This window comes from Arachis stenosperma, chromosome 2 (genome assembly GCF_014773155.1).
Source record: "Arachis stenosperma cultivar V10309 chromosome 2, arast.V10309.gnm1.PFL2, whole genome shotgun sequence".
NCBI lineage: Eukaryota > Viridiplantae > Streptophyta > Magnoliopsida > Fabales > Fabaceae > Arachis > Arachis stenosperma.
In genome coordinates, this window is record NC_080378.1 from 115526511 (window position 1) to 115646822 (window position 120312).

General features: G+C 30.5%; 11 protein-coding genes and 1 non-coding gene across 12 annotated transcripts; 7 read left to right on the forward strand and 5 right to left on the reverse strand.

The window, feature by feature from the left end:
- Positions 1 to 6462: 6462 nt before the first annotated feature.
- LOC130962042 (uncharacterized) lies at positions 6463 to 7457 on the forward strand. Its single transcript, XM_057888129.1, has one exon. It carries the CDS (start codon positions 6545 to 6547, stop codon positions 7262 to 7264), a length of 720 nt encoding a protein of 239 aa, XP_057744112.1. The 5' UTR covers positions 6463 to 6544; the 3' UTR covers positions 7265 to 7457.
- A 6237-nt stretch (positions 7458 to 13694) lies between these two features.
- On the forward strand, positions 13695 to 14618 carry LOC130963525 (transcription factor GTE5, chloroplastic-like). The gene has a single exon (XM_057889629.1). The coding sequence runs from the start codon at positions 13695 to 13697 to the stop codon at positions 14616 to 14618; it is 924 nt and encodes a 307-aa protein (XP_057745612.1).
- Positions 14619 to 35635: 21017 nt separating this feature from the next.
- On the forward strand, positions 35636 to 42736 carry LOC130960862 (RNA demethylase ALKBH10B-like). Its single transcript, XM_057886357.1, has 7 exons — positions 35636 to 36366; positions 39654 to 39787; positions 39895 to 40012; positions 40251 to 40352; positions 40477 to 40592; positions 40851 to 41005; positions 41689 to 42736. The coding sequence occupies exons 1-7, from the start codon at positions 35880 to 35882 to the stop codon at positions 42173 to 42175; spliced, it is 1599 nt and encodes a 532-aa protein (XP_057742340.1). The 5' UTR covers positions 35636 to 35879; the 3' UTR covers positions 42176 to 42736.
- A 145-nt stretch (positions 42737 to 42881) lies between these two features.
- LOC130960863 (uncharacterized) lies at positions 42882 to 44359 on the reverse strand. Its single transcript, XM_057886358.1, has one exon. It carries the CDS (start codon positions 44293 to 44295, stop codon positions 42970 to 42972), a length of 1326 nt encoding a protein of 441 aa, XP_057742341.1. The 5' UTR covers positions 44296 to 44359; the 3' UTR covers positions 42882 to 42969.
- A 1412-nt stretch (positions 44360 to 45771) lies between these two features.
- Positions 45772 to 46707, reverse strand: LOC130961649 (probable galacturonosyltransferase-like 4). Its single transcript, XM_057887628.1, has one exon. It carries the CDS (start codon positions 46615 to 46617, stop codon positions 45772 to 45774), a length of 846 nt encoding a protein of 281 aa, XP_057743611.1. The 5' UTR covers positions 46618 to 46707.
- A 1034-nt stretch (positions 46708 to 47741) lies between these two features.
- LOC130961648 (auxin-binding protein T85) lies at positions 47742 to 51037 on the reverse strand. The gene is made up of 5 exons (XM_057887627.1): positions 50917 to 51037; positions 50072 to 50178; positions 49350 to 49553; positions 49123 to 49190; positions 47742 to 48059 (listed from the first exon to the last, which is right to left on the reverse strand). The coding sequence occupies exons 1-5, from the start codon at positions 51008 to 51010 to the stop codon at positions 47951 to 47953; spliced, it is 582 nt and encodes a 193-aa protein (XP_057743610.1). The 5' UTR covers positions 51011 to 51037; the 3' UTR covers positions 47742 to 47950.
- A 3873-nt stretch (positions 51038 to 54910) lies between these two features.
- LOC130961468 (piezo-type mechanosensitive ion channel homolog) lies at positions 54911 to 76449 on the forward strand. The gene is made up of 21 exons (XM_057887376.1): positions 54911 to 55219; positions 56119 to 56199; positions 56825 to 56984; positions 57084 to 57241; positions 58882 to 59038; positions 59152 to 59338; positions 60672 to 60787; positions 62529 to 62613; positions 63499 to 63714; positions 63798 to 63975; positions 65324 to 65452; positions 65626 to 65799; positions 65922 to 66155; positions 66354 to 67892; positions 68550 to 71029; positions 71450 to 71845; positions 73041 to 73199; positions 74238 to 74744; positions 75029 to 75176; positions 75287 to 75431; positions 75719 to 76449. Exons 1-21 carry the CDS (start codon positions 55171 to 55173, stop codon positions 75852 to 75854), a joined length of 7434 nt encoding a protein of 2477 aa, XP_057743359.1. The 5' UTR covers positions 54911 to 55170; the 3' UTR covers positions 75855 to 76449.
- Positions 76450 to 77168: 719 nt separating this feature from the next.
- Positions 77169 to 79033, reverse strand: LOC130960637 (methyl-CpG-binding domain-containing protein 4-like). The gene is made up of 2 exons (XM_057886083.1): positions 78897 to 79033; positions 77169 to 77822 (listed from the first exon to the last, which is right to left on the reverse strand). Exons 1-2 carry the CDS (start codon positions 78948 to 78950, stop codon positions 77331 to 77333), a joined length of 546 nt encoding a protein of 181 aa, XP_057742066.1. The 5' UTR covers positions 78951 to 79033; the 3' UTR covers positions 77169 to 77330.
- A 7135-nt stretch (positions 79034 to 86168) lies between these two features.
- LOC130960463 (putative E3 ubiquitin-protein ligase RF4) lies at positions 86169 to 90730 on the forward strand. The gene is made up of 4 exons (XM_057885856.1): positions 86169 to 86400; positions 86799 to 86841; positions 87081 to 89054; positions 89904 to 90730. Exons 3-4 carry the CDS (start codon positions 87138 to 87140, stop codon positions 90453 to 90455), a joined length of 2469 nt encoding a protein of 822 aa, XP_057741839.1. The 5' UTR covers positions 86169 to 86400; positions 86799 to 86841; positions 87081 to 87137; the 3' UTR covers positions 90456 to 90730.
- A 540-nt stretch (positions 90731 to 91270) lies between these two features.
- TRNAS-UGA (transfer RNA serine (anticodon UGA)) lies at positions 91271 to 91352 on the forward strand. The gene has a single exon. It is a non-coding gene; the product is annotated as a tRNA-Ser (tRNA).
- Positions 91353 to 97152: 5800 nt separating this feature from the next.
- LOC130961786 (uncharacterized) lies at positions 97153 to 101536 on the forward strand. Its single transcript, XM_057887794.1, has 5 exons — positions 97153 to 97948; positions 98464 to 98723; positions 100280 to 100487; positions 100860 to 100989; positions 101081 to 101536. Exons 1-5 carry the CDS (start codon positions 97370 to 97372, stop codon positions 101359 to 101361), a joined length of 1458 nt encoding a protein of 485 aa, XP_057743777.1. The 5' UTR covers positions 97153 to 97369; the 3' UTR covers positions 101362 to 101536.
- Positions 101537 to 112249: 10713 nt separating this feature from the next.
- LOC130960320 (probable LRR receptor-like serine/threonine-protein kinase RKF3) lies at positions 112250 to 114632 on the reverse strand. Its single transcript, XM_057885696.1, has one exon. The coding sequence runs from the start codon at positions 114520 to 114522 to the stop codon at positions 112498 to 112500; it is 2025 nt and encodes a 674-aa protein (XP_057741679.1). The 5' UTR covers positions 114523 to 114632; the 3' UTR covers positions 112250 to 112497.
- Positions 114633 to 120312: the final 5680 nt, after the last annotated feature.

A 120312-nucleotide genomic window follows, 5' to 3' on the forward strand; every position in this document is an offset into this window, starting at 1 on the left:
TTGGGTTGGGTTGTTGGGGTGCTCTGTTTTTTTATGAATGGAACAGGGGATGATGTTGATAGGGTTAGGGCTATGTAATTTTAAACTGGTTTTTAGATTTTGGTTTTCATCTTTGAACAATTTTGAATTTTACACTGAAAATTCAAGTTGATGGGGGATTTATCAACATGCAATTTGAAGAAAAGAATTGCAGTTAAAATGTTAGAAGAAAATCATTGTTCATTATTATGATCAGTTACTACTACTGCAGTAATGCTTTGATGCAGTAAATTTTGATAAAAACCAAAATCTGCACAACAATTTTGACCATCAAGTTTGTTGTACTTATCTACAATTAATTTATTCTCCGGATAACAGGACTTGTATAGGCGATCTTGATGTGGACACTCTGGACGTATTTTATGTGAGAAACTACTACAAAAAACTTGGTTATGGTGAAATACAAAAGTGTTGGTGGCTTGTGCCTGGGAAGGTTTGAGGAATCTAGACAGCGATAATGAACTCATAGATATGTGTTACTATGCTCAGAAAAACAAAGGTTTGGTTGAAGTGTATTATGAGCATAGTGTCTCACTTTCTGTTTGTGCTTCATACATTTGATTCTTGATATACATATGATTCTTAATACACTTGATATTATGTATTGTTGTTGTCTGATTAGACTTGGACTGACATGATGCACGATAATGAAAATTTAGGGACTATTATGTATATAATTGTTGAATGTAAGGGACCTTTATGGGGAGTCATACTGAAAGTGAGGGACTGTTATGGGGATCGATAATAATAATTAAGGACTGTTCTGGTGACTCTTATGCATATGAGATTACGACATTGATTTTTGTTGCAGGGTCTGATTCCTGCTATGCAGGAGGTGATGCCTAGAGTGCATCACCGATTTTGTGTCTGGAATTTGTGGAGAAACTTCAACAAGAATTGGAAAGACCTGGAATTAAGGGGTTTACTATGGGAATGTGCTCGAGCCACCACATTCCAAGAGTTTAGGGACACCATGAACAAGATCAAACGTATCAGCGAGGATGCTTGGGCATATCTAGACAAGTGGCCAAGAGATTCATGGACTAAGTGCCAATTTAGTCATAAGCCAAAGTTGGACAGCATATGCAACAATGCATGTGAGGTGTTCAACTCCAAGATTAAAGAAGCAAGAGCAAAACCCATCATTACTCTTTTGGAGGAGGTCCGAATGTTTGTCATGAGAACCATTGCAAGAAACAAGGTAAAATTAAGCAATCATGTTAGGAAAGATGAAAAGAAGCCATCACATAAATCCAATACCTGGACAACCGCTGTGGGAGGTTTTAGAATTTAATAAGCCACGTGCACCAAAGGTTAAGCGGCCACCAAAAAAATTAAAGATGAAAAGAACAACGATAACACTCATTTGAAAAGGCAGCTTGAAAAATTTACTTGCAGTTATTGTGGTGATAAAGGTCACACCAAGAGAGGCTGCAAAAAGAAGAGATTGGCTGATGCAGCAGCAGCAGCTGCTGCTGCTACGGCTGAGGCTGCTACAAAAAACAAAGTTGGCGAAGGGGGAGGAGATCCAACAGTCGACCAAACATGCGTTGCTACCTCTGATGGAATGAACCAACAAGGTGAAGGAGAAAATGTACAACCTATTGATTTAGCACCTATTGCTTCAGCAGCCAGTGATGTCCAACCCGTCGAACTTGAGTTGTCTCAACCTACCTGTTTTGAACAAGAGGATTCTCAGCAGGTAAAGATGTAAATGCCATTGTTATATCATAACCTATTACTGTATTTTAACTTTGGAACCTGAATATTTTTACATGATATAGGTTGCTGGAAATATAAGGCCTGCAAAGTTGCCGGCAAGAAGAAGAAGTTCTCCACCACCGAATTTTGTCACAGTCAATCCATTGCAGGGTGCTAGCTCAGGAACAACATCAAGGATGGCAAGTTTAATGAAGTTTGTGCCTACTCCCAGTTTCAAAGCACCAAAAAAAAAGACTTGAAGAAATTAGCTAGATGTGTTTAGGGAGGTTATGAAAATTAGTATGTGGCATTAGGCCTTTAGGCTGCGTTTGTTTTTAGAGACAGGACAGAACATGACACTGAGACGGAGACAATAGGACGGAGACACTAAAAATTATTTTTTGTGTATTGTGTTTGGATACGATGGACAAGACACTAATGTAATGTCTAGTATTATGTTTGGATACACATGGACAAGACTAAAATATTATATGAAATGACTAAAATAGCCCTGTGATTCTAAATTTTCTACATCAATACAAATTAATTTAATAAAAAATGAGAGTACGTAGAAGTACAGACAGAACTTGAAAAAATATTTGAAGAGGCAAAAAATTTTAATAAAAAAATATATTAGTATTTATATTAAAATAAAATTTATAAATATAATTATTTTATTTTAAAATTTATTATTAATATGTATGAATACATATGGTTAAGATTAATAAAAAAAATAAATTTGAGTTTGATTAATAAAAAATTTTGTTTAAGTTAATAAGCCAAATTAATTTTAAATAAAAAATTAATTTAAAAAAAATACATTTTTACATGAAAAAATAATTAATTTTTGCATATAAAAATCTATTTTTATTTTAAAAAAAAAAACTAATTTTTTATCTAAAAACTGATTTTTCTTTATAAAAAACTGATTTTTTCTTTAAATTATATAAAATCAATTACAATTTATAATTTTTTTTAGCATTTTAAAAGATCAATTTTACTTTTGATAATATTTATCTTTTAAAAGTTTCAAGATTAATTATTTTTGTTATTATTTTTATTACAAATCAAATAATATAATATAAGGTTAAAATGGTATTGAAGTAAAACGATAAAAAGAAAAGAATTATCTACCCCCAATAAAAAATCCTACAGAAAGGAGAGAGTACCTGAAAAAAAAGAAATAGAGAAAGAACAGGAAGAAAAAAGTATCTCTGAACAGTGGAAAAAATAAGAAGGGATAATAGTGGAAAAAAAGAAAACAAAATTTATAAAATTGTCCGTGTCCACTCTTCCAAATTCCGTGTCCATCATTGTCCTTCGTGAAAGAGTGGACACAAAAGTATCAAAAAAGGTCTCGGAGACAATATGTCCACTGTCCATGTCTCTACTTCCAAACACTTTTTAAACAAGTGTTGTCCATGTCTCCGTGTCCTGCCCCCGAAAACAAACGCTACCTTAATGTTTTGTTAAAATTTAGACAATGACTACTAAGATCAGTCCTGGTTATTTTGATATCACAGTGGATCTTTTGATGTTAATACTCATGATGCTTGGTTATGCATCTTTTTTGTTCAACTCTGATAACTAATTTAATATAAATCCAGTTTGCTGTTTAACTTGCTTATTGTAATCCTATTTAAATATAACTCAGTTTTGTTGAATCACGTGTAAGTTACAAGAATACCACAAATTACTCTTTATTCATTCCATTCAAATATTTTTACACAATACATATTCCATTACATTACATTACACACGAATCTTTCCATAATTTTTTTTTCAAAATTTGTAACACATCACTAACAAAAATACTACCATCATAAACACAGCTACCATCAACAAATTGGTCATGAATTTCTGACTTCTTACATCATTTTCTAACCTCCCAACCTTCCATGCTAGGTTCATCTTCATTCTACCATTGACTCTATCAGAATCTGCTATTCCAGCACTTTCCTCTTATCCAATGTCAGCCCAAACAAACATACTACACCAAGTCTTTTTTCTTGTCTGAAATGAACTAACAAAACACGATGAAATGAAGTAGGCAAGAATAAATGAACAAAATATCATATATTTAACTTACATTATAATTGGAATATCCAAAAAATGGCTTGTTTGAATTTGATTCTATTCCAGACCATTGCAGAATTGGACGATAACCATACCCACACCATTCCGGCACCCTCGCACTTCTGTTCTGACTTCGTGACCTGGCCCAGTTACTGCTTGAAGGAGAGCAAATCGAGTTTCCAGCTGCGGTGCTTCCACCACCCACCATGGTGCTGCAACTAATACCGATAAATGACAGATTTAACAAGAGAAAGAGCAACAACAAGAAGAAGAAGATAAAGAAGAATAAGAAGACAAGAGGAAGGAAGACGGAAGTTGAAGAAGATCCTAACTCAGATAAATAAGAGAAAATTAGGGTTTTAGGGACTAAATTGTGTATGAATACAACCCTTGCCACGTCAGCTAGTCGTTGCAGGGCACTCCGTTTGCTGAGTCATCACCGGAAAGGGCTGAGGAACTACATTGGTGCCCGGATCTAAATCTGGAGGATCAGTATAGGTAATTTTAAATCTCGAGGACTAAAATGAGTAATCGCGTGAATCTCAGGGCCAAAATGGGGATTTAGTCCTCTGCAAGTCTATCTTGTTCCTTATGCTCCAACGCTGCCAAGTGTCAAGCTTGTGATATTTGAAAAAATTTTTAAAATGCTTTAGAAAAGATTCAAACCTTTGTCCTCATGGATACAAGGAAGGTGACTATACCTCTGTACTAGAATGTTTCTAATTATTTCATAGATAAATTATAATATATATAACAATCTTGTATTTTACTTATATTCAATTCATTTTAAAATTAATTATATTTTATTTAACTATAAATTTTATTAAATATATACAAATTAAAAAGATAAACAAAAAAATTTATTAATCACAATTTTTTTTATGATTATATGATACTATTAATATTATTTTTTCAATAAATACTTATAGTATATAATAATAGGTAAAGGCTCACATGCAGTTGTCTTCATAAGAAGTTAATAGTTGAAAAATTTTAGATGATATTTAGTCAAACTTGTTAAATCATCTAACGATTCTTAAATATCAACTTCATATGAAAATAACTGTATGTGAGTTTTTACCTATAACAATATAATAATACAATAAATATAAACTAATTAATAAAGTATTAAAATTTAAAAATAATAATTATTTTTATAAAAACAAAATAAAAGTACTTATAACAAAAAATAATTAAATTTTATATAATTATTTAATTATACCAGGTTAACCGGTTCGACCAGTGACTCACCGATGAATCAATAACTGAGTGACCCAGTAGACTTACACCGGTTCGGTTCTAACGTCCATTAGGCTGGTGTGGAGCACATTAGCACAATAATTTGCATGAGTTTAAATATTATCTAAAATTTTTCAACTATTAACTTCATATGAAGACAACTGCATGTGAGCCTTTACCTATTATTATATACTACAAGTATTTATTAAAAAAATAATATTAATAAATATTATATAATCATAAAAAAAATAAATTGTGATTAATAAATTTTTTGTTTATCTTTTTAATTTGTATATATTTAATAAAATTTATAGTTAAATAAAATATAATTAATTTTAAAATGAGTGACTTTAAAATTAAAATAAATTGAATATAAATAAAATAAAAGATTATTATATATATTATAATTTGTCTATACAATAATAAGATGCATTCCAGCATAGTGGTATGATCACCTTTCTTGTATCCTTTGAGTGCATGGGTTTGAATCTTTTCTGAAGTATTTTAAAAAAATTTTCATATATTACAAGCTTGACACTTGGCAGCGCTGGAGCATATGGAGTACGGTAAACGTCTAGAGAGTTGGAGCATTTTAAATTTGGCTTCAACTCATTGAATCACCACATGTTCTCTTTCTATAGACTAGTCAACTCGGGCACTCTTAGCCACCACTTTCCAAGCTACCATAGAACTTCCCATTACAAAAATAGGCTGAATTAAAGATAATTTAAAAAAAATTGTAAAATCAAAAGTTTAAATTTTTCTTTTTAAAAAAAAAGAATGGGCTATACCTAATGTTTGATGATACTCTATAAACAAGTTCTTGCCTTTCTTTTATTCATTAAGGTGTCAATATGTCAAAGTCATAAAGTTCAAAAAGAAGAGATTCTCTATATTGAGAATTAACGTAACCTTGCTATGCAAGTCACCATTAACTTTAAAATTTCTAAAATTAAATTTGTACTTTTCATCATGTACATTTTCAATAATTTGAAAGGAACCTTATCTATGAGTAGTCCTAATGTTACAATTAATCAATTTTACACTTTTGTTAGTAGTTATTTTCAACTCTAACCATCTAGGTGGAGACAATTACAGGGAACATGAAAGTTTGGAATTGATTCTCTTCTATCTCATTCCATTGAAATTAAGAGAGAACAAAAAAAAAAAAAAGCCATCACATTAGTGCCTATTAGGAATCTTATCAAGACAGCTTATTCAATTATATTTGGTTCCACACAAAGGATCAAATTTTTCAAAAGTAGATACTTGTATTATTTTTTCATTTTTTTTAAATAAAATATCCTTGTCTTCTCACCTTTTCCTTTCACACTAAGGATAATTAACCTAAAAAAAAACTCTATAAAACAAGCTCTTATATCTCTTGCAAGTGTTGCACCAACTAAACCCTAAAAATCTTCTAACCTTAAAATACCTATCTAGTTAGAAAAACCCTTAGAGTTGTACTTGAACCTTGAATTTTCACTCTATGGATAAAAACAACACCTCAAATTCAAATCCTTCTGTTTGCAACAAAATTCGTCAAGCAATTGCAAGTAACCCAGCTATTAGAATCATTAACCGAATATCAAGCTATAATCAAGAACCTAAACATGCCAAATTAGGTTCAATTTCAACCTCATCACCATCATCATCGCCATCGTCGTCTTCATCACCATCTCCAAATAATAACACTCTCATCCAAATCCAAACCAAACCACATATACCTCAACAACAGGAAAAGGGTAATCATAAAGAAGCATCACCAAGAACAATCCCAATCAAATTTGAGTATTCAACACCACCAAAAGAAAATATTCATGACCAAGCACCAAAATCTTCACCACCTTTTGTTGCAACAAATTTACAAAGTGCAACAAACAAGGATCATGGACAAGAACATCACCATCACCATCATCATCATCATGATGGAATGCATCAAGAGCAACAAGGTAAGAAATCAATGATGAATATTGATGAAACTTTCAACGAGTACATTCAACGTGCCAAGAAAAAGATTCGAACTATGTCGAATATTGGCCGGGGACATAACAGCATTGCAGAAGATCATGAGTCTCACGGCGGCGGCACAAATGAAAAGGATCATCATCAACATAGAGATCAATTCTCTGAGTTCATCAACCGTGCCAAGAAGAAGATTAGGACTACAACAATAGTTGGAAAGAGTAGTTCCTTGAGGAAAGGGTAAGTAAGGAACTTGTCATATGTAAAAAAGTATATGTATGTGTATTTTACTAACAAAAAAAATGTATATTTTAATTTGTGAAAAAGTTTGATCATTTAAATAAAAAAATATCTATGATGTTAATCATGTAATGTATTTTGTCTTTTAGTTTGAGGGGCAAGAAAGGTGATTAATAATTTCTATTCTTAAAACAAATATTTGGTTGCTTCACTGATTGGTAAAACTATGATTGAATTTTGTATAGATAAGTTTACTGATATAATTTATATATATAAAATTCTTGTCCTATTTTTACCCCATGAATCAATTATGTCCTTAGTGTGTAGTGTTGGTGTTGATGATGTCTTAAGAGTTAAGATCATTTAACTCTTGGTTGAGAGATGAAAATAAGACCATACCCTATATTATACTAAAGTCTGTTAGCCTAGTATTTCTTTTTTTTTTTAATTAGGAGTCGAACTCGAAACTTCTAAGCGGGGATAAAGAGATTATATTATTTAAGTTATAACTCGTTGATCTAGCTTAATATTTGTTGCCTAGATTATTTCTTTATTAATAATAAGTTTATTATTGTAATTATTTTTTAGTGAGAATATATAAAGAGTATATAGTATATAAGGTGTAATAACTCAACAAATATTTTTCAAGGAGATTATTCATTCTCTTCAACAATCAGAAGAACTTATTTTTCTCCCTCTCTTAATCTCTTTTAGTTCATCAAACCATCAACATCACAGCTTGAACATTTTAGGGCATGAGATTTTCTTCATGGTGCGGTGAGCGTGGAGAGCAACCAAGCTGTGAATCAAATTTAAAAAAAAATTGTGAATTGAGATCCAATTCAATTTTGCCATTTTCTTTCTATCCCTAATTTTTCTTTCGACCATTCTTACCTCTTCCTTCAAACTCATTCAATAGAATTTGATGAGAGGCTATTTCGCAAGATTCTTTCTTGGTGAACATAGTTGTTCCGATCAACGAGTTGGAAGGAAGAAGATCTGAATCCTTATTATTCTGTGATTCATTGATTTTTCAAAATAGCAAACATGGTAAACAGATCCTCCCATTGTAGAGGTCATGGAGCTACATTGGCTTGCTCTCATTGTAACAAGCAAGGCCACACAGAAGATGTATGCTATAAGAAGCATGGGCACTCCTCCCATTTCTATCAACAGCCGTAACATAACACCACTATCAATCACGTGATCACTGAGGGGCATGATGATATACTCAGTGACAAACAATCTTAGCTCAATTGTTTCCAAGAGAACACTGAAATATCAAGATCTGGATTCACTTCAGAGCAAAGATTTGCCTTGTTAGAGTTGATCAAAGACAAAAGTGTGCAACAACAACCCCATAATGCAAATCAAATTTTGACTAATTCCATTCAGACTTTCACTCCACGTAAAACCATTGCATTATATTTTAATGCGAGAATTATGAGTATTATCACTCCAAAATCTGCACTGTGGGTCATTGATTCCGGTGCAACAGATCATGTGACTTTTGACTTAAAAGATTTTGCAAGTTTTCAAAATATTACTCCAATCAATGTGATATTGCCAAATGGGACCAAAACTGTTAGCACCATCATTGGCACAATCACATTCTCTAAAAAAAACTTTCTCAAAAATGTTTTATACATTCCTTCTTTTGATTTTAAACTGATTTTTATGACAAAGTTAACCTCAAACTTACATTGTCAATTATTAATCAATGATAAGTGTTGTGAGATACAAGATCGATCCACATCAAAGATGATTGGCATTGCTGAGTGTATAGAAGGGCTATATACAATGAGTAGAGAACCAGAATTCTCTCACTTTTTCCCTCTTCCAACAAAGCAAGCTTCATTGGTGGCAACTACGACTACTACTCATTCCACCACACCTTCACACAGTGAGCACAACAACCTTTGGCATCTTAGATTATGACTCATACCCATGCATAAATTGATTTTTCAGAAGAAGTATTATCCTTTTATAGATTTTATTGCTTCAAAACATCCTTGTGATTCATGTCATTTTGCAAAACAAAAGAAGTTATCTTTTAATCTTAGTACAACTGAAATAAAAAATTGTTTTGACTTAGTTCATATGTATATTTGGGGTCCTATTTCTGTCTCTTCCAATGAAGGACATAGGTATTTTTTTACTGTGGTGGATGGCAAGAGCAGATTCACTTGGATTTTTTTTATGAAAACCAAATCTGAAGCATCACAATTGGTTATTAATTTTGTGAATTTTGTCAAAGAACAATTTGAAAAATAAGTTAAGTGTATAAGGACTGACAATGGGCCAGAATTCACTCTAAAATCCTTTTTTGCATCAACTAGAATTTTACACCAAACTTCTTGTGTAGAAACACCAGAGCAAAATGGGATTGTAGAGAGAAAACACCAGCATATTTTAGGTATTGCTAGAGCACTGCTATTTCAATCAGGAATTCTACATTGTTTTTGGCAATACGCAGTTGCTCACGCCATTCACCTAATTAATAGGCTGTCCAGCACTAATCTGGATAATGCTAGTCCTTTCAAACTTTTGTATGGTAACTTACCTGACCTTTCATATTTAAGAGTATTTGGTTCTCTTGCATATGCCTCCATATTAACAAATTCAAGAACAAAATTAGACCCAAGAGCCATAAAAACAGCTTTTCTCGGTTTTAAATTAGGAACAAAGGGTTTTTGACTTATTGATTTAAAATCAAAGGAAATTTTCATATCTAGAAATGTAACTTTTTATGAAACTCATTTTCCATTTTTACATTCCACTAGCACTGACATTTCTGTGGTACCTACTCATACTCCACAATGCATTGATCTTTTTCAATATGATACACCATCCACACATCATTTGCAATCACCTACACATACCACACTCACAGATTAAATGAATATTTCTCAAGCTCAATGCACTCACCAATTTCCTCACACACCATTGCACCTATTACCACACTACACACTAACAATGCACCTGCATCACAACACTCTGACATCACACATGACTGCATTACTAGAAAATCTGAAAGAGTCAAGAAACTGCCTGCTTATTTGAAGGATTATCATTGTATGACAACCCACACAGCTCACTCTAGCAACTTTGCTAACTCTAACTTTTTATATCCTATCTCACAACACTTGTCATATGATAAACTGACCCCAAAATATAAGTCACTTTCTCTAGTCATCACCTCAAATCAAGAACCTAGCACTTATGAGAAAGCGGTTGGACATGAATGTTGGAGAAAGGCAATGCAAGATGAGTTGACAGCTCTAGATCAGAACAGAACTTGGTGTCTCACTGAACTCCCAAAAGACAAGAAGGCTGTGGGTTGCAAATGGATTTTTCTAGTAAAATTCAATCTCGATGGCACCATAGAGAGGCACAAAGCGAGGCTAGTTACAAAAGAATTCACTCAAGTGCAAGGCGTTGATTATGGTGACACTTTTAGTCCAGTTGTTAAAATGACTACCCTACGAGTAATGTTAGCATTAGCAGCGACAAAGAAATGGCATTTGAAACAGCTAGACGTCAACACCGCCTTCCTTCATGGAGATTTGGATAAGGAAGTTTATATGAAGATACCACCCGGTTTGACTGTGTCACAACCAGGTTTGGTTTGTAAATTGCAAAAGTCTCTATATGGGCTTAAGCAAGCAAGCAGGCAATAGAACATTAAGCTCACTCAGACTCTTGTGGATGCTGGTTATAAGCAGTTTTTTTTATGATCATTCACTCTTCATCAAGAAACAATCTGAAAGCTTCACTGCCATTCTAGTATATGTTGATGACTTAGTTTTAACCGGGAATGACATTGGCAAAATCAATTCCATCAAACAAAATTTGGATGACAAATTCAAAATAAAGGATCTTGGTGATCTCAAATACTTCTTGGGAATGGAAGTAGCACGCTCTAACTCTGGAATTCACATTTATCAGCGGAAGTACACCATGGACCTTCTCAGGGATTTTGGTTATCTAGATTGCAAGCCTCTATCTACCCCATTTGATTATAGTCAAAAACTCTCAAAGGAATCAGGTACCATTTTAACAGACAACACTGTTTACAGACAGCCGACTCCTTTACCTCACAAACACTAGACCCGATATCTCTTATGCTGTGGGACGTTTGAGCCATTTTTTGGACTGTACAACTATTTCTCACCTACAGGCTACTTTTCGCGTACTCCGATATTTAAAAGGCCGACCTGCAACTGGTCTCTTCTTCTCCTCTACTTCTAATCTGCATCTCACTAGATTTGCTGACGCTGACTGGGCTACCTGTGCCAATACTCGTCGCTCCGTTTTCCGTTATTGCTTCATGCTTGGGAACTCTCTCATTAGCTGGAAGAGTAAAAAGCAAACCACAGTTGCCAAGTCCTCTGCAGAAGGCCTCTTGCTGTTGCCACGTGTGAAGCTAGTTGGTTATCTTTTTTAATGGATTTCATTGGTTTGCTGCTTCAAAAGTCTATCGCTCTATTCTGTGACAACCAGTCAGCCATTCACATTGCCAATAATCCCATTTTCATGAAAGAACCAAACACATTGAAGTGGACTGCCACCTTGTTCGTGAAAAGCATTTGTCTAGTATCATTCATCTTATACCAGTTCGTTCCAAAGATCAATTTGCTGATTTTCTTATCAAAACTCTGCTACCCGGTCCTTTTCTTGCTAATATTTTCAAGTTAGGATTGTTAGATTTACACAATTCTAGCTTGCGGGAGGGTGTTACCTATATTATTTCTTTATTAATAATAGGCTTATCAGTATAATTATTTTTTAGTGAGAGTACATAAAGAGTATATAGTATATAAGGTGTAATAACTCAACAAATATTTTTTAAGGGAATTATTCATTCTCTTCAACAATGAGAAGAACTTATTTTTCTCCCTCTCTTAATCCCTTTTAGTTTATCAAATCATCAACATCACAGTTTGAACAGCTTAGGGCATGAGATTTTCTTCAATATTTCTTATGATTTGGCTATTTGTACCAATTATATTTATGTTGATATTAGCATTGATTTATATTTCGGTGGATGCCTACCTCTTTCATTATTTTTTTTAATTCAATTTGTGGTTTTGTTGGGAATCAATTTTATTATAACTAACAATTAAACAATAAAATAGTGAATAAATAAGAATTATGAAAAATATTTTAAAAAAGAAAAATATTTCATTTTATTGCAACCGTTTGTGATTATGTAACTGAAAATCCCATTTAGTTCAATAGGATATAAAAGGTGTTTGATTTAATTTTAAGCTTTTTTTTGAATAATTAGTCCAATAAAAATTTGATTTAAATTTTAAGATATTCAAATAAGATAAAATGAAACTAATTCTCTTGGATATCAACTAAATTAGTTCTCTTCTGTAGCTTCATAATCAATTTTCTTTTGACTAGGTATTCGGACGAACGACCCCACAGATAATTAAGGATTACTAAAATTAAATAAGATAATTAAAGATTAGTCGATGAATTGAATGCAGATAATTAAGGATTACTAAAATTCTTAATCCGTATTTTTTTTATTTAATCTTTATCATTATAAACTTACGAGTATATATTTGAAGTCATAAATTTGTCTAAAGAGCTTTGAAACAATTCATATCATAAATGAAAATTTAAATTAGAAAGATTGTTATATATATATAACATACTGGTTTGGATTAACTTTTTAAAAACATTTTTATCAAAATAGTAATTTTGTCTTTAGATACAAAATTTAAGAATTAATTTTAATTTTTATTTTTTTAAAACACATTTCATTAGAATATTTTTAAAATTTAGTTTTCTTAGAAAGCAACATATTGCTTACTTAAAATAGCGAAAGCATTGTTTTTTTAGTTAGAAATATTTTTTAAAAAAAATCCTAATAAAACCTATATATATACTAATATAAAAGTACTTTTTTAATCTTTTTTCTTTAAAAAAGTCAATCCAAATGATGATGAGAACAAATACTCTTTTCATCTTAAACTAACTATTTAAACATAAAAATATATACATATTAAAAAAAATAATAAATACGAATGTCTTTAAAATTATATGATTAGAAAAGTTGTTCTTTAATTAGTACTTATTTATATAAATTAAAAAATATTTAGTCATTAAATTTAGTACGTTATTAAAAAAAATTCATATAAGTTTAATTTTTAAAAAGATGCAATGATTTTCTTCGATAAGTTAGTTATAATTAATAAACAAGAAGATCAGCACAAATTAAATGAAAATCATCGGAAAAAAATCTATGATTATAATAGATACGCGCTAAACTGCAAAATCTTCCATTTTAATTAAAGAACCCATATTTATTAATTACCTTGTGTTCCAAGCAACTTTACAAAACATAAATCCTTCACTTGATAGGGTTTTTCTTCACCTAATCAACAATTTTCTGTTAGTGTTTCATTCTACTGACTACGATGTTTTGTGTTCCAAAGCCTTCAACTTTTGTTCCTCCCAAGAAATCTTCAGATGTTACCAACAAAAGGGTACCCAAAAAAAGAGTTTTTTCCGAATTATCCAGCCATGTTGATCGATTCAACAACAACAACAACAACGGTAACAGCGTTGTTCTTGATTCTCGTGCCAACAAGAGAGCAAAGGTGGAAAAGAGTGAAGAAAATTCAAGGATGAAGAAGGGTACTACTACTGATGCCGTAAAGGAACATGAAGACAAGAAGAAACGAGGTTCTTCGAGTATGGATTCATTCAAGAACATGCAGTGTTCAGAAACGCTGAAAAGGTTATTGCTTCATCCAGATGGAGTGTATTTCAAGAAAGGGAAGGCTTTGATGGATTTGGAGAGGGTTCAGCGGAAGCTATGGAACAATTTGTACAACAAAACTGATCAATTTGCTTCTGATATCAGAACGGTGTTTCGCAATGTCATGTCTCAGTACCCCTCGGGGCATGAAGTTCATCAAACCGCCGCGAAGTTAAGCGATCTTTTCGAGACAAAGTGGAAGAATTTGGAGAGAAGATGGCTACCTGAGAAGGAAAACAAGTTAGAGAAAGAAGAGCCAAAGCCTTTGAAGTCGAACGCAGGGGAGAAAAGAAAACAACTTTCTCATTCAGATTTCTCAACTGCTATTGCCAAAGCTAGAGTTTACTTGCAAAGGAAGAAACAGAGGGAGATGATGCAGAAGATGGAGAGATCAATTTCCTTTGATGATGCTTTCAAGTCCTTTCAGGATTTGGAAAACTTGTGTGGCCATTCCCTGACACATTATTGGACAAAGAAAAATCCATTGTTGAAGAACCTCACAGGTTTGGTTCTTAGGGAAGAAGATTTTGAAGACAACAACTTTCTTAGTGAGGATTTGGAAGAAGGAGAAGTTTTTTGATATTGTTCAATTTTAGTTGTAGTTAATTTGGAATTGACTTGAAACAATATAATTGTAAGTACTATATTATGTTAACATCAATGACATTGTTTATATGTTTATATTCATTAATTTTACTCTCATCAGTGTTACCTCCTTTACTACGTTGCCATTAAGCACATGCAACTGAGTTGCCTCTAGTATTTACACATCTCATATTGTTCCTCCCACATCAAGTATTTACCTTAGCTTCTTTATTTCCTTTTGGAATCCACCCTTTTGAACATTGAGACTTTTGGTTTGGTTTCTGTTTTCTACAAATTTCATGGTCATGGTTTTTTTTGGAAGATTCATGTTGGTACATTCTGTTGCAGACGTGTATTTTAATTTTTGGGATTATTGAATTTGATTTGAATGTGTCATATGCTACTATATTGGTGAATTACCTTGGCATTTATATATTGCAGCAGTGTGATAAATTGTTTTGCACCATTAAGCCTAAATGCTTCTAATCAAGAACAATAATTTTCTCATATTCTTTTATTAATATTTCATGAAACTAAAAGTCTTTGCTTGCAATGTCAATTTGAAATTATCAAATGATGTCACCTTAACTCAGAACAGTTAACTACTTAAACATATCTGTATAAAAAATCAAAGAGCAAAAATATTATTTTAGCGTATTCAGTTACATATCTGCAAGAGAGTAACTGAGTTGGATAACTTAAATCTAACTAACTATAATAATCAATACACTATCAACAAGTTTCCTAACTAACATTGAGCTAACAAACTGCTAAATTGGGAAACTATACAACTAACTGATATAAGGGGAAAATCATGTAACTGTAAAGTTTTCACCCCAAGCCATCAAATAAGAGAAGCAATAAAAAAATAGGAAGACATGTGAAGGCAGTACTCTGTATCATGCAGAGTTACATACTTAGATTCCTTTCCTAATCCTAAGCATGTGATTCACACTTACAAGTGCATCCACCAATAGTTTTTCTGATAATATTCAATTTTGAGTGATTGTAGTTAATTTGTAACTGTCTTGAAACAATTTGTAAGTATTATGATAGCGTCAATGACATTGTTTATGTGTTTATATTCATCAATGTTAGTATGTTACTCTCATCAGTGCTGATTTCATAGGTCAAAAAATTGTTCATTTCTGTCCAATTCTATATGCTAGTTGGGCATGTTCATGTTTTTGCATATGTTGGGCTCACCAAAAAAGAAAACCTGTCACATATAATCATTATAAAGCAGGTCCAGAGAAAAAGAAAAAAAATCATTATAGAGATAATGTTTACATGAATCAACATTTCAGCTTGCAGAATCTATTACTCAACTGTAGTATTGCATGATATTTAGGGTGTTGTTACCATTAGTATTAAGTTACATTAACTTATAATTCTGTCAAAATTATATTGTATGTACTGATTAGATGTTCTGATTCTGTTTTATTAGATAAATTAGTTATAGTTCTGTTATAATAATTTTTATGTATAAATGTGAATAAATTACTAAGTTTTCTTATAATTTGGATGATGATGTAGAAATACATTGACCTTTTTTTGTTATGACTATCTTATGTGATGAATGTTATATTTGCATAAAAGGAGTTGAATACAGTGATAATTGCCAACCTAACCTAATATTGTTACTTAATCTACAAATGTTGCTTTGTATGTATTAAATTCTATGATTTGTATATTAGTAATTTAGTATGATATAGCCCCTGAAATGATGTACTTAAATTTTTAGTTATAAAAATAAAAAAATTATTTGTACATTAAAATCAGCTACTAAAATTAGTAATCAATGTATTTGTATATAAATATATGTAAGATTTATTTTTAATATATATTTATATTTCAACATATATTTTATACTAAAAATATATTAAAATTAAAGTTATAATATATTTTTCTAATTTTTCATATTTTTAATTTTATCATTTTTACCGTCTTTCATTTTGAATTATTTGCCAACTCTGTTTATTTTGCCCTCACCATACCCTTCTACAAGATTTAAGATATATGCACTTTTTAAAGTATTTAGATTTAGCGTAAAATACGGTGTGAAATTAAATCTATAAATAAATATGTTTCCACTACATACAATATTGGACTAAAAAAAATGAAGAAAGAAACTCAATTATATATGGTTTTCCAAAAATGGTAATCAGCGCATCATCTGCATCATTGTCTATAACGTAATATTCCATGCCAGGTGATCATTATAAATAAATTAATTAAGTAGTTACGCCAAAGCTCTAAGCCTCTGAAACTCATATTTTTTATTTTTTATTTTTTTTTTTTTTTTGCCACCGTTTATATATCGGCACAGTTAGGCCAATGACTTCAACACTTCATTGCCATAGGTAAAAACGGATACAGCGAAAAATTAATAGTTCAATTATTATTGAATTTTAACGAATTTGAATTGGTCTAGCACTCTAATTATTAATCTGTTTAAATAAATATTAAGAATACAAATTTATTAACTAGTCGAGATCTTTAAATAAAATTTAAATTTGTAATAAATTAATTTTTAACCTATCTGATTAAAAGATATAATAAAAAAAATTTTTAATTAAAAATAGGAGATTTGAACTCGCAACCTCTTAATTGAGTATGAGAATATTATGCTATTTGAGATATAATAAAAAATTAAAAAATATTATTATTAACTTTGTATTTTATATTATAGGTGAATTTCACTATTTTGATCCCCTTTAGATCGGCCCAGTTAGATCAATGAATTCAATACTTCATTGCGACAATGCTATAGGTAAAAATCGATTCAGCGAAAAAATAATAGTTCAATTATTATTGAATTTTAATAAATTTGAATTGGCCTCATTTTAAATAAATATTAAAAATTTAAATCTCATTTTTTGTATGTAATAATTTATTAATTAGTTATAAATTTTTAAATAAAATTTAGATTTACAATAAATTATTAGTTCTTTATCTATCAGATTAAAAGATATTATAAAAAAAATAATTAAATTTGTACTTTATATTATTGATTAGAATTTGAGTTCATCATTACTTTATCAGTCTTTTTAATTTAAAAAAGAATTAGGATTAATTTTAATTAATTAAAAAATATTTATTTTTTTATTATTTTAAAAAGATTATTTTTAATAGATAAAAGTTCTTTTATATTTAGATACATCTTTAAAAAAAATAAATAAAAACGTCTTTTACTTTTTTTTTTAAATAAGATATGGTTGGCTTTTAAAACAGTAAATATTTTTTTTAACAAAAATAATTTTTAAAAAAAATATATCCAACCATGTTTAAAATTTGACCGTTTGAAAATTTTAAAAATAATTTTTTTGAGTTTATAACTTATAAAAAGTAGTAGTATTAAAGTCTGATGCAAACATAAAATAGTGTCTCCTTTTTTGAGCTTATAACTTAATTAATTATTTATTCAAATTGGCCTTAATCCAAATATAAAATAGTGTCTCCTTTTATACATTTAAAAATATGTTTTACATTTTAAATAATAATTAATAAGTCACTCGTAAATAAATCGATTCGTGAAATAAACCGACAAACTCATTTAAACTATTTATTTATTGAACTTTGTTAGGTAGATAATGAGAAATCTTGACAAGGTGTACAATGAATTTTGAATTTGGCCCAATACAAAGAAAAAAAACTCAAACAATTATTTCAAAAAATTAATCATCCCTACCTTAATTTACCAATGGAATTTATCCAAACACCCTCTCTCCTCCCCCCCCCCTAACCATCTACTATCTAGTGAATTTATCCTCATCAATCATCCCACTTCTCCAGCATTAGAAGCTCTCTCACCGGCCATCAAACAACCATCCACGTAGTTATTAAAATAATCACTCGATTATCTAGTGAAATGACCATCTAGCATTTGTTAATTGTATATACTTAAACTGAATCAAACAAAATAACCTTTCAATTAAGAATTAAAATAACCATCTACATACCTAGTAAATTGAATATCAACATCTAAATTTGTCAATCTTCAACCCACTCGAAATGAAATACACAACAACCCGGACACGAAATCCTCAATCCTCTCTATCAACTTCTCTGCAAAATTTCCTCCCTTCAGTATCGTCAATCCGAACACTAATGCGCCGAAGATCGAGTGGATCCTGATCAGGACCGTCACGAATCTCTACATCATCACTCTGGCGAGGGTTAAGCAGATATACGCCTCGTCCACCATATTGTGCTCTCGCGAGCATCGCTGTGCCACCAGCTTCATCGCCGGTCAGATAATCGTCATCATGAAGATGACGAACGCCAAGTCGGAGAGGAGAACCCACACGGACACCAGGGGACTTTTGTGGCCGCCACTGCTGTCGACCTTTCTGGTGAGTGCTATGGCGAGGGCAAGGAGGATCCAGGCCGCAACGTCGTTGAAGGCGGCGACGGCCATGGCGGCAATGGACGTAACGTGCGCGAAGGGGGTGTCTTCGTCGGACGTTTTCGGACAGTTGGGCGGCATCAGGTTGCGTTATGGGTGGCGGATGGTGGTGATCTTCGTGGCGTTAGTTCGGAGAGGGTGGAAGAGACGGTCGGATAAGAAGAATCTACAGCACGTTCTTCGCACGCGTAAAGTGAAAGAATACGTAGCTTTCTCATAACCAAATCCTTATGTTTTTAAAATTTAAAATTTGAAATTATTAAGAATTAATTAAATTAATTATTAACTTATTATAATTTCAAGTTTACTTCTATTATACACATTATACACCAAACTCATTATCTTCTCATACTTTCTCTTAATTTTTTCATTCTTTTCTTCCATTTTTAACAATATTTTTAACAATCTAACTCAAATTTCTTAAGTTTTAACCAAAATATTTCAAATTTTAACTCAACAATCTATTTTAAAAAATTGGCTCAAAGTTGATACTTTAGCCAAAAAATTGATTTTTTTAGTTTTTTAATAAAAAATTTTTATTTAAATAAAAATAAAAAATAAACAGGGTTGGTTTACACTCATTTAGCTTAGCAGATTTTTCTTAAACAAGTTAGACTTTTATTTTAGAAATTTGTGTATATTTAATATATAGTTGCCTTCTTAACCAAACCAATCAACTTAAATCCATGAATTTGACAATTTTTTTTACAAAAATATAAAAAAATAAGTTTAATTAAACTTAATACAAGAAGTATGTGATAAAATTGTGAAAGAATAGGGAAAGTAAAAAAATAATTTTTATTGATTATTGATTGATTGAATTGAACATGTGTTATAAACTATGAGGGTAAAACTAAATATATACAGAGCATTGTCCTATGAAAGATAAAAGTAAAGATAAGATAAGAAGAGAAGATAACATAAAGATAAGATAAGATAAACTAATAAAGACTAAAATTAGAACTGAATTTATGTATTCTGTTGGGCTGAATTTGTGGGCCACAAGACTTCTTTATTGTTGTCATGGGTTAATATAGAAGAGTAGTTTAATACGCCCCCGCAAGCTGGTGGATGGAAGATGTCAATAATCCACAGCTTAGATAAGTTCCAATGAAATTGTTGAGGAAGACGCGTCTGACGTAGTGACGCGGAGGAAGATGCGTGCGGCGGAGCTTGAGCTGCCGGCGGCAAAAATATAAAAGGAGATGCTATACTTGAGCAGCGATCTTCAAAAAATGCGCGCAGCGGAGCTTGAGCTGCCGGCGGCAAAAATATAAAAGGAGATGCTGTGCTTGAGCAGCGATCTTCAAAAAAATGCGTACGTATGACGCAATAACTTCAAATGGCGCATAGAGCGTGATAAAAATAGAGGGCGCGTGGAGCGCAATAAGAGTGCAGATGAAACTGCTAGAACATATGCAGATTAAACTGCTGAAACAAAATGCAGATATGACTGCTGAAACAAAATGCAGACGAAATTGTCGGAAGAAAGGAGGCGCAGACGGAATTGCTGGTAAAGAATCGGGGTAACCAAAACTGGGGTAGGATTTTCACTTGGATGCCTTTAACAAAGATTGGTTGGATCTTGAACTGAATTGGAAGATTGATTATTCATTGTGAGAGGAGGTTGAAAAAGATGTAGGGTGATTTCTCACCGAAAGATGATAGCTTATGTATCCTCTTCAAGGAGGATACCAAGTCTCTGATACCATGATAAAATTGTGAAAGAATAGGGAAAGTAAAGAAATAATTTTTATTGATTATTGATTGATTGAATTGAACATGTGTTGTAAACTATGAGAGTAAAACTAAATATATACAGAGCATTGTCCTATGAAAGATAAAAGTAAAGATAAGATAAGAAGAGAAGATAACATAAAGATAAGATAAGATAAACTAATAAAGACTAAAATTAGAACTGAATTTATGTATTCTGTTGGACTGAATTTGTGGGTCACAAGACTTCTTTATTGTTGTCATGGGCTAATATAAAAGAGTAGTTTAATAGTATGGAATAACTTTGACCGTACAATATAGTAGGGTAAATGATCCATAATTCCATATCTACAAATTAGTTCTCAGTTTTGGAACCACATTACCTCCTCATCTTTTAATTTGTATTTATCTATTTGTTTTGTTTGGGTAGCTACCATGCAGTTAATGGAAAATTCTGTCTAGAAACAAGTATCATCAAAAGTTTCCCACTTAATAAATGAATGGTTGTGATTAACCAAAAAGTCACATTTTGAAGCACTTGAAAATGTTCATCCCAAAAGATGAATGAGCCCCTTCTGCCTTTTTTATAAACTGCCTATTATATATGGTCCCATGTAGAATTTTGAACACTAATTGAAATAATTGTCGTATACTTGATTCTCTATCTCCATGGCAAAGTGCACAAAAGAAGTTTGGCATAGCATAGAATAAATATAAAAGTGAGTACATGCAATATGGGTGACAATGTGTGTGATTCTTCAATGGGAGATATTTGTCTTATAAAACTTGGTAAAGTTCTTCGTTGGGAATTTATGCTTTGTTTAGTAGAATTTGTGAAAAAAGGAAAAGGGGAAAAAGAAAGTAAGGGGGGGGGGGGGGGGGGGGGGGGGATATATAGGAATTAGGAAAGGATAAGAAACAAATTAAAGCGGTTCCTTCATATTCAATAGAGAAAAAAATTAGGTCAAGCATTGTCTTATTGGATTAAATTTTAATTTTATTTTTAACATTTAAAATATTATATTTTTATTTTAAATATTTTATTTTATTTTAAATAATAGCAAAAAATTATAATTATAGTGGTTCATTATAGTATTGGTCTTAGTACAGTAGTTTGAAAGTAAAAATAATAAGAAAATAAGAGAAAAAAGAATATTTTTAGAAAAAGGTTTTAATTTTAAACAGAAAATAAAAATAGAATAAAATAAAATATTTGAGAATAAAAATAGAATGTTTTAAATGGTAGAGGCAAAATTATGACTTAATCAAAATATTAAAAACTAAAATAATATTTATTTTAAAAAAGTAAGATTAAATTATTATTTTAATTTCTTTTTAAAATTTTAATTCTTGATAAAATGATACTTTGAATAAAAGAATAACAGTTCATCCTAGCTTAAATGTTCTTTATTAAGTAAAAAGTACTATATTATTTATTAATTAAATAAATCTTAATTCTTTATTTATTATATTTTATATCAATAACTTAGATTTAAAATTTAGAATATAAGATTTAGGATTTAGAGTTCATGATTTTTAAGATTTTGAGTTTAAGATTCAGTATTCAAAATTTAGAATTTAGAGAGTTAAATCTCAATTTGACCTCTAAAATTTGGCCTGATGCTCAAAATGACCCCCACAATTTCATTGGCCCCAATTAGAACCCTCAAATTTATAATTGTGGCTCTAGCATGCCCCTGCGATCATCTCCGTCACCGGAATGCTGATTTAGCACAATTGCATGACATGGTGGACACTACTTAAATGACGGCGCATTGGTTTCGCGCGCAAACCCTTTGGGAACCACGTAGTGTAAGGGTTTTCTTGATGTTTGGCAACTTATGATCGTATGATCGTCGTAGTGGAAAGAAAGAGGATTTTAACCCACAAAAAACTGAAACGACGTGGTTTCCAAAGGGTTTGGGCGCGAAACCAATGCGCCGTCGTTTAAGTAGTGTTCATCGTGTTATGCAATTGCATCAAATCAGTATTCTGGTGACGGAGATGATCGCAGGAACAAGTTGGAGCCACAATTACAAATTTGGGGGTTTTAATTGGGGCTAACAAAATTATGGGGTCATTCTGAGTACCGGATTAAATTTCAGAGGCCAAATTGAGATTTAACTCGAATTTAGAATTTAAAATTTAGATTTTAGAATTTTACGAAATATCGTATTCCTTATATTTTACGGAACGTATTAACATTCACTAAGAATAAAATTGTAACTCTCTTAAAGGTTAATTTTGCCCGAAATTAAAAGTGTACAAAAATATGGAAGACATTCTTTAAAAAGGGTTCAGGAAATCGGATTTTGATCTTTTTTAAAATATACTTGAAAAAATAAAACAAATTTCTATCTTTTAAATTTGGTGACATTAAGTCAAGTTAATTACTATAGAAACCAAAAACAAGATAAACTAGAATAAAACCAAGGAAAAGGAAATGTGAAATATATGGAACATTATTATGAAAGTATATAACCGAATAAATAAAGTTTAATAAAGCATGCAATATACACGGAAAAGTGCAAAGTAATAATTTCATTATTTCGGAACTTTAATTTTCGTCCTTAGTTTATGCATTTCTTTTTACTATACCCACTCTCATCTCTTTCACCAAACTCTTTGTGGTTATGATTGTAAAAAAGACTTTGATTGAGCACCACAATAATCCGGGAAATTTTAACGTTTTCTTTTTTCTCTTTTTGCAAAGAAAATCGAATGTGCAAATGGACATGTCAATTGCATGAGGGATTCCATGAAGAATAATGTTTATTAAAATAATGAAGATTGGTGTCACAAAATGTTTATTAATGATTATCGAATATGAAATTGTCTTTTGAAATTTGAAATTGACTTTCTAATATTTTTTCTTTCACTTTTGTCCATTAGTATTGCTTGGTGGTTGTTTTTGCTTGATAAAGATAAAGAATTGGGCGTTTGTTAATTATGACATAAGTTTATATTAGAAAAAAAAGGGTTTGATTTAGTTAACTTGAAAACTAGATTAATGGGTTCCAAAAGTTTTATGACTTAATTAAATGAGAGCTGTTATACATCTAAATATTTTTGACAACTAAATTTAATTAAATTAGTCTAAACTCAACAAAAATTACTTTTATTATATATAACGTATACACACGCGCTTTACTAATGTAAACGTAATTTCGATTCACTTTGTGTTTATTCTTCGTGCGCTTCCTCCTCCTTCTTCTATTAGTGATGTTGTTGCTTTTTTATTTTTATTTTTTCTTTTTTTCCTCTTTTTTATGTTATTACAGTCATTTTTTTGTTTGATCTTTTTTTTCTTTTTTTTCTTGATTTTATTTTTTTCAAGAGAGTAAATCAAGAAGAATTTTGAAAAAATGAAATAAGAAAGAGAAGATGAAGAAAAAAAGATAAAAAAGAAGAAGAAGATGAAGAAGCGAAAGATGAGGAGAAAGAGAAAGAAGAGTTTTGAATTGTGCAGAACAACGAGATCAAATGCACTGAAATTACATAGAGATTACGACATAGTTAACTCAGAAAATGTACCGAAATTACAGGAGTTTCTGAGTTTATAAAACATACAATTTTTTATTCATTTGTTATTATACAATGGTGTTGTTATAATAATATTTTGGTTCATTTGTCCAGGTGTGTTGTCGATGAACAATTTGTCCCAAAGGTTGGGATGACTTTCAAGACAAATTGAATGGAATGGAATATAATACAATTGAATAAAGTGATAATGAATAATTTCATTCTTCTTTGCTAAAAAAATTGGTCAATACTTATCAGCAGCATAAAGTAAACATCAATTAACACACAAATGAACCGAAATTAGTTCAAATTTGAACAAGCAGTTAAAAAAACTCAATCATCAACAAAAACACATCAAATTTATTTTTGGATCCAATATCAATCTCAATAAAACCAAGAAATAAACTGAAATTACTTAAGGAATAAAAAATTTGGTCAATATTTATCAGTAGCATCAAGTGAACCTCAATTAACACACAAATAAACCGAAATTAGTTCAAATTTAAACAAACAGTAAAAAAACTCAATCATCAAATAAATGCATCGAATTTATTTTTGGATCCAATGAACCCAATTAAACTAAGAAATAAACTGAAATTACTTAAGGAATAAAAAATTTGGTCAATACTTATCAGCAACATAAAGTGAACCTCAATTAACACACAAATAAACCGAAATTAGTTCAAATTTTAACAAGTAGTAAAAAAACTCAAACATTAATAAAAACTCATCGAATTTATTTTTGGATCCAAATGAACCTCAATTAAATTAAGAAATTAACCTAAATTACTTAAAGAATAAAAAATTTAGTGAATGCTTATCAACAACATCAAGTAAATCTCAATTAATTCACAAATAAACCGAAATTAGTTTATATTTGAACAAGCAGCAAAAAAGATTCAATCATCAATAAAAATATATCGAATTCATTTCTGGATCCATATAAACCTCAAATAAACTAAGAAATGAATCGAAATCATTTAATGATGCACCAAAGAAAATCAGAACCAATAAAGATGTTAGCAAACTGTTGTTATTGTTGGTGATGATAATAACAAAAGAAAAAGATAATGAAAAAGAAAAAAAGAAGAAGAAGAAGACGCAGCATCAAGGAGGAAGATGCAGCGTACACGAATTTGAAAGAAGAAGAAAAAGAAGCGATTGTAGTTAAACATGCGTTCGTGAATTTAAAATATTTGGTTGGACTTGATTAGGATTATGACTTGGATGTAGAACTTTATTTTAATAAATATTTTGAATTTTTTTTATTATTTACTTTTTAATATATTTTTTTTGTTAGAGAGAATAATCTTATATAGACTTACAAAATAATTTAATGGCATCTATTTTTCCCTCTTGGATTTGATGTTTATATCTTAATTAAACTTAAACTTAAAATGAACTTCTAATCAAATTAGCATAATCTTTTACCCGGGTATTTTTATTTGCAATCACCACTTAAAAGATTATCTCTCCTATTAAATGAATGTTTGAAATTTTAATTAAGGTAAATTACTAATTTGAAGTAAAATTTTTCACTTCTATCATAATTAAATTGTCAGATATATTCTTTTATATTTTTTATTAATTTAAAATTTTAAAATAAATGATTTCATCATGAGATGATATTAAAATTTTTACAACCATAGAGACATAAAATTTAATTTCTTTTATTCCAAAAAAATAATTTTAACATAAAACAAATAAAAAAATTTATGTAAAATCCGTATTTCAAATTCAAAAATAAAAAAAAATCATAAGAAGAATATATTAAATATAACTATTGATATATCAATTTAAGTTTTTGCGAAAAAAAAAATGTCATGCCATAAGCAAACCATAAGTGGAATAACCTAATCATAGAGGGAGTTCCTTAATAAGTTTATTTCTTTCTTTATTTATTGTAGTAAAAATTTTCAAATTGAAACTCATATATAAGATGGTAGTATCTATCTTTTGCCCTCTCCATCCGAATGGGGACACTTTTTGAAGGGTACTTTAAACATGGACCTCTCGTGGGTGCACCTTAATTAACCCATTAACCCCCTTTCACTTTTTGACTTCTAAAGAGGTCGTCATGGGATGAGCCCATGAGCATCGCCTCCCACCTTTTTTTTCTTTTTTCTTTTTTAAGAAAAAAAAAATAATATTATGTATCATGCATATTAATTGTTATGGGATGTTGATGTATGTTGTGATATCTTATAGGCAGCGTTTATTTATAGAAAAATAAGAACACAGAAATGTAAACAAATGTTGATAGACTATTTTTAATGAGATACAGGGATAAAGAGAATATATATATATATAGAACAAATGTCTTTTTTGCAGCGGTTTCGAGTCAAACTGCCGCTAAAGCTTTGCTATATTACAACACCGTCGTCATTTTTTTTGCAGCGATTTCGATGAATTGTCGCAAAGGCTAATTTTTTTGTTATGGAAGTAAAAGTGGTGATATACTTTAATATGGTAATTTTTGGTGTTTTTCAAAACTGTGGAAGTACACAAATCCCTGGCATTGATTTCTGTACTTAAAATTTTTTAATTTTTTTTTTAACACAAATCCCAGGGACCGATTTGTGTACCAACACAAATCTCTGGCACCGATTTGTATACCTCTCACAAATCCCTGGCACCGATTTCTGCTTCTCTAGTTAAACGATCCCACATTTAAGTATAACACCCCAACAATCTACATTTAAGAAAAACACCACTACCACTCCAATATTAAAAATAAAAAATTCGCAAAATTTCTGTCGCTATTTGTCGAATTTGTCAATTATTTTCTTAATAATTATAACGTGTTTTCTTTATTTTATTAATTATTAATAATAATATTCTTTACTTTATATGTATTTATAACAGCCAATTAATCTTTTTTTTAAAAGTTACATGCTATAATGTCTATAGTTATGATGTCTATAAGGCTGTGTTTGTTTCTAAGAACAGGACAGGACAAGACATTAAGAACAGAATAGGACAAGACACTGATAGACAGAGATACAAAATTTTGTGTTCTTGTATTCTGTTTAGTAATAAACTATAATAAATTATGAAAATTCAATTTATTCTCATTTTTTTCATTCAAGAAATTTGAGATGAAAAATATAATAATAAAAAATATAATTATGAAAAATTAGCAAGAATAATGAAAGAAAAAATAAAAAATAAGTTGTGTCCCTTGTTAGTGTCTTCTTGTCCTTCCTGTCAGGATGGATATAAAATACACTAATTCAGTATCTCTGAACGCATTGTCTTTGTTCATGTCTCCTCTACCAAACACAATTTTGTGTCTCAGTGTCCTGTTCTTGTAAACAAACGCAGTCTAATAGTTATAAAATTTTAACACTTAAAAAATATTATTAAAACTAAAATAACACTTTTTTATTATTCAATAAATTTTTTATTTTAAAAATAAAAATAAAAAATTACTACCAAAATTAAAGAAATGTGATTTTAATTTTAGTAAAAACATTGCTAAAATCATATTAATCATCACCATAACCTCCATAGTCATAGACATGGTAGATATCTACCTCACTAAATATGTCTTGTTCTTAAAAGTCAGCTTGTAGTTTATTACCTTAGGATCTCTCAAGAGTCAAGAGATTGATTAGCCATGAAATAATGGAGCCATTGTTTTATTTTTTTAATCTTTCATCAGAGGATAGTTTTCTTTTTTATAATATGAATTTCAGTCCTGCTTGTCACCTAAGAATCTAATAATACAGAGTTTCTTTAAATTATAGGTAGAAATAGTTTCTAATAATAAAGCCTACAAAGTCAGCGATGTTGACGAACTAACAAAAATGTTAAAAATAAAGAAAAGGAAAAGCATGCATGTTGTCGTCAAGATTTTTGGCAACAAGCTATTTGTACATTGAATAATAAGGGTTTAATTAATTTTCACACACTATTATTAACATCAAATTGTTGCAATATCAACTAATCAATGCAAAAGAGATATATATAACGATTAACGAGCCCCTCTGTCCATAAGATTGAGATACCTGTAAAGAAATATTGCAATATAAATAATGCTGATACAATTAGTACAAGTATTTTTTGTAACTAAGTTGGTTTAAATTTAGCAAAAATTACTTATACAATGTAGGTGTAAATTACATATGAATCCCGCTAAGGAGTCAATGGAGTATTTATACAATGTGTACAATAGACTATTTAGAGTAATGCTAGGGGGTCAGCAATTTTTGTGATTGTTAGCCATCAACTAGCCATCAATGATAATTTGATGGTGTGAGATTGGTGTGAGATTTCATCCAATGGCTCACATTCCTCTGCTGGTTACATGCTGGCCAAAATTCAATAAAACTGCTGGCCCCCTAGACTTTTTCGACTATTTATTTGGTCTAATATGAGTTAAAAAATGAACATCTAGAGTAAAATACTACTAATTTCTCAAACACAATACACACATATTATCCAGAATAACCATCCGAGTACCAGGGATAATTCTGATATCCTACTGAATCGGACATTTCTAAACCCCCCATTGTACACATTGTACATATATTCCATTAACTCCCTATATTTCCTCGTTACATATTTATTGTAGTTTTTCTTTTATTTTTTTTTGTTCTCTTTTTCTTATTTTTATTCTTCTTATAAAATGAAACAAAAAGAATTATAAGAGAATAAAACAAAAAAAAGAGAAGAAAATAAATAGAGGAGGAAGAAAAAGAGGATAGGGTTATTTGGAAAAAAACATCAAACAGAAAAACAGCATTAAAATTTCTTAATTGTGACAAAAAAAATTTAATTAATTAAAAGTTATCAAAAATAAAAGTAGCCATAAAATATGTGACGCCAAAAAATTTTTAACTAATTAAAAGTTATTAGAAATAAAAATAAAATCGTAATATCTTAACCGCAACATATGGAATATTTTAACTATGACACATATTTTTTTTAAATAATTAAACGTTTTCAGAAATAAAAATGGCATTAAAATTTTTTAATCATGATATAAAAAATTTCTTAACCAAATAAAAATTGTAAAAAATAAAAATAACATAGAAATTTTTTAACTATAACATAAATTTTTTTAAACCATAACACAAAATGTGCAAAAATAAATTTATATTGGTCAAAATTTATAAAAACACAATTTCTTTTCATGATAACACAATGTTTATGATAATATATATTCTTTTCTTTTAGTTTTCATATCTAACTTTTATTTTATTAAATCTTTAAACTAATAATGAATATTTTATTCATGATATAAAAATTTAAATATTGCTGCTTGATTTTTTTTTCCTCCTCTCTTCTTGTTATTGTTCTTCTTGTTAATAATTGAATGGAACTATAATATATATCGACTTGTTGGTTTACTGAAGAGATAAAAGATTTATATCTATGTACACAATTTGTAGGATTTGATTGTGACTTACAGTTAATTAGAGAACGCTTTTTTGTTGGGTCAATGGTCACGTAAATTAAAGAAACAGAAAAACGTATCTACATGTTATTATTGGCCAGAAAGCATGCATGCCTTTCATAATAATAATTATATTCTTTTCTTCTTAATTAATTTCACTACCTTTCTTCAAACATGCAATGTTCGCTCATTGCATTGTCAAAATCCCTTTGGAATTTTGGACTTTCGAATAAGCCACCATAATACATTATCAATCAAACATAAAGTGACGTGAAATAAATGAATAAATAATAATAAATAATGAATCAGTTTGAAATAAAAAATAATGCTGATACCATATATTAAATTTAATTTTCATACACCCAGCATAAAAAAAATTATACAAACAATCAATAGTATATTATCACATCAATAAAAATAACTAATCTTTAGATATATTATTTAAAAAATTATCTAAATATATAAAACTAATTGAATAAATATATAAATTTTTTTATACTATAATTAAATATATCAAGATTAAATTCTATATTAATGCAAAATTGCACATTGCACCGACGACTGGATATCATCAGCTGCAAAAAATGTTAGTATTAAATATCATTATTTCCCAATAAATAATTTACAACTTTAATTTTAAAATATTAATTACTTAAAAGTTTAGTATATATTTAACAATTTAATATATTTGAATACAATTTATATCAAAATACGATGAATTTTGCATTATAAATATATCAAATTTATATAACGTGACAAATATATAGTTTAAAATGAAGGAATTAAAATCCAAGTGGGATAAAAAAAATAAATTTTTGTAAGGTTAATTATATACTACATTTTATTATTTATTGTTATAATTATATACATTTTTGTTCGTGATTTATAGTAATACCAAATCCTCTTTTTGGTGTCTAAAACTTTGACAATACTAAAAAAAAGAAAAGAAGAAATTTCTATATCATTATTGATTTGTGATATTATATACATTTGTGGTTTTTTGAAAAAAAAAAATTGAAAACAACAGGAGGTGGAAAACCAAGATTCTTTTAATTTAATATATGACTCATCACACTATGTTATACCTTCTATATTATATATGAAATTATATATCAACAATCATTGAATTGTTTACATTCATCATCACAGTCATGTTAATTATAAAATCATATAAAAAGTGAACGAATCTCTTCTGTTTTTTTTTTTTTTCAAAGATACGAATAAGACTAAAATTCATAACTTTTAAGTGAGTATGGAGAGACTATGCCATTTGAGCTATTACTCATTGGTGGCCTCTTCTGATCTTTTATTTTCACAAGAAATAAAGAAATATTATATATATGTTTAATTCCTCTACGAAATTGTTTATTTAATTTGTAGTTAGAACTTAGACAGTATATCATAATTTTTTAGGATATAAATTGATAAAAAAAAAAAAGCTTCTTGTATTCTTTTTTTTTCTTTTCTCCTCTATAAATAAAGAAGGCCAAAGTGGAAAGAATATTTCCCTTTTGAGTTTCATAAAGCAATTTGGCAACTTCTCTCTTCTTTTTTTTTTTTTATGGAATAAAAAAAATTGGGGCAACTTTTTAAATTTATGGTACAAAATTGTGCAACCTTTACCTTACCTGAGGAAAAGCTTAAACAAATAAACCAAAATTCTGAAAAACTTTATGGACTAAAAAGCAATAACAAAGGGAATAAGAGACAGCAAACCTCTTTCTAAGAAAGAAATCCAGAGAATCTCCTTTTAATTGAAAGGAAAATAAAAAAAGGATATAAAAGTTTTTTGTTTTTAAACATTTAGAATATAATGATGAACCGAGCAAAACATATATAATAAAACTTATCGGATGGCTCATTTAATTTAATGACTGATTCTCAAAATATTTAATTATTGAAAATTAAAATAAATAATAAATATTAGAGACTAAATTATGTTTTTATTTTATTAGAGAATAATTTATTTAAAAATTTTGGAACAATTTTTTTTTTAAATTAAAATCTAATTTGTCCGAAATAAATATCCATACCACTCAAATTTAAATTATATTGTCATCCATTTATAGTCAATACTTGCATGCTACAAGTAATTAAAATAATAGTTTTACATTATCATGCATACCAATGAAAACAATTTTGTAATAAACATTGTCATATAAATGACATTAGTCATTTTAACTTTAAATGAACTTACAACAAAACATATGATGAGAGCCTAAATAAGTACAAAAGAAACTAATAAGAAAAGGAAAAAAAAATAGATAATCTAATAATGTTGCTGCTGAGCTATAAATATAACTAAACATATGCATGTAAATTGAAGTGACATATTTATAATAATCACTTAATAAGAGAACTAAAAAAATTGCATGTGCGCATGCTAGCTAGGTACCAACAACTACAATGGCACAATGCACATTGCACTCCAACAACAACAGTAGTGGTCTCAATCTATCTCACATGTAATAATTAATTGTAGTAACTATAAATTTTATGTATCCAATTCAAATAAATCTTTATTATTATTATTATTATTATTATTATTATTGATCCAATGTATAAATCAGAATCATCACATTTTTCCAATTTAAAAGCCAAAATGCTACTAGCATATGAATATAGAGAACTCATGTGAGACTGATGAGAGAGCTTAAAAAATGAAAAATAGAAGTACATATTACCCATATATTTTCACATATATTTTCCCTTTTGCTTCTTATTTTTTGCTCTCCTACATAAACTACATACACATATCTTCGAGTAGGAAGAACATATTATTACTTATTAAAAATCAAAGTATATTTGGTCCAAGTGGTAAGTAGTCCTATATCATTTATATAAAACTAAAACATAGTTTAATTTTCTAATTGCTTTTTTTATGAACACATAAATTCTTAATTAAAATAAAATAATAAGAAGTTCTTGATCATTAAAAAAATAAAACACATAAATTCTTCTGTTGTTCTAAAGTTTAGAATTTAAAATTTTAATTAAAACTTTATATATGTTTATGAAAAATAGTCAATAAGGCTATGTTTATTTACGGACATGGAACACTGAGACAGAGATAAAGAAATACCAAATCGTGTATGAATAGAGACAGTGTCTAATAAATTAGTGTATTTTATTTTTATCCTAACAAAAAAAACATAAAAATACTAAAAAGAGACATAATTTATTTATTTTATTATTTTTATTAATTTTTTATAATTATATTTTTTTACTTTTTAAATAAAAAATGAAAATATAAATTAAAGTTTTATAATTTATTTTAATTTATTACTAAATAAAATATAAAAATTACTAATTTTTATATTTTTATCTTTTATATCTTATTCTCAATATTATATTTTATTATATTCTTAGAATCAAACTTAGGCGGACTTATTTATCCTTGCAAAAATTTAGATACCAGGCAAGCATTAAAAAAAAAAAGTTTAAAAATAAAAAAAGGGTCATGTGAAGGGTGGCTAATGGCTTTACCTCTTTGTACTAGTGTCCCACACATACCTTCCCTTCATGGTCTTATAAGTTAGCAACCAACAATGGAGGCTCTTAGATTAACCCCACCACTTTCAATTCACACAAATTCACCACCTTCAACCCCTCCATTCTTCACTAATGGTGGACCTCAATTTTTGGTCCCACACACATGGGGTCATATGCTTTTTTCCTTTTTATTTTATTCCTCCATCTCATTTATATTATATTATATGGTATGATATAAATTAAATGCCAATTTCAATTCGCCGTCTCAAATCTCCAATATATTGATCTTGATTTTCTTTTTGTTGTTTAATTGGGAAAAAGGTGAACTCGTTCGTTGGAAAGTTGAGTATTGAATTTCAAGTTTGCTACCTTTAATTTCTTTTTTCTTGTTTTAATAAGAAAAGAAAACATGTGATTTTAGTTAGAATGGATTTGTTATCTTTTATAGCCTCCTTCAATAATAGAAGAGGAAAAGAAACTAAAATATAAAAAAAAATTATTGATTTCGGTTTTATATACACCCACAAATTTTATAAAATAATTAGATAGAGGCAAATAATGCCACATTGTAATAATTGATGAAAATCATGTTGTCTTAACAAAACATTGGGATTTGGGAAGAACATGCAACATTTCATTGGGTTCCGAATTAATATTTTGCTAAGCCATGGCTGTATTCTGAAGAACATATATACAAAATTTTAAGATATGATTATATATATATATATATATATATATATATTCTCTGTTAGATTTTTCATTAATAATAACGTAATTTTTTTCCCCAAAAAATTAAACTAATAGTTTTCTAATATAAAGGGTCCGTTAATCTATCAGAATTTTAAAATTTGATTGTGTATGTACATTATGGACCAAAAACAAAAAAGAAAGGAAAAAAGAACGAAGAATATCTTATTTTTCATTTAGCTTTTTTTTTCATAAAATTCAAGAAGTGAAAAACAAATGTCAAATAAATCAGAATTATTTTATTTAATATATATTGTCAAGTTCTGATTTTTTTGTTTTCCTAGTATTATTAATATTTTTTAATCTTTTATCAAGACACAAGTTAACAAAATATAAATTTAATTACATATTTACATTGTGGAAACATGACACAAATCTCTAAAATATTCGATACTATATATAGAGCATTAGAGCCTAACCATTAAAGGGAAAAAGAAAAAGAAATTGTAAAAAAAAAAGGAACTAGTTTTGATGGTTGCCACGTCAAATGGCGTGTGGAAGCAGAAGGAAACCTGTACGGACAAGAGTGGACATACATAATACACTTAGACGATTCATTTCCCATTCCAAAATCCCTATAATCCCCCTCAAAAAATAAAATGAAGTAAATTAACGTTTTAATGTACTTGTGAAATTTTTTCTATTTGATGCTTATAATAATAATAATAATAATAATAATAATAATAATAATAATAATAATAATAATAATAATAATAATAATATTAATAATAATAATTGTAAGGTAGGTGAAAATGGTTAGTATTTATACTCAAATTAACATGTCATGCCTTCTTAAGTTTTTATAGTAATAAAATATAAGCGTTTTCCTTTTTTTTTTCTAGTAAAATTTAAGGATTAAGCTCTTCTAAAATAAAAGAATTAGTAAAAAAAAATTTAAATTATTCTGTTAATTTTTATAATTTTATCAAATTTATAATTAAATTTTTATATAATTTTTTATTTTAATTAGATTCTTACACTATTTTTTTATTTTGTAATTAAGTCTTTTCGTATAAAAAATGTTAAAATTAACGAAATATACTTTTAGTTTGTGAAAAAGTATTTTGCTAATTCTAATATTTTTATATTAGTAAGAAATTAATTATAAAATTAAAAATAATATAAAAATTTAATTAAAAAAATATAAAAATATGATGTAAATTTGATAAAATTATAAGGATCAATAGAATAATTAAATTGTAGAAAAAATGATAATTATATTCTTGATTAAGATCATAAATTTTACATATGGTAAAAGATACAAATTTAATAATTATTAATTTATTATTTTATTGCTTTACAATATTTTTTTTACTTTAGAATATTTTTAAGGTTTTATTTTTATCTTTGTTATTCATTTTCTCTGTTAAATATAGTATTTGATGTGTCAAAAAATAGTAAATAAAAAAGTATTTGTTCTGTAATAATCAATCTCTTAATAATAAAATATTTTACAACAGAATAATCAAATTTTTGTTCTGATAAAATAATAAAATTCTCTTACATGGTTGTTAATTAAATTATTACTAGATATTATATTTGTACCACCTAGCCAGTAGCTAGCAAATATGTAGACAATTTGATTAAGACTTGAATTTGTTGTGGTGACAATTTTTATTTTTTTTTAAAATTAAATATAGTTGTAATTCTCCAAAGCCCATACACAGAACACAGAGAGACACAACATTAAAAATGAAGCACTCTCATATATAACTCATCTCCTAAACCTCCTTTTCATTCTTCTCTTCTCTTCTCTTCCATTATCATCTCCATGTCTCTCTAAAAAAACACACACACAACAAAAACAACCTTCACTCTTCAAACCTCATCATCATAAACACCATCTCGTTGTTCTTATAATCTCCATCATCTCGTCAACCGAGATTTCGGCCCAAAACACCATTGGACCATATATCTCGGATCACCAAAAAAAAACTTTCAAAATCTCGTTTCAAGTTTCAACCATTTCCATGGCGGCTGGTCCAACCGATCGAGCTGCTCCCGCGGCGGCGCCTCTCCACAACCACCTCCACTCTCCGCCGGCGGCTCCGCTCATCGTTCCGGACTCATTCGCCAAGGACGCCATCCTCGCATGGTTCCGCGGAGAATTCGCCGCCGCAAACGCCATCATCGACGCTCTCTGCGCTCACCTCGCGCAATTGAGCTCCGTCTCCGGAGACGACGGCCGTTACGATGCGTTGTTCTCCGCCGTCCACCGCCGTAGGCTCAACTGGATCCCGGTGCTCCAGATGCAGAAGTATCACTCCATTGCTGACGTGGCGCTTGAGCTGCGAAACGTCACCGACCGAGAGAAAAATATCGCCGGAGAAAACGCCGCCGGTGAGATCGCCGATGAGAAGGAGAAGATCGGAGAAGAAAAGGTGACGGAAATCGAAGAGAACGGTGGCGAACATAACGAAGAGTATGAATCTCCGAAGAGCGAAATCACTGATTCAGGTAATTTGCGACTTAAGGCTGCGTTTGGATATAAACTTAACTAATTCACTTTTGAAAAAAAAAAAAAGTGATTTTGCTTCTCAGTAAATAATAATAATAAGTGATTATTATTAATTATAGAAACGTGCTCATTATTATTAGAGTGTGAAAAAAAAACACACTTTATTTTTCAATGCCGTAGGAGATTTTCAAGTAATTCATTCGGTAGCTCCCGGTGGTGTGTTTTGAATTTTGATCAGTGATTTTTTTTCTTTTTTCTTTTTCTTTTTTTCATAAAAAAATCTTTAATTTTTTCTACTTTGCATATTGAATGAAAATTTTCACGGATTTTAAGTGTTGATTTTTCATTTTCTCTCGTGATTCTCATATTTCTTCCGGTTAGTTCTGTTTGGCTTTAAATAAAATGTCAGAAGATGATGGAGTGATTTTTCTTTTTTTTTTTGGTGAAAAGGTTTCTCTAATTTTTATTATTACAACTAACTTTTTTAGTTTAAGCAAAACGAAAGGGTAAAACTTTATGCATGTCCTTTTTAAAGACAAAACTTTTATTTGGTTATTTTTCTCGTTGATGCTTTTTTTTAATTATTTTTTAAAAAATATTACTGTTGTATATGTCTGCTTGCTCTACAGTTAAGAAATGGATTCAAACATCAGATCCAATTTTGTGAATTCTTTTTTAAAAATATTTGTTTATTGCTTTGAAGTCAAATTCTGTTGCGTAATCATAGTTAGTATAACATTTGGGGCCTATATCAAACTCTGATGACTGTTCCATTTCATGATTTAAGAATATGAAAATCATTATTATTGTTGTATTGAATGATTTTAATATTAATACAGATCATTGTATTAAACTAAATAAAAAGTAATTACACTTTGAGCATATAGACACTACCTTCGTAAAATAATTATTGAAGTGAGAATATTGATATAATCAATAATTAATATATTTAAACATAAATTATACTATTTATATCATTAATTTTGCCAACTTTTGCCAATGAGAAATCTAGAAGTACATCTCTTTAAGAAGCTTGATGTAAATAAATCCAACATTAATATTACTAAATTTAATAGAACTGATTAGCATATCTTTTGTAGGAAAGTATTCAACTATATTACTAAAAAAAGTAGTTTTATTAATTTCTTAAATTAAGTTAATGCCAAAAGGTATTCATAAATACAATGATGTTATATCTACTCATCATATTACTAAAATTTTCCATTTAATTGTTGATTGAGAGTGAAATTCACTTTTTCTCTTTACTAAAGTTTAAAAATTATATTACTTAGAATTATTAATGCTACAAATTAAATTATCATAACCAAAAGTAGAAAACCGTATGATTCAAAAGTGGGCTCTGTAAGCTGTGAGAACACCTATGCAACATGGAATGAGAAAGAGGTTGGTGGAGACCTTCGTTGTCAAGGTTAGTTAAGGGGGTGACACAGAAAAATGATAGGTGGAATATATAAAAATATTAATTTTATAATAAGAAAAAGAGAAAAATATAAAGAAATGTTATGTTACTGTTTTATTATAATATTTTTTGACATATTTTAAAACATTAATATATTATTTGAATATGTAACAGTAGTTTGATTTACTATAAAAAAATTATTTTGATTATTTTGTAATCAATATTAAGACCAAAATAATGAAAGAAAAGGTTAAAATAATTTAAGAAGTGATCTAGAAACATGTGCAATGATTTTTTATTACAAGGGGTGGGAAGGACCACTAGCAAGCGAATGCGTGACGTCATCGGAGGGTGGGTTTTGGGGTTGGTTAGTGTTGGTGGCGAGGGTTTTTGGGTTTTTGAGTTTTGGGTTTTGACCAATTCGGGTGGCAATCCCTATGACCTGTCCCAGTTGGAGGGTCAACTTTGTCTTTTTCTCTCTTCCTACTACTCTGGTGAGGGATCCAATGAATGCTTCATTCATTTGTCACTCAATTGCTGAATTATAAGCAATGAGCCACCCTCTTGAGATTTGGAATCCTGAGAGTAATAAAAACAACATAAATGTCCATCAGATGTAGTGTTTTTTCCGTTTTAATTTTTTTTAAGATATTAAAAATTCAATATATTTATATTGCTACTATACTTCAGCAGTTCATTTAGCTAACCTTCCTAACCAACTCTTCATACAACTTTTACGTAGATGTGTATAGACTGTATGGAAAAGCTTTTATTATTATTATTATTATTATTATTATTATTATTATTATTATTATTATTATTATTATTATTATTATCATTTTTTGCTTTGAAATCCACTTTACACTAGCCATGTAACTTTCACAAGGCTCATGGAGTTTTTATGGACCATTTAAGTTAAAAAAAAATTCATACGACCGTGCAAAATTACATGCAAATTGTGTGGAGAGTTGTTGGAAGGAATTGTACATATAGAAATTCTACTTGTCCTAGTAAATTTTGGGATAAGAAATCAAATTTTGAAAAGTAAAAATCTATTTTAAATATCAAATTTATTGAAAACTTGAATTATTTTTGGTAATTATTTCACCACCAAAAATACATATGTACTAAAACAATCAAAATGAAAAAAAAAATTCTGTTTCCAATGTCTCAATGTCTTGACTCTTGAATAGACCGAAAATATTGGGAATAAAACTACAAAAGTAATGAATATTTTATAACATATGAATCTTATATATAATGTCCTGTGTTGTTGTCTGTCTAACTCTTCAGAATATCACATTGCCAAAAAACATATAGGTGAATATAGAAACATGCTAGTGCAGCCGAATGCATTTTGTTAAGACAGTAGTCATGTGATGTTAACTTAACTACTGTTATCATGTGTTTGTTTTTGTAGCACTGCCTGCCCCCCTTGTTTTTTGGAAGTATTTTAATGTTCTAACATTGGTGTGGGGAAACCAAAGTAATGTTACTCACTTTGTTGAAGGACGGCAATAAAATGTTTCCTACCAGTCAAACATTCAAAAAAGTGTTTGTCAAATTGGTGAAATGATTAATGAGACAAAGATTTTGTTTGTAAATGTTTTTTTCAAAGTCCAAGTATATTGTTTCAATACTTAAATTCCTTTTTTTTTTTCCTTGTAAATTTTGTTAGACGTTTTCTTGATACTTTTGCATATTCAAATAATGTTACTCAATGGTTTTAAAGCTAACTCCTCTATGTTTGTGTGCATTAGCCATGGTTAATTTATAGTTTTAATATATATGGGAATGTGTTTCATTATAATGCTCTTTTGTTGAGTACTAAAATTTGCATCGATTTTTTATTTGTTCCTTGTGCAGGGTCTCAAGAAATGCAGGGAAGTTCAACGAACAATATTAACATATGTTCCAATCATGAAGAATGTGAAGGAAGATCATCACAGATCAAGTTAACTAAAGGTTTCTCAGCAAAGGAATCGGTGAAGGGGCACATGGTAAGTTACTTTCTTTCATTTCATCATCTTTTTTGTGTATAAACGACACAATTCATAAGAAACAGACAGCTGTTGCTCCATTGGTGACATGCTGAATGCATTGGCAGGTTAATGTTGTGAAAGGTTTGAAGTTATATGAAGATGTTTTCACTGATTCAGAACTTTGCAAGCTGACAGATTTTGTGAATGAGATCCATGCTGCCGGCCAGAATGGAGAACTCTCAGGTAAGACACCATTAACCTTTTTGTGTGTCTTGTTCTCATCATCTCATGTTCTGTTTCTTTATTTCATGCGGACTTCTATGTTTTCACTTTTTCTTTGGTGGTCAAGTATTAGTCAAAAGTTTGTACTTTAATTCTTTAATTCCTTCAGTTTATTGTTGCGGTTATATAATAATTTAAGATGTTTTGTTGTATGCATTTTTTCAAAGAGTGTTAACCTGTTGTTCTTGACTAAATGTAGGTGAAACCTTCATTCTATTCAACAAACAAGTGAAAGGAAACAAGAGAGAGCTGATTCAGCTGGGTGTTCCATTATTTGGACAGATAAAGGAGGACACAAAAAGTAAGAAAGGAAATTTTGTAAAAAAATATATAATAGGTTTTCTTTACATTGACAAAAATGTAATTTGGCCTCTATATTGATGCTGTGTAACCCTGTTTTTCTTTTTCTGCATTTTTGTTATCAGGCAATATAGAGCCAATTCCAGCACTTCTTGAACATGTCATTGATCACCTTATACAATGGAAGTTAATTCCAGAGTATAAAAGGCCAAATGGGTGTATCATCAACTTTTTTGAAGAGGTAAATGTTACCTCCTTTCCTTTCCCTCTTACTCCTCCTTTGAATAAGTAGGTACTACAATCATTTTAAGGCCATAATTGCTCTAGGAAAAAATACAGAGATACTGAGAAACACACACTTGTTTGCATAATAAGACAACACATAAAATATCTCCATCCTAGAGCAAAGTTTGTAAAGACAGAAATACAATTTTTTTTGCATTAATCAATAATGGCAGAGCCTTTTGCCAATGTGTATATGATTCTCCTTTTTTTTTAGGAGGAGTTTTCTCAGCCATTCCTGAAACCACCACATCTGGATCAACCTGTCTCCACTCTTGTTCTCTCTGAATCAACTATGGCTTTTGGGCGAATCCTTATGAGTGAAAATGATGGAAACTACAAGGGTCCACTCATGCTCTCATTGAAGATGGGGTACATATTAAAGAACTTAATACTCTTTGCAGTCCTAAAATCTTCCATTTATTAATTAAGATTCTAGTCACAATGCTGGATACAAAGGAAGAAGTACCTTCAACATTTATATGACAGCATGTAACTGTAAGTGAATAATGGGAAGTGCAAGCTTCGTAATCATAGAGGATGCATGCTACTGTATGTTGATAGACTTGTTATTGAATTAGACTGCTTCTCCTTCTTCTTCTTCTTCTTTCCAGTTTCTTGAATGACAGTACTACACAAGATTATCACTAGATAATAACTTACATTAGCAGAGTAGCATCTTGTTCTAAGCATCAAGGTCTACAATGGTAAATGGCTGAAAGCTTCTGATTGTTAAGGAGTGTGGTATGCATGTGTCAGTAACATTTGACTTCTGTCTATGGATTTTCATGCCTTATGGTTCGTTGAGCATTTGGTCCTGGTGCCATTCCTTTGTGCTGCTATGATTATCATTATTCTTAGAAAGTTAGAATCATCACTAGAAATGTAATTTTTTCCCATTTTTTCTTCTGCAACCTACTGTGTCTTGTGCAGTGAAATACTAAAGTTTGAAATGATCATATGAAGTACTATTTATGTTTTAAACTTATACTAGTATGGTTCAAGACAATTAACAATAATATGTGATTAGATGACTAAATAACTTAACATTGCAGGTCACTTCTGGTGATGAGAGGGAACAGTGCTGACATGGCAAGGCATGTGATGTGTCCATCTCCTAACAGAAGGGTCAGCATCACCTTCTTTAGAGTGAGGCCAGACTCAAACCAATCCCAATCACCAACCACTCCAACAATGACTGCAGGTGCAATGACCCTTTGGCAACCAAGCATTGCTAGCCCATATGGTGCTGCTATAACTGGTTATGATGGTATGGAAATGATGATGCCAAAATGGGGTATGATCCGTGCCCCGATGGTGATGCTAGCCGCTGCCCCTGTGCCCCCTATGGTATTGAACCCTCGCAAGCTTGCCGGTGGTGGTACCGGTGTTTTCTTGCCATGGAATGTGCCATCAAGAAAACCTCCAAAGCATCTTCCGCCGAGGGCACAAAAAGGAAGGCTTCTAGCTTTAAGTGCCCCACCAGTTGAACCACATATTGGTGAGTCCACTTCAGAGCCAAGCATAAGTGTTGAAGGATAGGAAGAGACAAGCTAAGTTTTTTGAAGCAGCCTTCAGCTTCAAAGTCCAGAGTAATGTGCATTCAAGAAAAAGGGCGTTGCTAATGCCTTAGCTCTTTGCTCTCTCTACACTTTGGATCATTTTCTTTTGTTGTACAAACTAGACATGCCTCAAGTGCAGCTAGAGAAGTTTGGTTAATTTTTCATTTTTTCCCCTTCACCCCTTTTAGCCCTTTTATTTCCACTAGAGTAGCGAGCAGTGGTGTCCAACACCTCTACTTTCTTTTTTTCTTTTTTCTTTTACTTCTTTTTGAGCTTCAGTAGAATAGTCAAGCTTTCATATTTGAAGAGTGTGAATTATCTCGAGGGTAGAATTTTGTAAGAATTATAAATTTAAGTCGATCATCTTTTTTTTTTAGACAAATCAAGCTATCACAGTCATGGATTCATGATCCTCTCTACTTTCTTGCTGTTGTTATATGTGCAGTATTGTATTAGGGTTGGTCTTCATCGTGTATTGCTTTAAAGACTGGATCCATCTATGATTCTCAGCTCTTGTAATTACATGTCGAAAATATTTTATTCAGGAAACGTTTTCAACATTACTAATACTCCCAGTGAATTTCTTACTTTGAATCATTATGTCCAATCCTGAGTTTGTTATATTTTATTATATACATGAATAACAGGCTTTGTTCAATAGAAATACTCAGCATACAAATATAGAATACAAAAAAAAAGAGAGCAAATATAAGGAAACTTACATATACATATTTGATATTTCTCTTGAGAAACGAACAGAAAGAATTAAATATTTCAAGCCTTAGCACTAGCAGCAGGCTCCTCATCTTCTTCTTCAATGTCCCAACTCAATTCCTCCTCTTCTTCTGCAGCACTAAGTCGCTTCCGCAAATCGATCTTACTAATGCTTGTACTACCACTCTGAGTTATTTTCTTTTCATCAATGCTACTAAGATCCTCAATCTCATCCCAACCAAGTTCCTCTTCCTCTTCTTCCTCCTGATGAAACAAGTGCTTACTTCCATCATTCTTATTTGAAGATTTCACATCATCAACCTTCTTCCTTTCCATTACCATTTTCTCATCAATCTTATTACTCCCAGCATTGTCCACTTCAAACTTTGGCACACCATCAACATTTCCTTCCTCAATAGTTTCCTTCACTCCACCATCGCCGCTACCCACCTTCCGAACACCTCCGGATCCGGATCCCTCAACAAACTCATCTACCCTGTTGCCAAGTTCCTTACTTTCCAACAAATTCTCTCTTTTCTCTGTCTTCAACCCTTCCTCATCTGAACTCTTTACCTCTTCCATATTCAATCTCGTTCTTCCTCTTTCATCTACACTTTCACCACCACCAACACTACCCTCGTGTTTAGCTTCAACCCCCTCAGTATTATTACCATTACCATCATCATTATCATCATCATCAACTTCCCAACTCAAATCCTCTTCTTCTTTGTTCATCCCCTTCACAATTCTAGCCCTAACATCATCCTCATCTTTCTTCAATCTAGAAACCTTATAATAATACCTTAACCAAAACACATCATGATCAACAATTTTGGGAACAACGTTCTTATAAACACCTTCCATTGCCTCATTCTCCTTCAAAAGCCTCTCCATTTCTTCATTCTTCGCATCAATGGAAAACCCTAATTTCCACTCGTTGAACTCTTCCAAATCCTCAGGTTCATCACAGTAAGTTCCAGCATCACCTTGAATATCACGAACCGCAGCATCAAATCTACTGAAGAAACGTCCACTTCTCTTCTGATCCGAATAATCGGATTGGTTATCTACGACTCGGATCGCATCCTTGCTTTTGGATATGATCTGAGACGTTCCTTTGGCCACGGTGGTTCCGAGCTCGTCGATGACGTGGCCAACGGAACCGTGAGCTACCTCGATCTCCTTCTTCAGTCCGGTTCCGAATTCGTGCAGGTCGCGGCGGTAGGTTTCGATTATTGATTCAGATTTAGAACTTAGGGTTTTGATCAGGTCGCCGAATTTCCACGCGCCGGTGGTGGTGGCGGAGGAGGAAGGGGAGGCTTGCGGTGGCGAGGGATTAGGATTGGGATCAGGATCCTCGGAGAATACCGATTTGAAGAAATTCATTGAAGGAATCTGCGGAAGAAAAGTGAGAAATTGGAGTCCGAAGTAACAAACAAGTCAGCTAGAAGAACTTCCAGCTAAGTGTTTTCAGTAGTCAACACAACCTTATTTATAGTCAAACTGAAATGTCAATTTCTTTTTTTTATTATTATTATTATTTGTGAAGGGTTAATGTATTAGAAAATTATTAAAATTGCATAACTCAAAACAATAATTTCATTATTTTGATGAAACAATTCTTCTTTTAGTAATTGTTATTTGTTACAAATTAAAAAATCATCAAAATGAAATTCAAATTATAAATGTTAGTTAATAGTTGAATACCATATTGTTGAAATCCTAAAAGACACAAAATTATTGGACAAATTTAAACTTTAAAATATAATTATTTACACTTTGAATTTAATTAATCTACTGATAATTTAAAATATTTTATATAATCATCAAGTTATATTTATTTTTTAAAAATTATTTATACGATTAATATAAAAAATAATTATTTTCAGTAAGATAACTATATATAATTAGATATGTGGTGGATTATAATTAAATTCTTAAATTTTAAAGTAGTAGTTATTCGTGGCCATTGTTTCAATGAAATTTTGTAAACTTTAAATTTATTTTTTATCAAAAATATGAATACTTGAATCCACGATCTAACTTCTTAGATGAGTATGTGAAGATTATGCGATTTGGCTAATTATTTTTTTAATGTATATAAAATTTATAATAAGATTTTAAATATGATTATCGCCTTGTTGGGACACAAATTGATAAGGACATGCATATATATATGGTCAAATGTAAAAGAAATGGCTAATAAAATATTTCCTACCTGAGTTGAGTTTAAAAATTACAAAAATTCTCAAAGCATTAAGGAAATGTTAAAATTGATTGATATATCATGTTCATCAAGGTTAGTGAGGGAGGCTCATCGACCTTGCAACTATATATTAGTCGCTGATGCAAATGATGCCAATATCCAACCTTAATGCCCATGCTTGGAATGTTTCTGATACATCCCAAAATTAAAGTCTTACGAAAAAAAAAAAAGGAAAAAAGAAAACATTAAAAAAAACAAAACAAAACAGAACCAACACTTCTCAAAATACTCTATTGCCTTTTGTATTCCTTTGAATGAAAAAGCCTTGATCTTCCTTCTCCCCTTTTAGTTTCCACACCAAACCGCTAAAAAACCTTATTTACTTTCACTTATGCCAGGTTAATAAAAACAATTATCTGCACACCAAAAATCAACCATCGTATATTTGAATATATAGCGTTGTTTTACATAATTTCAGTAATCTCCAACCTTGAATTCTAACATAGATTCTATAAGAATGGTTTTTCGGTGGCTGATTTTTGGTGTACAGTGATATAGTGACAAATTAATATAATGGAAATACAAATTACTTGGCATAAGTGATGAATTCATATCCATCTCTATCCCCCTTCATGACCCGAATGCATTTTCATGATTCATTCTTCAAAGTGATGAATATTTGGACGATAGAGATCATAGGGTGCCCACAAATGATCCACAGTACAAGGCTTTCTTGAATCCAATCTCAACCAAGGCTTACCTTTCCCACTCCAATGAAGCAAACTAATAGGGCCAGGATGGAGGCTCCTACATTTACCTTCAAGGTTGTCCCCTCCTAACCCATGTTGGTTCCACCTATGATCTACACTCTTCAATTCTCCAGCCAAAACAAGAAGAAATGGTGGCAATGATCCTAAATGGTATATCCTCTTTTGCTTTTGAACCGCCATCCACTCCTCCACCTTTTGTGTGTACTTTCCTTCCCTCCATTGATCAACATCCATCACCATAACCCCGGTGTTGAAGTAGCAAGGCTTCCTTCCTTCAAATGTCTTTGATAGAACAGGATCATTCCAGAACAAGTCTGTGAAGTACTCTGTGAAATTCGCATGGCAATACTCCGGCGCAGCAAGTACCTTGCCTTCCAAGTCAACCTCCCAAAGCTTGGCAATGTCATCCACAACCACAATATCCGAGTCAAGGTAGATTACCCTTTTAACATAGCCAGGGAGTATGTCTGATAGGTAAATTCTTGCGTAGTTTAGAGGTTGATCCAACGCTTGGCGAATGGATTTCGATATCTTTCCACGTACCCTGTTGGCTTCAAAGCGATATATCTTGAATTTGAGGTAAGGGAAGGTGGATTTGATGCTAAAAAACACTTGGGGTTCAAACCTTGACCATAGGAAATGGAACTCAACGTTTTCTGGGCATGCAGAATGTTGCAAAATGGAGAGGACTGCTGCCATGGTGCCCCTCAGGTAGTTTGAGTCCAATGTCATGGAAATGTGGATCCTATCTTGGTTGCATGTGTCGCCATTGCGAAATTCTGGAGCTTCCCTGAACGAAGGAATATCTGGTACAATCTTCTTAATCACGTCAAAGTGGACACCTATAGCAGTGACGAATCCAGAAAATTTAGATAGCCAAAAACAAATAAGGCAATATAATTATACGAACAAAATATTTTGAGAAAAAAAATTGTCTAAAAATCTAACAAGACATTTTGTCAACATGCATGCACGTATGCATGCACGCACGTATAAATTTGTCTCTAGAAATATACTACCTGAGGTATCAGTGGAGGTAGTGGTGGTGGTGGCAACGACGGCGGAGATAATAGCATGATGGGGGGTGGTGGTAACAAGAAACAAAAGCAAAGGGAAAGGCAAAGACAGGAGGCCAAGAATTGGTGTGTTCTTCCTAAAGGCCATCCTGTCTTTTTCTATGTTGATGGGTGCAAACGGTGGAAGTCACCTCAAGCTGTCTAAGGAGGTGAGAGAGTTGGAGCCATTATGTGTTGCACGTATGTGCTGGCTTGAGACAAAGGGGTTTGGTGTTTTTAGGAGGGAGATTAGAATTGGTTTGCTTTGGTAGGGATAACAGAATTAGGAGGGTTTGGATTAGGTGGTTGGTGAGATTGTAGGGAAGGGAATGATCTTCGGAAAATAAATAATATGAAAGGGTTTATACTATCAACTATGGGGGAATAAGTTGTTTTAATTTGTTATAGTGTATACAAAAAATATTTGTTCAATAGAATCTTTTAGGAAGTTGTTTTTGTTATCCTTAATTTTTGCTAAAATAGGTGATGAAAATAGACTAATAGGTTTCTTGGCTAAGGATTTATGTCCCTACCGCTCAAATTTTGGGTTATTAGCTCCAAATGGTTGTTTTTCTTTTTAATGAGAAATGGTTTTTACTTTTTAGTATTCTCTTAATAAATATATTACTTGTTAGTTGTTACTCTCTTTTTTTTTAAGGTATGGTTTTCATTCCAATTCTTTAAATATTAATTGTTACTTTTCCTTTTGATAAAAAGACCTCTTTAATGGTGACAAAGAAACAAGAATTGTGATTTGAATCGCGCTTAGAATCGTCATCTTCTTTTTTTTTTTTTAATCCAAAAAAAGTTCTATTATTTGTTTGCACTTAAGCAAATGTTAGCTAAAAACATCACTGGTTAATGTTGCCAATGTAACTAACAGCTAAAGATAGCAAAGCATTGAAGTCTATCTTGATAAAAATATTCACATAAAACTGAACAACAGAGTCATATCAATTTTGAACTTTTAGATGAAAAAAAAGTACTTAACAAAAAATTGTGACTATGAACTATAGTTCATCTTTTTGATTAGGTGCTTGATAACATTTCTCATCCCAATAATAGGGGAATTTTAACCTTGCTGCAGAGTGAGGCATGGACCAGTCCTCATATATGAACCTAATCAAGAACCAAAACAATCATAATGATTAATAAGTATGATGGATACAGGCAAAAGAATAAACTAAAATCATAATAAGTATAAAATTTGAGCTGAGTCGTCAGAATGATTTAGTATAGTATAAAGATCATCCCAAGATATGAAATGGTTCCTCTTCAGTTTCAATTTATATGATGCATTATCTCCGCAATATGGTATTATAAAAAAAGAACCTAAGCATATGGAGTTGTTAAATAAACTTCACATTAAAAGGTGAAGGAGGGAAATGAATGACTCAATGAGTAAAGTGAAGTTCATTTTAGTCATCAGGCTCCTTCATTCCCTCCCTTTCTCTCGAAAATCCCAACTTACAAACACATCCTGGGAACATTTTCTGTTGGGGGATAAAAATGAGGTAGAGATTTTCATGAATGAGTTTGAGGTGTAACATAGTCCATGAAATTTCCACCTAAATTGAACCTCCAACCAAACATACAGAAAGCCAATGTGGGAATCCAGTAAATGTGGTTTCTGTGATAGGGAAATGATGATTCCACTCCCATTTTTGATAATGCCACTCCACATTTGATATTTTGCATTGTATGTTTGCATGAATTTGTAGGAAAAAAGAGTGACAATATCCATTCCCTCGTTGATTGTATTTGTTTCCAAAAAAAAAAAAACCTTTAGCATAGAAGAAGCATGAGAAGAAGCCAACACAGAAGAAAAAGCATAGCCATGTAGTGCAAGTGTCTTCATTATGGAGGATGCCGCATACTAAGCTACTCAACAAGAAGAATGCATATGCACTTATCCATACGAAAAGAAAGCTTCATTTGTTTGCCATATTTAGCATGATTTGATTTGTATGCATTGTCAATGCCAAAAAGGGGAAAAAAACGCTTAGATAATCAATCATGTGTTGCCAATTGGATTGAATGAATGTAAAACTCTTACAAATGCAAGGACCTGATTGAATGAATGTAAAACTCTTTTCAAATGCATATTAACAATTAAACACTAAATTTACCACTACCAACTCAATAGGAGACATGAAGAAGAAGGGTAACATAAGTCACGTACACTTTAATTGGAGGACGAGATATCACAACAAGCACTTGTAAATCCTCCTGCTCATTGGTATTCCAAAGCTGCAATGTAGTTTCTTCATAATTATTATTGTATCTACATCTATTTTAAGTTATGATCCTCATGCAGCACATAAAAAGCTGAATCTTAGTTTCTTTTTTTCCCCCCCAAAAACAAAATTAACCTGGACAAACATCACAGAGTTTGTTTATACGATTTACCTGATGAACATCATTAATAGGAATATGGAATGTGCTATTTTGAAAGACAAAGTGCTCCTTTGGGTTTCCAGGGTATTTTCCATTTGAATCTGATGCAAGATAGAGAGTGCCACTCCCTTTGAGGACAACAAAAACCTCTTCACATGAATGCCTATGAATTGGGGTGTGTGATCTTGGCGCAAATGTTTGAAGCCATACTTCAACCTGTTCCAGAAAATTGCAGCAAGCTGACATGTTATAATCTACCACTCTACCACACGGGTGGATGCAAAACCGGAGTCAATACCATATAATGACTGGTTTTGGCCTAAGAAATAGTAAAAATCCAGTTTTTGTCTAATTAGAAGTTATAAGTTTATAACAAATTTTTTAACATGAAATCTTAAGTTCCAATAAATAAGAAGGCACAATCATCAAGTTAAATACTATGTTCACATTTAATACTTGAAACCTATCATGGAAGAAATTTGACAGCATGTTTGCCTTAAAAAGACATTTAAGCATAAAGGGGCTGAGTTTAGAGATGACTTAAGACACGGTGCAATTATGTTGTTTGATCCAAGAAGTTGACCTAACCTAGTTGCATAAGGCTTTGTTGTTGTAGTTGTTGTTTGCCTTAAAATTTCTATTTTAAATAACTTCTTTACTGTTGATATATGACTTTTGTTGTTAAATACAATTTTATGGACTTCAATAAAATGGAAATGAAATTCCTAAGTGACCTCTTTCATTCCATGCAACAATGAACCTGCAACCGTCATATGAGAAAGACCAGGCCGGGCATAGTTATCTTGAGGAATCTCACTGATATTTCGCACAAGTGGTAGCCCTACACATTTGTAGATTTGGAAAAAGAAATGATTAGTCCTCTTCGGGGATCCTTCTAAATATCCTCCTAATTAATAAATGAACAAATAATCCATTGCTTTTTAAAACTTGAAAGACATTGAAAATATATGCTGTTTAATTAATTTAGTACTTAGAAAGATATTTAGTTAAAAAAGCAAAGGGGGGAAAAAGGATACTAATACTACACCATACTCATTCAGAAAAAAAGGGAAAAGGAGGGGGGAGAATGGCCTAAGAAACTAAGCAGACTGGCATCACAACCCCTCAATCAATTTTAACAAATCATTTTGTTATCCAAAACATGATATTATGATAATCATCATTCAGCATAAAAAAAATTGTGGGAATGAACAAATGAAGATGAAAAGTCATATCTGCAAATGGGTGTATTATATCTAATTATGCTTAAAAAAGAGTATCACACGACCCATTTGATAGAATCCACAAAAAAAAAAAATTGCTAGTTTGCACTTTGAAATGAATTATTCAAAATTACATAAGAGACTAATCATATATGAAAATTTTTAAAGCCTTTATAACAAAAAAATCAAGCTAGCCATCAAAATTTTCAACTATAGGCGTGTCAAGTCCAATCATCAAACAGATGGTATGCAAAGCAAAAAGAGCAAGCTATTAAGTTCACATCAAAATTCAAAAGGCATCACAACAGAGGATAACGGTAACGATGAACTAAGCATGAGTAACAACTGAAACTAACCGGTGATAGAGCATTGAGAAGAAACTAGAGCAATTGCAGAGAAAGAGAAAAGGGTCAGCAACAACAGAGTCAGATTCATGGAACATGCCAGCATTTTCTCTCAGTTTCTGCAAAGCAAACTACAGAGTAACCACCACTCCACCTCTTAGATTTGTTTAAGCTATAGTGCACGTGCAAGTCACGTGATTTTTACTGCTTTTTTTTTTTTTTAACAAACCGTGATTTTTACAGCGTTCTATTTTTTTTCTTTCTTTCTTGGGCTGGATTCTTTTTGTCATCTATAGTCTATATATATATATATATATATTATAATCTACACTGTATTTAGGGTTGGAAGTGACTCGAATTGAGTCGAACTAGACTAAATTCAAGCTCATCTCATAAAAATTAAACTTGGCTTACGACTTGACTTGTTAACAATGAGTTTATTTTTTAAACTCAAGTTCGGCTCACCAAAAGCTCTAGAGTTGGCTTGAGCTCACGAGCTGACTCAAATAATAAGAACATAATCTAAAATTCTATATCAATAAATTATAACTTATATATTTTAAAAAATATTTAAAAAAATCGATTTTATATATTATTTATCTATCAATAAATTATAATTTTTTATGTCTTACATTAAAATTATATATAAAAAATAAATATAAAATTTTAAATAATTAAAACCATTAATATATATAATTATGTATTACTATTTCATATGTATATATATAGTATTAAAAATATAGATTAAATATATATAGGATATGTGTATTAATAATTATATATATAATCGAGTCAGCTCACGAGCTAATGAGATAAACTTATCCAAGTTCAAGCTCGGATCATTTAATTTTTGAGATCAATTTCACGCTCAAATTTGACTCACCAGCTCACAAATTTAACTTATCAAACTATTAATGAGTCGAGCTCGAGTTAGCTTATGAGCTGTCTTGACTTACTTTCAGTCCTAACAATATTCTATGAGAATATGAAAATATTCTATATATAATTTTCTTTCTTAAAATATTTTTATTATATATAATATATAAAAATATATTTTTTATTATTTTCAAGATTTAAACCTAATATCTCTTAATTAAATTATAAATAATTTACCATTTTAAATAATTTTATTTTTATTATATATATATTTATTAAACCATATAGAAAATTAATAATTACGTTAGTGTTTATTGATACATTTGTGTTATTTAAGAAAAAAATACTAACTTCTCTTCTTAGTCTAGAAAATATACTCATAAGATGTCCTAATTTTGATTTTTATATATCGAAGGCCCAATCAAGTGGCCCAATTTATGCCCAATGTTCTTTCAAAATTCTGAAACTTGTTAATATAAAATGCCATTTTACACTTTTCCAGCATGATCCAGGAAGAAGGGGGGGGGGGGGGGGGGGGGGGACTTTTAAAGCAACTACATTTTATTGAGTTCAACTACATTTTATTGAGTTCCACAGACAACAATGTCGGACAATTGGGAAATTCTTGATATCTTACAATTGAAGGTAAATTAAAATTCTAAAAACGAGGGAAAAAAAAAAAAGAAAGCTAACAAATTAGACCATACTTAGTTTTGCACAAAAAATTAATGAAATAAGATTAAACAAATATACCGGCATGTTCTTGCAATTAACGTTAAACCACTTTTTCTTTTTTCTTTTTTTTTTTCAAATTTTGGTCAATATTTAATTGGTATAAATATCAAATTATCTTTAATAATTCATACACACAAACTTTAATAGATATAAATATAAATTATGTTAATTTATATGTATAAATTTAAATAAATATACGTGTAAATTATGTGTTTTATATATGTAAATATCTATTAATATGCATATAAATTTTTGTTGGTGAAATACTAATTTAAAATAATAATATCGGTTGGTTATGTAGTATTATTATTTCTTAAATTTGTTTTTTCTTTAGGTTTTTAATAAATGCATAATAAATTTAAATTTTTGTATATTTGTCTTAAAAAAATTTGATTGGTAATTTTATCATGTATCCTGTGTTAGGAAAACCCAAAAATTAATTATCTCTATATTCTATTTCAACTATATTTCGATATGTATTATGTTTTTAAGGTAAATAAATTTGGTGTAAGAAACGTTTATGCAGGGAGACCAATTGCTACATATTGGATGAGATTAAGAGGGAGATTTATGCTACAAAATTTTGGTTACATCTAAAAGTAGAAGACAAGATTATTATTTGGGTAGATTTTTCTTTGAGAAAGTATACTATCTCTCTTCTATATATAGTTGGGTTCTTCAATAATCGAAGTTAGTTTCTCAGCTGTTTAATTGGAAACAAATTTAGCGTGCATGCCTCTATAATAAAGAAATATATATTCTTGTGATTTGCATTCCACTATTCAATTCTCACAAATATTTTTAAGAGTTAGTAGAGAAATTGTTAGTTATGGTATTATTATAGAAGTTTGGGATCACAAAAAATCATAGTTATTAAATTCGGTTCGACTTAAGTTCATCGAATTATTATTCAAATCAGTTAAATAATTAATCGTCAAACCCAGTTAAACTAAAAAAATATTATTTTCTATACATAATTTTTAATTAAACATATGATGTAAATTAAATTAAATTATATTTACAAATTAAAAAATATTTTATTAATTATAATATATTTTTTATTTTTATAATTGTTATTTTTATTCTTTTATAAATACTTAATGAGTACACTAAATATAAATTTATAAATATTTAAAGAGTATAATCAATATAAATTAATTGATGAATTATTAAAATATAAAAATAATAATTATACCTTTTTTAAGGATTATTTTAGTATGACTATGACTATAATTTTAATTTTAATGTTATTAAAATGTAAAAAATATATATATAATTTTAATTTTGAACACCACATTCCATCCTTGGTAATCTGCATCAACTAATTGCAAAGTATGAAAAAAAGGGTCAATGTATTTTCATTGAGCACCTCATTATTTATGCTTTTCTAACTCCACCATAGGGTGAATAAGAATTCGTATTATTGACACATTGAAGGATATGTTGTAACTTGTAACTATTATTTGCGTCCCTAAAGCTAAAAAAGGGTTTATAGATATTCTGATGTGATTTCAAATTTTCTGAGTTCATATTTATACGTAAGGTGAATGAGTTTTTTTTTATAGTTATTATAATTAAATTGATAATTAAATCAGTTAAATTATTGAATTATTAGATCATTGATTCAATAAGTAGATCATAGATTGAACCGATTAATTTGATCATAATTAAATAATTATATAAAATTTTATTTTATTTTTTTATAATAAATGTCTTTTTTTCTAGTCTTATTTTTTTCTATAATAAACGCCTTTTTTGTTAGTTTTATCTTGTATTCAAGAAATAGCTTTTGTATTTTTCGTCAAACTCCAAATCATATTATGCATTTACAACAAAATTTACAACGATACAATAATTGAGGAGCACTGTATTTGTTTGTTTGTTTGTTTTTCTTTTTTAATTTCCGTAGCACCAAAATAAAAAGAAAGACCGGTAGGTTAACTAACAAACTAAACGCTTATTGGGAAAGATTTGGTGTTCATTTTCCAAAAATTAAAATCCATAAAAACGCAAATAATTATTTAATGACTTAATGTTTTAATATATGTGAGCGCCACGAGTTAGATTTTCAAAAGCGATTGGCACCAAAATATAAATAACTAACCAAATGACCATTTTAGCCCTCCATCAAACGCGCCACGTGAGCCACCTTAAAATCTTTAGCCACAAGGAGCGCAATCACGAAGCCACAAAATTGGAAAACCAACGCGAAGTCGCATTCACTTTAATATTAAATATTAAAATATAATAATACCAGAAAAAATTAAAAAAATTAAACCATTGGACAAACGCAGCATAAGAACAGGATATATTTAAACTATTTTTTCCATAATTTATTTTATTTTATATTTTATTTATTTTTGTTGATGATGTTAACTTTTGTTATTGGCTTTTACGGATGAAACTGAAACTGAAACTGAAACTGAAAGTGTGAAACCACCATTTTCGATTCTCAGGATTTGATAGCAGTTTCAGGAGATTTCTCTCTCTTTCTCAGTTCTCACTCCCTCTCCACTGGAAAGTCCTTTTCTTCTCGATTAAGAGAAAAAAATAAATCGGTTTTAAAGAGAAAGAGAGAGGAATCCGAATCTCCGAGCTGAATCTGTTTTTCGAATCTTCGATGTGATCGCCAGGTTTGTTTCCCTTCCGATTCCGATGGGGAAATTTCTCGCCGGTTTCCTTCTCCCTTCGCTGCTTCTAGCAGGTGCTTTTATTTTATTTTATTTTATTTTTTGAATAATTTATTTTCGATGTCATGCGCAATTCGTGTTTATGAACTCACAGTGAGGTGAGGTGCGAATTAATTCTATTTTTGCAATCCTTTTATGTTTTATGATATGTGCTTAGCTCGTAATGATTAGTTTCCTGTGTCACTGACGGATTTGAGATAAGGTTTTGTTAGTTTCGATGAAATGGAATTCAAAATTTACATTAGATTGCATTTGGAGAATTGTTCCTAGCGGAGCTGATATCCTTAAACAAATTATTTGAAGTTAGAGACTTATAAGAGAGAGTTATTTTGTCATTGGTTGTCGTCTTTCCAAGTGAGTGTGAGTAGAAACTAGGTAGAGTAACTATTATTGAGAATCTGCATCTGTATACTGTGTGAATTCTGATACATTACGATCAACTTCTAAAGAATAAAGAATGACTTACACGATAAAATGCAAAAGTAGAAGCAGCCAGTTATCTACAACTTCAGAAGTTTTTTTTTATTGTTTTTTGAAGATGGATTTATTTATTTATTTATATAACATGGTTATTTTAGAAGCTTACTCAAGCATGCTACAGAAGGTTCAGAAATATATAATAACTTCTAAGTCCAGGGAAAAATATATTGAATTTTATTGCCATAAACGAAGAGAAGCAAACACACCCTTTATTGGTGAGAATCATAAGATTAAGATTCAACATGATTATTAGAGTGGCTAACAGTGGAAGGAAGAATGTTAGATGTGTTTTTGTTCTCGAATTCTGTTGTTTCTTAGCCTCTGACACTTATGTTTGCTTTCTAGTTTCTATATAATATATAGAGACATGTATGGATGACTATACTCCATTTTCGAAGTATGTGCTGATTTTTATGTGCTATGTTTTATGCAGCTGCTCTAATCAACTGGAGTTTGATATCACTTGTTGATTTGATAGCCTTTCTTGTTATTCTGTACAATGTATCGCAATTAGGTAAGTGACTTAATTCTTTTTGTTGGCATTAAACTGCAATTTGCTGTTTCATCACAATGTGCAAATAATGTGCCTGCTCTGGGAATTCTGTATGAAATGGAACTCTTTCTCCTTTTGATTGGGTTAATAATTGCTTAACATTCGGTTTCAGTTTTTGATGTATAATACAAGTAATGGAGTCCATATACCATTTTTTAGAGGATTTAAGGAGGAACAAAAGAAAATGAAGAATAAGATTTTTTTACTCCGGATGTATGATTGTGACAATCTATTGAGCTGCATCTGTTAAATTGTCGCTAAAACACAAAACTCTGAGAGATTCAAAGTTGCTTCTATTTGATGGAAGAGTTGGTAGATTTGTTTATCAGCTTGGATTTGGAAACTTGTTCCCTATGTATTTGTTTATAATGTTGGATGTTAAAACTTTGTCCTCATGAAAAATATTATTCTATAATCCATGGACATATCAGTTAAGTGCTATGACCATGTGTGCAGCATGTGTCGGTGTTAGACCTTGTATGATACACATGCAATAGGCATGTATGTGATGTTTATACTGTGATTTAGCTCAATATATTCATATTGTCTCAATGTTTGATCACTAGATATGTTGCTTTTCTTGTAGGATTTCATTTCCGTAGGAGGCTTTTGTTGCTGTGGCCAGTTGTTATCTTTTCTGTAGTTGCAATACTTTCTCAAGTGACTTATCTGTTAATATGGGCTGCCGAGCCAGTTTCCTGGAGTATACCTGATGCCTGGTGGGCAAAGCTCATTGGGTTTATGATGTGAGATTGATTTATTTATTTTCTTTTCAATTATTGTATGGTTCGTCATTTTTGTTCCCAGATGTACTGATTAGTTCTTTTCCTGATGTACTTTTGCAGAGTTCAGTCTTGGAGATCTCCTTATGCAATTTATTTCTTGGTTATTCAACTACTTGCACTTATTGTTGCTTTGATTGATATATACTGGAAAAGGTGTCTTCAGGATACATGGCAAGATTCATCCCGGGGTCATTTGTTATCAATTATTGAACATTTAGGTTTGTAAGTAGTTTGTTTGACCCTCTTGTTTATGTTTTTCTCTTCCTTTTGGATGCTTTTGGTTTAGATACAGGATATATATATATATATATATATATGGGAGAGAGAGAGTTTGTGTCCTCTCTGTCCCAGGTTTAGATAAGTACAAAAAAACTCAACATATGTCCTCGGGCACATTGTTATGTTCCTATCTGGCTATTTTCAGACCCCCTTGCATTCTTCTTTGAGGGAAACAAAATTTTCTGTATCATGTTGAATGACATTAATTACTCTGGAGTCTTACATTTTTCACTTTTCAGTAAAATCTCTAAGTAACTCTATATTGCACAAAATTGTCTATATCTAATACATATGTTTTTCAACCAAGTTCTTCAACTTGAAGCATTTTGTGGTAAAGTCCCTATACTCTAAGGTTTCCAGAAAAATAATGATTATATCCAATATAAGGGCTTAATCACAAAATTTTCAAATAGGAGGACCTAATTGAAAAATATTTGTACCGTATAGGAACTTGTTTTGAAATATTTAGTCTACAATAAACCTGATTGATAATTTTATACACTAGAGACTCAATGACTAACTTCTAAGCTATAGGTCTTAATTGAAAATTTAGTAAAAAGCCTTTACTAAAATAAGCAAAATTGGTATGTCTCATTTTACTTTTATCTAGTTACTTGCTTTAGTGTTTATGTACATTCATTAAGTGAAATTACCGGAGTCTTCATCTACTTCTCTTATATATAAAAGGGATTGGGAGGAGTTTGGTGCCCAACGTTTCTTTCCTAAAATAACCTTTACATATATATTCATAAAAAACTTTTTGCTATTCCTAAGATTTGAAAATAAGACCATTTATTAATATGACAAAGTGCTTATGCTTTCACATTTGTTATTATTACACATATTTAATCTTTTGATTTTGGCTCTTGATATAAATAATTTTTGTTTCTTTGACTGAAAGATTCTTAAATACTGGTAGAATATTGTTGATTTTGTATCATTGTGACAACTAAGTATTAATATTTATATCCATGTATAAAATTAATGTGTTGATGAGTTTGTGTAAGTATTAATATTTATATCCATATATAAAATTATATCTATTGATAATTTTGTGTAATGATTATTTGAAGATAGCTTTTTTTTGGGTTTCTTTTGGTTTTTGTCTCTCTTTTTTTCTTAGTTTTCATTTTGTGTAAAAGCATTCATTACTTGGGAAATATTACAGGGCTACAAAATTATTTGTTTGAAGTTCTATTATGTACAAGTTAATACTTAATAGTGTCATTTAACTAGTTGTATATTTCAATACAGAATAACATATACAGGCTTAGCTGTTACAGGAATTGGGCATTAACCTGTTACTATATTCACTGTTTTTAAGCTTTCCTTAGGTTTCTCTATAACTTTTTCATCCTCACCTTCTCTGCAATGTGTTTATTTGTAATTGTCATTCTGTTTTTTCTGATGCCTGTTGTCTTTGTAAATGATGCAATTCAAACCCCCATTGAAAAAGTATGTTCTTTCGATCAATGGAAGTATCTTTTATTCATTAAAAAAATAAAAGATAAAAACTCCCAATGAAAAGTTTGTTCCCTCTTTTAAATTTGATTTTATTATTTTTATGGTTTAATTGAAGGTTCTCATCTTCGAGTGGCATCATGCTTGCTGTTACCTGCAATTCAGCTAGTTGTTGGAATTAGCCATCCTTCCTGGGACTCACTACCTTTTTTTATTGGTAGTTGTGTTGGTCTTGTGGATTGGTCTCTAACAAGCAACTTTCTTGGGCTTTTCAGGTGATTTTCACTGATGATGTTTCATGCTCTTACTCATCCCTTTCTTCCTTTTGGGTGTATTATAGTCTCTTTTAATGTCCTTTGCACTTATGGCTGTGTTCATTGTTCTATAGGTGGTGGAGACCTCTTCATCTGTATGCAGGTGTTGATATTTTTCTGCTTTACATATATCAACTTCCTGTGGAATTTCCAACTGCAATTCATCGGATGGCTGATATAATTGGTCTTTACAAAATTTCTGCAAATTCTGAGTGGACCAAAATTTGTTCTAGCATTTCAATCATACTTTACTACACAATGGTATGTGTCTGTTTTGTAACTTTCAATTCAAATTTCATATGGTCTTAGAGTTAATGCAGGTGTAACTGAATGTACAACTGTTAGTAATAAAATGTAACTACTGCTGGATGTAATTACTATCCTACCTCAGCCGAAGCTTGCATTGCAAGTTTCTCAACCCCTCTATATAGACTTAATGTACAAACATTCATCAGAAATCACATACACAAAAATAGGTCAGAATTCTCTCTCCTCGCTCCTCATTCCCCTGCCCCACTGCCTTTTATATTATTCAAGTGAATAATTAATTACATTATGGGTTTTCACTGCGGGACCACTGTCGCACTTCTTGTGATATATTTTGTTGTTAAATTAGTGAGCCTAACATGTTGAGTGTATCACAGGTTAACAAATAGTTAGCCTTATGATTTATCGTTGAAAGTATGTAGATTGCATTCTAACCAAATACTCCAGATAGTGGCATATATGGCTCATTGCCAAAGGTATTTACCTCTTTCTTTCTCCCACAACCTGTAAACCTCATCAAAAGAAATTCTGAAATTGATCCAGTGATGCGGGGCACCGGGGGACACCCAAGATTCTCCAAAAGTGCCAAACAAAGAATTCCACAAAGAAATGGCCCTGGGCTACTGTAAAAACAAATGCGAGACCTGTTTCTGAGTCTCCCCAACACATAACACAGACATTTGGGGCAATGGCCCTTGTAATTGTCATTGGTGTTAATTCTGTTAACCATAATAGTCCAAATAAAGGATTTGCCTTTAGAAGGAGCTTTAGATTTCCAAATGAGTTTATTGAGGAGAAAAGTTGCTACCGTGGAGGATTGAGATAAAGACTGAAAATATGACTTGCAGGTATACAGACCCATAGAATCAAAAGACCATAATCTTTTGCCAAGGTTAGAGGACAAAGGGGCATTATTAAGTAGACCTAAAAGGTTACCTAACACAATGGATTCTCTATCATTAAGGTTTCTAAAAAAGTGAAAGTTCCAATAGTAGGAAGATTCCTGTATAGATAGAAATCCCTAATAGGAAAGTTATGCAAAGAGGATAGGCAATAAAGACGAGGAAAAGCCAAGTTAAAAGGAGCATCACCTAAGCAATGATCTTCCCAAAAGAGAAATTGAGAACGATTACCAACCTTTGAAGAAAGCAAAGGTCTGAAAGTAGCGTAACCACTGGAAATAAATTTCCAGGGGACAATATCTGTTTTATGCAAAATTATATATGACTGTGAAATGTTTTTCCCTCTTTTAGCTATTTGTTCAATTTTTTAGTTTGATTTTGCTGTGTCTGACACTATTTTGTCTTATTCTTTTTCTGTGATACAGCTGTCTTTCATTAGATCTGATTTGGAGGAGATGGATTTTATTGTTTCCAGATCAGATTGTAGCCTGACTGAACAACTTCTTCCCTCCAAGCATTCGTTCTTCATTCGTGAATCAAGGTAATCAAGTGAAATTCCTATGATTTATTTTGCTTTAGTTATATCTTTCAAGAACACATTTAAATATTTCTTTATCAGTGATCAGTATATTTGTATGAAGAAAAAGTTGTTACCCGATTCACTTGATTGAGAATCAGCCAGAATCCATGGAACTATATTATATAAATTGTCCTTTCAAATCAGTTTTAAATTCTAGTTGATCTACCTAGAGGTCTTTGTAACCGCTGCCTCAGCGCCTCTAGATACCATGTAAGTTGATATCCCATTTGAAAGACTAATCAAGAGTCAAGACGCAGATATGTTTTGGTAAATCTCCTCATTACCTGTTGATTTGAATTGTCATTCAGAAAGAAACTTTTGGCATGGTAGGATATAACATAAATTGACCTATCATGACAAGGATCTTCATGCTTGAAATTAGACTGGGTTAACTAAAAAATGATGGCAAGCTTAATGCATATGATCCATATGTTTCAACTTGAGACATAGTGCTGGGAATATTCAACAAACACTCTCAATTTAGGACGACTTTTCCTAAGATTGTGATATAGGAAATATCTCATGATCATTATTGTTGTCTGTTTAATAGTAGTTGTTAAAATGTACAGGCTATTTCAAATATATATTTTTTCCTGCTAGTTTAATGAAAGATTCATAGTCACAGAGGGTTTCTGTCTTCCTCTCTTTGGTTTCTTGTTACAAATTCAACAGGTAGTTCTATTACGTTGATTTCCTCATTTTCCTTTCTTTTAATAGTTAGCTTTCCCCTTCGTCCTAATGAATTGTTTCTTGTTATAAAAGCTAACTATGATGTCTATCAACTCAAAATAATCTAGAGTTCTACATTCAATTTCAGTGAACAATCTTCCATTTTCAGTTACCGGAAAACATTTCAAATATGCCTTGCCTTGCTTTCTTCATCAAATGACGTTGCTCATGTGTTTAGTTAGTTGCAGGCACTATGGTGTTCAGCAACATATTTCTCATTTAATCACTCTAAACTATTGGCATCCTTATTGTATGAATCTGTTTTGTATTTTGCATACATTACGTAATAATTATGCATGGCAATGTAGGCTCAGATTTAGGCCACAAAGGCCCACAAGCATTTAACCACTACAATAACAAACTTTCATATACAAGCACATACGTTCTATCATGTGAAACCATGTGCAAAATCTTTTGAGTTTGAATATTTGTTTTAGGTAAGGAGAAGATATTCAATTAGCCAAATCCCAACATGAGATTGGTCAAGGTAGTAGGTACCTAGGTTCCTTAACCACACCTTAGGTTCAAGCCCAAAGAATGATTAAAATTCTCATTGGTTACCCCGCTCCTTTTTTTCTGGACATCAGTTGGGTTGGGCTAGGTTGGTTGGGTTCCTTGTAGTAGGATCCTGATGCTGATGGTTGAATTTGGACAAAAAACAGATGAGAAGTAAATATATGCCTAATATAGTGAAACATATTCTTCAAGAATTTGTCTATTTTTTAAGCATTCTATATCAGTAGCATTTGTCTGATTTTTCAGTTGATTAGGAATTTGTTAGGAGCTTTTTTCTTTGAGATGATGTTTCAAACGGCGGTCGAAAGAAAATAATTGCTTATTTTAATCATTTATCTCTTTCCTTGAATATTTTAAGTCTTTTGCTTCAATTTTGTTACAAGATTTATTTGTTTATTTATTTTATCAAGGAATATTGAATGTGGCCTTCTGCTGAGTCCTTTAATCAAATATGCAGTTCTGGTGTGAAGCACACAAATGTTTTACTCAGAGGAGGTGTTTTCCGGACTTTTAGCATCAACTTTTTCACGTATGGTTTCCCGGTATATATTCCTTAAAACGTATTATAATCCATTTAATGTTATTAACAATGATCTTAGAGTCATTACTGTAGTTTCTACCCTTTCTTTCATTGATATTTATTAACTTCTGCAGAGTATGAAAGTTCACTTGAGCAAATTCATTTAGTCTCTCTACATTCTAAAATTTTGAACTTCTAGAAAATATTTGCAAATTTTGGAGCAGCTGACTATATTAATTAGTTAATTAAGTCAATCTGTGGTTTATTGTACGACTAACGACTCTTTGCTGTCATTTTGATCTTTGAAGTTAACTCCACTTAGTTGGAAAAAGGCTTGGCTGCTTTTGTTGTAGTAACTAACTGTAGCAGTAGTATGATTATGGCTTATCCACCTAACCACCCATTGGACACTGTTCGCTACTAGTACAAGTGATTTTTCCTAAGTAGGCCGTAATGTTTAGAAGTCGGGAATGGTAATTATGCTGTTCTTTATTATTATTATTATTATTATTTTTATATGGGTTCAAGAATGGAAATTCTTTTTATTCTGTTTTTTGTTTGTTTCTTGTTTGTTTGTTTGCTTATCTTTTTTTTTTTTTAACTTTGGGGCAACTATACTAATGGGACTTTCATATTAGGTTCTCTATCATGAAATTAAACTTTACAAAATAAAATGATTTCTTTCATAATTGTATAATTTCAATCCAAACAGAAAATCTCATAGTAGTTGTGCTAATGGAGACTAACGTCTTCCATGAATGTGCTTTATTGTGCACATAACCTTTTTCTAGTTATCCCTTTGATGCATTTGCAGCTACTTGTTTCTGGTGTCATAAGCATATGCACTAAATCGGGATTTAGTAATGATTTGATTATCAGTTCCCTATATCATATATAATTTTTTCAGGTCTCCTTGTTTGCTCTTTCCTTTTGGAGCTTTCATTTTGCAAGCTTATGTGCATTTGGGCTACTTGCTTACGTTGGCTACATTGTCTATGCCTTCCCTTCTTTATTCCGTTTGCACCGCTTGAATGGGCTGCTGCTTGTCTTTATTCTCTTCTGGGCTGTTAGCACCTACGTATTCAATGTGGCATTTACATTTTTGAATTGGAAACTTGGACGGGTAATTAAAAATACTGGATGACAATTCTTATCGAAGTTGATCCTACATTTGAATTATTTATGATATTTTATACTCGTTTACAGGACATGAAAATCTGGGAGATGGTGGGTCTGTGGCACTATCCGATACCGGGTTTCTTTTTGCTTGCCCAATTTTGTCTAGGAATTTTGGTTGCGTTGGGTAATCTTGTGAACAATTCTGTATTCCTCTGCTTGTCTGATGAGGATGGGCAATCGTCAAATGAGCAGTGCTCAGTAGAAGGTATTAAGTTACAATGTTTTCATACATGTGATTTGTATATGCTAATGCTGCTGAGTATCTACGTGTATACTCAAGCATGTTCTTTTGTTCCAAGCTGTTCATTTTATGTGTCAATATTATATTATTTTTCCAACTTATAATTTTCCTGTTAACTTTCTCCTAGCTCCTATGTACCATTATATATTTTTATTTTATATAATTTCACACCGTTTCTAGTGTTAGAGATATAACCATTAATGTTACCTTCTCCTATCAGCTTAAGCTTTTGGGATGAGTGATTTCATGACATGGTATCAGAGCTCTATGTCCGAAAGGTTAAGAGTTCGATCCTTGGAGAACCCCAAAAGTGAAAAAGAATAGAAAATCAAGCAAACCCAAAAGAGAGGCTCTTGCTTGAGGGGAAATATTAGAGATATAACTATTAATGTTACCTTCTCCTATCAGCTTAAGCTTTTGGGATGAGTTGTTTCATGACATCTAGTATGGGAAGAGAATATGCAAATTCCTCGAACTTATATCTTTATGCAAAATACTACTTTGACTTCCGAATTGTTCCTTTAACTGATATCTTAATGGATCCATCAATTTGCTAATTACTAATGGTAAGATATTTTCCATTCATTAATATAAAATATTAATTTGTAATATTATTCACCAGATTGTATAAAATTAGTAATAATAATAATAATAATAATAATAATAATAATAATAATAATAATTGTATATTATAATTTATTTTGGTTTTCAATTTTAGTAATTTTTATTATCAATTTAGCTATATGAGAAGCATTTAAGACTTGAACAGTAAATAAATTGATCAATGGTTTAAGTTTGAAGTAAAATGATATTACCATTTTCATCCCTGCAAAAATCATACTTTTTTTGTTTTAGTCCTTGTAAACTTTTTTGGTTTTGTTTCACTCAGTCTTTGCCATTAGTTTGTCTCCATTAAATACTGACATGGCAGATGAAACATGTTAGCATTTAACAAAGACAAACTAATAGTAGGGACCAGATAAAACATGTTAGCATATTAACAAAGACAAACTAATGGCAGGGACCAAAATGACATTTTAAACTTTTTTGGACCAAAACCCCAAGAATGAAAATAAAAAATAAAATTACAGGGACCAAAACGAAAATTCATGAATATGGGGACAAAAAACCTTATTTAACTCAATCTTATTTTTGTGATCAGTCTAGAAGAAAAACCACCTTAATTGTTTTGTGATTACTTGATCCTGATTCTTTTCTGTTTTAGGTGATTTATTTCATCAAAAATTTTGGCTGAATACGTTATATTTACTTTCTATTTGTTGCTTTCATATTAATCCTTCTTAATCCACAGAGAAGGGAGAGACTAAGGTTTTGATTGTGGCAACAATAGCATGGGGACTTCGCAAGTGCTCTCGGGCTATCATGCTAACATTGATCTTTCTTATTGCCATAAAGCCTGGTTTCATCCATGCTGTATATAGTATGTTTTAACAAACCCTTACATGTCTGTTTTACATGCAAATGTAGTCCATTTCAATGATGTGCGATGGAATTATTTACCTTGATTCTTGTACACCATTAATTTAATTCTGGTCTATCAAACAGTTTTTTTTGCTAGTTTGTTGATTAGCTTCTATTCTGTCTGTTCCTCAGTGATATTCTTCCTGATATATCTTTTGAGCCACAATGTCAGCCGAAAGCTACGACAAGCTCTGATTCTTCTGTGCGAGATTCATTTTGCACTATTGTACGCTCTTCAAATTAATTTGATCTCTAATGCTTTGGAGAAAAAAGGTTCTGTAAGCATGGAAGTTGTAATGCAATTAGGTATTGATGGAATTTGTTGGTTTATACTTCTTAATATTATAGCAATAGCAAGTATGTGTCACTTGCAGCATATTAAGCAATACGGAAGGGGAGATTCACTGTCTTTCAAAAAATTGTTGCAGGTCTCGTTGGAGAAGATAGTGACTGGGATTTCTTGGAAGTAGCTTTGCTTGGTTGCTTCTGTTCAGTTCATAACCATGGTTTTGACATGTTATTTTCATTCTCTGCAATCATACAGCATACCCCTAGTGCCCCTATTGGATTTGGCATCTTGAAAGCTGGTCTTAACAAATCTGTTTTATTGTCTATATATTCATCCTCCTCTGTGAGACAAAGTGATGACAGTTTCTCTTATGGTACCTTTCAAAAGTGCTCTTATTTATCTGAAATGACATTATTTTCTATACATAGTGAATAACACTGTTAGATGCAAGATAAATATATGATTATATTCCTAACAATTTGTAGGGAACAATGCTATATTGCTGTAAGTATTTTGGCAGCTATTGTTTTCACTGATTGTCATCCATATTTCATCGTGTTCATTTTTACAGAAAGAAGAATTGCATCATACCTCAGTGCAATTGGGCAGAAGTTCCTCTCTATATACCGATCTTGTGGCACCTATATTGCTTTCTTGACTATTCTTCTCACAGTATATATGGAGAGGCCCAATTACATAGCATTTGGTTACATATTCCTTCTTCTGCTGTGGATTACTGGAAGACAACTTGTTGAGAGAACAAAAAGGCCGCTTTGGCTTCCATTGAAAGTGTATGCAATTTCGGTGTTTGTCTTCATATATAGCTTGAGCAGCTTCACGAGTCTAGAGATGTGGTTATCCAAGTTGATTGATCTCTATTTTTATCTTGGATTTGACCCAAAAGCGTCATCTTTTGAAAATGTTTGGGAGTCTCTGGCAGTCTTGATTGTTATGCAACTTTATAGCTATGAGAGGAGACAAAGCAAGCTGCACAAACAGGCTTACATGGATCAGTTGGAGCCAGGGAAAGTTGGGTTTATCAGGCGATTTCTTATTTGGCACAGCCAAAAAATCTTATTTATTGCCCTGTTTTATGCATCTTTATCCCCAATTAGTGCATTTGGTTTCTTGTATCTGCTTGGATGTGTTATCTGCTCCATTTTACCAAAGACGTCTAGTATCCCATCCAAATCATTCTTAGTATACACAGGGTTTCTGGTGACTGCTGAATATCTTTTTCAAATGTGGGGTAAGCAAGCTGAAATGTTTCCTGGACAGAAGTACTCTGATATATCTCTCTTTCTGGGATTGTGTGTATTCCAGCCAGGCTTTTGGGGTCGAGAATCTGGATTGAGAGGAAAAGTACTAGTTATTGTGGCTTGTACCCTTCAATACAATGTCTTTCGGTGGTTGGAAAGAATGCCAAATACAGTCTTGAATAGAGGACACTGGGAAGAACCTTGTCCTTTGTTTGTCTCCTCGGAAGATTCATTTCAGCATATTGATACATGTAATGAGGCAAGTAAAACATCATGCAATTCACATCATCCAACTGAGATTCAAGAAGGGGATTCTAGCAAGACACTAAGAATTATAACCTCTGGTCATTCCCAAATACCTGATACTCCAAGTTCTAAAACAAGAGGTTCTGACAGTAATAGAAGAAAGTATTTTGGATTTATCTGGGGAAGTAGCAGGGAGAGTCACAAGTGGAACAAGAAGCGGATTGTTGCTTTGAGAAAGGAGCGGTTTGAGACCCAGATAGCAGTCTTAAGAATATATTTGAAATTTTGGGTGGAGAATATGTCTAATCTATTTGGTCTCGAGATAAACATGATAGCATTACTTCTTGCAAGCTTTGCCTTGTTGAATGCAATATCCATGCTGTATATTGCACTGTTAGCTGCTTGTATTCTTCTGAATCGGCATATTATACGCAAAATCTGGCCTGTATTTGTCTTCCTGTTTGCATCTGTTCTCATCCTTGAATATTTTGTCATCTGGAAGGATAGTTTACCTTTTAGTTCCCATGTTCCAAGCGGGGTTCATTGTCATGACTGTTGGAAAGCTTCAACTCGATATTTCGATTATTGCGAAAAGTGTTGGCTAGGTAATTCTCTCCTCCTTCTCTGAATTGCATCTTTTTGGAAGATTTCATGGTAATGCCTTTATATTTGGTTCTATTGGTGAAAGTATTTGGTGTAAAGGGGTTTCCTTTTTAGCCTGAACATTTGGTTCATTATTTCTTTATCATTCAGACAAGTGGATAGTCCTATTTAAAAGTAGTAATAATAAAAAATGTTAATGAAAAACTAAATCATTAAAATTTAGTATAAAAACGAATTGTATAATTTAGTGTTAGTTAATTTATTTATCATGTCTACAATAGTTATCTGTTAAATGTTAGATGAAGGGTATAATTGAGCAAAAGTAATTATGACAACAGTAGATGCTATTCTCTCCCTTTGTTAGTAGTAGATAAGTGGAGAAGCTAACTCTCAATGTTAATGGAAGGGCACAATTGGCCAAAAGTTATTGTTACCAAGGTAGTTATTCTATCCTACCGTCATTATTAGTAGAGATATTTGAATTATACGGTGTTTTCTTCCTAAATGTAGCATGTCTCTGGTACAACTCAACTAGTGACATCTGTTTGCAAATTTTGAGCTTTCCACTGGTGTATTTAAATATGATGCATTATTTAAATATTATTTTGTGCATTGAAGCCTTCAATAAACTGTTCATTTCATTGGTGTTTCTATTGAAGGACTTGTTGTTGATGATCCCCGCATGCTGATCAGCTACTTTGCAGTCTTCATGCTGGCTGGCTTCAAGCTTCGGGCTGATCGCCTTGGTAACTTTTCAGGATCATCAACATATCGTCAGATTATGTTTCAACGTAGAAACACGTTCATTTGGAGAGATCTCTCTTTTGAAACCAAGAGCATGTGGACCTTTGTCGACTATTTGAGGCTTTACTGCTATTGCCATTTGTTGGATCTTGTGCTCATTTTAATATTGATTACTGGTACACTCGAGTATGACATTTTGCATCTTGGTTATCTTGCGTTTGCTTTGGTATTCTTTCGCATGAGACTTGAAATATTGAAGAAGAAGAACCAAATCTTCAAGTTCTTGCGCATTTATAACTTTGCTGTTATTATTCTCTCTCTTGCTTATCAGTCCCCTTTTGTTGGTGGACCAAGTTCTGGGAAGTGTGAGAAGAATTACATTTATGAGATGATTGGCTTTTATAAATATGATTATGGGTTTCGGATTACTGCTAGATCTGCAATCGTAGAGATTATCATATTTTTGCTTGTAGCACTTCAGTCATACATGTTTTCCTCTAAAGAGTTTGATTATGTATGTCGATACCTGGAAGCAGAGCAAATTGGTGCTATTGTGCATGAACAGGAGAAAAAGGCGGCATGGAAAACTGCACAGTTACAACAAATTCGTGAAAGTGAGGTCAAAAAGCGACAGCGTAATATGCAGGTTGAGAAGATGAAAGCTGAAATGCTCAACCTACAAGTACAACTCCATAGTTTGAACACGTCAGCCAATTGTATTGATGGATTTTCTCACAGTGGTGAGGGTCTAAGAAGAAGGCGGAGCAATTCTATTATTTCAACCCATGACATTAGAATCCCTGACAAAGAAGAACAGTTTCCTGAGAGACTCGATCATGCAATGAGAGAGGATTCTGTTCTCCCAACTGAACTTGAATCATCATCTACTTCCATGAATGTGGAAACTTCATTCACAGAGGAGTACAAGCATTCAGTGGATTCTCCTGTGTGTGAAATTACTGAAATAGATATTGACAACAATTCTAGTGATTCAGACAAAAAGGCTAAGGGGCAAGCAAAAGAACACCCATTGAGATCTGCTGTGCAACTAATAGGTGATGGTGTTTCCCAGGTACAGTCCATTGGAAATCAGGCAGTTAATAACTTAGTGAGCTTTCTGAATATATCTCAAGAAGATTCTGATTCAAATGGGCACACAAATGTTGAGGATCAGATATATGACGAGATGGAGAGCCAGAAAAGCCGTGATATGTATGTGGATCGATCTTCATCTGCGCTATCTGATAGGAGTTCAGAAGCTGCAAGTCTGCAGTTAGGAAGGATATTTCGTTATATATGGTACCAGATGCGCTCCAATAATGATATAGTGTGTTACTGTTGTTTTGTTCTTGTGTTCTTATGGAACTTCAGTTTGCTATCGATGGTGTATCTCGGGGCTCTTTACTTGTATGCATTATGTGTAAATACAGGTCCAAGTTACATCTTCTGGGTTATCATTTTGATATATACAGAAATTTACATCTTACTCCAGTATCTGTACCAAATTATAATTCATCACTGTGGGATGAGTATTGATCCTGTCCTGTTACGAGAATTAGGTTTCCCAACACACAAAATTATGTCTTCCTTTGTTGTCAGTTCATTACCTCTCTTTCTTGTCTATATTTTTACCCTCATCCAAAGCTCCATAACACCTAAAGATGGTGAATGGATGTCATCTATAAACTTCAGGTTTAAGGGGAAAGATCTCCATCGAAAAGATGATCCCGCTCGATATAACTGGCAAGAGAAGGTAGGGGATCTACTGAATCAGATGGCTAATATGGTTAAAATGATAATCAGAAGCTTCTTTAGATACTGGAAGTCACTCACACAAGGAGCAGAATCTCCTCCTTATTTTGTCCAGGTGTCTATGGATGTCAACTTCTGGCCAGAGGATGGGATTCAACCAGCAAGGATTGAATCTGGAATTAATCAGTTGCTCAGAGTTGTCCATAAGGATAAGTGTATGGAAAAGAACCCAAACCTTTGCCCTTTTGCTAGTAGGGTTAATGTTCAAAGCATTGAAAGAAGTCAAGAGAATCCCAATGTTGCGTTGGTTGTTTTAGAGGTTGTCTATTCCTCTCCTGTAACTGATTGTTCGTCAGCAGAATATAACTTTTCTTTAACTCCAGCAGATGATGTAGCAAAGGAAATCCTGAAAGCTAAGCGTGCAGGTTTTGTGGAAGAAGTGGGATTCCCCTATCATATACTCTCAGTTATTGGTGGAGGCAAGAGAGAAATTGATCTGTATGCATACATATTTTGTGCAGATCTGATTGTATTCTTTCTTGTTGCTATCTTCTACCAGTCTGTCATAAAAAATAAAAGTGAGTTCCTTGAAGTGTATCAGCTTGAAGACCAGTTTCCGAAAGAATTTGTCTTCATTTTAATGGTATATCTTTAATTTGTCTTTTGATTTCATCCTTCTTTTATTTTAACTTGCCTGGAAAAATTTAGTTAGAGTTATATTACTAAACTAAAAATGGGGTCAGCCATAACCTAAATTATTTGACCCGAATATTGAGTCAACGAAGCAGGCCAAGTATGATAACATTTATGTAGTTCTCTAATAATTTATGCTCTGTAAAAGTGTCCTGGACCTTTGAAATAGTTCAGTTTATTATTCCTTTCTTGTTAAATGGAATGGAATTTTAGATTCATTTTTTTCCCCTTGAATGACTAAGTTCTCCAATGCCATGTTTATGAAACATTTTATATATACGTGAGAATGGTTAGATGATTTATTTGTTATTTTGTTGCTAGAGTTACCATGTCATATATTCTTCTTACAAGAGTTTCTTCTTCTATTCAGGCTATCTTCTTCTTGATTGTGGTTGATCGAATAATATACCTCTGCTCATTTGCCACGGGCAAAGTGATTTTCTATATTTTCAACCTCGTGCTCTTCACATATTCAGTTACAGAATATGATTGGCAGTTAGACCCATCCCAGAAACATGCTGCTCAGTTTGCTCTCCGTGCTATTTTTTCAGCAAAAGCACTTTCTCTAGCACTTCAGGCTGTACAAATTCGTTATGGCATTCCTCACCAAAGCACATTGTATCGTCAATTTTTGACTAGTGAAGTTTCACGGATCAATTACTTAGGATATAGGCTTTACCGTGCATTGCCATTCCTTTATGAATTACGATGCGTACTTGATTGGTCATGCACAACCACATCCCTCACCATGTATGACTGGCTGAAGGTAAGATCTGTAAATATTCATTTGTAAATCCGGTATCTTCATATGCTGAAATTGCATTGTATTTCAGAATGAAAATGCACTAGGGAATTATCTGTATATTTCTTGCTTTACTTCTTGACTGCAGGAAAGCTGTTTTAGTACATAGGCAGTCGACAACTTCTGAGTGCTGACATTTTAATCGTCATGTTCCTTTTGGAGATTGAATTTCAGCTTTATTTTTTGTTGTTTTTTGCCTCCTCTATTATGTCCCTACTCCTCTAATTTTAATTGATTTTGTGGTGTTGTGTGCTTCAATATTTCTGCCCTTGACGAATTTTGCATAAAGTCATTTATTTTTCTTCCCCAAATAGCTTCAGGAAAATAAACACTCAGACTTAATGAGATCAATAAAAATTAATTTAAGTTCATATTGAATGAAATTCTTTTGCTTCACATCATTCAGTTTAAAAATGAATGCTACTTGAAAAAGTTATGATGATTCCACTGGTAAAAGATAGTCTGAAGTTGTTGAGTCCCACACTAACTAGGTATTTGTCTTCATATGCCCCATAATCTTGAGATGATATTAGAGACTCAATTTCTGTTGGGAAACCCACAAATGTCTTTTCCTTTGCACTTCATATAGCAAAATCTAGTCCTAGGCACGAGAGGGTGTGGTAAGTTACATCAACTAAGGATATGACCTAGACAATCTTTATAGTCTCTTGGGTAGTCCTTCTTAAGCTAGTCTTTGGGAAGGAGTTAATCCCACGTTTGACAGTTGTAAGTTATAGAAGCAGTATTTGGTAATTATGGTAGGCACATTTCATTTGATAGTATCAAATACAATTTGTTGATTATGGTATGTACATTTCATTTGGTAGTATCAATTACAATGTAGAAGGTTTCTGCTGTTGCTGAATTCATTAAATTGTTTCTGAAAGAGCAAAATGGAAAACTATGATGTTGCATTATGAATTTTAAAACCATGTCATTGATAAGACCTTTTTCTTTTTTCCATTTTGGCCTTTGCATGTCCTTTATAGATCATAGCCATCTGTTAAATCTCATATATGGTGGTAGCAACACTGTTAGTTTATCTTATATCTTAAATTCATTTGGAAAATAATATTTTTCAAGTTGTGATGTTTTCTGATTATAAATTCCACTTAGTTCAGAAATTAACCTCTGCATCCTTTTCCCCTCTTTGTGATAGCTGGAGGACATAAATGCAAGTTTGTACCTTGTCAAATGCGATTCAGTGTTGAATAGAGCTACACACAAGCAAGGGGAGAAGCAAACGAAAATGACCAAATGCTGCAATGGGATATGCTTGTTCTTTGTATTAATTTGTGTTATATGGGCTCCAATGCTGGTAAGAAGACAACTGAAGCCTTTGATTTCCTAATTTATTAATAGTAGCGGTATCTTTTTCATTCAGATACCAAACTTAATTTTCAGACACATCAGTTTTATGCATTTGCTAGTGTTTGCTTATATATGACCCTCAGTTTAATGAGTAAAAAGGTGTTCTTATTCTTATTACTGCTTAAATAGAATTTATTAAATTTTGGGTTTTGTGTGCTCTTATTAACGTTTTAAAGATGGTAAGTTTCAACTTCTCAAAACTAAGAGGAGCTTTGGAGAAAGGGTTAAGTTGTCTCCATGTGATTTTAATGTCACAGGTTCGAGTCGTGGAATTAGCCACTGATGCTTGTTTTCAGTTAGTCTGCCTACATTTCCTTCACCCTACATAACAAAAGATGCTTGTGTACTAAATTGCTTTTCTTCTTCAACTTCTCAATACACTAAATACATTGAAAACTTTAAAATAAATAAAATCTATAATATATACTTTTCCCTTGAAAATTTATCTTTTTAGTACATCTTAACAAGTGTCTCTAGGGCACTTGATAGCAAAATCAATGTCTTTTTATCTTCTCTTTTTTGGGGTTGATTTTGGTTTTGGGGTGTGTGTTGTGGGGGGGGGGGGGTTCCTGACCCTATATACATGTCACAAAGTTAGTATAAGTACACACGTTCAAAGACATAATTAATGATGGCAATCATAGCTACACATCCCAACGCCACACATTCATTGCATGAATAATTTCTAAGGGTAACATTCCAGTGAGTACGTTTTGATGTTCCCCATAGTAGTTGGCCTTTATATTACAAGACTGCAGGTTGGACGATTGATCTTATTAACTTGATTTTACTTCTGGAATTGGATGACGTGATTGTCATATCATTTAAGAACCTAAGTCTGCGTTATCATTTTACTGAAGTTCAATGTAGACTTTGTGCATTTTATCAAGTATGCTTACTCATGCATATACTTGATCCTTGGATCACGATAGCATGTAACAATTCATTGGTGTTTGTTTATATTGTTTGTTTCTTTTGCTTACAGATGTATAGCAGTGGTAACCCGACAAACATTGCCAACCCAATTAAAGATGCCAGCTTTAAGGTTGATATCAAGACAGTTAGTGGAAGGTTGAATTTGTATGAAACTACTCTGTGTGAAAGAATCGAGTGGAATAAACTCGATTCTGATGCCAATCTTGATCCTCATGGCTATTTGGACACATATAATAAGAATGATATCCAATTGATATGCTGTCAAGCTGATGCTAGTACATTGTGGCTTGTCCCAAGTGTTGTTCAGACAAGATTGATTCAGTCCCTTGATTGGTATGATGACATGGAAATTTTTTTTACCTGGATACTTTCAAGAGACAGGCCTAAAGGGAAAGAAGTGGTGAAGTATGAAAAACCTGTTGATCCTCAGTATCTTCCAAGTCAATCTGATGTTCAAAAGGTTCTGAATGGCTCTATGACCAGCTTTAGGGTTTATAAATTTTATCCGAGATATTTCCGTGTCACTGGTTCTGGTGACGTTAGAAATTTGGATGAGGTAACTTGTCTTCAGCATTTTCTCTTTTCCTCTGCTAATTTATTTGTTTGAAAGTAATACTCTAATAGCATATCGGCATTACCTATGTGACTGGTAGAAGCTGATCTATATTTATTGCTGTAATCTTCCCTCTAACAAAGCAATCTTTGCTTTTAATATACAATTTAGTTCTAAAATCATAGGGAAGAGACATGGCATTCATTTCTCCGATTATTATGATATATTTTGTACCTTTTGCCTCATGCTCCTAAATTATCATTAAAAATTCGAATTCAATTTTTCAGGATAGCACTGTCAGTGCTGATCTTGTTTTACATCGTGAGCAATTTGAGTGGTGGGCCTTCCAAGATATTCAGCCATCAAATTTGAGTGGATTGTGTGGAGGCGACACAGGACCTGTAGCAATCGTAGTATCCGAGGAGACGCCACCACGTAAGTTGGCCGGGGAATTTATTTAAAATATAAGTACATGTCATATTTCACTGTTTTATCTATAATATGCTATTATAATATTTCTTAAGAGTATCTTAATACTTCTACAGAGGGTATTCTTGGTGATACACTCAGCAAGTTCAGTATATGGGGGCTCTACATAACCTTTGTTCTAGCTGTTGGACGTTTTATCAGACTCCAGTGCTCTGACTTAAGGATGAGAATTCCCTTTGAAAACCTACCTTCGTGTGACAGGTACTGCAGATTTATTTCATGAAGATGTAAATCTACAAAGTTCTTCCTCCATTCTCATGAGAATTTGTTGATAAGCTTCTAGACAAGATTTGCACCATGTGTAATTGTATCAACGAGTACTATAGAGTGAAAGAGTGTATCATTGGCACTGGCACGTTATTATTCGTCAATTTCACCACAACTGAAGTCACTTAACATGCATCATTCTCCTAGGGGATCATTAGAATCCTCTTCAAGAAGCTTCTTGTGATAACTTACATTATTGTTGTTCCATGATTCTGATGTAGGTTGATAGCCATCTGCGAGGACATATACGCTGCAAGAGCGGAGGGTGAGCTTGGAGTCGAAGAGCTCCTTTACTGGACACTGGTGAAGATATATCGGTCACCACACATGCTGTTAGAGTACACCAAACCCGATTAGACAAGGTTGAACACTACCTTCTGGTTACTAACAACTAACAAGGGGAATTGATGTTCACACATCTGGTTTGACTGCCACGCATATTGAAAGAGGTGCCACCAACGTTTTGTTGGTCAGAACTCGGAGTAGGACAAGTGTCAAAGCTCTCGGGATAAAGATTAACCGCAGTGTTACCAGACTTCTGTTGCCGCAGGCATTATCTGGTTTTGGAGCATTTTAACAGATTGGTGAGGAGCAGGCGTTGTGATTTGAGATTTGAGAATGTATTTATACACGACATTGATCTTCATTATTTTTAGGGAGGATACAATGTACAATGCAGCAGTCAAGGTTAGTTAGAGTCTTAGAGAGGAAAATATATTTGTTTTCGAAGAACAATGTCTTCATTCTCCGGATCTCTCCTTTTCTTCAATCACAAAACAGTATGATTATCGAGAATTGATTAATCATTTAACTAACAGCGTGAGTAATTTACAAAATCGAGATAAAACTACAAAGAACCTGGGAGAAATTCATCAGGTTAATGTGGGTGAAGTTAACTATTGTTGGAGCCATGTGATCGTCCAATTTTATTTTATGGTTGTTTAACCGTTTCCATTTTGGTCTTTATTCTAATTAAACTGTTTAATTGTTTACTGAATTATGAATTTTGCTTTTTATTTTATAATAAATAAATATTAAATAGTTGACGTGAATGGATACTAGTTCTTCAATAATTGAAGCTCTCAATTAACCACTTCCCATCTTGTGTAACCTTAGAGTGCCCATGTTCTAATGCCATGCTAAGCTTAACACTTTATTTTTTTCAAAAATATTCCTAACATTTCATTTTGTTCAATTTTGTAATGTAACCTTCTACACTTGTGTATTACTCTCCCTTAAGCTAGCTCTCAAAGTAGAATCAGAACCAAAACATGTTCTGCATTAATACCCGAGAAAGATATATGATTATTATTTAACCTATCTCACCTTACAAGCCTTTTAATAGAGTTAGATTCCCGTTCTTAAGTGTGTTATTGATCTCTATAATTTCGCAAAATTTTTAATTAAATTCCTTTATTTTTTTTTTAATTAAATCCTTGCACTAAATTTTTTTTTTAATTGAGTCTCTACACTTTTTTTTCCTTTATTTGGATCCCTACACCAATTATTTTTAGTTAAATCCCTAAAAAATTAAATCAATTACTGCTAAGAGGGACCTAATTGAAAAAAAAAAATTGCTTTAAAAACCCAATTAAAAGGAAAAAAAGTCTAAGAACCTAATTGAAGATTTCACAAAATTATAAAGACCAACAGAGTAATTAAACTCTTTTTTTTAATAATAAAAATAAGCGAGACAAATCATAAGTTGTCTATGTGCACTACTGGTGTTGGTTAATCCTAATATATTGAAATGCTGTCACCAAAAAAGTTACAATAACATCAAAAAAACCATAATCACCATCTATTACAGCATGCAAACTAGCATGATATTTCTCAAGCTTCATCTTTGACTACCACCTTAGGCCTTTTGGTAGCTGAATCCTTCTGCTCAAAATACTCCGGGACGGTGTCTTGCATTACCTTTGGGGATGAAAAATCAAAATCTGTAACAGATACGCCTTTGTGTTCCGGATGATCTTTCAGATACCCGGCAATTTCATTGCGGGTTCTTAGCTTTTTCCCTGTCGGAGTGATGTAGTAAGCATCCAACTTAGAGTAATCTTTTCTCAGCACCAAGGTTCTCCTGAAACCTTCTGGAGCCTTAGGGAGGTTAGGTTTGTCCATGACCCATGTCCGAGTTGAATCATATTCCAAATCAGCAGGGTCATCACAGGACTTGCCCCTTTTACTGCAATAAAATGGTTCATCAATGAATTTGCTTCGAATCTCCTCAAACTCTTCCTGAGTATCAATCACTCTCCATTTCATGCAATTCTTGCATTGTGCAGCATACTCATCAACTGAACCAAGGCTTGATCCTGATCTCTGTCATAAAAATTTACCAACAGTTTAAAATCATCAATCATTTCAATTCCACGATTAACATCCATTAATAAGTTTTAAGGGGTAAAGTATGTGTTTTGTCACTAACGTATGTGATTTTTTTCAAAAATACCCCTAACGTTTAGTTCCATTCAATTTTGTTCCAAACGTTTTTTATTTGTGTCAATTACCATTAGACGTCAATTACATGTAAAACATTAGGGATAAAATTGAAAACTTCTTGGGGTAGTTTTGACAAAAATCGAAACGTTAGGACAAAATTGAATGAATTGAAAACGTTAGGAACAAAATTGAATGAAATTAAATGTGATGGGTATTTTTGAAAAAAAATCACAAACGTTAGGACAAACAATATACTTCATCCATAAGTTAAGAATCCAGCTTCTGTTTTCCTTTCTTGTTTTCACTTCTAGTATTATTTTTTGTTTTCAAAATTATTGTAAAGTGAAAGTGAAAACATAAAAATAAACAGATTTTGATTGTTTTTAATTTTTCTTTCACAAAATCAATCAGTATTTCAGCCTTACAAATATGCACTATTTCATATCAATTTTCAATCTATGCTATCAAACTACATTTCTATGACAAAAGCTGTTTTTCTTTTGGTTAAAAAAATTCTGGTATGAACTAACTACCCATATGAAACAGCAGCAGAACAATCTATATCTATTGCTCATTCAAATTCAGCGGAATGTAATTATATCAAACAATTTGTTCCTCATTAATTTTCTATCCTATTATAAGCACATTCAAAACAGCATATTCATCAGCAAAATTCAGCCAAAAAAAAGGAAAAAAGAAAAAGGCAGATTCATACCCATATTGATCACACACACATGAATCACTCACAAGAACAATTAACAACATTGATGAAAAGAAATGCAATTTTTCACTTTGAATCCATGTAAACTGAAGGGAAATAAAATGAATCATCAGTGAGAGTTTGAAATTTTGGGTATCGCAGGAGAGCGAAACATAAAACCCTAAGAAATTAGAGAATGAGTATCGGAAACTAATAAGAGAAATTGCGAGGGGGAGATAAAAAAAATTTTAAACCTTAGTGGAAGTAGATGGGGTTTTGGAGTGAGAGTTTTCTTGAGCTCCCGTCATTCATTCAGAGGAACAGATTCACCCAAAATTTTCTTGGCTTCTCAATACCTCTCCCCACTAATAAGTTATCTAATTCACCAGTGTGCGGGATAATAAGAATGAAAACCATATTCTAATAATTAATATGTTTTTTTCTGTAATATTTTAAAATTTAATTTTAATAAATTATCCAAATAAAATAGTTTTAAACATACGTTTAGTTATGTAATGCAGCAAATTTTAACTATTTTTATATTAATTATATAATAAACAACCAAAAATATTAATACAATCAAAATAATTATATAAAATGTTTTAAACTTTTTTTTAGTAGATTGAGGGACAAAGGCCCAAGATAAAGGAAAACTAAAAAGGTTATATTACGAGGCATAGGAGCTCTAAATCTAAATACATCATCAACAACTATGAAACTAAGTAAGGGTGGAGGTGCACCGCAAGGCTTGGTTTAGTGGCAATTATGTTTGTCTTGTTAGGAAGTGCATCAGATTCAAATTCCAGCTGAGGTTGGATGTTGTTTAAGAACTCATAGTACTCATGGTAGTGTGTGTCAGTGTGTTGTATAGGTATTTGAAGCATGGGCTTAATGTCTATGATTGGGGTTGTCCAATATGCTTGATTAAAAAAAAAAAGTAAGGATGGAGGTGAGTTCCAGTATCTAAGGCTGCATTTAGAAATTATGTTTGGCAGAGGAGATATGGTCAAAGACAGTGTGTCCAGAGACACTGAATTAGTGTATTTTGTATCAATCCTGACAGAAAGGACACATGGACACTAATATGGGATACAACTTATTTTTCATTCTTTTTTCATTATTTTTGTTAATTTTTCATAATTATATTTTTTATTATTATATTATTCATCTCAAAATTTTTGAATGAAAAAAAATTAGAATAAATTAGATTTTCATAATTTGTTCTAGTTTATCACTAAACAGAATACGAAAACATGCCTCTGTCCATCAGTGTCTTGTCCTATCCTGTTATTAATGTCTTGTCCTGTTATCAGAAACAAACGCAGCCTAATCTCCAAGTTCTGTTCGAGGCTATGGGTAGCAAGAGTGCAAGACAATCCGCACATCTATTCGCTTTTCAATAGATATGTATGAATCTAATTTTCTAGTCTCCTTATTCTATGATATAGCGCTGAGCCCGAACCCGTATTCTCATTGTGACTCAAAATGCTCTCCACCACGGCTTTTGAATCGCATTCCACCCACACTTTTGAAAAATCCAGCGTCTTTGCTGTCTCCAAACCAATACACACTTCCCAGAACTCAGTTATGAAGGCTGTGCAAAAGTCAATATTTTTAGAAAAACCTATTAAAATACAAATTTTTTGTTTGTCTGATCAACGAACAAGATATTTTTAATGGGGAGTGGATCCTCTCCAGTGAAAAAAATTAAATGGTGTACAATGTTAAATATAACCCTTTATAAGATTAAAGGTGAGAGATTACATTTCATTTTCTCAAGTGTTAAAAAAACTGGAGAAGGTAAAATGTACTCGAGGCGCATGAACCTTACCAATTGAAAAATTGTGGTGAGTCCCAAAATTTGAAAGATTTGGGAATTAGAGATCCAATTTGAACTAATTTATCTCTTTTAGGCAAGTTAGATGGACAAATTTTATATTACCCAGACAAAAAACAGAATCTCATGTCAGACAAGGGAAGCAATGGCTCCTAAATTTTTATTTTTCTTTATAAAATATATAAAAATTTTAATTTAATTCTCTTTAAATATTTAGTTTAATTTTTTTATATTATAAAATTAATTTTTGTCTCTTTCTAAAATTTAGTCTAACTTCACCATTGATTCATACAAATTTTGAGCGTCACTTTTGCAAGCAAAATACAATAAGAACCAAAATAATTTTTTTTCATCTAATATGACGAAGGAATTTCACACTTTAAATATTGGCCTATTCCAACCGTCTTTTTGGTTGACAACTCAAGAGGAGATAGTACTATAGCAGAGAAACCAAATTGTGCGCATATGTCGAATATAGAACTTTGTATTAGCAACCTCTGGAAAGATGATATGTGAAATTTGGCTGATGTTGTTACCCACTATCTTAGAACTTTAAGCAGAGCCTTGATGCCTTTAATTTTTTTGTATTCAGTATATTGGACAACTCTCAATTCTAGATATCCCATATAGATTGAATAACCCCCAATTTTAAGTATTTGATGGGCTGAAGATGAGCTTCTTTAACTTTGAATTCATAGTCATCTAGCATTGGATACAAGTGGTTAAATAATTGCAAGTTCAATTGCGATAAGCATGAAAATTGGCTTCGTCTTCATAGTGTGGTTTAACTACTAAATTTAGATAGGCAGTAATTTTATTGCATTTTGACCAGCATATATAACCAGCAAAGAAAGGTGAATCATTGGATGAAATCTCACACCAATCTCACATCATCAAATTATCATTGATGGCTAGTTGATGGTTACCAATCACAAATGTTGCTGTCTCCTAGCATTGCTCAATTTAGATTTAAGAGAAACCTTGCAACCTCCAATCTTTGCATGAGGTGTTAGTCCGCGTTGAAAATCGTTCTGCATTGCTTTAGGAACTGACAAAAGGCCAAAAACATTTAGAAGAAATTAAATTTTGATCTGCAGCACTTGGATCTAGTTTTTTGGATTAATAAATTTTAGAGTACCAATGTGTTCTTATTTTTTACTTGCATTTAGTGGATAAGTGAATTTAAAGGGATGAGAATAATAATGTGTTCAATTTCAATGAAGCCTAGTTTGTTGATAAAGTGATGATACTTATCTATATTTTAAATAATGAAATTTGTAATATTTTTTTAAAAAGCTACTTTATATTGCTCACTTCATCAGCTTTACTTAGATGGGTCACTTCTTCTAAAGATTTGGTTAAGGTAAATTATGATGCAAATTTTTTATGATAATAATGAGACAGAATTTTGATCTGTTATTAAATATTTGGATGGTTTTTTTATTAAGAGGTTGCATGAAAACTCTCCTTTAAACGAGTTACTCATATGTGAGTTATTTGCGATCTAGCAGGGATTATTATTATCCTGGGAGGCTGGTCATAGAAAAGTTGTTTGCGAAATTAATTGCTTGAAAGCCTTTAATTTGATTAGTGATGTAAATATAGGTGCTCATTGCTTGGGCAAGAATTTGGTTAGCAAAATCCAGAAAATCTTAAGTGGAGATGAAAGACTAGCATTGATCTTATTCAGCGGAATGCCAATAACATTGTTGATGCCATGGTGAGATGTGATGTGATAAACATGAGCCCTCAAATTTAAGTTCGACTCGTTTTATTAAATAGGTTATTTTTAGATTTTTTGAAAAGCCTATTAGTTAAGAATGTTAGACTTAAAAAAGTCTACAAAACTCATTGCCACAATTCGTCAAGATTTTTTTGTAAAAATAAATTATTTTTAATTTTATTTATATTAAACACAACACAAAAAAATCAATAATTAAGACTAGTTAAGATGGTAGCTTTTTTTGTTAAAAAAAAATTGTAGATCGTAAATATGATTATAATATGTAATTAATGATTAATATATAAATGAATTATTTTTTACAAATTATGAATTATAAATTTTAGAATGCATTTAATGTCCATTTATATTTTAAGTGTATTTTTTTTAGTTTTAATTCATGAAATAGACTTTTTAAATAGGCTCGTGAGCTTGTCAGATTTTAAATAGACGAAACTCGAGTTTGTTTAAAAAAAAAAACTATAAAAAATAACAGGTCTAGGCTAAAGTCATCTATTTATAACATGTGCTAAATTCGTCAAAAACAAAGTTCGGCTTAATTCAGTCTATTTTTATTCTTGTTGACAAATTAAAGATTAATTTATTGTGAATCGAAATTCTATTTAAGAATTTATTATTAACCAATAAATTACTGTATGTATAAGACCAATTTCGAACTTTCAAAGCTTATTTAAGAGGAGCTTCATCCTCTATACTCTCTACTAGTCTCTATAGTGTTATCAACACCAACTTTGCAAAAGGAATATTCCTATATTTGTTGCCTGCTTGGCTGCTTCCATTTTGGGTTCCTAGTAACTATACCTAGATCTTGCATTTTGTTTATAACATGTATGCTTGAGATTATGTGGTGCACCAACCAATCATTGTAACATTAGATGTTATATAAGCCTAATATAACTAGGGGTACTTTTAATCTCAATTCAAGTGTATTTTCTTAATAGTCTAATTGTGTTTATTCAGAATAAACTTTTCAGCTGTTGATAGTGTGTTTGAAATGGAGGGGATATCAGAATAAAATAAAATAAAAAATTAAGAGATAAGAAAAGCTAACACATGATTGCAATCATTATAAAAAAAAAATAAATTGATAACTTTCCTAAAAAATATTTTTTAGTTTGTGAGAAATATGATTGAATGGTAATTGGTATATAAAGATAATATTTCTCCTAACACTATATTAAAGTTAAATTAAATTATAAGTGTTGGCACATAAAGAAATACTAATGAGGTTTTAATTTTCAGGACATAATAAGAGGAATATAACGTTGAAAAATTGGCAATTTATTTTAAGGTTCAATGCTGAATACAATGCACTGAGACATTGTTATTTATTTATTTATTTATTTTGAGTGTATCATATCAATAATCTTTCTTTTTAAGCTTAGATATTCACACACGCGATTTGGATTTTTATGTTGCAGTTACCAACCCACCTTGAATTTCAGGTTAGCAACAAAACAGGAAAGAAAAAGTTTAGGGAGCCAATGGCCTAAGCGTACAATGTGTACAATGGAGGTTTAAGAAGTATTAGAGATATGACCATTAGTGTTATATTGTCCTGTCAGGTTACGTTTTTGGGATGAGTGGTTTCAGATATGGTATTAGAGTTCTAGATTCGAAAGGTCAAAAATTCGATCCTTGGTGAACCCCAAAATCAGTTTAATTTTTTATTGAGATGTTTATTATCCTTGGTATCCGGATGGTTATTCTTGGTATCGGATTGAGATGTTTATTATCCTTGGTATCCGGATGGTTATTCTTGGTATCGGATGGTTATTCTAGCTAGTATGGTGATGTTCATTTTATTCATGGACCAAAAATTTAGCCCATTGTACACATTGTACACTTAAGCCATTGGCTCCCTAGCACTACCCAACAGGAAAACATAATTTTGGTCAATGTTGAATTAATTAAAAAAAAACGGGACTGTTATATATCATATATATATGGGGTAATTTTGGCATATTTATATGGTTATACTTTTGCATAAATTGTACGTATTGTAAATTTTATTAATTAAGACATTTTATAATAAATTAAATGTCTAAAATTTTATCAAATTTGGAAATAATTTGATATTGTATAATATTACTTCTTTTTTATACACGATGTTTTATTGTTACCAAATAATTTGTATTCGACTCCTCTAAAATACATAAAAAGATAAAAACATATAACAAAGAAAAAAAATACATCATTTAGAAAATCTTATATTACATACAATAAAAATTCTTAATTAATTAAATGTACTTATCTAACTTGTCATTTTTATATTTTCCTATCTTTTGCAGGAGTCAGATCTCAATAATCTTTCCATACATTGGCATAGAAATTGGTTGTGGTAGTATCAAAGAAATTAGGGTTGGTGAATGGAATTCCCACCTAGCTAAGGTGGCTATATAAAACTATAAATGCCAAAAAAATATGGTTTATGTGCAATTTAGATATTTTAAAATAAAAAAGTAATTATTATTAATTTTATAATTTTTATAAAATATATATTCTATTATTTTAATTTTTAAAAAATTAACTATTATTTTATTACTTTATCAATTTTTTTTACTTAAAAGATATTAGTAGGTTTATATGTATGACTTATTCATAGAGTGGTAGCTAAAGCCTAAACCAATGACCGTTGCCCAATAGCCGCACTACACTCTACATACCCTCTTACCTTCTAAAATTGCTAAGTGAGTTAAAAAAAAAAAATACTAAATCATTCCTAATATATATATATATATATATATATATATATATATATATATAATTAATTTCAGTCACCAAAAAAAATATATAATTAATTTAAGTTAATCTAATAATTAATTTTTAATTTATTTAAATAAATATTAAAAATTTTAATTTTATTTTTTGTATATAGTAATTTATTAATTAATAATAAATTATTAAATAGTATCATAAAAAAATATTTAATTAATTTTTAATATAAATTGTATATTTTATATAAATGAATAGATAATTTTTTGTATATATATATAACATGATTAATTTCCTTAACACTATTCCTTCCAAAATAAGTGTACTATTGCATTTTATTATACAAAAGAAAAACGGACTATTAGTATGATTTAATTCAAGTTTTATTATTCATTAGGTTCTTATAATTTTATTAAATTTTTAGTCAAATTTTTATAATTTAAAAATTAATAATTAGATTTTTATATTAGATAATAATTTTTACTTAGATTTCTGCAAATTATTTTATGTTAAGAATATATAATATTTTAGAATTATTGCATTATTTTTTAAAAAAATTAATATTGATCTAATCACAATTTTTTATTTAATACAAAAATTTAATTACAATCTTTTTGAACGATAAAAAATTAATTTAAAATTTAGTAAATTTGTAAAGACTAAAAGAATAATTAAACTTTTATTTTTATTTTATGAAAATATTTTATGTTAGTAAAAGTATTATTTTCTTATAGACTTAAATATTTATTTAAAATAAGAGTAATGTTATTTATCCAAAATTTTGTATGAATCTAATTTAATTAAATTAAATAATAAAATTAAAAATAATATTAGTCATAACTGATTTTTATAAAAAATATCAATTTAATTAGACTTGATTAATTAATAAAAAGAGTTGGATATATAATATTATTCTTAAAATAATAAACTTGATTGAATTACAATATGAAATTATTTATGCTATTAATAAGTCAAAATCCTAGTAAGGGAAAAAAATTAATATTAGAATACCTTTTAATTTCTTTTTTGTTTTTTCACTGCTCCATGATATTTAATAGTAATTAATATTATATCATTTATTTTGACGAGAAAGTATTAGATTTTTTTTATTACTTATTCGTTATTTACATAAATAAATTAATCATTCATCCATATTTGATTATACTATTAATTAAATATTTACAAGTTTATATATATAAATGCAGAGTGGACCTTTCATTTGCCACTCCAAAACCCAAAACCCAAAGAGAGTGTGAGTGAGTGAGTGAGTGAGTAGCAGACACCACAACACAAAAACGCAAACTCAGAAAACCAAAACTCGCCACTCTGATTCCTTCAACCACCAGAACAAGAATCACCCAGCAAGAAAGAACCCATCTTTTATTATTATTATTATTATTATTATTATTTGGGTATCAACGTTTTCATAGCTGTGACGGATGCAAACATTATTTGCTGTTTCAGGGTACGATTTTGTTGTTATTTTTGGTTCCTTTTCTTATGAATCTTCAAATTAAAGGTTTTGACCTTTTCTGTGATTTTCTCCTCAATGTGGGGGGCGTTAACTCGTTTTCATTTTGATGTTTTTTTATTTATTTAACTTTTGTTATATAAAAAAAAAGTAATTCAGTGATTTTTCTCTTTGATTCTTGAATCGGTTAATTTTATTTTGTTTTTTCTGGGAAATGTTGTGTCAGTGTTCTATTGGCATGTGGTTACACTTGTCTTTCATGCTTGCATTCTGTGTTGGCTTTGATGTAAGCATTGCTCAGAAGGTGTTTGTTTTTATGTGTGTTAGTTCTAACAAGCGCTTTTTTAATTTTTTTTGTTTCTTTTCTTCTGACTTTTGAGTTCTTGATGCAGGAGATTTCTCATTTTGGGTTCAACGCTTCAGTTCTTAGCAAAGGTATGATTTCTCTTTGGGTTCTTTTTTTATATGTTTACTTAACTTTAATCTTTTTTTTTAATGGTCTGATGCTGATTGAAGTGGTTCTATTGTTATTGGCGTTAGTCCTCTGTGCTTGTTCTCCCAATTTTACTGTGTTCCTATTTTCTTTTTGGATTCCCTCGAACCCCACAATCAGTTTCTTCAACCTTTTTGGGTTCATAGCTTTTCAAATTTGACATGTGGCTCTCTATTTGTAGATAGAGGATTGTTAGGCAGATAAGGATTCTGCGGGGTTTAATCTAGTTGTTAGTGAAATGGATAAAGCGGTTGATTCCAGTGGTGAGAATAAGCAGGATCAAGGGTGTAAGAACAAGCGAAAATCGGTTCATCCTTCCGTAGCTGTTGCCAGTGCCCCCACATCTTTGATTGAGTTCCCTCGGTATGAATTACCGTCGGAGCTTCCACAAAGCTTAAATGGTACTAATCCATCTGAGGTAGTATCAGATTTGTATAGAGTAGAATCAGAAATGCGTATGAACGAGCTTGTGGATTGGAATGATCCTATTGCAAACCAGCTTGAGGAATTACTGTTGTCTAATTTGCAAGCTGTTTTTCATGCTGCAATCAAGCAGATTGTTGAATTAGGATATGGTGAAGAGGTGGCTCACATGTCCATTTCAAGGAGAGCCTTATACATAGAGGAAGGAGACCCTGTCTCAAATATTGTACAAGATACAGTGAATATTCTTAAGGGAAAAGATGTTGCTGGTTCGGATGTCGTGTTTGAAAATTTTCAGCATTTGCTGTACTACACCATGTTGGAGATGATCAGTGTACTTCGCGAAGTTAGACCGTCCTTAACAGCTGGCGAAGCAATGTGGCTTTTGTTGATGTGTGACTTGAACATCTCACTAGCCTGTTCAGCAGAAGATCGCCCGAGTGGTGTTGTTCAGAATGGGGAAAGCTCTTCTGGTTCTTCTGTTCCCCAGTCAAAGCCAGAGGTTCAAATCTCTGAATCTGACATAATTATTGAGCCAACTGTCCCAAAGGAATTGCCCCATAGTCACCAGAACAAGTCTGAAGCACCTAAGTTCGGAAGTTTCCAGAATACCCCGAACAGTCAAAGTCTTCTTGTTTCAGAAGGGGGAAAGCTTCATAAGGGGAATGCTTCTTTGCTGGTCACTACAGAGAAATCCACAGGAACTTCAGTGGGTCCTGCTAAGGAATCTAAACCCGGGTCTAGTTCCAAGCGCCATAACAGAAAAGAAATAGTAGCACTTAGGCAGAAGTTCCTTCATATGGAGAAAGCTTACAGGGCTTGTGGAAAAGGTGGTTTTAAATCAGGGAAGCTTACAAGTGTAAGTAGTTTGGTTGTTGAAAAAAGAATCAAGCAACCATCTGAAATTCCTAATCAGCAAATGAAGTGTGGTTCCTCAAATTCAACAAGCACAAAAGGAGTTCACTCAGCTGATGCAGCATGCTGTGTTTCGACCAATAGTTCCTCTACTTCAAATGGAAGAGGTAACACCGGAACATTACCTACAAAGGATGCAACATCTGCTTCTACTGTAGTCAATTCTACTACAGTGTCAGACACTACATCCAAGCCTAAGTCTGAACCTAGTTCCACTGACAATCAAAAGATTCTTGATTTCTGTGCCGGTATTCCTTATGATGAGTCTTTGGGTAAGTATGTGCCAAGAGATGAAAAGGATGAACTAACTTTGATGTTAATAGCTCGCGTGCAAGAATTGCAGTTTGGGATGCAAAGCTGGAACAACTGGACAAAACAAAAAGTTATGCAAGTTACTGAGAGGCTCGGAAAAGTGCAGAGTGAGCTTAAAGCTCTTAGGAAGGAGAAGCAAGAAGCCGACCTATATAAAAAAGATCAGAAACTTTTGGAGGAGAATGCAGTGAAGAGAATCTCTGAGATGGAGAATGCCATGGAGAATACTAGAAAGCAAATTGAGCATGCTACTTCTGCTGCAGTTGAGCTAGAGGCAGAGAACGCTTCGCTGAAGAAGGAATTGGATGATGCGAAGTTGTGGGTTCTAAAGTCGATGACAAGCCATCGACAAGCACTTGAGAGAGAGCAGATTGTTCTTAAACAGCTTCAATCATGGGAGAGCCAAAATGGTTTACTTCGAGATGAGCTTGATGGAGAGAAGCACAGTTTATCTAACCTACTACAAGTGCTACACAAGGAGAAAAATCTTCTAGCCAACATTGAGGTATGTGCCTTTGAGTAAGAAACGCAGCATATTTACTATCTTTGTCTACATTGATTTCACTGTGCTTGGTTTGTTATGAAATCTATTAGCCTGACAATCTAACTAACCTTATCACCAAACCGGAATTAATGCACAGGCTCCTTAAACTGACATGGATACTTTATGTTGACCTCCTTTTCACAATGAAACTAATCAATTTTTAATTTATGTATAGATGCTTGGAATTTATAGTTTTGTACTAGAAACATGGGTGAGGTGCTATAAGCTAATGCTACCTGAAGGTTTTTCCTTCAGTCTTCAGCTGTAATTTTCATTGTTAGGCCCCTTAAAATGTTATCTTCCATTAAATTGAGTTCAAGGGGTTCTGAATTCTTTTGGAGTGGCTCTGAATTCAAGGGGCATATTTGTTACCATGTGAAATGTAGGGTTAGTTTAAGTTTCTTGGTCTATTTGATGATTTGATCCAATCATGCTTGAAACTGAAGTAAGATTTTTTACTTTTTAATTAATGTGTTACAATAGTGGTGAGAGGGGATTGAATCATTCATCAGGTAAGTCTTTGGTGATCCATTTTATGTCAACTCTAATTAGTTATATAAAAAGAAGGACCTACTTTACAAACAAAGGGAAGGTTGTTTCCTGGGAACCTTGTAACCTTGCAGTTCCCGGTAAATGGCCGGGAAAGAATATCCATCCCTTACGGGAATCAAACCTGTGCCTTCGACATGAAAAGACGATGTGCTTACCACCGGACAATTACCTTATTTAAATAGCAAGATTTTTGTTATCCTTGTTCTCATTTTTCATATTTGGTACTTGATTGGCCTATAATTGTTGTAAACCTTACAGGGTAGACTGGAACAAGAGAGAGCTGTGAAAGAAAAACTCCTTGCACAGGCAGCATCCATTAGAAAGGAAAGACAACAACTCGAAGCGCACATCAAATCTGAAGAGGATACTATTAGAAAAAGGGCAGCTAATGATATGCAGAAATATGTGGATGATATTGCAAGGCTTGAGAAAGAGTTGATCGAGTTAAAAATAAAATCCGAGTCTGAACAAATAGCAGCTCTTCGCAGGGGTGTTGATGGTAAAAATGACAAGTTCTCCAGAACCAGCAAAAATACTCTTACGGTGAAGGAGAACAAGAAATCTAATGCGTCCCAAACGATGGTTAGCAATCGAGATAAAATGTCTACCGGAAGCTTGAGGCGAGAGCAGGAGTGTGTCATGTGCCTATCAGACGAGATGTCAGTGGTTTTTCTGCCGTGCGCACACCAGGTTGTTTGTCAAGACTGCAACGAACTCCACGAGAAGCAAGGGATGAAGGATTGCCCTTCATGTAGGACCCCAATCCAACGGAGGATTCATGCAAGATTTGCCGGACATTCGAGGGCGTAGCTCTGTTTTGCCAGACATTTGAAGTTCATTTAATCATCATGGCATTCCGTGTCCCTGCTCCATTTATTAATTTGGTTCTGACTTTTGAGTTTCAAGCAGTTCATAGTTCATAGTTCATACATGATGTGTTTCCCTGTTTCCAAAAACACAGACAAAAAACAGCATAGAGAAAGAAAGAACTGCCCTAACTCCATAGAGGCAGTTAGATGTAAAGTCCCTTTTTTATGCTTTTACATTTATAAATATAATCGGTCTCCAATGAATTTCAATATGACAAAGGCTCAGATCAGTTTGTTCAAGCATTTTTACATGCCTGGCGTGTTGGATTTTCCAACTCTGCTCTAGTTTCTTTTGATTCAGGTAGTCCTCCACTCCTCATATATTCTTGAAAAATGGGTTATTGATATGTTTGGTTAAGGTTAAAATTGGTTGGAAAGTACACTTGGACTCATTCATGAAAATTTTCACTTGAATCAATACAAACAACTATCTTTCCTCACAATCTTATAAAATGTTTCACATAAGAAACATGGATTGTGTTTCGGATAAAACAACAGTGGTGATGTGGGGTATGTGTATGTGTAGCTAAAGGTGTGGGTTGTGGAATCTGATTCTGAATGTGAAGAGTACAAAAAAATCATGAAACATTTCTAAACTTATGTAGATAAAGACACATTCTTCTTTTCCAACTTAAATACATGTTTCAATTTGATCATCAAAGTATCAAACTGTTCTTTCATTTAGTGTATAATAATTTATCCTTGCTGAAATCTTTATTAGTTTATAAATATTTTAAGTTGTCAAATTTAACAACAGTCGATATGTCCGAGTGGTTAAGGAGACAGACTTGAAATCTGTTGGGCTTCGCCCGCGCAGGTTCGAACCCTGCTGTCGACGTTTTTAATTAATTTATTTTTCAGTTAATATTTGCTCTAATAAGACTTGTAAAATTCATTGCTACTATTTTTCTTCTTTATGTAATTAAATATATTCTTTTTGTTGTGACTTAATGAGTTCTTAAAAGTTAAAACTCTCTTATACCATTTGAGAATCACGAATTCACGATAATCAGAGAGTTAAGAGGAAAATTCAAGAATGAGATAAAGTAGTAAAATGTAAAATTGTTCACATCTAACTGCCTAACTAACTAAATAATAGTATCTGTGATAGCCATTAATGGCACTCTCTTAAATCTTCAATGTATATGCTCATCAATGCTGTCAACTTGGGGTGCTCAATTACCTGTCTTCCAGTAATAATGTATCATCAACACTATAAAAAATAGTGATTTTATTTATTTTGGAACGAAGAGCCTTTTAGATCAGCCATTGTAGTAAATGAAATAATAAATGATGAGTTTTGTGTTCCAGTCACTAAAATATATAAGAATAATGCTGAGAAGACAATAATGTAAAGTTATGTTATGTTATTTAATATTTATAATTTTAAATGTATAATATTTACAATTATATACTTATTACATATAATATTATTAAGTATTTATTCCAACAATAATTAATAAATTCAAACAAAAGCTAAAAAAATTATGATTATCTAAGGTTTTCAAACTATGATCGCCAACAATTTTCAATATATAATTAGATTAGTCAAATACTTTTGAATGTCTATTGCAAATGTTAATGCACTCTAAAATAAAAGTAAAAAGTGAAGTATTTTTTTAAAATTAACGTATTAAAGATTAAAAAAAACAAACAATAAAACACTCTAAATTCTAAATCTTAAACTATAAATTCTAAATTTTATATCTTAATTTTTAAATCTTAAATCTAGACTGCTAATATAAAATATAAAAAATAAAAAAACTAATATTTATTTAATTAACAAGGGATGAAATACTCCTTACCGAATGTGTACATATTCAGAAGTTAAATAAACATTTCTAATAAAAATACCGTTTTAAACACTTGCTTAGGTAGTTTTATAAGACTCATAATCATGGTCATTATTAAGAGTGAAAAAAGAAAACACTTATAGAAGAGAAGCTTCAATTGACTCCTCCAATCGTTTTCATATTTATTGATATTGATTATTGAATAGTGAGTGACCACAAATTGGGTAGAATAAATGAATGATTATTATTTTACCATGCAAAAAAGGACCTACTAGACTCATTCACATCCTGAAATAGTGAGATTAGGTTAAAAGAAGTACTTGTAATGTCTAAAAATGTGACAATGATAAGGATAAAGAAATTTGTCAATTCAATAAAACCTTGCTTTGTGAGCTTCTAATAATACCAACTCAATGCATTTGACACAAGACACACTCAATCATAATCTATAAGATAATGTTTGTTGTTAGAGATTGAGGTTAAAATTAGAAGACTAAAATTTAATATTGTATTTAGTGGGTCAGATAATTTTAATTTTTAAATTTAAAATTTTATTTTTTTAATATTTTCAAAGAATAAAAACACAAAAGATTAAAGAAACGAAATTGAAATTTTAATAATATTTTTTCTCAAAAAAATTTTCATTTAATTTTTTAAAATTTAAATTTATCCATTAATCTCTATTTTTATCTTAAATTAAACATAATACTAAAATATGATTTAATCAAGTATATTTTATATTAAACACAATACAAAAATTTAATTTAATCTTTATTTTTCAGTCTCATGTTAATCTCTATCTCTCTTCCAAATTCAGTGCAAGGGCCACATTATTACTCTATATATCAACACACATGTGGTGCCTTACCTAATATTTGTTTATTCTAATTAAAATCAATGATCATCATGCATTGACTTCAATATTTGTCAACATATTGGTGTCGGTTTTCACTTTCTATGGTACCATCTTCACTTTTGTGCAATTTAGGGATTAGAATCACTCAAATTGTGAAGAGGCCATATATATACATCATGAATAGGCCATTCCTTGTGTCTTTATCTTTCCAAAAATCTTATTCTTGTGCTTCTTTCCCTATAGAAAATGACACTACATGATGAGTAGTGCTACATTATAGTGGAAAATTATGTATATTCCTATGCCAAAGTGCCTCTAGTGTTATGTAGGGCACATTTTGAAATAGATGTCCCTAATCCCTATATCTTTTATTCATTAGCTTTAATTTATGCATGAATTAGTCAAGTGTATATATAGTGTAGTTTTGCTTCAAAATGGATTTGAATATTCAATTTTTCTGTTAGAAGATGTCACTTCCAAAACCATATTATGGCTCTCTTAAAAATTTGTGGACCTAGATAATGAAATTTCATTTGCAAAAATGTATTTATATATATATATAATTTAACGAAACAAACCAACACAAGATGATTCTTACTTTATTTTCACTACTACAAAATTTATAAGTTTATTATAATAGAATTTAATTTTGATATAATAATATGTAAATAATTTTACACGTGTGTTTAATTATATAATATTATGTGAACAAAAATAACAACTTTTTATATTGATCGTATGAAATCATTCAAAAGAATAAATATAATTAAATAATTGTACAATATATCAAAATTAAACTCATCGTAATAATATTTTAAAATAATACAAATAGACTTCTCGGTAGATAATACTAGACATTTAAAATGTAAAATTTATAAGATTGAACATTAACAAACATAAAATAACGTCTAAAATCATATTGAATTCCAAAATGTTGGACTTCAAATGGTCACTCTTGTCATATCCCTAATATGAACCATGCTTATTCAGTTCAAAAATAGGTATCATATATTGTTGTCTAATTCAAAAATAGTTTAAGATGATAAAACAGAATGAGTATCCATAAGGGTTAGTATGAAGAATTATTTACCACAAGAGGCTTATCTTCTTCTAGCAGATGTTATATCCCATGTTTTATATCTTCATGAATAATTTTCAAATCTGAAAAATCTAAGTCATAGGAGTATACATAATAGGGGGAAAAACATTGAACATAAGAACAGTATGGCACAGAAAGGTGAATTGGCCTATACAAAGGTGTTTGGATCCATTCCAAACTCTAAGGTTGAGGTGACGAGGTCCCCACGCCAACTCAGATTGAATAGGATTTTCAATTATCACTAAACAGGATTTATGTTTTTTAAATTTTAAATTTCACTTTAGAATGTAAAATATGATTTATCATCATTTATTTTATAGGTAAAATTAAAAAATATATAAAAAATATATTTAATAATGAGAGATCTCATCTTATCTTTTAAAATAAATTTAAATTTAGAGGATCTAAATTCGAACACAAGATTTTACACATCAATAGAAAGAGTTTTTTTTAGTATTTTTTAATCATAAATACTTAAATTAGTCTTTAAATATTTTTAAAATAGATATTTTGTTTGTTAATAAATTTTTATTTGTCTTCAAGAATTACTTCGGTCAGATAAATTGATCTCTACACTATTTTAGAAAGCATTAATTTATTTTATAAAAATATTTTTTTAATAGTTTAATTATTTTATAATAAAATTTGTTAAGAATTTATTTATTTAATATATATTAAAATTTTAATTAAAAATGACAAAAAAATCAATTAATTTGACAAGAGTAATTCTCTAAGAATAATAAAAATTTATTTAAAGACTAAATATCTTATGTAATATTCATTAGATCAATTTGTATATACTCATTATTTAATATTTTAACTATTACATTAAATGTAATAAAATAAGATACTGCCAAAAAAAAATTTCTTACTAAAAAACTGTCACAATTCTTCAAATCCAATTAGTTGAGTATTTAATTAGTAATAACCAAAATACAAAATGATAAATGCCAAAAAAAAAAACACAGAGCAACATTTAATCTGAGCAATATCTGACACAAAATCATATTTAAAACAAAAACACCTTAATTTTTTTTTCTCTATAATGGTCAACACACATATTGTTCAATGATATATATATATACTCCATAATTAGCTTTGGGTTATTAGTAAAATTGTAATAATGGTAGATTCATGGGAGATAGGAACGGCGGTTTTCTTGTGAAATGTAGTTCCAAATAAGAATAACCTCACTTGCATGCCCATGAGGACCAAGAGTTGTTGGCTCATTAATTATTATAACTACTATTATTATATAGATTTATTTATCTTGTATCCTATTAAGATGCATGTTAAGATTATAAATTTAAAAAATATTAAAAATTTTAAAAATTTAAATTTTTAATGTATTTATTTTGTATTTATTAAATAAAAAAATTTAAAATTTTTTACTAATAATAAATTTATCATGTGAACTAAACTCTTATTTCACTTTGCTCTTTCCATTTTATCCACTGGCTTGTTAGTTTATCATAGTCAAACTAGGAAAAATAAAATTGATATTACCTGCTTTAAGAGCAAAGTTGGTGGTATACAAATAACTAAAAGTGTCTTCATTTGTGTCCATTGTATTTGTACAATCCTCCAGTTTGCTCAATTGGATTTTCAATGCAAATTATATATTTAAATTATATTAGTAGTAAGCTTTGCATGTGTAAGCAACATCTAAACCAAGCTAACCCTCTATATTTTTATTTTGTAGTGGTTGGGGGAAATGACATTGGCAATAGACATTTTTTCCATCTCATCTTTTTTTCTTTTCTCACCCCTCTTTTGTTTTGAGCTAAAGTTGGTAGTCCCTAACAGCTATTTCTATTTCAGTAGATTTCCTTTGGAGAATAGAAATTGAAAGAAAAGAGAAGTCTTTTGAGAATAAAATAAAGGAAGCTAAATGGCACCAATTCAATTCCAAGAATGTCCTTCCCCTTTTGTAACTCCTTTGGTTATAGAAATTGCTCATGTAATTTTGGATTATGTGATGCAATCCTCAAGTAAGTCTTGTATTAAGTGATTGTTTTTAAATTCTAAATTTCAATATGACAAATAAAATTGTAATGCATAGCAACACCTTGATTTCTCTTTAAGAAAAAGCAAACGACCGCGGCGAGCAGGAGTCCGGCGGTGCGTGTGTTACGCTAATGAAGATCCTTGTTGACGAACTAGTAGTGATGAGAAGGATTTTAGCGACGACAATGGAGCTAGTTGGCGACCAAGCGACAACGGCAATGGCAGAGAATTTGGAAGAAAAATTGGTGCTTTAGTAAGTTAGAGTATAATAAATAGTTAAAATTTTTGAATTATTGAATGAAATTTGTTTGTTGAATAATTTGGGTAGAGTTTTTTTTTAATTTATTGGGCTAAATTTTCAGTTTATTATTTACGTTGTTTAGATTATCTGTTGTCTACTTACAGAGTCAAAATTTTAAATGTCCAAATATAATGTTGGTTTTTATTAGGTAAACAATGACTTTTGTAAACAATGTGAACAATGAATTTTAGAATTGATTCAATAAAGTAAAAAAACACTCCACTCCAAATTATCTCATAAACTTTAATATTAGAAATTAGGATAATCATCTGCACACTTAATGAATTGAACATTCAACTATTATCAATTGTGCATGAGTAAATTGAATCAAATGAAATAACCATCTAATTAAAAATAATATACATTATTATCCATATCTCTATTAAATTGAACATCCAACATATCTGTTATTCACATAATTTAAAATTTTTATTCTACCTATACTTTTTGTATTTTCTATTCTCCCATTCAGATCCTCTGCTCTAATAATAGATTAATTTGGATGAGTTGCCAAAATGCAATGCCCTTTTCAAAAGGTTTCCTTTAAAAAAAATGAAACTTTCATCTATAAAACTATTTTCAAATTCCAACTGAAAATTTACTAATAAAGTGTAAGCTCACTTCTTCTTCTTCTTCTCCTTCTTCTTCTTCCCACTTCCAATCACAAAAACCCATGGAATGAAAAACACAAACAAAAGGCAGAATTGAAAAACACAAAACAGCTTCAACAACTTCTCACTACAAACACCACACAAAATGAACATTGTCTTATGATCCCAACACCACCCACTTCTCCACCATGCTCAAGCTCCTCAATACCAAGCTCCGCCGCTTCTTCCTCCTCCGGTGGTGGCCACTACGCCGCCGTAGTTCAAGGTGCAAAGTAGTCATCACAAAGAAGCCCAAAAACGACAACCCAAAACCCCAAAACGACCCAAGCTCGAATCTTTCCACCATTTCCGATCAAAACGCCCAAATGGGTACTCAAAAACACGAAAAACCAATTCGCATCGCAACCTTCAACGCCGCACTGTTTTCCATGGCGCCAGCGGTTCCACCTCAGAGAACAGAGAAAGCTCAGAACTTTGACGACCAAAACGGCGTCGCTTCGAAACAACGAAGACCCTTTGACCAAAATTCGAGGCCAAAGTCAACGAACGAGAAACCGAGGAGCATTCTGAAGCGTTCTCATTCTCACTCTCCCCTTCATCATCACATACCCTGTTCTGAAAACAGAGCACTCTGCATCAGCAACAAGCATCAACAACAGCAACAACACCACTTTTCGAAATCGAAGCTAAGAGTTTCGATTAATTTACCGGATAACGAGATCTCCATGCTGAGAAATCGCCAACCGAGCTTCTCGGAGCACGAGAAGGTGGTAGTGAGCTCTCACAAATTATTGCATGTGTCCAAGAGAATTTACAAATTTACAATCACTCCTTCTAAGCTTTTTTTTTTTAATTCAAAATTTTAACGTTAAAGATCGACATAAGTTGTTATAAACATTAAAAAATACTTTTTTAATATATTTTATGTTAACAGTAAATTTTGATAACTAATTGTAGTATATAACGGTTGTATAAATATTTCCAGAACATACATTAAACTGTGTTCTTAAGGCTGTGTTTGGATTTCTTAAGAGATAAGAATGTGAGACACTTTTTCTGTCCCAATACAAAGCTTCATGGAATTCTTAGGAGTCCGGATAAAAAAATCTGTCTATCTTTATCTCTTCGTTTTTGTTTTCTATTTAAAAATCCAAACACAAACCTGGACACCTAACATATTGGTACATTAATAAATTATTAAATTTTGTGAAAATTGTGGCATTTATGTAACATATTTAGTGTTATGCAATTGAATGGTTGTATTGGTATGTGTGCAAGATAGATTGCGGCGCGAAACGGGTGGCAGAGGAAGACGGTGGTGGAGGTGCTGAAAGAGGTAGGTGCTGATATATTGGGTTTGCAAGAAGTGAAGGCAGAAGAAGAGAATGGGATGAAGCCACTTTCAGATTTGGCCAAAGCATTGGGAATGGATCACTTTGTGTTTGCAGAGAGTTGGGCACCTCAGTTTGGAAATGCTGTCTTATCCAAATGGCCCATTAAATGTTGGTCTTCCATCAACCTCTTTGATCACTCTGATTTTAGGTTTGTTTTCTTTTTTAGACCTTTTATTTTGCTTTGGTGAATTTAGAGAAAACGACAAATAGGTTCTGGGTTTTAACTCGAAGACAAATAACTCCTTGAATAATTGAAAATATAAAAACGCTTCTAACTTTCCAAAATGTGATACATTTAGGACTTATTTGTTCTCGTATATTTTGGATAAAGAAACTTAGATATCTCGCATTTTAAAAAATGAGGGATATTTTTGTATTTTTAATTAGTCAGAAATTTATTTGTCTTTGAATTAAAAAGTCTAAGACCTATTTATCTTTTTCTTAAATTTAATTTTGGACATTATTTCTTATCAAGTTTAGTACATCAAAGTAAATAATAAATATTACAATCATGTTATACATAAAATATATGTTAAATTACAAGATACATATTAAAAATAACTAAAATAATACGTGATAATTGATTTTTTGTGTACGCTTAGTATTTTTATAAATATTAATACTCCTGTATTTTTACCTCTTGATGCTGGTCGCTTTAGCAAAATGTTTGGTAGTTTTATAGAAATCAAAATTTTAGGTTAATTAACATACTTTTATATGTTATTATTTAACAAAAAAATGTTTTCTTTGCTATGGTCTTTAAAATTGTGTCAACAATATAATTGAAAGCTTAATGATGACCTTTTTTTTTCCCCTTTTTGTGTATAACAATATAGTAGTTTAAAATTGTGTCAACAATATAATTGTATGTTACCGCATTAGAAAAAATATTTGACTTAACCATTCTGATATATTAAGAAGTTTTACATATACAAATATATAATTAAATGATGGTGTAAAACTTATAGAAATTTTGAAATTTTGTATTTTTACCTCATATATTATAATTCTGGAAATATAAATCTTACTAGTTAATATTTTTTATTATTTTATACTGCATTTGGCAATTTTGTGAAGGAATGTATTGATGCATTATTTATCAATCAAAATAATATTTTCCTTTTTTCTTTTTCTTTTTCTTCTCTCTAGAGAACCTTCAGCATTTTCTTTTCAGTAAACTTCAGATTCTAGTAGCAAATGCCAACAATGCTGGGTTGTAAGCTGCATAAAAATTAATTTAAAGTATGGTATCTAGGAATTTTATATGGATGAATTTTAGGTACAATTTGTCATTATCTTTGAGGAAATGCTGCCATTTGAAGATACAACTGGACTTAGACTTAGAATTTGTCTAGTTTCAAAGGATAGTCAGAAACTCAGAATAGAATAGAATATTATTCCTATTATTGCTAAGTTCCATCATAACAAAATTCAAGAAATTTTTGTCTTACTTTCAACTAAAAGTTCTTCTTTCTTACTCATTACTAGTATCTATTAAACAATGAAAAAATGATGGGATAAGAAAATAGAAAATATGATCTAAATCCTTGTACTCTTTGTGGACACCCCACTCTATTTCCTTTTAATTTTAGTGTGGTCCTCATCTTAATGCCTAAACTCTTGTACTTTTTAACCTTTGCATTGGTTGACACCTAATTTTTTGGCGTATAAATGATGTCTTGAACGGTAATTTCGTGGCGGCAGGAATGTTTTGAAGGCTACTATTGATGTACCTCAAGTAGGTGAACTCAATTTTTATTGTACTCACCTTGATCATCTTGATGAGAATTGGAGGATGAAGCAGATAAATGCAATAATTCAATCTAATGATGAGCCTCACATCTTAGCAGGAGGCCTTAATTCATTGGATGAATCAGATTACTCCCAAGAAAGATGGACAGATATTGTTAAGGTATGTCTATCCAAAACTTTGATTTATTTGTTAACTTTTCGCTTTCTCGCGTTAAGGTAGGGTTTGGTTAGTAGACTAAGACAGAGCCGATGGATATGTTGAGGACAAAAAGCATAGCTGCTTAGAAAATATGGAGACGAATTTTAAGATAATTTATGTACTTCTAAAATAGAGAAACGCGAAATGTTGAGGAAAATTTTTAAGCAAATTTCTAAAAACATGTAAAATTACTCTCAACTATTAGGTCTTAGGGTCTTTCTTGAGGTTTTCTCTTAGGTTAGATTATTGTTAAGTGAGATATTAGTCCTGTTTCACCACCTGAACCGTAAATCCTAAATCCTATTTAAAAAAATTGGTTTATTTTGTATACAGTACTATGAAGAGATGGGAAAGCCAACACCAAAGGTTGAAGTGATGAAATATCTCAAAAGTAAACAATACACAGATGCTAAGGACTTCGCCGGAGAATGCGAATCGGTCGTTGTGATTGCCAAAGGCCAAAGTAAACACAAAAAATTCCTTGAAATTTCAAAGTTGAACCCCTTAAGCTTCTAAACTTTACAAAAGTCAACATGTGTTCTCATACCATGCAGGTGTTCAAGGGACATGCAAGTATGGAACTCGAGTCGATTACATATTATCGTCGTCGAATTGTTCGTACAAGTTCGTCCCCGGGTCCTATTTAGTCCTCTCCTCAAAAGGGACTTCAGATCATCACATAGTGAGAGCTGATGTGATGAAAGTAAATAGCAATAATGAAGGAAATAATGTGACAAGAAAAACTAAACAAGAAAGAAAACAGAAAGTTATAAGAATAACACATGAGACTCCCTCTAAAGGTATATGGAAAACACACCATGGAGAGATATATTAATTTGCTTTATTCTCTTTCCTTTTTATGTATAGTTCGAATTAGTGTTATGAATTTTTGAATTTTGGAAATGGGGTTAGTTTTGGTTTTGTTGGTGCTTCCTAGTCCTATGTTTCTGTATATGGTGTTCTTCAAATAGATTTTGCATAATAATAATAATAATAAGTGTGAGATGTGATCTATGGCTTTTGCTTTTACCCCTCCAAATTTTTAGAACTTTTCATTAATCATTTTAAAAAGTAGTCTTTAGAGTGAATTCTTTGACAATGTTCACACATTAGAATAACAAAAAGAAAAATGTTCTATGAACACTAAAAAGACACTAAACCATGCATATATATATATATATATATAAGAATAAAGATTTTGACTAAATTCGGAAAAAAATATGTACATTGTACATGATAAAATGTTTTTGGTGGGTTTTTTTTTACTAAAAAAGTCATATATATTTATATATATTGTTTTATATATTTTTCTTAACAAAATAATTATTTATATGAGAATAATCTAATTTTTTTACTGCAGAATAATTAAACTTTGTTATAACAATATAATTATTTTTTTACTATAAATATCTTCTACAATATATCACAAACCAATAAACCAATCTATGCAAAATCTCCTGTCAAATAAATTAAGGCCACCATTTATGTTGAAAAAGATATATTTCATCTGAATTAACTACAATAGTAATTCTATTTCTTATGCAAGGATTATTGATATCTAACTAACTATGCATTAATAATATTAGTGAATAATTGAATGGGTCGCACTATAGTACAGATGCTATTTGGTACAGATTTATAAATTTCATCTGCTTCAATAGCATATCAACACATGGCATTGATAGATATAGGTCTTGGCAGGGCTTGGATAATGGCTGTGGCTAAGCCAAGCATGATGAATGAAAATGGTAGCTACTAAACTTGTAAAATGAACTTTAGTAATGGATCACTGAATTGGGTATAAAAAAACAAAAATGAACTTGAAGTGATTTTGATTTTGATAATAAGAACAAAAACAAGTGAAATCCATCTTTTGGGAAGGGCATTTCAGTTTAATTAAATAATTTTTTTAAATTAGTTCAATTAATTTTAAGCTTTTACTAAAACATAGAAGATTTTAGTTGATATTGTTATAGAAGAAATGCACACAATGATTTATTAAATTAAACGTATTAAAAATTATTTTTATTAATCAATACTTTAAGGTTCACTAATGATACTAATTTATTAATAATTTATAAATAATTTTTTTAATTAGTTTAATAATATTAAAAATTAAATATCTAACTACCTTGCGAGTAAATTCAAAAACTAAATTTTTGTTAATATCTATTAATCTAACCAAATAATTTATTAATTTATAAATAAAGTTTAAAAAATTATAATAATGACACCTAAGTAAATAATTCCCAAACTTAATATATGAGCCTCATGTCAGCATTTTAAATTAATTCAATAGTATTAAAAATAAAAATTAAACTTTTAACAACTTTGCTAATAAATTCAAAAACTAAATCCTTGTTAATATCTAACAATCTATCCAAATAATTTATTGTTTATTAATTTGTTAATAAAGTTTTAAATATTTTTAACGACGACACCTAAGAAAATAATTCCCAAAATCAACATATGAGCACTATGTCACTAAAAGAACTTTTTATTTGTATTACTACTAGTGTTAAACCTGTGCGATGCACAAACTTATATTTTAATTTGTCGTCTTCGTCCAAAATTAGAACCTTGAGACCACTAGGACTCTTAACTCTTGACAAAACAACGTAAAATTGTTCATGGATGAACACTGATTTTGGCAAATAAAGCCCTACATGTGATAATGATTGAAATAATAACTACCTAAGCAAAACAACTTAAAATTTAAAAAATAACAATCTAAACAAATAACTTAAATTTAAAAATAACAATTTAAGCAAATAATAATTTATAATTTATAAATAAAATTTAAAAAATTTAAAAGAGTAATATGCAAATAAATTAAAATTAAAAAGTAACAACTAAGCAAATAACTTCAAAATTTTGAAAATAGCAACTTAAGCAAATAAAATTTATAATTTTTAAAAATTTCTAGTGACGACACCTAAGCAAATAATTAGTTCAACAACATTAAAAACTAAATACCTAACAACCTAAAAAAACATAATTTAAAATTTTAAAAATAACCAACTAAGCAAATAATAATTTATAATTTATAAATAAAATTCTAAAAATTTCTAATGACAACACCTAAACAAATAAAGTTCCAAACAGCCAAACTCAATGTATGAGCACCACGTCAGTGTAAGAGCTCCCCATTTGTATTACAAAGATAAAGATAAATATAAAAAAAAATACTCATAGTAAAAGAAATTAAATTTACTATTTCATTATATTTATAGGAGCGTAGATGATTCACATAAGAGTTATGATATTTTTAATTTATTTTTAAAATAGTATTCATTTTTTAGTGTAAACTAATACATGGTGGTAATTAGTTGGGATCGAAAAAGAGAAGGTGGAAAAAGAATAAGAAAAAGGAGAAAGGAAGAAAGAAAAAGAACAAGTCAATATACAGTGGTCGTGAGACAATGATCGATATGTATATAGAGAATAGAAGAAAAAAGAATAATAAAAATAAAATTAAAAAGTCTAAAAGAATAATAATATAATGGTGATAATTAGGGGTGACAATGGGTAGGGTAGGGTAGGGTTTGGAGCCAACCCTAATCCTACCCGCAGATTGAGATTTTTATATAAACTTAACCCTACTCTACCCGCGGGTTGAGAATATCTCAATTCTAACCCTACCCGCTCTTAACCCGCAGGTACCCGACCTTACCCGTGGGTTACAAAAAAAGATGTAACATTATTATACAACTTGATGATAATTTAAAATAGAAGTGACTTTTATGTAAAAAAATTTTATTAAGTTATCAATTAATGATCTTCTTTTAATGACTAAGGATCTTTTGCATTTAGTGAGAGGTATTTGGTTCAACATCCACTTAAAACATATTTTTATATAAGTATATAACATATACATATATATAGAGTGCGGGTTGGTCGGGTAGGGTTGAGGTCAAACCCGCACCCTACCCTACCCGATGCGGATCGGGTTGGCAACCCTACCCGACCGGGTGGGATCGGGTTGGGTACCCGCGAATAGAGTACATATTGCCACCCTAGTAATAATTAATTGCGGTTAAGGTGAATAGATAAAAAAAAAAAACAAGGAAAGGAAATAAAACAAGGCAACATAATAATGACAGACTGATTGTGAGATAATAATAATTATACATGTATAAAGAATGATAAAAAAAAAAAGGATAGTGTATGATATGATTGTTGAGTAGGTGTGGTCGATTGTGGTGTGATGTACTGTAATCTGGTGTGTCATCGTTGATGCTCTTATCTGAATTTTGGAATCGTGCCTGCAGTTGGGTTCATTTAGTGGTGTATCATATTAATTTGCTTTCTTTGTACCGTGATAGGTGACTGAATTGCTGTATTATTGAAGATGGACTTTAGTTTTAATTAGCGGTGAAAAGGAGGAGTCTGGTTCAAGGAATTTAGAAAAGATCTGTAGTTACACTTTCTTCGATACGGAGAAAGACGACGATGATAATTTATACCTCAAACTATAATTAGAAAAAGCATAATAATAAATTTGAGCAAAAAAACTCATTCATATAAACTTCAACTAAATAAGTTCATTATTTTATAATAATATTTTAATTTTTTTATTAAATTTGGTTTAATATGTATTTTTACTTATATTTTAAGATACAAATTATAGTTTAATTTCAATGTAGTAATAATATAAAATATTTTCATATAGTTATTAGATTATATTTATTCTTTTAAATGAGACAACATAAGAGTTTAATTGTATTATTTTTTTAAAATAATTTATTACTCTTTCATTTATGCTCTTCCAAAAATATAATTTTACTATCTTATTATTTTTTGTTTCTTAACACTATTACTATCTGTTTTTTATTGTTATTATTATTTATATTATTATTATCATTATTAAATCAAAATAAAATATAAATAAAGAATTAGTCAATTAGTCAATATTTTAATATATTTTACTTCAGTAAAAATTATTTATTCAGCATAAAATTAATTGTGATTGATTTATTTTTTATAAAAATACTTATTTTGTATTGAATATCTAATATGAAATATATATATATATATATATATATATATATATATATATATTTAAAAGAGAATTTTTTAAAGTCTCTTTAATTTCTTAAACTTAACATTTTTAATTTAAAATAAAATAATTTGTTATCATTTCATTTTAAATATGGGTTGCTCTAGTGTACAGATGCATACCCATACAGATATACAGATATTCTATCTCTTTTAATGGTTGCTAGACGCGTGTGAATATTAGTAACTCGCGCTCAAGAATGGCTCTGCTTAGCAGCCAAGTCAGGTGTGCTGAATTGCAAACGGGTTTAAGTTGTTGGATTAGATTCAATTGGAATAGTTGTTGGTCCTGTGTTGGTCTGTTTAACTCTTTAATGGGCCTACAAGGTCGACATGTAGCTATGATCATTCTAAGTCTTGTTAAAAATTAAAAACTAAGATTTATAGCTTTGATTTAAGCCAAAACAATAAAAAAGGTTGTCACGATTATGATTATTATTAATGCATTGCTTAATTTAGATTATTTTTTCAAATATGTCCGTTAACAATTTTCTTGTAAAAATTATGTGTCAAATGTAAAAAGAAATTACAAATTTATGAAAGTACCCTGTACCGACGTCATTATTAGTATTAGTATTATTATTAGACATTAGTACTACCGTTAATAATAATAATAATAATAATAATAATAATAATAATTATCCTCTTTGAGAAGACACAAAACTACTTTATATCTCTAATATCACTAAATCGACACACCAAATCGAATTGAATTTTTTTAATCTGTCTATATATCAATTTATTAGACATTAGTACATTATTAGTATTAGTATTATTATTATTATTATCCTCTTTGAGAAGAGACAAAGCTACTTTATATCTCTAAGGTAGCGTTTGGTGGAGAGACAGAAACAGAAAGACTGAGACTGAGAGACAGAGATTAAGAGACAGGGATTGAAACAAATCTCAGTATTCTGTTTGGTACAAAATGGGTGACAGGAATTGAAATAAGAATGAAACTCTAATTTAATTTGCACAAAGGGTAAAATTGAAATTAATTAATTGAAATGAAAGTATTTTAGGTATAAAATATTATTAAAGTTTCAGTCTCCATCTCTAAAAATTTCAGTCTCCTGTGTCCCTACTTTTTGGAGGTACTGAAATACTGAAATTTTAGAGATAGAGACAGAAATTTTAGTACCAGTCTCTCAACTAACAAACACAATACTGAGTCTCAGTCTCTCAGTCTCTGTCTCAGTACCTGAAAACAAACGCTACCTAATATCACTAAATCGACGCACCAAATCGAATTGAATCTTTTTTTAATCTGTCTATATATCAATTTATTTATAATGATAAATTATATTATTAAATAAAATTTTTTCTAAATTATATAAATATGCAACATTTTATATTTGTTTATGACTGGTACAATTTTATATCCACCCGTTTCACGTCTTACAGACCAAATTTTTAGATTATATTATCCCCAGACTTTGTGAAATTCGTCGAATGTCCAATGAAGATACTAAGCAGATCTTTATCCGTAAATTTAATTCCAAAACGTATTTTTTTCGTAATCAATCCTCTATAGTGTACCAAAACCAATAAGCTATCATCACTAGCCATTGTGGGACTCATTATGATGGAGAATTCGGATTCCACACCTATTTATAAACACTAATTCCCTACTAAAACGAATTAGTCAGGCTCCATTTACATATCTTGCTAAAAATTTAGTAAATCTGATCAACCTATTTCGATTTATCATTGTAGGTCTCCATATATGTAGATCGAATTAGGCTATTTTGATTTACCATGAAAAAACCTAACCAGTACTAAATCTACTCCACCTAATTTGATTTACCCCATACTTACATAAATCGAAATAGCCTAATTGGATTTACTCCAAATGCAATATTACCTACTAAATCTACTCCACTTAATTTGATTTACTGCTAAAAGTTGTAAATCGAATTAACGTAATTCGATTTACATAAAATTAGTCTTTGGGTGATAAATGTATCACTTTTCAGTGGCGAGACGACATGAGCTGTGACGGCAACCAGAGCTGTGAGGCTTTCTATGGAGAAGCCGAGAAAAAGAAGACTCTGAGTGAAGAAGACTAGGTCTTTGGCATGGCTATGGAGAACGGACTGAGACAGTGAATCACTGAGTATGTGATGTGAGACAAATCCTAATCTATGAAAAGTGTTTCTATGTATATACTCATGCCTCTCTCAAACACTTGCCCCGAACAAAACCTATCCCTACCTCGGGTCAGGTTATTACCTGTTCTGACCGGGTAGGGACGGGTCGAGTACTCGCTGGTTTTGGTACTTCGGTAAAGTCTAACCATACATCAATATTTTATTTATTAATGATCAACCACTAGTCACTGAATTATTACGCATTTAAAACAGGATTTGAACTCCTAATATTTGCTTAAACGAACGAGTAAATTGATCATTCAACAAACTCAAATTGGTTAATACAAATACTAATTAATTTAATATTAAAAATTCTTAGAGTTTGATTTGAATTATAATTTTATAAAATATTTATAATAATAATTATTATATATTTTTTATTTAATTTTTTATATAATTTTATATATTATCTCGTAGAGGGTACGAAAACATACACTAATATCAATAATAACAAAGAATATATACACTTATTAAATACTAAACATGATAATTGTATGTCATTAAAAAAATTACTATTTAATTTATTAAGAATTAATATAATATTTTAAAAAATCAAACACTAATTTATCAAATTTTTTTAAAAAATACCTAAAAATGTCCTATAAAGATTGCTTAAGAAAATTAAAATAAAAATTTTGGCTCTTCAATTCATTGAAAACTTTAAATACGAGAAATTTAATCAATAATATGTTATTCACGTAAAAAATAAAATATAATAGTCATTATTACATATCCCCACACATTTTGGCATATGAAACTATTGGTATACACTTCTTTTTGTCTACAACTTAGATTCATCTTACTACTAATTAATAATTTTTTCATTAAAAAATAAAAAAAGTAAACATACATCAAAGAGAAAGAAATAAACATGTATGACTAAAATGAAAAATAGACTTTACTATCTAGAAAAATAGATATGAAAGGCTGTTAAACATAAACAACACTAAAATATTTTTATATAAGTTATGCAAATTTATTTCTCACAACAATTAAAAATTTCTTCTAAAAAAATTGTAATGTGCTCGCTTTAAATTTTATATCATTTTGGTCAATGATATTGTTTCAAAATAAATAATTCCTTCTCTTGTCGATATTCTTTTTATGAAAAAAAGTTGGAAAGAAAGAAAATTGAACCTCTTAACCAATACAGAAACAGAAATGGAAAATAAAATAAAAATAAGAGAGCATATGGAACAATACTGTTTAATCTTTTTGCTGGAAATCTTTGAATTAATATTTGTTGGAGAAAAATTCAAAACCAGGGGAATTCATTGTGTTTTTTTTTTTTTTTTGGGCATAGTTTGGTAATTAGTTGTTTTGTTTTTGTCTATGTTAATTAGTTGTGTTTATTTCTTCTGATTAGTACCATCGTTTGTTGTTAATCATACTTGGGCCTGGCCTGCTTAGTTTTGAAGCCCAGCCCAATGTCAACATCCTTTATTATTTCTCTTATAGCAAAATATTATTAAGTCGAAAAATTAATTAACCAATTTGGTTAGACGAGTGATCGGTTCACTCGTCAAATTAGTCATTGTCCTATTAGGTTAGAAAATATTGTGAAAAAAAAATTAATTAAATAATGAAATCCAAAAATTATAATATTAAAAAATGTATATGTAGTATTTCTTTTTTTTTTTCCAAATTCTAATCATCACTACCAATGTGAATGTATCCTTTAGTCCGACAAGCTAATGACTAAGGATGTGTTTGGCAACCACGTTCAAAGAGAAAAGTACGTTTAGATATCTTGAAAGTTGTAATTTTTGGTTTGGCAAATTTTTTATTCATGAACGCAGAAGTGATTTTGCATTCAAAACCACGTTTTCAAGAAGCAACAATTTTAAGCTTCTGCGTTTCACCAACGGGCTTTTAGCCATCAATATTCAATCTTTATTTATCTTTTACCAATTTTATCCTTTATGTATACTATTGTATTATTTATATTATTTTTGTTTATATGAACTATCTTTTTCTATTATTTACTATTTTTTTATTAATTATTTATTTGATATTATACACTTTTATAATTATAATTTTTTTGTATTATTTTTACTTTTTTTAATATAATATATTGATCCTATTAAGAAAATAAATTAAACAAAAAATTAATTGTAAATAATAATAATAAAAAATTATAACATACTAAAAAAATTACTAAGAGTACTAAAAATATACTATATAAAAAATATCATAAAAATTTTTTTGATTTATTTTAATTACTACCAAAATAAATATTTAATTTTTTATCATTTTTAGTACTCTCTAAAATTTATATTTTGTTAGTTTTAATTAAAAGTATATTTTGCAAATTTTTATATATTATTTTTATTTTAGTGTATAAATATTAATTTTATTATAAAATTAATTAATATGATCTATTTAAATATCTAAATTAAAATAATATACAAAAATTATTTAAGTTGATGTCTATTTTAGTAATTTTGTATCTAAAAGTGATTTTGAATAGTGTAATCCAAACAACATTTATTTTACTATAATCCATTTTGATATAAATATTACCAAACATAAATGGGTTGTTGCATGCACAAAGCGAGATTCGAACTTCCTACACTTGCTTAAGCAGACTAGTGAGCTAACCACTAGACCAAGCCAACTTGATTGATGGGAGATCACATTTTACTTCCTCAATTGTTAAAAAAAATTAAGAGGATCAATTTCCAATCTTTTCTTGACATATTTGGGCCCATATTTTATTCATGTTAAAGGCAAAATTTTGATTTTTCATGAACAATTTATCTTGCATTTCTTTGTATATATATATATATATATAAGATATAGTTCGTCTGTTATGACTAATTCTTAGGCTTTTATCAAAGGATGTTAAGACAAAAAAAAAAAAAAAGATGTTAATCTTCAATTGTCTTAAAATACCATCGGAAAAAAAAGTTGCATTGTGCAATAGTTAAACGTATTTTTGTTCGTAATATCAAAGAATAAGATATTAATTAAGTTCTAAATTTTAATCTTAAATATTAAATTTTAAATTTAAAATTATTATTTTTAAATTGTAAATTTTAATAATATAAAAATAAAAATATTTGTACAAAATATTAATTAAAAAATATTATCTATACATTAAAATTAATCATTAAAATTAATTATATATATATATATATATATATATATATATATATATATATTATGTAACTCATTTTTAACGTATACTTTATATTTTAATATATATTATATTAATAACTGATTTAAAAGTCTGATTTAGTAAAAAATATTGACTGCTAAAATTTTTCTTCAACATTTCTCTCCTAATAAATATACTCTTTTCTTTTTATAAGGATGATTTTTCCATTTTGGACAAGAGGTCTTAAAAGAAAATGAGCTTAGTTATTTATTATTTATTATTTGACTAGTCCGATATTGGCGAGCTACTAGATTTCAAGATATTCCATCATAATTTTCTAGAATTTCTGGTATTTCAATCACGGCGGTTTGAATTCTTAAATTTTGACACTGAAATTAATTAAAAAATAAAACCAGCCACAATACTGAAGAAGTGAAGATTATCATTGACTTATTGTCAATTAGTATTTTCAGAATAACACCAATCAAATCACATCATAAGAAAAGTTTTATAAACACTTATTTATGTCGGCAAATGTACCAAAATAGTACATGAATTATTATGTTATGTGAGAACCATTTCTTATACTATCCAAAACCAGATCCACTACTCACGTGCAATAACTTAAACCACATATTAATAATAAAAAAAAAGTAATATTACACATAAATTTTTTAATGATAAATACTCATAATTAATGTAATCAGATGCAACCTGTATTAACCCCAAAAAACAAGCCAAAATGTTTCGCTTTACTTGACAGAGACATTAATAATTAATACCAGCTTCTCTTATTTTAATTTCAGGGGAATGACAACTATGATTTCATAAATATATTGCTCTTCTCTTTTTATTTAAATTACTTTTTAGTGAATTATTTTTTTATTTTCTACTATATTCCCAATCCGATAGAGTATTAATTTATCGAGAATATAAATTTTATTTAAGAGTTTATAATTAACCAATTCAAATTGATTATTTCTTAGTAAATCATTAGATCAATTTGTTTAAATACAAAATCTATTAGTCTATTACTATCATTTTTTCTACATTCTTATACTAATATATTTAAGAGTTTAATTAACATGTGTCTTTAGATTTTATTAGTGACAATTTTTTAATTTTTTATTTTAATATACAAAATAAATATATTGAGAATTTAAATTTTGTATCTTTTTCTATAAAAAAAATTAATTGATAACTTTATCATCTATCCTTAAGACATAACCTATTAGCCAAATGCTATATTTAAATATAAGTAATTTATATATATTAACCAAAAAATTATATATAGTAACAAATAAATATGAATAGAGAGAATATTAAACATGCAATCATGCCCAAAGGTGACAACATGATATAGTTAGCAAAAACAAAACCGAAGTGTAATTAATTGGCATTGAAAACAACCTACCAAACCAAAAACCATTCCTCTTCTTTCATATATTAAGAGCATTGACATATTTCAAGATTCTCAAAAGTGTAAAATTGAAAAATTAGGTCTAATATCTAGCACTAAATTCATGAAAACTTGATAAAAGTATAGCTCAAAAAGAAGTATCAAAATATGTACATTTGATTCTATAACAGATAAAAGAAATTAAATTATAAATGTATAAACAAAATGTTGCTAAAACTAGCCAGAATTTGAAGAAGAAAAATCTCATTCTTCTATACTCAAAATCTTGGAGCTTGAACTTCCATCTTCCTTAGAGTTATTAGAAGAATGCTTATCACTTCCAATTGTATAAGCTTGGTACCCTGTAGGACTAGATAGTCCACCAGAGCCGCCGCTGCCGCCGCCGCCACTACTACTGGCCGATCTCTCGATATCAATCCTTCTGGCCACCAGAGGGATCGGCCGATCCGGTATAGCCGGCACCATGTTCTCCTCATTATCTTCAACATCTTGATCTGTTTCCATCATCTTAACAACTTGATCCATAGTAGGCCTAGCATACAATTGAGGATGAGAACAGAGCACACCAATCAAAACATACTTCTCAAGAATCTTGGGTGACCCAAGTTCAGGCATTCCATCTTCAATCACATCTAAGGCCTTGTTTGTTCTAACCATTGACCATGCCCAATCGGTCAACGCAGAAGGTTGACCGTCATTGCTCATTGAAAGTGCTTTTTTCCCACTTAGAAGCTCAAGAAGCACAACACCAAAGCTGAAAACATCACTTCTCTCTGTTAATTGACCATACAAAGCATATTCCGGAGCCACATAACCCATTGTTCCTGCTACCCTTGTGCTCATATGTGTCATACCTTCAGGATTAAACTTTGCTAGACCGAAATCGGCTACCTTAGCCTCGAATTTTTCGTCTAAAAGAATGTTACTTGCTTTGATATCTCTATGAATTATGGAAGGTTGAGCACCATAATGCAAATAAGCAATTCCTCTAGCAGTTCCTAGTGCAATCTTTTGCCTAATTGGCCAACTTAGCTTATTATTAAGCCCAATTGATGAAGAAGAACCGCCGCCAAATAAATGGTCATGAAGGCTACCATTTTTCATTAAATCACAAACAATGATTCTTTGGTACCCTTCTAAATTTGTTGTGGCACTGCAATATCCTCTTAATGCAACAAGATTCACATGCCTAACACTTGCAATAACCTCAACCTCATGCTTGAAGCTGGAATCACCAGCAGCAGAACAGTTCTTGAACCTCTTCAATGCAACCTCAGTTCCATCATTTAGCAACCCTTTGTAAACGTTGCCATAACCTCCTCTTCCAATTATGTTATCTCTTGAGAAATTCTTTGTAGCTTTCTTAATATCCTCAATACTGAATCTTATCAAAGTAGTGCTCTGATCCATAGAAGAATAATCCAGACCCATAACACTTGAAGAAGAAACCAAACCCATTTCAGCAACACTAACATTTTTACCACTCAACTTTTCATTCAACTTCCACAATCCCAAAACCACGAAAACCAAACCCGAAACACAAATAAAGGTGACAACGACAGAAACAACAATCTTCTTCTTGTTCTTCTTGTTGTTAGAATCACCGAGAGGTGTGAAATCAAGGGAGAACAAGCACTTTGCAGTGCCAGGGTTAGAAGGGCCAAAAGCGTTGCTAAAAGCAGCAGCATAAACAGAAGGCAGAGAAGTGCAATCACTGAGGTTCCCAAGAGATTTACCAGAAGCTGGTAAAGAAGACAAGCTTGTAGTGCAGAGTGCGCATGGCGAGTTATTCTCAAGGGACTGGTTACAACTAGTATCCACATTTTGAAGCACGGAAGAGGATACCAACGATTCAAAGCGTTGCCTTGTGGTGATGTTGACGCAACCTTGGGAAATTGAAGCGTTGGAGAATCCGCATGAGGATTGAATATGGAAGGTGGGGTCGAAGGAGTTGATGTAGGATTGGAAGTTGGACCAGCATGAGAGGGAGGCGGAGAGGGGTGGCATGAAGTTGTCGGTGCGGCGGAGGAGGTCGGACTGGAGGAGGCGGAAGGATTGGCGGATGAACTGGCACTTGGTGTTTGTGACGGTGGTTCCGGAGGCGGCGGAGTAAGAGGTTGGGGTGTTTCCGGTGCCGGTGAGGGTGTAGAGGATGGTGAAGTTAAGAGGGCATGATGATGATGAGGGTGGTGGTGGTGGTGGTGGTTGTTGGGAGAGAGATGGTGGTGGTAGAAAGAAGAAGAAAAGGAAGAGGGGTAAAATGGTCATTTAGAATAATGGTGGTGGTGATGAGTATTGAGTAGTTGTTTCTTGTTTGAAGAAAGAGTTGGAAATGGTGGGCTTCAGAATATAATCACATGTTTTTGAGTGTTTGACAATTCACTTTATACAATCTTAGCTTATTATGTAATCAAAGGTACTATTATAATCAAAAGTGAAAACTCAGTACAGGCAATTTTATATAAGATTAATAGTTAAAAATTATTAAATAATTTTTAATTATTAATTTTATAAAAAATTAACTGTACTTAATTTTTTATCATAATAGAAACAACAAAAACAAGCACACAAATATCATATTCCAAAGTTTAAAAATATTATTGTTGAGTTAAGAAATTAACTAAATTAATTAGTGATAACAAACATTATTTTTGGACAAAATAAATAATTAATGTTGATTATTGTATTTATTTTTTACTAATTGTTTATTATTGCAGGCTAAAATTTCAATAGCCAAAATGGAATAAAAAAAGCAATTAGCAAGGATGATTGAGCTGAAAGCAAAAATCAGAAGCCCAAGAAAAAGCAAAAGATAAAAGCCAAAGAAATTAGATGGGCCAAACGGGTTACATGAACCAAATCGATTCAAGCCCGTATCCATTCCACAAAGCTTCTCTTGTAAGATTGAATTCTTCACTCCTCCAAAATGTGCAACGTATCTCTTCTCTCTGACCAAGTCAAATCAGCTTCAGAAAAGTAAGAAAGAGAACGAGAGTGAAAGAGCTTCTTCACCAAGCAAATCACCAAAGAAGCAAGAAAGAAAAACTAAGCTTGAAAGGCAGAAGTCATCTCAACAAATCCAAACCAAATCAAGCTTAGGTTATAGGTAAATCTTTTCCTCATACATGCAACTCGGTCTCATCTCTTCTTCCCAACTCTCTGCTCTATCCGAAAATGGCATTCAAGGGAAAGTTGTTCTCTGCCCTATTCTGCTTCACATCTACGGTCACAAGTGATACTTGGGGACCAAGTAGTTTTTCAATGGCTAAGATCAAGTTGACCATGAGAAGATTTCTATGGTTATTGCTTTGTGGCTTTCGGTCAAGATGAGGAAGTCAGAGGAAAAGTTTCTACTCTGGGGATTAAGGTGAAAAAGTGAATCTGTGGGTTGGTGAAGCTCAAGGCTCAAAGTGTTGACCTTGGAAGAAGAACCAAGCAACATGCAAGGAGATAAAAAGAAGCTTGTTGTTCATTTAGAGGCAAGGAGAGAAAACCAGAGTGTGAGAACAGTGTTCTGAAGTTCCTCTACTTGGATAATGCTTACTTTCAAAGAAGCATTCGGCCAATACTGAAGAACTGTATCTGAGGTTTGCGAATCTGGTTATGCACATAGCAAAGAGGCTGCTGATGAAGTCAATCTCCTTCATGTTTTACTGATTGTAATGTACTTTTCTAAGTTTATCTTTCTGTAATTTCTTGTGAGAAAAGGCATTGTGAGAAAGCTCTAGTAAAAGCCATGAGTGGAAAAAGGCTGAGTGATACACTTGAGAGAAAAACCTAGAGTTAATTTTCTGATTTCTTTAGGTTGGCTAAGTGTCTTGTATCTTGTACCTGTTTGGTATCCCTTTCTTAGTTGGGTTAGCACTAAGAGTGAATAGTTAGGAGTTAGCATAGCCAATATCAAGTTAGGATAGAACTTGAGTGTGAAATTGGTGTATGTAATTCTGTTAACTATAGTGAAATTCTTCCATAATTGTGGAGGAGACTGGATATAGGTTGCATGGCACAAGGCAACCGAACCAGGATACATGCTGGTGTTCGCTTTTCTCTTTTCTGCTGAGTTCTGGTTTCTGATATTCATGAGACAAAAATAAATTGTCTCATAAATTTTCGCTGCTGAGTTCAAACAGAATCAGAATTGTAATTTTGTTTAAAAATATCATAACAGCAACTTAAAAAAAAGGCATAGATTCCACCCACTTCTCTAAGCCTACCACAACCTTCAATTATTTATATATCAAAAATTAATAATTATTTATATATTATTTAATTTATTTTTAATATGTATTATATATTAATAGTTAATTTTAATATATTTATTATAATTATTCTAAGTTAGAATTTTAGTTTTTTTATTTATTAAAATGTAAATTTAAATTTAAATTATAAAAATAAAAAATATTAGTAGATTAACACTTTTTAGTATTAGCTAATATTTTAGATTAATATTTTATTTTTATATTATTAGAATTTAATGTTTATGAATTGATAATTTAATTAATATATATAAAAAAATTATTGGCCAAATGTTAATAAAAAATAATAAAATTTGTTAGTTATGTAATATTACTCATAAAAATAAATTATAAACTTTAATTTCAATTGGTGATACTTGAGAATTAACTCTTAGTTACCTTTTTTTTTTTTAAATCTGTCTTTGATTTTTTGTTTTGCCAGTAATGCTATTTGCTTGTTAAAATAGATATAACGGATCATGTTACAAAATTATCACAATTTATTATTTTTTATTAACAGTTAATCAATAATATTTAAAAGTGTTGATATATATGATGCTAAATTACTGAACTAAAAATATTAACTTGGCTAAAAATACTGATTAACATAAATTAAAATTACTGGCCTTTAATTTTTTTTTTCATTTATGAATTAGGTCAGTGCAAATGACGGGCAATTTGATCTAAATCTAATTGTACCAGTGTGGTGGTTGAATTGATGTCAAATTTTTTTAATGTCCATATTAATAACGTTGTAGAAATTTTGCGTGTAAATGAAAGTTGCATTTAGATTTTAGTTTACTCTTAGAAATTTTATTGATCAATTCGATTGAAAAAAAATTATTGATTTTTTTATGAAAGAATATATAAATTTAATTACGTCTAAGAGTTAATTAGTTTCTTCCCCTTAATACTAAGAAGAGAAACTACCTTAAACAATAAACACGGAAAAACATTGAAATTCATCCATTAAAGTGCTTACAAATCAATAAAAAAATATTTATTATAATAGAATTACTATATTTAATAATAAGAGAAAATAATAAATAGATTTCTGTCCATTTTATTTCGAAGACATCTAATTTATTGACTAATTAAAAATACAAAAATATTCTATATTTTTTAAAATATAAAATATCTAAATATTTTCAAAAAATTTATTTATCTTTATATATTTTAAACTGATAAATTTAAATGTCTCATATTCTACAAAATAAAAAATATTTTTATATTTTTAATTAATTAAAATTTATGTGTCTTCAAAATTATAAAGATAGAGATTTTCTCTAAAACTAAATATCCAATGGTGCATTAGTGTAACAGAAGAGGGAGAGGATAACCACCTTAGAAAACACCTGAAAAAATGACTTAATAGCGAGGTGTTAAATTATAGAATCATATGTGATAATATTACTTTATTTTATTATTTATTTCTTTTGAGAGAGCTTAATAATTGGTGGTTGACTATGGAGGGAAGGTGTTATATTGGTATGGAATAAGAACCTGAGAGCAGCCAATTAAGTTGACTAACTTAGGTGAATATGAAGGACAAAATTGGAGGCACACAATTAATCAAAAAGGTTCCTTCCTCGAACCCAACCTTTGATTAAGTTTGTGTGAAATTGATGTTTGATACTTTTATTAATTGATTGAATTATTCATCATCATGTTTTTTTGGTATGCAAATAGAGATATGGTATCTATCACTTTACTAGTTATCCACTATCCACTATCAATTCATCTCTTCAACTTTGTCCTTTTTTTTTTTGTCATTTTCTCCTATCTATTCCTTTTTTTAATATTATTTTAATCATTTGTTTTATTTTTTTCCACACAATCTAGAAGGTAGTCACTAGTCAATAGTAGATCACAAATATTAATTTGCTACTTACACGTGCAATATTAGCCATCGAATCAAGCCTACGAAAATTGAAAGGAAAAATTCTTCAACAATATATATATATATATATATATATATATATATATATACACACACTACGTAACTAGGATCTTATTATCAAGAATTATGACTCTTTTCAAACCTCAAAATAGACTATTACTAAATAATGGAATAGTGTTATCGGCGTGGTTAAGAGAATTGGATCAAACCTTTCAATCTTTCATAGTTCGATTCGACTAATCCAAAATCAGTCATTAAATGAGTCTAATTTTTAAAATTAAAATTATTTGACAGTAAATTAATTAAAAAAATATATATAAATTAAAATAAATTATTATTAATTTTTTAAAAATATATTTTATATATAAATATATTATTTTATTATATCTAATTTAATTATAATTAAATTTCAGTTAAATTTTTAAATTTCTAATTTTATTGGTTGGTCACAAATTCGGTCCTAAGAACCTTGGTTATTTCTTATCATTCTATCAAGATTATTAGATATATAATTAAGTTGGATTTGGTTTAATAATTAATTTATTAATTTATTTAAATAAATATAAAAATTTAAATTCTATTTTATATATACAGTAATTTATTAATTAATAATTAATTCTTAAATAAAATTTAGTATTATAGTTGTGAATTAATTCTTAATCTGTTGCTGCTGAGTTAGAAGATACGATATAAAAAAAAATTACTATATATATTCATGCACATATTAATTAATTCCTCCCTGTTAACTCAGTTTCAATCCACATATATAAACCACGTATTGATATATATATATATATTACCAAGTTGGACAATCATATAAATATACATATGATTATATGAGGTAGTTTTTCTTATATTCTTGGAATTAAAAATAAAATTAGTTTTTTAAAATTAATATTATTTAAATTTAAATATGTATATATTTAATATTATATTATTAATAAATAATCAAATTATTTTTTAAATTTTATTATTTATATCTTCTTATTCTTTCGCTTTAAATGTTTAATAAATTAAAAAATATATTATATACTTTTTATACTAAAATGTCTTTCTAATTTATTATGAAAATATTAACATATTTTTTTGAATAATTTTGCAAAAGAATTAAAGTGCCACTTTCAATATTTTGATAAAAATAATATTTTATAATTAATTCTAAAAGACTAAAATATTATTTTCAATTTAAGTTTGTTTAATTATATGAGGAATTAAAATTTAAAATTGATTTTAAAAAGAAAAAATACTCACAGAATTTATTATAAGAGACCAAAATGGCCATTTAGTAATAATAACTAAAATATTGTTATAATATTGATTAAGGTTGTTTGATTGTATTAGAAAATAAGAATTTGAATTTTATATTAAAACGACTAAAATATTTTTATTATTAATACCTAAAATATTAAAATAATTTTTTAAGGTTAATCTTAAAATTTAAGTGTCACAATTCGATCTAGTCATGACTGACGCTTAAAAAATTTTTTTTAAGCAATTCTCAAAAATCGATATTAAAACAAATAGAATTTTTTATCATACTAAAATGTAACACATCCTCAACATCATATTTAAAACATATTTAACATATTTAAAAAAAATTCGACTTTAATATTTATAACAAATTAAAACATGATTTATTAATTTTATCTATTAAAATATTTACAAAACAATATACTCAAGTCACTAAAATTGACTTTTGTCTGTGTTACATAAAGCAGTTTAACAAGTCTAAAGAACTTTCAAGCTATTTATATAAAACATCAAGTCTTTGAATTATAAAGGACTTACCTAACTCAAGTAAAATTAGAGCGAAATTGATGAAACAAGGTTAGGATCAAGACCTATATCGAAAAAAGAAAAAAGACAACAAAGTGAATTTTACAACTAAGTGATAAATAGAGTATTTATAGCCCCACAAGAAAC

What these genes read in the sequence shown, in the direction of transcription:
- LOC130961649 (XM_057887628.1), bottom strand. Translation starts at nt 46,617, where the DNA reads ATGACATTGGACTCAAACTACCTGAGGGGCACCATGGCAGCAGTCCTC.
- LOC130961648 (XM_057887627.1), bottom strand. Translation starts at nt 51,010, where the DNA reads ATGCTGGCATGTTCCATGAATCTGACTCTGTTGTTGCTGACCCTTTTC. An exon ending in TGTTGCATGGAATGAAAGAG is followed by an intron (nt 49,554 to 50,071) that starts GTCACTTAGGAA and finishes TTTCTGGAACAG; the next exon opens with GTTGAAGTATGGCTTCAAAC. An exon ending in CTATTAATGATGTTCATCAG is followed by an intron (nt 49,191 to 49,349) that starts GTAAATCGTATA and finishes ACTACATTGCAG; the next exon opens with CTTTGGAATACCAATGAGCA.
- LOC130960863 (XM_057886358.1), bottom strand. Translation starts at nt 44,295, where the DNA reads ATGAATTTCTTCAAATCGGTATTCTCCGAGGATCCTGATCCCAATCCT.
- LOC130960320 (XM_057885696.1), bottom strand. Translation starts at nt 114,522, where the DNA reads ATGACCATTTTACCCCTCTTCCTTTTCTTCTTCTTTCTACCACCACCA.
- LOC130960637 (XM_057886083.1), bottom strand. Translation starts at nt 78,950, where the DNA reads ATGACGGGAGCTCAAGAAAACTCTCACTCCAAAACCCCATCTACTTCC. An exon ending in CCCCATCTACTTCCACTAAG is followed by an intron (nt 77,823 to 78,896) that starts GTTTAAAATTTT and finishes TTTTTATGACAG; the next exon opens with AGATCAGGATCAAGCCTTGG.
- LOC130962042 (XM_057888129.1), top strand. Translation starts at nt 6,545, where the DNA reads ATGGATAAAAACAACACCTCAAATTCAAATCCTTCTGTTTGCAACAAA.
- LOC130960862 (XM_057886357.1), top strand. Translation starts at nt 35,880, where the DNA reads ATGGCGGCTGGTCCAACCGATCGAGCTGCTCCCGCGGCGGCGCCTCTC. An exon ending in GAGCGAAATCACTGATTCAG is followed by an intron (nt 36,367 to 39,653) that starts GTAATTTGCGAC and finishes TTCCTTGTGCAG; the next exon opens with GGTCTCAAGAAATGCAGGGA. An exon ending in CCAGAATGGAGAACTCTCAG is followed by an intron (nt 40,013 to 40,250) that starts GTAAGACACCAT and finishes GACTAAATGTAG; the next exon opens with GTGAAACCTTCATTCTATTC.
- LOC130961786 (XM_057887794.1), top strand. Translation starts at nt 97,370, where the DNA reads ATGCTCAAGCTCCTCAATACCAAGCTCCGCCGCTTCTTCCTCCTCCGG. An exon ending in TTTGATCACTCTGATTTTAG is followed by an intron (nt 98,724 to 100,279) that starts GTTTGTTTTCTT and finishes TCGTGGCGGCAG; the next exon opens with GAATGTTTTGAAGGCTACTA. An exon ending in TGTGATTGCCAAAGGCCAAA is followed by an intron (nt 100,990 to 101,080) that starts GTAAACACAAAA and finishes CATACCATGCAG; the next exon opens with GTGTTCAAGGGACATGCAAG.
- LOC130963525 (XM_057889629.1), top strand. Translation starts at nt 13,695, where the DNA reads ATGTTTTGTGTTCCAAAGCCTTCAACTTTTGTTCCTCCCAAGAAATCT.
- LOC130961468 (XM_057887376.1), top strand. Translation starts at nt 55,171, where the DNA reads ATGGGGAAATTTCTCGCCGGTTTCCTTCTCCCTTCGCTGCTTCTAGCA. An exon ending in AACTTTCTTGGGCTTTTCAG is followed by an intron (nt 59,039 to 59,151) that starts GTGATTTTCACT and finishes ATTGTTCTATAG; the next exon opens with GTGGTGGAGACCTCTTCATC. An exon ending in TTCTTCATTCGTGAATCAAG is followed by an intron (nt 60,788 to 62,528) that starts GTAATCAAGTGA and finishes TCAAATATGCAG; the next exon opens with TTCTGGTGTGAAGCACACAA.
- LOC130960463 (XM_057885856.1), top strand. Translation starts at nt 87,138, where the DNA reads ATGGATAAAGCGGTTGATTCCAGTGGTGAGAATAAGCAGGATCAAGGG. An exon ending in ATCTTCTAGCCAACATTGAG is followed by an intron (nt 89,055 to 89,903) that starts GTATGTGCCTTT and finishes TAAACCTTACAG; the next exon opens with GGTAGACTGGAACAAGAGAG.